General features: G+C 33.2%; 2 protein-coding genes and 2 long non-coding RNA genes across 4 annotated transcripts; 2 read left to right on the top strand and 2 right to left on the bottom strand.

Annotated features, from left to right (window-relative positions):
* Window positions 1-99: 99 nt before the first annotated feature.
* On the top strand, window positions 100-8,534 carry LOC139486351 (uncharacterized). The gene is made up of 3 exons (XR_011655557.1): window positions 100-394; window positions 5,662-5,823; window positions 7,332-8,534. It is a non-coding gene; the product is annotated as an uncharacterized lncRNA (long non-coding RNA).
* A 42,325-nt stretch (window positions 8,535-50,859) lies between these two features.
* Window positions 50,860-64,907, bottom strand: LOC139484404 (putative uncharacterized protein DDB_G0286901). Its single transcript, XM_071268138.1, has 7 exons — window positions 64,788-64,907; window positions 60,712-61,677; window positions 59,374-60,438; window positions 57,855-58,314; window positions 56,845-57,131; window positions 51,305-51,374; window positions 50,860-50,864 (listed from the first exon to the last, which is right to left on the bottom strand). The coding sequence occupies exons 1-7, from the start codon at window positions 64,905-64,907 to the stop codon at window positions 50,860-50,862; spliced, it is 2,973 nt and encodes a 990-aa protein (XP_071124239.1).
* Window positions 64,908-71,238: 6,331 nt separating this feature from the next.
* LOC139484405 (putative uncharacterized protein DDB_G0282133) lies at window positions 71,239-112,941 on the bottom strand. Its single transcript, XM_071268139.1, has 16 exons — window positions 112,886-112,941; window positions 111,573-111,771; window positions 110,798-111,227; window positions 90,923-91,692; window positions 89,115-89,703; window positions 87,313-88,263; window positions 85,969-87,003; window positions 85,000-85,626; window positions 83,867-84,657; window positions 82,416-83,364; window positions 81,014-81,834; window positions 80,307-80,541; window positions 79,075-79,389; window positions 77,824-78,686; window positions 76,614-77,346; window positions 71,239-72,515 (listed from the first exon to the last, which is right to left on the bottom strand). The coding sequence occupies exons 1-16, from the start codon at window positions 112,939-112,941 to the stop codon at window positions 71,239-71,241; spliced, it is 10,641 nt and encodes a 3,546-aa protein (XP_071124240.1).
* Window positions 112,942-118,937: 5,996 nt separating this feature from the next.
* LOC139486356 (uncharacterized) lies at window positions 118,938-121,118 on the top strand. The gene is made up of 2 exons (XR_011655561.1): window positions 118,938-119,134; window positions 121,031-121,118. It is a non-coding gene; the product is annotated as an uncharacterized lncRNA (long non-coding RNA).
* Window positions 121,119-144,179: the final 23,061 nt, after the last annotated feature.

Here is a 144,179-nt window from a genome sequence, read left to right on the forward strand (position 1 = left end):
TATTCCCTTTTCTTAAATCCCTAATTTTGATTCCAGACCCTCGTATTACGTACTTGGCACGTCGAATTGAAAAACCGGGAAAACTCGGAAATATTTTCACCGTTATCGTTTTGTGCACTATGACGCAAACCATGGACGCTCACGCGATCATCTGCAGCAGTCTACAGCTGTTTATTTAAGTTTTAAGAATGGACAGAGATAGATTCTACTTCTTCTTCTACTTATAAACAGATAAATTGAATTGAGTGACTTGTCGATTAAATAGAAGAAACCGGGGAACGAAACATAGAAATGAAAGTCTAGAGAAAGTCAACGCAACGAAAGTTCGAAATGTCGAAAGTGTTTTGTTTTCATGGATTACGTACATTTATGTACCTTAAAAGGGAAACGAATGGTAAATATAATAATGCACCTTTTTTATTATTATAATTGGCCAAAAACAGGAAGATGTGTGTGCAAATTTTTCACAAAAAAACTATTTGACTGTTGATTGTAAACCGGAGAACCGGTATCACAATACCAGCTCTGTCTTAAATATGCTTGATCACCTCCAGTGGCCTACATTAGAATTGAGACGAATACAAACAAGACTAGTGGTATTCTATAAGATCTAAAACCAACACATAGCAATTTACCCTAAAGATCTTCTTGTTAAATCGGACAGTAGAACAAGACATAAACATACCAACCACTTTACACTCGGCCACCAACAGGTTGGGAACAAACCCTCTATATGGTGATTATACCTATATAGAGGGATAATCCTTCTATGGAGGGGTAAAATTATCCCTCTTCAGAGGGGTATTTTTGTTTAGACTGGATTTAAATCAAAATAGGGCAGAATGGCATTCTCTACTTATTATGGCAGTAACCTGGAACAGTTGATGCACAAATTCATGTACTTAATTTAATACACCTTATCGCTATTCCCGGCTGACCCGTCCGCTTGAACTTTTGACGTCAACAACAATCACTTTTCCATTGTGGCGTCAGACATTTTGTTTTATGACGTCAAAATTTTACGGGAACCTGTGTGATTTCCAGCAATGGCGGACAAATAGCGATAAGGTGTATATGCACATGCCCAGTTTGATGCTTATCTGACCAAATATAAAATCTATTGTTCACCATGATTGAAAGCTGTGATGGTCAGGTAAATTCTACTCACCTATGCCTCGCTGAACAGAATTTCTATTGTTAGATTTAACATGAAATTTAAAGGTCAACTATTCCTTTTGTTGTTGATCAGGTGTTCAGATAGGTTTACAATAGATTGCAAGTTTTGTCACTTTAGCAGAAAACTGGTTATCCCAATTTTTAGTAAAGTGCATATGTTGATGCATATAATGCTAGAGATTATAGCCAATATAACTAGATAATGCCATTCTGCCCTAATTTGCTTTAAATCCAGTGCAAACAAAAATACCCCTCTATAGAAGGATAATGTTATCCCTCTAAAGAAGGATTATCCCTCTATAGAGGTATAATCACCATACAGGGGGTTTGTTCCCAACCTGACAATTATAAGTTAAAATACAAGTACAATGTAGTCTAAATAATAATGAAGTCTTGAAAGCTATTATACTTAATTTTATTTACATCTATGTCGCAGAATGGCTGCGTCAATGCAAAAATAAAAAATAGCCTTTCTAGACGTCATAATAATTTGGACTACATGTTCATTTGTATCTTACAAGTTGACTTCAACAATGAGCAAAGTGCATAATGCAAAGTCAGCTTTATAAGTCAAATGAAGGAACTTACAGACTGATAATGATTTTAAAACAAAACAAGGAACAAATAAACAAACATGATATATACTAGTATAGCAACAAACTACAACATGAACTTAATAACAGACTTCTGACTTGGGACAGAAACATACAGCATGTACAGGATGTGATGGAGTCAAACCAGTTTGTTGGTGCCAAATTAAACCCCCTCCTAACCTTGGATAGTGGTGTGAAAAGGGCTTAACACATTTGCCATCAGATATGTACAAAGCAAAAAGACATCCAACAAAAACATAAACCAGACAGGGTATTTATACATCACCACAGGCACAACAAAAATAACCTCTTTAAGTCCAGATTTGAGAGTTACCTCTTAGTTACTGATAACTAGTTCAAAGCTAACAACAAGTTATTTACCACCAATTCAAACCTTGCCTGGTTAAGGTTTATTCCAGATACAAGTAGTAACTACACCATACAAAATAGTTCAGGTTTTGGTGTAAAATGTATGCAATAATTATAATAGGGCATGAATGAGTCTGCAAGTCTGTGTCTATCAACATGATCAAGGTTCATTTGACCTTGTCTTGATCTCATTTACACTGACCAAATTTAAACATCATTATGTATACATGTACATGTAACTTCAAATTTCAAAAAAGAGTGGAAACAAAAAATCAACAATTTTATTAATTCATTTGTAAAGGAGCATAACTCTTGAAAATTAGAGGAATTACTTATACAAAATTTTATATATATTTGAAATGTATAAGTAATTCCTCTAGAATTCAAAACTTGATCTGTGTTACAAAGTGTAAATTTTATGTGGTTTAATATAAGCATTGTGTGTTATTTTCGTTGCATTTGGTCAAAACAAACGGAAAGTACAATAAGAAAACGGAAACAAAAAAAATAAGTCATTTTTCAGCGGTGTGTTTATAAGTTTCATAACATTTGGTTGAGGCAACTTAAATTTGAGAGAAAAGAACAATAACAATTCAGCAATGCATAACTGAAGAAAGGTAAAAGTAACACCAGTGACCACCCAATTTTTTGGGACATACAACAAAATGTATGTACTGACGGATGGACAAGGTTAAAATTTAACACACCCTTCCTTTTCAGTAATTACCAAACTGTCTCATATAAAACATGTTTATACATGTCTGTAATAACCATGATAACTAGGCCTATACATGTTATACATGTACAAATGTTACAGCTAAGTGAAATCCCTTGTCTCATCGACTAAAGAAGTTACCATGGTTGATTAAAAATGTATACATTTAATTTGAAAATTAGTTATAAAGGCTGTGTATTTAGTTACTGCACATATAAAGTTTCAAAAATTCCCTAGTGCACACCAAAAACAATAAATATATGTTACTACCGAAGAAAATTTTAGAAATGAAGAGTTGACAACTCATGAAATTATCTGGCATAACAACATGCATGTTATTTTCACTAATAACTAATTATTTAATATAAAAAAAAAGATGTGGTTTGATTGCCAATGAGACAACTGTCCATATGATAAGAGACCAAAATGACACAGAAATTAACAACTATAGGGCACTGTACGGCCTTCAACAATGAGAAAAGCCCATACTGCATAGTCAGCTATAAAAGGTCCCTAAATGACAATATAAAACAATTCAAACGAGAAAACTTAGGGCCTTATTTTTGTACAAAAAATGAACACAAAACAAATGTGTAACACATAAACAAACGACAACCACTGAGTTACAGGCTCCTGAATTAAGTTATCCCCTTGACCATGTACATTTGTACTGTTAACTGATGAAAAAAATTGGCATTATACATTTGTAAATCATGACAAGAACTTATTTAGTCAGAGATCAAATTTAACCACTTTGATACACCATTGAATTCATACAACAGGCATATGGATTTAATAAGATGGATTAGAACATTTAAATAATTTAATACTTTTATATTATACATGTACATGCGGTCTAACGATTTACAGAAAAGAGCGACGATTTACAGAAAAGAACCGAAAAGAACCGAAAAGGACCAAAAAGAACCGAAAAGAACCGAAAAGAGCATACATATAAATTATTATTTAATATATATACACCAATTCCCCCCCCCCCTCGTAATAAAGGAATGTATAGTTCAAATTTATTTTGAACATTTATAGGGATATGTAGACTTACAAAAAAAGTTAGATTTCCCTGTATCAGATTAAGGCATTTAAATATTTAAAAAGAAAGTCAAAATGTCATTTCCTTGCTTTAGAAAATAGAATTGTAAAAAACATTTGAAGAAAATTTCAATTCCTGCTACATGTAAACCATGGCAAACTTTAAGATGTTCCTGGTTCGTTTCAATTTCTTAATTCAATTTACGGTATAAAACGTTGGGCTACATGTGAATAAAAGGAGATAAATCAATAAAAAAAATACATCATTATCTACATATTATAAATGTTGTGCACATCACAGTCATTTCATTTCGTCTTTCAGGAAATATAGATAAATGAATAGCGCACCCGCTTTCTGTATAATTGATAACTGTTTACTCTTTTATAGGTATAGATTAAAGGGTGTGGAAAAGTTAATGGCCTGTTGATTTCTAATAATTTTATCTTATAAACCATTTAAAACAGCTATGTACATTAGCGAAACGATGTCAGATGGTGATAAAATAAATGTTGGCCTGTGCTAGTATATGTATCTATAGAGAAACTTGTGCATGGAGATAGCGGGACTTTTCCTTGAAGAATTCAAATCCTTGACAGGTTTAACGTGTCAAAGTAACAATTAATGTGTTTTCATTTAACATGTAAGATCAGGGTAGGATGGGAGTACCTTAATGACGTATAACGGTAAAAATGTTAACCAAAGACGTTAACGATAATTTTTAATGAATGACGATAACATGTACACTTTCTTTTAGACGATAAAAAAATCAGCTGAATTTGACGAATCACGCTATTTTTTCCCAAAAATAACGGTAACGATAATTATTTAAGACATCGGACGAATCACGATAAGGATATTTTGACGAATCACGGTAAAAAATTATACATTTGACGCTTACGGTAGCCGAAAATGACCGTTTGACGCCTGACGGTAAAGGGCATTACCTCCCTCATGTAATACACATACACAAACACAAAAAAAAGAACGAAATATTCGTCTTTATTCAATAACTACTGTAAAGTTTTCCGTCACGATATTTTGTTTTATTTTGTTTTTTGTCCGATTGTACGAATGTCCGTGTTATTATATATTCACTGATGAAAGGAATATATATACACATTCCAAAAAAATATATATAAGGAACTGTTGTAATGTTCGAAATGAATTAGCGACCGAGATTGGACAAAATAATGACACTTAGCTTATAAATACAATTAACGTAGAACGATTGTTTGACAGTAATGAATAAATATCTTATATGTTCTTGTCTGTTCTATGTTTTCTATTCCATAAGTTAGGCATCCGACCCTACCTATAATTTTTCACATATACAGTAAGTTATTATATGTAGTCCTGTCGCAGTATAAGGTTTAAAAACCTAATGATAAACTTTTGTCAAAAATATCCTTTCATTTTTAATAGACTTAAATAATTTGCAATTTGCTAATTTTCTTCGATTACAAAAAAACGTTGATCTCCTTTTCGGTTCTTTTCGGTTCTTTTCGGTTCTTTTTGGTCCTTTTTGGTCCTTTTCGGTTCTTTTCTGTAAATCGTCGCTCTTTTCTGTAAGTCGTCGAACCCTGTACATGTACATGTATATATAGTACTAGTATAATTTTTTTCCGGGCAAGTCTAGATCTGTTGGTCTTGTTTTAAAAGATCAAAATAAGCCAATTTTGCCATATATAACATGTATAAAAATATTTAAGGCAATTTGTCAGATATTTTAACTTCATTTCATTTTACATTATTTCTTTTAGCATTTTCTATGGAAGTACATGTACTTCAAGAAGAAGAAGAAGCTAAGCAACAGAATGGAATTCTCTCAGGCATTGCTTTCTAGATTATATGATGGATTCATAGATTTTCATATTGATTTATGTGCATATAAAGAGCAGCCGGCAATTATTTTATGACGAGAGGTATGTACATGTAATAAAAAGGATAACTTTGTTTGAATATTTTGTTGTTGTCAGACTATCTACATGTTACACATTTTGATTTCATGTAAGCTGTGAAAAAATATTTTTTCTACTGGACCATTTTATTGAAAATAGCATTGGAAGCTCTATATACACTCCATTGCTTGTTCTTTTTATACGACCAAAGGAATAAGGGGCCAAAAACAAGCATTTTTCTAGTTTCCAGACAATAACTTGTGTGTAATTGTATAAATCTCTCTCAAATTGTACCACAATGTTCCATATAACAAGGGGAAGGCTGGGATAGAGTTTTGGGTTAGTTGCCCAAAATATGCAGGAATTGAGGCCAAAAAGAAGCATGTTTCTAGTTTCCAGACAATAACTTGTGTTTAAGTAACTCATAGGCGGATTAAGGTGGGAGGCCCAGGCAGCCCTGCCCCCTCCCCACCCCTCTTTTCTGGGAAAATTTTGGTTGATTATATAGGGAAACACTGAAGCATGTCCGGATCATACCCCCTCTTAGGCAGTCACTGGGCCCCCACATATGAAAATTTTTGGATCCGCCACCGAGTGTATGGATCTCTCTGAAATTGTACTACAAGGTTCCATACTACAAAAGAAAGGATGGGATTGAGTTTTAGGGTTATTGCTCCAAGGGGGATTTCAATAAGTTGAGGGGGGGATAGTTTGTTTACAACTTTTTAAAGGGATTCCATTTTTAAAATTTTTGATTTTTGAAAAGTTTCATGCAATAATGTTCAAAGTAAGATCTACAATGGTCAACATAACCAAATTTTCAATGGACCCCTTAAGCAGTTGTTGCCCTTTATAGTCAATTTTTAACAACTTTCTCGTAAATTTTGCAATCTTTTGTGTTTTGAGCAAGAACTAAAGAAGATAAAGAGAAACTTAACAGGCTATTAATAAAATATGTTTACAGGAGTTTTGCCTCTTGGAAATAGATATTGAATTTGTAAGGAATTGCATCCCACACATGTCTACTTTTCTTGTAGATTATTTTTATAATTTATGAAAAATGTTAAAAAAAAAAAGAACATACTTATTTGATGTGGTTATTGCTTTTTGACAGCAAATTTTATATATCCATCAATTGGTGAGGTACATTATGTACATTGAAACACTGTTCTTTTATTAAATGCATGAAGTATACAGATGGTAACACAAATGACAACATGTTATGTTCATGAGTTTAATATTTATATATATTTAAATGTTGTATTTCAACAATTTTGCCTATGAAACAGCAAATCAAGATTTAATAAACCAGAGTTAATGCCTAAATGGATTTTTTTTAAACTTAGGCAGAAGAATAGTTTTTTATATATACATGATATAAGAAAAGTTCATGCTATACATATATTTGTTGATTGTTTATAAATTGTTTCCATTAACTCAAAAGTAAATTAATTAGTGAGCATCAGTTCATACTACATGTACATTTAGTTTTTGTCTGGACTTTTGGATTAACTTAAAATTTATAATTTTAGCTTGTTACCAAATGAAAGGAAAGTGCAGTATAAGAATCACTGAGGTACATGCTACGGTGTACATGTACATGTGTACATGTACATGTAGGTGCAGATGTCCTGTAAAAAAAAAAGACTGGTATCAAAGTAAGTTCATATGTAGAATTGTATTTGATTTAAATAATTTAATGTTATCTATTCAAAACTTTTTCAAGTGTAATTGTACATGTATACAGTTGTTTATTTTTCTGTCATTTTGATGTCAAGTATGCATCGAGGAATCCTTACCAGTCTCATCTGCTTCTGCTGCACATGCATGAGAAATGAGAAGCTCAAATAATTATAGCATTTGCATCACAGACCGTATATTATGAATTGTATATTTAACATGATCAAAAGTTGTTCTTGTCAGTTGTCTTGAATATCTACATTAAATATTTGCCACTGTACCTTAAAATAAACAAGAAAAATTAATTTGATAATTTTCTTTTAACCGTAGAGTGTTTTTAAAGAACTAGAATATTGATATAAGGAGATGGCGTATGATCCTCAATGTGACAACTATCAATTAAAAAACTAAAGAACGAAGATAAAACATTTACTGGTCACTGTTCAGCAATGAACAATAATCAAAATTCATACCATAAAGTAACCTTCAACTTGTTTAAGAATGCAAAATGTGAACCATTGAAAAATTAAAACTACATATTGTATGGCAGACATTAATTAATATGTTTATAGAATGATTGTAAGGTGTTTATACTTGTCTTGCAGGTGCAATTCTTGCCAGATTTTTATAAAACTTATACTATACTTTAATATCAGCAATATATAATATTGGTCAAGTTCACTACTTTTGACGGATTGACTATTTTCAAAAGAGTTATGGCCCTTGAAAATATTAAATAAAGGAAAATGGCCTTGTAAGCGCTCTCATCGATTCATTTTTTTTATAAAACACATAGTATACTGTAAGTAATGCCCTTAAAGGTCTGTTTGAAATATTTCGTATACAAGAAAAAGAAGTTTTTTTCCAAGCACACTTTTTTATTTATAATTTTATTCAAGTGCCTTTTTTTAATTATTGCCCCTTGCTGAATAAAATATGTGCAACTCAGTGGACATTGAAACTCTGTTCTGTTATTTTTATTTTCAGGAACTGAAAAGTAAAGAAACAGTACCAAAGAACATTCATTTTAAATTAATACAATATTGAACTCAAAAGTCAATCTAGTTGTCTTTCTTAATTACAGATATAAGAAGATGTGGTATTAGTGCCAATGAAACAACTCTCCATCCAGGTCATAATTTGTAAAAGTAAACCATTACAGGTCAAAATACAGTTTTCAAAACAGAGCTCACACGAAACAGCAAGCCATTAATTATAAGGGCCACAAAAGTGGCAGCATACACTAGCACCTGTAATAGCTAGCAGTGTAGACAATTACATATCAATGTGTATGGTGATATAGCAATAGAGATATCACATCCATCAGAGGGAAATAGAATATAGACAATAGAAAGATCACATACATCAGAGGGAAATATAATATAGACTGTCACAATAGAAATATCACAGACATCAGAGGAAAATAGAATATAGACAATAGAAATATCACATACATCAGATTAGAATAGATTATCAACAATAGAAATGGTGTATGTCACAGAGACAAACATACAAAAATAGAATATAGACAATAAAAATTTGATATGTCATAGAGATGAAAATAGAATATAGACAATAGAATTAGGGTATGTCAAAGAGGCAAACATAGAATGGGATATGTCAAAGAGACAAAACCATGAAAATAGAATATAGACAATAGAAATGGGATATGTCAAAGAGACAAAAATATGAAAATAGAACATAGGCAATAGAAATGAGTATGTCAAAGAGATAAAAATATGAAAATAGAAGAGACAACAACTTAATAAAAAAAAGTTTTACTAGATATACAATACAAATTATGGAGCACTGACTGTGATAATTATTTTTCTGCATTAAGGAATTTTTCTGCATTAAGGAATGCTAATGTATACAGTTGCTTTTTATTTGTTAAGAGCTTTTGATTTTGCCATGTATTTTCTGTGGAGTCAAGTATTTGGGGTTATTAAAATCATCATATTGAAGTATTTACACTCAAAATGAGTTCCTGACAGAAAAAAAAGATGATGAAGAAGAAAAACATCAAAAACATTACCATTAAAAACAAACCAAACAAAAATACATATACATGAAAAAATAAATGCATTTGAAAAATTAAAAAAAAAAAACATAAAAAAAATATTTATTTAGGACCAATATAAAAACATATGAAAACATATGTTTGGGCCGAACATATGAAAACATATGTTTAGGCCAAACATATGAAAACATATGTTTAGGTCTGGGATGAAAACATATGAAAAACATGTTTATAAAAAACATATGAAAAACATATGTTTTTCATATGTTTACATGCATGAAAAACATATGTTTTTCATATGATTTTAGAAACATATGTTTTTCATATGTTTAACATATGTTTTTCATATGATCAAAAACATATGTTTTCATGTCGGGCCTAAACATATGTTTACATATGTTTTCAAACATATGAAAAACATATGTTAAACATATGAAAACATATGTCGCAATTTTTCCTATGTAGTAGTTGATATTCGGTGAGTTAGTACAATTAGGAGCATTGCATTGTATTACCAATGTTAGTATTAAGTGATAATACTCGGAAATCACATCAAAACATTCGAACGTTGTAAATGATACGATCCGTTCATCCTATATTATTGACTCTCCAATATAAGAGTTTATCTAAAAATGAGGGTACTTTTTTATGGCCTTCCAAATACCGTTTCGATCCCTAACATCACTGAAGAGACATTTATTGTCGAAATCCGGATCTGGTGTACTAAAAAATTTATTGACACCGTATGTTTGTGGCATAATATCGTGTCCACAAGTTATTATTTTTTTTTCTGTTTAGGATTAGATTCATATTAAGATCCATTTTGATACATCTTGTGATCAATTTTATTTGGCAATCGCCAATGGCAGTCAGCAGGGTTAAAGAACATCAGTAGTTCGACCTGTTAGTCAAATGCGTTTTGTTTAAATATACTTTTTCACTTTTTTGTTCTTTTGGAAAATGTTGTTTGTGCTGTTTTTAGACCCTTCTACAACGAAATTTGTTTTACATGCACACGTATAAAAATTGCGGTTTTTTTCCAACGCAATCATAGGTTTGAACATAGTTTTCAATGTAGATTCGTTTATATATATAATATAGATACAAAATTATTTAAATGTTCATTCATCTAAATGATGTATTAGGAAAAGTCTTCTACTTTCGAATGAACTTCAAATATCGGTCTATGTCTGAAATTAATTTTAACATACTATTGAATTATTAACCCTGTGTGCAAACATTCCCCTTGTGAAATTATAAAATTGTTTAAAATAAACATTGAACGACAAAATTTCTTCCTAAAAGAAAAAATAATCAACTGAAATTACTTTAACCGCAAGCTCCTTTTAATATAAACCAAACATCCATTTGGTCGTGCGAGTGTAAATATACTTTTCTAAATGTTTGTAAATTGAGTTTAAAAAAAGTTTAAATGGAAATAGTAATGAGATGATTCTGAAAAAAAAACCCACGTTAAATGCAGAAATGTTGTGTAATTGTTAAATAGAAATACAGTGCATTTGTATCTCAAATATGTAGGCATCTCCGTATTTATCAAAGGTTGACATAAAACACTATTAGACTCCTATGACTTTTTCTATATATGGTTCCCTAAATTAGACTTTCAAATAAACTCATCATAGATACCAGGACTAAATTTAGTATATACGCCAGACGCGCGTTACGTCTACAAAACTCATCAGTGACGCTCGAATCTAAAATAGTTAAAAAGCCCTTAGTTCTCCTTAAATTTATTAAAGTTTTTCATCACTTTTGAAGAATGTTTTTATCATTGTCACGCTCATAATCCCCTAGAATTTCTTTCTGATTGATTGATTGTTGTTTGCTTTACGTCCAGTGGCAAATATTTCATGCATACTCAGGACGAGAACAAGTTCACAATAAATACAATAGAGGCCATCAAGGATGATGGTCGGGGAAATTTGGACTGCCACCGGAAAAGGAGGGTTTATTGGATAGGGACGGAAATTTTACCTTGCAACAGGTCACCTACGGACCCATAAAAGAGTTGTTGCAAGGGTTCTTAACGTGGAAAGAGCGAATAAACAGCAACGATCCGTTCAGAAAACTGGGATAAGGCAATATTAACTTTCTTGTCGTTAACATTGTTTTCTTTTGCATATTCTTATAATATTTATTTGGAATAAGTAATTTTAATTAGAAAAATGTTTTCTTGTCGCTAATTAGTGAGACCGTAATATGGTAATCTACATTTTCAGACATTTCATAAATATCAACAAATTTGAATTCGTGGCACATATGCCATCATATGCAAATTTTTTTGCTACGAGAAGTTTTATAAATGTGTTTTAATCTTGAAATAGTTTCTCTAACAAAGCTCTCCGGGTAGAAAATCTCTGAAATCTATGATCCAAGTATAGGTTTTTAAGCGCAAGATTAGTTTTCAAAACTGAAACTGTCGGTCTAACCTCTTTGTCGTAATAAGTTGCTGCACATCTATTATTTGTTTATACTGAATGTTTAACTCTTGACACTAGCAACGACAAAATTATTTACCTGTGTGTAACATACCGAGTCCCCGATGACCATATTGTGTAACGATATCTTCATGGAAATACACATATATTTGTTTCTACGTTTAAGCTAATTCATTTGTCATCGTTATTGATGTAACTTACACAGGGTTTTATTGACGGGCTACTTGTCTTATAGAGATGACTCTTATCGAGTGACGAGGGATGAAAACTACAAACGATCAAATTATTTACCTGTAACGTTAAAACAAAAAGTTAAATACCCGAGTCGTAATTGCCACAACTTAATTGCAATGTTGGGCACTCAATGCTATTCAACTTTGTACTTGTTTGGTCTTTTAACTCTTTCGATATGAGCGTCACTGATGATTCTAATGTAGACGAAACGCGCGTCTGGCATATTAAATTTGGTTAACGGACATAAAGTCACAAATTTGGTTGGACAAAAAGTCACAGGACAAACAGTCACAAATAATATGTTGACAATTGTTTGAATATATAAGCGAATTATCGTAAAATATTTCCTTTTTAATACCTATTTTCATATTAAAGTTTAGGAAACGTGTCATTATACTTGAAAAATGAAGATTCAATTAATTTTAATCATGTTAAAGAAAGATTTCTTGGCACCATGAAGCCATGTAAGTGCCAAGCCACTTTGACATTTTGATTTTTTTAACAATTATTTGATTTACTTTCATATTTTTTTGATAAATTTTGTTTAAAAAGTTAGATTTTATACAATAGTTCAAGAGAAATACAAAAATATTTTTCTAGAATTAAGCGTTTTTTATTCAAAGAAAATATTCAGAAAACATGACTTTTTGTCCGTGACTTTTTGTCTGTGACCTTTTGTCCTGTGACTTTTTTGTCCTTCATTCTTAAATTGTAATCCTGATACCTTTGATAACTATTTAATTACGTAAGTGAGGAGATAAACACCGAGATCTTCGAAGTTAACTTTGAACCAAAGGGCAGCATTGGCATAAGTTGACCAGTAGATTCAATGAATAGAAAATGCCACGTGTCCATTTATTCCGGTCAACATGCTTCAGAAGTAGGGGCGATATTTAATAAAATATACTTTTAAGGAAAGAAGCAAAAGTCTAAAAGGTTAGTTCCCTAAACCCAATAATCCCTTTTATACATGAATATAAAATTGTAGTAAATTCCTATCCGGGGCAAAAATAGTTTCACTCTATAAAATTGCCTGGTCACAACAATTCCCCCCTCTAACGATCAGTATCACGGGTAAAATTGATCCAACTTTATATTTCACCCTTCCCTTTAACACTTTTGGAGTCCATGGTGGCTTATCTTTTTGCTGATTTTGTCTTTTTCCGGCTATTTCAGTAGACTCCACATTAGGTGCAACCGACTGTAGTTTGTGCGGATTGTTTGATTTCTCGCTAACACCTTTCTCCTTGACTGGATCAATAAGTTTAATGGACCTCCCCATTTTTCAAACGCGTTTTTTGATAGCCACCTGTGTTACAAATCAGTTATTTCAAGTTTTCTTTCTTTTTCGGAAATGCTTAATTCTAAATTGTGGATCCGACGATTTCAGCTTTCCAATTGTGAACTTTCCATTTCTAAGTAGCAACATTCCAGCAGCACCTGCATACGGGGTATATATCTCCCAATTGATACGATATTCCCGTGCTTGCATTTCTTATTATGATTTTCTTGATAGAGGGTTGCTGCTCACAAGGAAGCTATTAAACCAAGAGTTTCAAATGGTGAAGTTGAAATCATTCCGTCGTAAATTTTACGGACGCCATCACGAGTTGGTTGACCGTTATGGAATAACCGTTTCTCAAATGATATCGGATATGTTCCTTACGTCGTAACTACAATACCCTTCCCTTTCATGAATGTGACCTACCGAATAAGACTATTTACCGGATTTGATATCACATAAGCAACACGACGGGTGCCACATGTGGAGCAGGATCTGCTTACCCTTCTGGAGCACCTGAGATCACCCCTATTTTGTGGTGGGGTTCGTGTTGCTTATTCTTTGGTTTTCTATGTTGTTTCATGTGTACTTTTGTTTGTTTGTCTTTTTTCAATTTTAGCCATGTCGTTGTCAGTTTGTTTTAGATTTATGAGTTTGACTGTCCCTTTGGTATCTTTCGTCCCTCTTTTCCAACCTATCTACTATACAGTTTCCGGCTATCGACGGCAGAATGTAAAACTTAAAATTCTTTAAATGACACGTTATTAAAGGAACCAATCAAAATGTATTATGTTATAAAATTCGTAACAAGTTGTATTATTAGCTGTATGTAAAGAACCGAATTAATTCGAAGAGTATAAAGTCTATTTAGTCTATTTCTTTTATCTCCAGTCGCCAATTATATATTTTTAATTAATTAAAAATCGCACCTTTAAAGTTGATGAAATGCACCTAGTAGATAAAACTTTTAAAATTTGAAATTTAAAGATTAAATTGAAGTCATAAGCTATAAATCAGAACATTCAACAGTTTTAAATACATATATATAAATCAAAAAAATATTTTAATGAGCATTCATCTAAATGATATATTAGGAAAGTATCTCTCCATAATTTCTGCAGCCTCCAACCGCTCGGTAAGAAGACGAAATGATAAGGCCCTGGGTTCTTCCTCACGTTTCCTTCTAGATTCACTTTTTAGCTCACCTGGCCCAAAGGGCCCTGTGAGCTTTTCCCATCACTTGGCGTCCTTCCTCTGTCGTCGTCCGTTGCGTTAACTTTTACAAAAATCTTCTCCTGGGAAACTACTGGGCCAAATTTACCACAACTTGGCCACAATCATCATTGGGGTATCTAGTTAAAAAGTTAAAACCCGCCAAACCAACCAATATGGCCACCATGGCTAAAAAAAGATCATAAGGGTGAAATGTATATTTTGGCTTATAACTCTGAAACAAAAGCATTTAGAGCAAATCTGACCTGGGGTAAAAATGTTTATTAAGTCGGTTCTATCTGACCTGAAATTTTCAGATGAATCGGATAATGGGTTGTTGGGTTGCTACCCCTGAATTGGTAATTTTAAGGAAATGTTGTCCGTTTTCGGTTATTATCTTGAAATTTATTATAGATAGAGATAGACTGTAAACAGCAATAATGTTCGGCAAAGTATGATATACAAGTAAGTCAACATGATCAAAATGGTCAGTTGACCCCTTACGGAGTTATTGGCCTTAATAGTCATTTTTTACCAATTTTTCGTGAATTTTTGTAATCTTAAAAACATCTTCTCCTGAAACTATTGGACCAAATTTAACAAAACTTAGCTACAATCATTATTAGGGTATCTAGTTTAAAAAAAAAAAAGGTGCAGGGACCCGGCCCACTAACCAAGATGGCCGCCATGGCTAAAAATAGATCATAGGGGTAAAATGTAGATTTTGGCTTATAAATCTGAAACCAAAACATATAAAGCAAATCTTACAAGGATGTTCACTTGTTTATCTAGTAAATATCTATCTGCCCTGGAATTTTCAGATGAATTGGACAACTGGTTGTTGGGTTGCTGCCCCCAATTGGTATTTTTTAAAGAAATTTAGCAGTTTTTGGTTATTATCTTGAATACTGTTAATGATGGAGATAAACTGTAAACAGCAATAATGTTCAGCAAAATAAAACCTATAAATAAGTCAACATGACCAAAATGGTCAGTTGACCGCTTAAGGAGTTATTGCCCTTTATAGTCAAATTTAGAGCAAATCTGAATTAATTTGGTAAGTTTTTTACAAAATGTTTTCCTCTGTAACTAAAGGGCCAAGTTCATTACAGATAGAGACAATTGTAAGTAGCAAGATTGATCAGTAAATTATGCTTTACAAACACATCACCATTACACAATTTTGTCATGAATTCTTCTGTTTCCTTTGTTTAATATGCACATGGACCAAGGTGAGCGACACAGGTTCTTAAGAGCCTCTTGTTTCACGATCAATTAATTCCGAGTTTTCTTCTGGAGTGCCTGGGCACGAGCAATTATTTGCGAGTTCTCTTTTGGAGTGCCTAACCTGGGCATCATTGTTCACTTTTTTCACGAGCAATTATTTCCGAGTTCTCTTCTGGAGTGCCTAACCTGGGCAGGATTGCTTCACTTTTTTCACGAGCAATTATTTCCGAGTTCTCTTATGGAGTGCATAACTTGGGCAGCATTGCATTACTTTTTTCACGAGCAATTATTTCCAAGTTTTCTTCTGGAGTGCCTTACCTGGGCAGCATTGTTTGCGGGTTTCAATGAAATCGATATTCGGCGTGGTGATCTTCTCTGATATGATGTCTATATGCCGGAAGCACCTAAACTTTATTCCAAACATCTTTCTACACTTCCCACACTTGAATATTAGTATCTGACGGTTAGATTGATGTAGATACTGACAATGTCTATGTAGCTCTCTCAGTGTGCTGTTCTTATGCAGAGAACAGCACCTTCTTGCTGGACAATATTGGCCCAACGGATTAAAGATACTTCCATGTGCACTAACATACAACTTTTTAAACTGTGTGTTTCTCAATCTACTTTATCTCAATCGGAATAACATCCATGAACTTGGTAAGCATTTTGATGTTGTCCCATTCAATTTTAGAGTCCACTCCTTTTGACTCAATAAGTTCATGTAACTATTTGATGATGTTCCTCTGCAAAATCCTCTGCGTGATTTACAAAACATCTGCATCAACTCATCAGCATCCTCCTGTACAGTGGGTTAACAAGATGGCATTTGTCCAAAGTCATCACCATCTTATCCCACACCGCTACTTTGATTTTGCCAGATGTGTCCTTTAACATCACATCCTGTTGGGGAATGCGGTCTTCGCCTACATTCTTGTTGTTTGGTAAATACACCTGAAACTCAAATAAAAAGAAGCAAAATTGGCAAACCAGGGGTTAAAAAAAATTGTTACAACTTACTAGCCCAGGACTTATTGGCAGCAGGATTTTACTAGCCCTTTTGGAAGAACTGCTAGTCCATCAAAACTGACCTGCTAGCCCTAGTATGCCTTAAAAATCAAGAGTTTGATTCATAATATAAAGTGGGTGTCCTTTGTTTTGAAGGAGACATTATACACTGTATTTAATCATTTTTGTTGATCTGTTATTTATTCTTTTGGTGCTTAACCTAACTTAAAATTGTTCCCACATTCAAAGCAGACTTTTTATTGGCGTGCTTAGGGCAACTAACGGCAATATTCACAGAGCATTGTCTGTTTTTTTTCATCAGCAACAGCCAACCTTGTCAGAGGAATCAATGTGTCCCAGTTCTGCCAACTTTTCAAGAAGTGAATGTGTGTTTATTTGGCCAAATTGTAAAGATCAAAGAGAAAAAAAAGTAATAGATCAAAGGAAAATACCGCCAAATCAGCATGAACATGTGCGAGTCTCGCGCTAAAGACTTGACAGGACAGCGTTGTCCTGGACACTTTTATTTTTTTCCCGCGGCTTTTCCCTTTTTTTGGAGGATAAATTTTCATCCTCGTTACTCCCTTCATCTACTGTTTTTCGTTTTGAAACTGAGGAAGTCCCTGGGGTTCCCGTACTAAAATATTAAGAAATATTTTGTTGCATGGTTTCATGCTCAAGAGCTGTGCAACAAGACAGGTCATGACCAATCAATACATCATACCCCCAAATACCGTTAATTGAAATTCTCGGCACGATAAGCAATGTTCAATACCCCAAGCCATGGTATGAGAAATCGATATTTAAAGTACGAGAATTGCAATCAACACATGATATCAGGCCACCCAGACATGCCAGAGTTATTTGTTCTATTTCTAAAATATGTACAACAGGACCTGTACAAACCAGTTCAAATTCTTGGAATCCCGGATGACTTAATTGAATCGAAATGGCTAACTTAGAATAGTGATGAAGGGATTTTTCACTTTCTATTTTGGAAACGTCAAGAATTTTTTGTTACTAGTCCGTCGGGCATATCGGATTACACATTTTAATTGCCCGAGGCGTAAATGATCTAGTCCCGGGCGTCGGGCTAGTGGATTTTTTAACCCCTGCAAACAATAAACATTTCAGAGGGGCATTCGTGTATTGGGACACATTCTTGTTTTTAATCTTTTACAACCAAACATTAATATTTCTATTGTTACGAAGTATGACATTTGTTTTTAAAAATGCATTCTTAAAAAATCATATAATGCATTAATAAATAGCAAGACGGTATGAGTTGTTAGTTGATACATAATATTACAATAATATAATTTAGAAGTATGAGCATTACAAGTCTAGTCAGAAATAAAAATGCTGGTTAGATTGTCTTAAGTTCTACATCTACACTGGGAGATAACTCAGCTGAACGATTTAACCATTTTATTACTTATCTGCATCAATGTTTATCAGTAGTTAAAATAACTTGCTATTTCAATTGCTAAATAAAAAATTTGAAAAAGGAAACAATAAATATGTATGCATATGTAATATATGAAGTAAATCATTTTTTGAAACTTGAAATAATTTACAACTATAACACAAACATATTTCCAATCTTTTTATTTAAGCTATTATGTTTTACAAGTTTCAAACTGTTTTTAATTTTAACACTCAAGTACTCACTTTTCTACAATAAATGAACTCATTCAAAATGATGACATGCAGATTAATATGATACTAAAACATTATATTGGAGAACGATTATAATTAAAGGACATTTATCAACATATTGCTGCATATATATGTTGTATTTGCACTGTACCATGTGGATGAACTAGTCTGCATTTTTTTAATTATTAAAGCAAATTCCAAAAGTACATTAATTGTTACTTTTGCCAAGCCCTTTTAAAATCTTGATATTATTCTTAGCAAGTTATAAATAAAAATAATAATTTGGTTCAAATCTATTTACATGAATTTAACAGCTCATGTATAATTGTCATAACAAATATATTTAAATGCTCAAAGCTGAAAAGAAAATGAAAAATTGAAATATGTTGCATGAAAGTAAGTTATTTGGAGAACAACATTTACAGAGCTGCTTATTTAAGAATTATATTGGCAAGATCACAAATACAACATACTATTTTGAGATTCTAATTTAACTAACACAAAAGACACTGTATTGCTATTTCTGTATCTCTTACTATTATAAACTACTAAATAAATCTGCTATCCCAAAATATGAAAAATTGTGTGGTACACCCACAAAAAAAAACTAGTCAGTCTCATAGTTACGTAAACATCAATGTTAATTTCATGCAAATAAATCAACTTCTTTCATAACAAGTTTTCGAAAATTTACTTTGCCTTGTTTAATATACTTCTGTCTCTGCTGTCAACATCTATCCTGAAGGACTTGTCCTTGTATGTACAGCAGAGCCGCGCTGCAATTTGAAAGGTATGGCATCATTGTCAAGTAATAAATACACATCAAAGCCAACACTGCATTAACTGCTGACGAAGCCTTTTTAATAATAAAATTGAGAATGGAAATGGGGAAGGTGTCAATGATACAACAACCCGACCATAGAAAAAAACAATAGACTGTTTAATCATAACGGTGATGATTTCTTAGTCTCCATGACTTTGGTAGATTATCCATGGTGATGTTGAGTTCTTATGTTTAACAGCGATTTCTCGCCATCTTTCGTAAGAATTGAATGCACAGAATTTTGGTACAGAAATTGTTATCTTTCTCTGTTATATCTTGCCTTTTTATCTGAAATGTTCACAGCAAAGGTAATGTACAATCATGTTTGAAATATTACCCACAACGATACATCAGTCCGGGACCTAAAGTTGCAATGGATAGTAGTATCCCATAAAAACCGTAGTTTCAATTACGTCCTCTATGTATGATAAAAAAAAAGTTGACAGAAATTGAGTTAGACAATTGTTGTCCCTTAATTTCAGGTTCTTCAAAACTAAAGTTATAATTTATAATTTTCGCAGTTTCCACCAACAAACTTTAAAATCGAACGAAAAATAAAGAAGTTGTAAATAATTTTGAGGACATACCTGTCATCGTCTTGTATGTTCTAATTACAACATCAACGTGATAGGTTGTGGGAATATCAAACCACATATGCAATTGGTACAACTATTCGCGATTATTCCAACTCAGTTGTTACATCACTATCTCTTTTTTTTACTGTTTTTTGTTGTAGCTTGACTAGCTTCACGAGCTTCTGAATGTGATCTCTGATGATCAATTAAGAGTAGGTATTAGGGTGTGTAGGATTTTATTGTTTTGATTGCCGATTTTTTTTACCTGAGTTTTTTACAAGAGGGATTATATATACAAGCGGAAAATAAAAGTAAAATGTACAAGAGAGACAATCCACGTGGGAGTGTTAAGGCAGGACATACGTTTTGTTGTAATAAAAACATGTTTTGAGATATTATTTTGTGTTTGATACAAAATCATTTAGCAGTGAAAAAAATACCCAACTTCTTTTGTATTCTTACAAGCAGAATGTCTTCTTTCATTTTTGACAAAAGTATTACCAAAGTCATAGTCACGTGGCCCTTCGCGTGATTTTATTTATTTATATATTAATTAAAAACAGTACATCGAAAAGTACAAGCATCGACCACCTTTCTTTAAATAAATGGGTTCATTTTATTCAGAAAATTGTCTTTAATAATAAAAGTGATGTCCGCTTAATTTGTTCTGTAACAGAAACCTGCAAGAAATAAAAATTCATCTGATTTTCAACACCATGGTCAAAACCAGAGAAAACACGAGTTGTTTGAATATCTTTATTTTCCAGTGGCAGTCCAAATTTCCCCGACCATCATCCGAGATGGCCTTTATCGTATCAACCTACCTATTGTTTTTATTGTGAACTTGTTCTCGTCCTGAATATGCATGAAATATTTGCCACTGGACGTTAAGCAACCAACAATAAATCAATCAATTAAACAAATCTTTTGAACGGACAGCACTTTCTATAAACCATATATATGCAGGATTCTAAAACCGTATACTGTAAATTCAGAAATTATTGCGTGCATTTATTATTGCGATTTTGTCATTTTACACTTGAATGCGATTTTAATTTTTACGATTTTGAGAAAAGTCATGCTTAATTCAGTTAAAATATTACAAAATGCGAGTTTTAATTATTGCGTTTACAACTCAGTCGCATTATTCGCAATAATAAAAACCTCGCAATAATTTCTGAATTTACAGTATATTATAGAGCATCGATGGTTTTGAAAGCTTGTTCTTTCAGTCTGAAGGTTGACCGTTGATATACATTTTGACTTCTCCATTGTTATCAAGCGATCGACTGACGTCAAGGGGAGATTAATCTACTGAGTTTTAATGGTTAAATTAACCTACCTTTCAACAACTTTCTCTATAAATCATTCATATAAAATTATATGTACCCCATACATATATTTTAGTATTGATCATTTTCTGACATCTAGGACTGAAGTGAAAAATATTCAGGTTTGCCACGTTTGTTTTTCTCCGTTAACTTATTCATACACGTTCTAAGAAAGTGTTTCAGCTGTCATATTTTTTTATATGTTTGGCTATGTACGAGGGTTCAATTCACTCCCTGAGCTTAAAATATAAATTCATGCTGGTGCAAAGAGGGTAAACTGCTCAGTGACACCGCATAGTCCATCATGCTTCCAGGATTTAAAATTGAAATTTTTTTGGTCGTATATTGGTATCACGTCGTCGTCTGTGGCGTCCGAATACTTTTAGTTTTCGCACTCTAACTTTAGTTTAAGTAAATAGAAATCTCTGAAATTTGAACACAAGGTTTATGACCACAAAAGGAAGGTTTGGATTGATTTTGGAAGTTTTGGTCCCAACAGTTTAGGAATTAGGGGCCAACAAGGGCCCAATTTGGCATTTTCTTGGTTTTCGCACTATAACTTTAGTTTAAGGCAATGATAAAGTATGAAATTTTGACACAAGGTTTATGACTATAAAAGGAAGGTTGGAATTGATTTTGGGGAGTTTTGTTCCCAACAGTTTAGGAATAAGGGCCCAAATAAGCATTCTTCTTGGTTTTCGCACAATAACTTTAGTATAAGTCAATTGAAATCAATGAAATTTAAACACAAGTTTATGACCTTAAGAGGAAGGTTGGGATTGATTTCGGGAGTTTTGGCCCCAACTAATAAGGGGCCAAAATTAAACCTTTTTTTTTTTTTTTTTTTTTTTGACCCCAAGGGTGACTGGGGTATAGAAATATGGTCGCTTGGTCTTCTCCCGACCGGCAGTAAAACGCTTGCTGAAGTGGGGCGTCCGTTTGGCTGTGCGGGATGTATTAAGTTCGCAGTCACGTCCGTCAGAAGGGGACGTTAAATCCGATGCCTCGTGTAAAGAGAGTGCCACGCTCTTTGCACGTTAAGAACCCTTGCAACAACTCTTTGAGGGGTCCGTAGGTGGCCTGTTGCAAGGCAAAATTTCTGTCCCTATCCAATATACCCTCATTCTCCAGTGGCAGTCCAAATTTCCCCGACCATCATCCTAGATGGCCTCTATTACAACAACCTACCTATTGTATTTTTTGTGAACTTGTTCTCGTCCTGAATATGCATGAAATATTTGCCACTGGACGTTAAGCAACCAACAATCAATCAATAAACTTTTTTTGATTTCATAAAAAATTGAACTATTGGGGTTCTCTGATATACCGAATCTAACCATGTGTTTAGATTCTGAATTGTTGGTCCCGTTTTCAAATTGGTCTACATTAAGGTCCAAAGGGTTCAAAATTAAACTTAGTTTGCTTTTAACAAAAATTGAATTCTTGGGGTTCCTTGATATGATGAATCTAACCACGTATTTATATTTTGGATATTGGAATACCAAAAAGGGATGGTAAGAATTGTCTTTGGGAGTTATGGCTCTAACCGTTAAGGAATAAGGTGCAAAAAAGGGCGGAAAGGGTTTCCAGGTTAATGGACAATTACAAAACATAATTTGAAAGCAGTGTAAGGTTTGTAATTGAAACTCATTTTAATATCTCACCTAAACTGCTCTTTAATAAATTATGTATATTGGAAAAAGTAAAATCACAAAAATACTGAACTCAGAGGAAAATCAATTTGAAAAGTCCATAATCACATGGCAAAATCAAAAAAACAAAACGCATCAAAAACGAATGGACAAGAACTGTCATATTCCTGACTTGGTACAGGCATTTTCAAATGTAGAAAATGGTGGATTAAACCTGGTTCTATAGCGCTGACCCTCTCACTTTAATAACAGTCTCATCAAATTCCGCTACATTTACATGATGCGTTAAATAAACAGTCACAATTAATAAAATAGTCAAAATATGGGTACATCAGTCATCATCGTATAACAACTTAACAGGACACAAAAACATCTACTATCTACGAACACATGGATTGATTTGAGTGTCTGACGTCAGAAAAATTATATACGTCACATAAATTTGTCGTTCAATGTGCATACAATAGTTATCAAAAGTTTTTGCCAAAAACTGTATTATTAATAAATTCCATTGGAAATTTGCCAATATAAAATGTTGCATTGGAGTTATCTTTCTTTGTCAGAATAGTAGTTAGATTAACTTAAATCATGACTGTATGACATGTTATGTTTTATGATGTATTTAAATATGTAGTTATTGTTGAAAACTCCCTGAGAAATTTGAATTGAGATTATTTTTGGAATAAGGGAAAGGGGGAGGTGAAAAAAATTGTTGGGGTTTAATTTTTTTTTATGTCAGATTTCAGAAATGAAAAAGAAAATTTCTTCAAAAATCGAAGGATTAATATTCAACAGCATATTGAATTGCTCAAAAGCAAAAAAAAACCCAAAATTTTAAGTTCATTAGACCACATTCATCCTGTGTCAGAAACCTATGCTGTGTCAACTATTTAATCACAATCCATATTCAGAGCTGTATCCAATTTGAATGTTGTGTCCATACTAGCCCCAACCGCTAAGGGTTCGACCTCTGTGGTCGTATAAAGCTGCGCTCTGCGGAGCATCTGGTTTTATGTTGTATATCTCTGCTAGATTTGTTTCCATGTGGACACCCTCATTTTTTTCCTCTTTGAACCTGCAGTTTTGTGTATATACAAGTTCATATTCGATTCCATATGTAATGTGATTTTTTTTATTTTTTTTTTTGGCAAAAAATAAATTTACTGCATTACTTCCATGGAACCAATGGATGCCACCTGAAAATCAAAGACAACAAAAAACGTTTTCCCATCTTTAAAATTTATTTCATAATCATGATAGATGCAATTTATTTATTTATCGTGTAAATTCATGACGCTATGTTTGTCATATGTAAACGATTTTAATTAATATCGTTTTTCGCTAAAAATTAGTCCTTAGATGCACCTTCTGCAGTGGTGTTAAGGTATTACCGACGACTATTTTCTAACCTGTATGTGCAAATAGTTTTTCCTTTTCTAGCGAGTAAGTAACTCTATTTAGTGCATGTTAGAAGGCTAAATGCTTATAGTCTATTGTGAGTCTGACGATCCTTGTGTGATATAAAATAAGTTAAATTCTATGACTTTACAGACAATATGATTTTTGGCAAGATTGGAATTCGTTCTAAATCTTTCCATAGGCACCGGCCTCCCTAACAACACGACAGGTTAGCTACTAAATTTGTGTAGTCACACTGAAATATAGTTCCCTTTAGTTCTCATGTATGTGCACATAATACACATATAAACTGAAAAATATTGGTATATTTTGAAATTACACTTTGACATGACAATTTTATAAGGAAGGGTTGTGTGTTTATAAATCTTCTGAATTGTTTTTCGTACTGTCTCCGCTGTGCGCACCACGAAAACCAGGGCACTTTGCTGTTACTGTCTCACCGACACTGTACTCGTTGAAGGCTTTGCGTGGCTCGGCGATGTTGGTAAACTTCACAACGTTGCCCTTGATAGGATCGTCGTTTACCCAGATGATAAGAAAAAACATACCAGTAGAAGCCATTGCAAATTGCAGTTTTGATCGTCATGCTGTATCACGGTGTTTTAGATTTCAAAATATTTACTTATTATTTTTTTTGCCTAAATTGCTCGTCATAGGTGGCCTAGTTTTTCTGACCTCGTTGCCGCTAGTCTTATATCGCGCATATATTTTAACAATTCCTGTGCCCGAGTGCTGTATTTCTCAATGTAGACACCCATAAAAACCATGAATGCTGAATTCCATTCAATTATGGACCAATAAACACTCGACGATCTTTTTTCAATGCAAATTTTCCCCCTTTTTAATTTCAAATCGCCCTCGTCCACCTCTTCCATTGCTATTTGCGTTCTCAAAAGAGAATGAAACTCAATAAACTTTCCCTCCCAAATTTGTTCCTTATTTTTAAAAGGCACGTGTTCCCCCACTGTGCTAGATTCTTGTGACGGAGTGAAATCAATGGAATTATTTGCAATTTCAAAGTTTTGGTGTAACGGGTCGTGCCTTAAAGAGGGGAACGCTCGTGCATCCTCCTCCGACTCATTACCTGATGAGAAATCAGTAGTTTCCACCGGTCCTTCGGCCACCACGTGTGCGACCCCTTGTGTTTTCTTGGCAGTTCTTCTCCGGCCAGCTACGTCCTTCTTCTGGGGGATTTCCTCGTTCTGCATTCTCTCTCCGCCTGTCCTGTTAGCCGTTCTTCTCTTCTTTCCCATGGCCCTTGATGTTGATCCTATGGCATTTCTCTTGTTAGGCATCTTTTCTTTTTCTTTTAAATAGTTTAACTAATTTGTGTAACACCTGCTTTCTAGTCGACAACAAATTAACAAGTGCCCGATACGGGAATTCCAAAATTCTAATTCAAGCTGCGAGCGCAATCTATGGCCATGCCGAATATAGCAATGAGCTACAGACTGCAACACCCACGCACCCACACTAATATTTGATTGAATTAAACCAGATTATTGAAAATTGAAAATTTTTACAATCTCTATTATTATAGTCTCTAAAATTCAAACATAAATTAGATTCGTTAATTAACAAATAAAAACATTTGCAATGTGTGCGCAAATAAAATAAAAATATGAGAGACACTATATAGACGTTCTTTTTTTAAAACTGCATGTTGCATGATTTGCTGACTTCTACATACATATTGGGCATTTTAAAATGACATGAAGTTCATCTTTAATAATAGTGATCTATTTGATCAATAATTTGCTCTCGTTGATTACTTTCTTTCATTATGAACTTCCATTTTCAATTAAACAGGATTCTACTCACATCCCATATCATGACATAAAACAAAACAATACATGTAAAAAATATATATTGAAGGACTTTTTGTCTTATTTTAAAAATATGCTTCAAATTGTAAAAATATTCGAATTAGCTCTCCCCGCGATATAGCCGTTTTGTGTTAATGCGGCGTAAAGCAACCAACAATGAATCAATCAATCAATTAAACAGGATTCTACTCACAACCCATATCGTGACACAAAACAAAACAATACATGTAAAAAATCATAGCGTAAATTAGAATTGATACTAAAATATCATTAGCTAAAGTACTAAAACAAATATTGGTGCTATTCCATCGAGAGTTATGATTCACTACTAAATGAATTATCATTTACAATATTTAAGATCATTTCAAAAATATCAAGATATATTAAAGATACAAATAACCTCATCATTTTGCATGAATACGACATGTTTTCTTCTACATGAAAGAAAGATGTCTCTCTACATTAAATACTACAGCAGAGGGACCGTTCAGATTAACAAGTGGCTTCCTGGTTATGTGTATCTTTTATGTACACTTTCACTTCCTGCATGATAGGAACCCAAATCAATAATAAAAAGAAGATTATCTGATGTTATTGTTTAGGAGAGGAAGACAATCAGAAGAGCTTGATGAAAGCTTTAATGAAGAGAATGATGAGGATGGTGCTTTGAAGAAACTCAGTTATCTCCTCTTATACATTATGTTTACAACAGTCTGTACTCTCAAGTCATGTCCGACCTAACTTATGATTTCAAGTAAAAAATTTCAGGTAATGCACATAACAAATAATTATACTAACTTAAACTGTACTGTTTGTTTATAATTTCTAAATTATTTATATATATAGTGCAAAAGAAATTATATACTTAGTATATATAGTAGGCACAATACCAAACTTTGAGACGACGGGTATTATAGATCTAAATGGCTAGCAAATTATTGTTATGTGCATTACCTGAAATTTTTTACTTGAAATCATAAGTTAGGTCGGACATGACTTGAGAGTACAGACTGTTGTAATGTTTATTTAGTTTGATATTAAAACCGTGCACCACAAAAATCTTTAACATACAAAGGGAGGTAATTGGAATTGTCCGTACGACCTCGGATCTGTAAGTCTAAATTAAAAACCACGTTCAAACCTGAGTGCGTTGAATAAAAAGTACAATTTTGAAATGAGTGCATGTAATACAAATTTCGTTGTAGAGGGGTCTAAATACAGCACAAACAACACTTGTCAGAAGACCAAAAAAGTGAAAACGAATTTGACTATCAGGTCGAACAACTGAAGTTCTCAAACCATGCTGACTGTCATTGACGATTGCAAAATAAACTGATCACAAGATAAAACAAAATGAATCTTTATATTAATTTCATACCATACAGGAAAAAACAACTCCAATTGCACTATATTTGTATATTATACATATAAATATAATTTAAAATTTCTTTTGCACTATATATATATATATATATAAATAATTTAGAAATTATAAACAAACAGTACAGTTTAAGTTAGTATAAAACTAAACAACTATTTTATTAAAACATCATAAAATCAAAACATTTTCCCATTGTGTACCCCTAAATAAGGGTAAACAATACGAAAAACAAATCAAAATTGATTAACCATTCAATAATGAGACGAAAATGTGATTAGACCTATTTTTTGTATTAACCAATTGATAGCTGGTGGCTTCGATTTAGACCAATAAATGCAAGTTTTGATTCATCCAATAGAAAAAACATAGCGGAAAGTATAATGATATAAATATAAAATTTTATATATTGGAACATTATACAAAATTGAAAATTTCTTCGTTTACAGATTTATAGCAAAAAGAACTAGATTTGTAATTGCTAGCAATAACGGATGGCACCCTCGTCCCCCTATTGCCAGGCGAGCGGCAGCCATTTTGAAAATTTCAAAGTCAAAGAACACTTTCAGGCATGTTTATCAACATCGTTGTAAAATTTCATCTCGTTTGGAGCATTTTGAAATTTTTGAAATTTTTGCTGTTTCCATGGTAACAGTTACTATTTCCAAAATTTCAAAGACAGGTGCCACTTTGGGACATGCCACGTAATATATCAATAAAGTTTTAATAGATTTGATCTTATATTCCTTTAGAAAATACAGCTTTAATGTATTTTCCCATTGGGGCAATGTTAAACTTTCGCCTTGTTTCTATGACAATGGCGGCCATTTTGGAATTTCTAAATATTGTCGGTATATCAGGGCATACCAAGGAACATTTCCATAAAGTTTCATCTAGTAAGGTCTTACAATGAAAGATTTGGAATTTTGATTTTTTTTTACATTTTTACCGTTTCCATGGAAACGGGGGCCATCTTGGACCATTCCATAGCAAGATGCACAACTTCACATGGGGGTCCTTATTATAGTAGAGTTCCATCATCATTGACCTATTAGATTCTGAGAACTAGCGTGGACAAAAAGTGTGGAAGAAGATTAATAAAAACTAGATTTGCTATTGCTAGCAATAGCTGAGGATGGCACCCCGTACTGCACATGGTCACAGTAGCATCAATACTTATGAGTGTACAAAAGTCAAATATCTATTATACATGTGGGATCAGCATTTCTTCACACACACGACAACCCCCCCCCCCCCCCCCCCACCCCCCCTTTTTTTTTCTCTTCCGTTGAATACGTTTCAGTTCTATACATAGTTTGGGAATCCTTTTAAATCTAAAATTAGACACGCGCGCAAGTAGGAAGGTGGTGTCACGTGATACTCAAGGATATTATCGTGGACTTAGCATATTAATATTCTTTCTAGAGGGGACGTTGGACAGACAACACGTGTATATATTGACGGAGCGGCGTACTAACTGTTCAATTTATTCTTCAATAGCTCGCGTATCACACAATACATGTAACTTATCGTGTACAATTAAATTACATGTTTATCGATTGATTTCAGCTAATGTGTAGATTTTAACAGGTGTGTCATTCACGGATATGTACTTTAACGCAAGTGCAGAAATGTCAGTAATATGTACTCTGAGTGTTTCTCATTCTGTGGGTGGCGATTTTCTCTTAAAAGCGCGATTTTTGTATAGAAAAGAAGCACGTTAAATAAAATACATATTTTTATTCTAGCATATTCTAGTACAGGTTAGCAGTACAGCATTACGTGCACATACTCCTGATTACGATATGCGTGGAATTGTTGTTATATTTAAAAAAAAAAATGCAGCTTAAGAGTGTTTTCCCGTAGGGTCAATGTTACACTTTTGTCCAGTTTCCATGGCAATGGCGGCCATTTTGGAATTTCCTAATATGGTCATAACATGTAGGCATACCAATATATCATCTAATGTCTCTAGAACAAATTTAACATTGATGTTCTGGAATGTTCTGTGAAAATTCAAAGTTTTGACCTTTTTGCATTGTTTCCATGGTAATAACAGATATTTTGGAAATTCCAACGCCAAATTCCACATCTTCCAATGTTGCTCATCGTTACTGTGAAGTTTCATTAAGTTCGGAACATTTTGAGATTTTTGAAATTTTTGGTGTTGTTTCCATGGCAACATAGTAGTTCCAATGAGTGCCAAAATCATCCAAACACCTGTATATAGTGGGCACCTACATTGTATTAAAATATAATGGTTCTGAGTTAAAGCCTATCCAAATAGTTCACCAAAACAAAAAACGGGATTTTTTCACATTTGTTTCGTTTCCATGGCAACGGGAGCCATCTTGATGGTGCCATATCCCACTGCACTATAGAATGTGGTGGTCTACATTATGGTATAGTTCCGTCAATATTGTTCAAGCCAATTCCGAGAAATAGAATGGACAAAAAAGTGTGGAAGAATAAATATAATAATAATAATAAGAAAAAAAGAAACGAACAATAACAATATGTCACCCCAACTCCGTTGAGGGTGCCATAATAAAAGCGAATTAAAGTTTTTTTCTCTCATAAATTCAATGGAGACGATACGTGTATTGGTTGATTGATGGTTTGTGATCATGATTGATCAATCAATCAATTGATCGATCGTTTGATTGATTGATTGATTAATCGAATGATTGACAGTTTGTAGAAATAGCGATGGGACGTTTATTTCGGATTCTGCATTTGATTGATTACTTGTTTGATATCAACACTTGATTGATTGATCGATCGATCAATCTGTAATCATGATTTAATCCATGTGATCATGATTTGATCACTCTGATCATGATTTGGTTGATTGATCAATACTTTCTAATGATTGACAGATTGTAAAAATAGCGATGGGACGTTTATTTCGGATTCTGCACTTGATTGATTACTTGTCTGATATCAACACTTGATAGATTGATCGATCGATCAATCTCTAATCATGATTTAATCAATGTGATCATGATTTGGTTGATTGATCAATACTTTCTAATGATTGACAGTTTGTAAAAATAGCGATGGGACGTTTATTTCGGATTCTGCAATTGATTGATTACTTGTCTGATATCAACACTTGATAGATTGATCGATCGATCGATCGATCAATCTCTAATCATGATTTAATCAATGTGATCATGATTTGATCACTCTGATCATGATTTGGTTGATTGATCAATACTTTCTATAGCCGAAAATGACATATTTTGCATGGTTTTTTTCTTCATTTTCTATATGTTTCGTGCTGTTCAGTGACAAATATCTCACGCACAATTGTACATGTAGTATTGAGAACAACTCTTACATCCGAAAAAAAAATGAATTGCGACTGAGTTATTCTAACACTAGATTTGCTATTGCTAGCAATAGCTGAGGATGGCACCCCGTACTGCACATGGTCACAGTAGCATCAATACTTATGAGTGTACAAAAGTCAAATATCTATTATACATGTGGGATCAGCATTTCTTCACACACACGACAACCCCCCCCCCCCCCCCCCCCCCACCCCCCCTTTTTTTTTCTCTTCCGTTGAATACGTTTCAGTTCTATACATAGTTTGGGAATCCTTTTAAATCTAAAATTAGACACGCGCGCAAGTAGGAAGGTGGTGTCACGTGATACTCAAGGATATTATCGTGGACTTAGCATATTAATATTCTTTCTAGAGGGGACGTTGGACAGACAACACGTGTATATATTGACGGAGCGGCGTACTAACTGTTCAATTTATTCTTCAATAGCTCGCGTATCACACAATACATGTAACTTATCGTGTACAATTAAATTACATGTTTATCGATTGATTTCAGCTAATGTGTAGATTTTAACAGGTGTGTCATTCACGGATATGTACTTTAACGCAAGTGCAGAAATGTCAGTAATATGTACTCTGAGTGTTTCTCATTCTGTGGGTGGCGATTTTCTCTTAAAAGCGCGATTTTTGTATAGAAAAGAAGCACGTTAAATAAAATACATATTTTTATTCTAGCATATTCTAGTACAGGTTAGCAGTACAGCATTACGTGCACATACTCCTGATTACGATATGCGTGGAATTGTTGTTATATTTAAAAAAAAAATGCAGCTTAAGAGTGTTTTCCCGTAGGGTCAATGTTACACTTTTGTCCAGTTTCCATGGCAATGGCGGCCATTTTGGAATTTCCTAATATGGTCATAACATGTAGGCATACCAATATATCATCTAATGTCTCTAGAACAAATTTAACATTGATGTTCTGGAATGTTCTGTGAAAATTCAAAGTTTTGACCTTTTTGCATTGTTTCCATGGTAATAACAGATATTTTGGAAATTCCAACGCCAAATTCCACATCTTCCAATGTTGCTCATCGTTACTGTGAAGTTTCATTAAGTTCGGAACATTTTGAGATTTTTGAAATTTTTGGTGTTGTTTCCATGGCAACATAGTAGTTCCAATGAGTGCCAAAATCATCCAAACACCTGTATATAGTGGGCACCTACATTGTATTAAAATATAATGGTTCTGAGTTAAAGCCTATCCAAATAGTTCACCAAAACAAAAAACGGGATTTTTTCACATTTGTTTCGTTTCCATGGCAACGGGAGCCATCTTGATGGTGCCATATCCCACTGCACTATAGAATGTGGTGGTCTACATTATGGTATAGTTCCGTCAATATTGTTCAAGCCAATTCCGAGAAATAGAATGGACAAAAAAGTGTGGAAGAATAAATATAATAATAATAATAAGAAAAAAAGAAACGAACAATAACAATATGTCACCCCAACTCCGTTGAGGGTGCCATAATAATAAGAAAAAAAAGAAACGTAGAATAACAATACGTCACCCCAACTCCGTTGAGGGTGCCATAAATAGTAGTGGTCGGTCACTCGTTCGTGAGAAGGCTTCGCAGCAAATTCGGGACAACACCATTTCGCAGATCTTTTGCTCTACCATCCAGGACAGAATGCGTCGGGACGTTTGATGGCCGTAAGATGTCGACCCTTCACCAGGTAGAGCAGTATGCCAGAAGTTTACCCCAAATCTATAGCCACCAGAGAACTTCACCATGTGCCGTTGTTCTATCGATAGGTGGTAACAATATTGATTCCAGACACTTTAACGAGTCTGAATACATGAGACTGTTAAAGCGCATTCTTGATACGTTCAACGAAGCAGGTGTTGAAAGAGTAGTTATCTGTAACATCCTTCCTAGAAAGACCCCAATCAAAATATCTTCAGAATTCTACAGCCAAAGAAGAGACTTGTTCAACAATCGCGTTCGGCTACTACAAGATGAACAAGATGTAAATCCAGATATATATGAAGATCTGGAAAATGTCCTGATCCAAATAGATATGTTGGCTGATCAAGGAAGTACTGAAGTATGTCATAAATACTCCCTTGAAACACACACAAATGAAACTACAAATACATGTATTGCAACTGTTCCAACTGTTCCAGACACAACACATGAACACACGGAACTTGATGAAGATAAACAGTTTGATGAAGATAAACAAATTTGATGAAGAATTTTTACATCTTGATGACACTGGTGTACAACACTTTCTAGATAAACAGCAAAACAAAAACACTGCAAAGAAATCCTTTTATGCTCTAGCATTGGTTACCAGGTTTCTCAAAAAGAAAAATGAAACAAGAAATACAAACTATACCAGTTATTAAGCTTGACTATCTTCTTTTAAATTTTGTTTTAACTGAAGGAAAAAAAGATGACCAAGAGTATGAACGGTCTTTTATCCGTGGCTTCATAAGTAGTGTCGAGAGAAAACTGAGGCGCCACAAATATGGCCACTCTATCATGGGAGATGACAATGATGAGAGAAACATTGAAGGCAAAGCAAAAACTATTGAAACAAAAAGGCAAGGGCAACAAACCTAAAAGGGCCCAGCCATTAACAGATGAGGAGATTGCCATGCTGTTTGACAAGAATGTTCTAGTGACAATTCTCCAAAAGCCCTCCTCAACACAGTATGGCTGAACAATTGTGTTCAATTTGGACTAAGAGGAGGCGTCTTAGAACATTACTCACTTAGGTATGTTTTTATATGAAATAAGATTTAAGGTTGTTGTTAAATGCAATAAAAATAGTTATCGCTATTTTGTGCATTTTTCCTTTGATCATTTTTTGTGATATTTTTTATATCATTTTACTCGCTTGAGATGGAAAATTATCGCTAGAAACTAAGGAGTCACGTGGCGTTGCTAACGAAATTAACATGAAATTGACAACTTCGTCATAGGTAAAATAACGATAAAAAGATTATCATTGGTCATCTCAACTCGATTGCCTTTCTCGCTTTCGCCGTCCCGGCTCAAGCGAGAAAATCAATCTCGTTTAGATGATCAACGATAATCTATAAATATCAGAAAATTGATAAAAACTAACATAAAAATGAACAATAAAGTGATATGACATACATAAATCACACACCTTTATCTACTAACTCTTGTCCATCCAGTTGTTGCATTGGCATTCATATCACATCACATCGTTTCTTTTTTTAAACATACATGAAAGAAATCAAAGGAATAAATCACATTTTCTTTTTATAAATAATTTAGAAACCACAAGGATCATTCTTATTGCACATTTTCTCTAGTGGAAACCACATGGATCATTTTGACTGCACATTTGCTCTAGAATGTTATCCAATTTTCTAACTTCAGGTGAATAAACAATGTATATACATTGTACATAAAATGTATATATGTATAATGTTGATTGATTGATGGTGTATAACGCCACTTTCCGCCAACACAGTTATACATGTTTTGTAGTGAACAGTTAAGTGTTACATATTAAGTGTACAAACTGCATCTGGTTGTCGCTCTTGTTTCACTGAATAAAACATTTGTCCACTCGATGAATAAACTTAATATCAACTCATTCTATACTATTATCTTCATGTATGTTTGTATCACATCTTTCATCTGTAATAAACTACTGCCAGTGACATTTTGCATCACAGATGTAGTATTAAAAGGTTTTGTCACAGCTTGGAGTTTTTAATTCTATAATTAATTCTAGCAGAATACTTGAGATCACTTGCAAATATGTACCAAATTCAGACATGAATACATGTACATGTAACAACTCTTTAGTTAGTGAATGGTACAGTTGTGTTCAAATTCTTGCAGCTAGCTATATATATATATAAAAGTCTATAAAAACGACCAACCAGCAAATTTACTATGTACCGGATCGTCTAGAATAGGCGATACTATGCAGATAAGGAAAAAATTATATCAGTCTAAAGATTTGCACAACGGTACTGATAAAAGATGTTATAATACGAAAATGTTGTTATTAAATCGTGCTGACAAATATTTTGGCTCAACAAATGGCCTTATTGTTAAAACTTGTGACACTTGAAGTAGGCCATTTGTTGAGCCGAAATATTTGTCAGCACGATTTAATAACAACATTTTCGTATTATAACATCTTATATCAGTACCGTTGTGCAAATCTTTAGACTGATATAATTTTTTCCTTATCTGCATAGTATCGCCTATTCTAGACGATCCGGTACATAGTAAATTTGCTGGTTGGTCGTTTTTATAGACTTTTATATATATATATATGTGGTCGTGTGGTCTAGCGGGACGGCTGCAGTGCAGGCGATTTGGTGTCACGATATCACAGTAGCATGGGTTCGAATCCCGGCGAGGGAAGAACCAAAAATTTGCGAAAGCAAATTTACAGATCTAACATTGTTGGGTTGATGTTTAGACGAGTTATATATATATATATATATATATATAGCAGAACAGAATCTGAAAATAAAAATACATACAAAATTTAAATGAAACTAGCCACTCAATTATGGCGATTGGAGTATAATTCATAAGAATAAATACACAAAAAACATGAAATAAAGTGTACGATTAAATAAGACATTTGGTTTTCTCGTTAAAATAGGCCATTTGGCCATTTATATAGTTTCTATACATTGTAGAAGGCTTTAATTTCATACACTCATTTTTGTCAGTCTACAACACAATTAGTCCAAATCATTATGACGTCTTGGAAGGCTTTTTAAAATTTTTGCTTTGACGCCTTCCTGTCGATGTAAGGCGTCAAAGAAAAAAATATAATAGCCTTTCAAGATGTCATAATATTTGGACTACAGCAAAGTAAAAACTAATTATCTGATATTATGAAATTGTTAACTGTAATTGACCCAGTTTACTTGTGTAACTGTTCATAAATTAACTACAACATTTTCAAATAGTGAAAAATATGATATAACAGTTCTTTTTTCAATTTGGGGAACTGCAACTATAAGCACAGCATCTGAAAGCACAAAATACCTAGAATTGAATGAAAGGCAAACCAAAACTTGAACAGGGGCAAATGTCGCAGATGTTAGAGAAGTGTCGCCTTAAATATATGAAACAAGAGGGGATCATGATCCAATTAAGTACTATGAAATCTATAAATCGAAGAGGCCACAACGTTTCAGTGATGCAGAGGACCCATTTTACTTGGCACCGCGCACTATTTCATTGGCCGACAAACGCTCCCAAATATGGTTTCTTCCCCAGAAATTAGGAGAGAACAAAATGGGTTCAATAGTTAAAACCATGAAGACTGAAGGTGGGTTGAATGAAAACAAGCGTTTTACAATCCACAGTGCCCGAAAGTATCTTGTTCGGAAACTAAGATCAAATGAAATTCCGGACACGGACATAATGCAAATTTCGGGTCACAAAAATGTGAATTCCATAAACAGTTATAGTTCGATTTCAGAAAACAAACAAAGAAAAAAATCAAATTGGTTAAGAAATACAAGCAGCGAGGAATCTTTAACGTGCTTTCATGTAAGGTGGCCGTTTTAAATACTTGATGAACTGTTTTATCTCTTTATGCTAAAAATATTACTCTTTTTTTCTCCTGTTCAGCTGATTTTTTCAATTCATTTGATGATTCTTCAGTGATTATTATTGAGCTTCCTGAACTGTTCTCTTCAGAACTATTCTTCCCTGAACTATTCTCTCCAGAACTATTCACTGTGATCTTATTGTATTCTGAGTCTATGTGTTCTTTCTTAACTTGTACGTCTCGTCCTCCGAGCTTATTACTATATTATGAATTTTATACTCTTCTTTGATGTGATTTTAACGTTTTGTGTGTTTAACGTTTTATCTTTTTCTCCCAGAAACATCCAATGTCGAGGGAAAAGTTTCGGCTCTCATCTGGAGTCTTGTGAGTTGATAAGACTTTCTAGGTTCTTTGTGCTTTCTAATTAAATGATCGGTTAATCTGTCAACAACAGCCTCACATCCTTTGTATGGGCAGACATGAAATTCAGTGGATGTCTTTCAAATGTCTCCATATGTTAATAACACATTTTTGACAGTGAGGACAATGTTGAGGCTCACGCACTCGTTTGGTTCCCTTTTTTCTGGGTGTGGTTTGTTGTTTTTTTTTGGCTAAAAATTCTTTGCAAGTGCTAATCCCCGTGGTGTTTTGTCTTTTTCTGTCCGTATCGTCAACGGGTTATACGCCGACTCACTACTAGCTGATGCCTTTCTTAGAACCGGACCCATAGGGTGACTGGGGAATTAGAAATATGGTCACTTGGTCGACCGGCAGTAAAACGTTTGCCGAAGTGGATCGTCCGTTTGGCTGTGCGGGATGTATTAAGTTTGCAGTCACGTCCGGTCAGAATGGGGACGTTAAATCCGATTTCTCGTGTTAAGAGAGTTCCACGCTCTTTGCACGTTAAGAACCCTTGCAACAACTCTTTGAGGGCCCGTAGGTGGCCTGTTCCAAGGCAACATGTCTGTCCCTATCCATTTACACCTTCATTTTCCATTGGCAGTCCAAATTTTCCCGACCATCATCCTAGATGGCCCCTATCATGACAATACCTACGTATTTTATTTATTGTGAACTTGTTCTCGTCCTGAATATTCATGACATATTTGCCACTAGACGTTAAGCAACCAAAAATCAATCAATCAAAGAACCGGTGTTTTCTAGGGGTGAGTTTTTTTTTAGCTAAGCCACGAACTGGTTTTTTCTTTTTCTGTGTTTCATCTGTAGTAACTGTCTTTTGACGTATTGTCTTCCTCTTTGAGAATGGGAAACAAACATTTAATTTCTGAATTGCCTTCGACCTTGTTGATTTTGGGGTACTAGCAATACATTCCGCATCCGACGATGAATCACTTTCCTGAAAGTGCAAACATGTCACTTTAATTTTAACCTTCGATCATCAAATATGGTGTAAATACCTAAAATTGGACACCAAATACTCAGAATAAATGGTAACTTTGTAGCGGTATTTGGTAACTTTCTTTATGGTAATTGGTAACTTTGTAAATAATCACCGCAAACACTTAAACGGTAAAGGGTAACTTTGTTGCGGTGTTAGAAAACTTTGTTGCGGTATTTGGAAACTTAATTGCGGCATTTGGATACGTAATTGCGGTGTTCGGTAACGTTATTGTGGTATGTGGTAACTTTCTAGGAAACTTTGTTGCGGTATTTGGAACCTAATTGCGGCATTTGGATACGTAATTGCGGTATTTGGATACGTAATTGCGGTATTCGGTAACGTTATTGTGGTATGTGGTAACTTTCTTTACGGTAATTGGTAATCTGTGATCAATCACCGCAAATACTTTAGCGGTAATTGGTAACCTGTAACCAATCGCTGCAAATACTTTAACGGTAAATGGTAACTAAATTGCGGTATTTGGATACGTAATTACGGTATTCGGTGACGTGTTGCGGTATTTGGTAACGTTACGTTATTTGGTAACTTTCATAACGGTAACTGGTAACCTGTAACCAATCAGTGCAAATACTTAAACGTAAAGGCAAGTTTGTTGCGGTAGTTGGTAACATAACTGCGGTATTTGGTAACTAAATTGCGGTATTTGGTAACTAAATTGCGGTATTTGGTAACTTAATTGCGGTAATTGGTAACTAAAATGCGGTAACTGGTAACTTAATTGCTGTATTTGGTACTTGAATTGTAGTATTTTGTATCTAAATTGCCGTGTTTAGTAAATAGGAGTTCCAATTAATTTATTATCTGTTTGACTAATGTTTATATCTAGTCTAGTCGAATAAATGTACTAATATAACAATAAAATACATGAGTACTTCATCGTCTTCTCTGCTTTCTTTCTTCTCATATAAACTAAAAGTAATAAAATAAAAAAGAAAATAATAAACTAAACGACAAAATTGAAACTTTAAAGAGGTATATTATAGAAAATGTAATGCTTCAGTCTCACACCATTCAACTAAATGAAAAAAATCATGAACTGAATAAACAGCAATATAGTTATAACCATGAAAAGAAAGCTCAGAAACATCGAAATTACTCTCTTGACAAAATAATAAAGCATCGGTGAATTCAAAATTTGTTAAAAAAAAAAGACAAAACCATAAGGAGATTCAAACGTAGGCACCCCCAAGATTGACTGGGTAATAAATATATGGTCACCTGGTCTTCTCCCGACCGACAGTAAAACGCTTGCCGAAGTGGGGCGTTCGTTTGGCTGTTCGGGATGTATTAAGTTCGCAGTCACGTCCGGTCAGAATGGGGACTTTAAATCCGATGTCTCGTGTAAAGAGAGTGCCACGCTCTTTGCACATTAAGAACCCTTGCAACAACTCTTTGAGGACCCTATGGTGGCAAAATTTCTGTCCCTATCCAGTATACCCCATTTTCCAGTGACAGTCCAAATTTCCCCGAACTTCATCCCAATTGGCCTCTACTATGACAAGACCTACCTATTGTATTCATTTTGAACTTGTTCTCGTCCTGAAAATGCATGAAATATTTGCCACTGGACGTCAAGCAACAAATAATCAATCAATCAAACGTAGGCATTATAGTTGAAATAGAAAATACTTAATGTAAAAAGAAATAAAAATAATCTGTCAAGTAGGCAACTCCTTATAAAAAAAACAATGATATTGCAATAATAGTATTGAGATTGGCTACATAAACATTTAAAAAACTTACATTTAAAGTCCTCAGATGCTACAACTAGACGTCGTTTAACTAAATGTAAAAGGGAACTAAAGTAGTTAGAAAATAAAACTTAGAAAATAAAACTGACCAAATCTTAAATGGATTGAAAAAGGAAGCATTTAAAATGAATTACAGTAGAACTTAAGAAAAATAATTAATGATCTAATAATTATATTGATTAATTGCATTAAAAATACATTTAGTTGTTTATTGTGTTTCAGATGTACGTCAGTCCATATATTTAAACATACGAAAGAATATGCTTCGAAGCGCCTCGTGGACTTTGGTCATATGTAAGGACGTGCTCCCGCTAAATTTTCATTCCACGAGTATTTTTCAACAGGATTGCACAAGAATAGGACCAGAGCGTTAATAAGATAAGTTGATTTCGTTTATTCATTATACTTTAAATACGTTTCCGTTTATGCATTTAAATTCAATTTGAAAATATAGTATACATTTAAAGAGCAAACTCTTAACCTGTAATGATAAAGTAAAACAGGTAACTTTAAATTTAAGACGTGTTTGCATATGGGGTCGTAATTTTGTTTCCCTGTACGTTCACTATTAAATACATGAATTGTTTTATGTCAATTCAATATTACATTTATATGACTTTTTTTTGTATGCTTATTTATTACCGTTTCATTTCATTGCCTTCGTGGTTTAGCATTTAATTCACAGTTCTTAAACATGATATTTTTATCGGTAGGTTTTTGTTTCTATTTTACCATTGTAGCATTGAATATTCTAATTGAATTAGCTATGAAATGCTTTTGTAGACTTGCTTACGATTATACGCTTAGTTAATTTAATTCGCATACCTTTCCTACCTGTATTGACGTTCAACAACCTGCTCCTCATGAAGAACCTGCACCTGAAGAGGAACCCGTCCATGAAGAAGTTGTCCAAGTGGTCAACAGTGGTAGACGTGGAAATAGAAGGCGTGCTGCGCCAGCGCATCAGCAACCAGATCAACCTGTTGAGCCTATTAATCAGCTTCCACCTTAGAAACAGCTGAAAACTACGGCTGTTCAGGCTGGACCGGGTAATACTTTAATTAATACTGGCCCCTTGTTAATGCCATGTGCTAATGAAGTTGATATAATTGCATCTCAACAAATAAAAGAAAAAAATTGGAATTTTGAATATGTTGATTTTGGTAATCTACTAAAACAAAATAGTCAATATTATAGCAATGTGGACAAGGAACAAAGTGTTACTATTGAAAATGGTATGCTTTTCATTTCCAATAAACCTTCAAAGGTCAATACTATAAATAACATTGAATTATGGACTGAAGCTTTTGCAAATTTTTCTAAAATACTTCAAAGGCATGCTAGCTTAGCACAAGACTTGTTTACGTACATGTCAATCATAAGAGATGCTATATCAGATGCTCTTTTTGACAGAGTTTACCAGTATGATAGACAATTTAGATTACGTGTATCACTAAATCACTCCAAGTCTTGATCTAAGATTGATGGCTTTCTTTTGTTGAAATTCATTGCAAAGGGATAGCAAGGCACGCCTAATCCTGTAGTTTATCAGGCTAACTTACAAAAACCTTGTTATGATTTCAACTTTAAAGGATTTTGTCAGAAATCTCAGTGTTTTTATAGACATAACTGTATGAAATATCATGTGTTAGATTTGACAGGTTACAAGGTAACCAAGGTTTTCAATTTGGATGATTGAGGCCACCAATGTTTAACCAAAATAGACCTCAAATGTCTAACCAGTTTCGACAAAATAGGCCTTCTTTTGTTAAAAAAAATAGATATAGGCCACCATTTAACACAAGGTATTCAGTGCCTAGATTTAATCAAATGAATTGAAATTAACTTTTCTTTCAGATTTGTCAAAGGATAGACATGATATTTAGAAGATGGGCTATTCACCTGTTAATATTAAACAATTGCAGTTAATTTTAAGAGATTATCCTAATGAACAGGACAAACACATTTTGTTTAATGGATTTACATTTGGATTTATTTGAATTATCATGGACCAAGAATTCCATTTGAATCAAAAAATTAAAAATTTGTTTTGTCAAATCCTGTTGGAGCTAGACTTTAGATTGAATCTGAAATACCATTAGGAAGAACAGCAGGTCCTTTTTGTAAACGACCAATATCTAATCTTAGATGATCTATTGGATTAGTTCCTAAAAAAAACTGGGGGACTTCGTCTAATTACACATTTATCATATCCGTCTTTGAGCAGTGTTAACGATTTCATTGATGAAAAGTTTACCTCGGTTAAATATTCTTAATTTGACAATGCTGTAAATATGGTTACAAAACTTGGAATAGGTGCTAAAGTAGCAAAAATGGACATTAAGTCAGCATTTAGATTACTTCCGGTTTAGCCAGGAGATTTTGATTTACTTGGTTTTAAAATTGAAGATAAATACTACATAGACAAGGCAATGGCAATGGGCTGCTCAATTTCATGTGCTATTTTCGAAAAGTTTTCAACCTTTTTGCATTGGGTTTTAAAAAGCAAGTCTGTTCAAATAATATAGACATCTATTTGGATGATTTTTTATTTGGTGGCAAATCAGATTCTGATGAATGTGAACCACTGATATTTCAGTTTGCTGAAATTTGCAAAAATTTAGGAGTCCTACTTGCTAATGAAAAAACTGAAGATCCAACTACACTGATTGAATATCTGGGTCTTACAATTGATACGGTTAATAGGCTTGTTAAAATTCCACATAAAAAGTTTAAGAACTTTTAGACAGAATTATTAATTTAATCAGCCATGAAAAAAGTAACGTTAAAAGAATTGCAGTCAATATTTGGTTCATTAGATTTCTGCACAAAGGCTCTACCTGCTGGAAAAGCGTTTAGTTGTCGTTTGTATTCAACCATGGGCAAAGTTTCAAAACCGTTTCATTTTATTAGGGTGGCATCAGGCATAAAAAATGATTTATTAATGTGGACATTATTTTTGGAACAGTTTAATGGGAATTCGTATATAAATGACATAGGATGGATTTCAAATTTTGATCTTAACTATATCAGACAGTGCTGGTGGATTAGCTTATCGTAATGGTACATGGACTTTTATCGAGTGGCCTAACGAATGGAATAGATCAGAAATATTTAAAGATATTACATACCTTGAAATAATTCCAATAGCACTTGCAATATTTTTGTGGTTTGATCAATTTTACAAGAAAAACATACTTTTTCACATTGATAATCTGGCAGTAGTGAATATTTTAAACAAAAAGTCAAGTAAATCTGAACGCGTTATGTCCATTTTGAGATTAATTGTTGGCTGTTCACTTATTGGTAATTTTCAGTTTAAAGCTGTTCACATTTTGTCAAAGGACAATGCAATTGCTGATGCATTAACTCGTGCAAATTATTAGATATTTCGACGTGTAGGCACCACTAGCCAATGATCATCCACATCCAATTCCAGTGGAGTTCTGGAACCTTTTAACGACGAAGTGAAAAAACTTTTACAGGACTCTGTTTCTTCAAATACAACGAATGTTTATGAAAATGCTATCTGTTCATTTAATAAATTTTTCAAATAGAGGAAAGTTGGCAACGCCTGTTGATCACATAATTAACTACGTTGCACATCTTTCAAAGAATGGTTATTCCTACACCACTGCAAAAACATATCTATCAGGAATTAATCTTAAGTCGAAAATTCATAATTGGAATGATTATAGCAAATCATTCCTTTTGGAAAACATGTTAAAAGGTATGCAGCGTTTGGGTAAAAGAGTTGATTCAAGAAAACCTATTACTGTTGATGTATTGAAACGGATTATATTAATTCTTCACCATGTTTGTAAGCCAATTTATGAGACATAACTGATTAGGGCAGCATTTGCTTTAGCCTTTTAGCTCACCTGGCCCGAAGGGCCAAGTGAGCTTTTCTCATCACTTTGCGTCCGGCACCCCACCACACTGTGTAAATATCTGTGAGAATATTTGTTTCAGCATGAAACCTATTTATCTAAAGTAGGAGTGCTCCGATATAAATTTAATCAGCGGAAATACCTGTAAAGAACAAAAAATGGTTTCTTTTCCCCTTACTTATATTCCCTATCAAAAAATGTTCGTTGTTAGAATAAAGTACAAAGAACTTCTCAAAGATTTGCCTTCAACTGCAAGTATATTGTATGCTGGCGAAACAAAACTATCCATAGCCGCTGCATGTTTATGCCTCTGTCCTGATTGATTCAGGGGCCTGTCGTTCAGCAGTTATCGTTTGTTGATGTTGTTCATTGGTATTTTCCCATTTTGATATATAAACTAGATCGTTGGTTTTCCTGTTCGAATTGTGTACGCTAATAATTGTGGGGTCCTTTATAGCTTGCTGTTTGGTATGTATCAAAGCCCTGTGTTAAAGGCCGTACTTTGACCTGTGTTTGTTATTGTCAGGTTGAGAACAACCCTCCCTCAGACAAGGGGTCATTTTACTGATGTAGAAAAGAAAATAGAAATACCAAGGATTTGTATAGTTCTTTTATACAAAACCTTTGAAAACTTGGAATTTTGTACTCAAAAAGAGGAGAGTTACATCATATTTTAAACAACTTTTTTTCTAAAAGAGGGGTCCACTTATTTTGAATAATATAAAACTGTTAAAGTAAATGTGTAAATTTTAAGTCCAGGAATATTACAAAATTCTTGGACATGTTTTGAACATTTAATACCAGATAGATATATAGTTCTTTGAGAAAATATGAGCCCTTTTGTACAAACAAATATATTAAAACTTATATTGATCCCTCATAAAACATGTAAAAGGGATATTTATAACATTAAGGGGTTGCCCCCAAACTGATTATGACTTGGATGGAGAATTGTCTCATTGTCAGTCACACATACATAGACCAGATTTAATTATTTCTTGGTGAACAGGGAAAAAATACATCAGAAATTAAAGAAATGTCAAAGTACAAGTGATAAATCAAGTTTTAATATTGTCAAAACCTACTATTTTATGTTTACAAAAAAAAATTATAATCGCTCGCCTTTATGTACTTTTCAAGCTTCGCCTCAAAAATTTGCAAATTAAATATTTTTTTATTAAAATTTTCAAATCGCTCGCTCGCCCCAAATTTTGGAGTCCAAAAATCCGTAGAACAAGAAATTAAATTGGTGTGGCCTAGGGGTATAATAAAGATTTTGGCTTATAACTCTGAAACCAAATCATTTAGAGCAAATCTGATAAGGTGTAAAATTGTTTATATTCAGACAAATCAGACAACCTGTTGTTTGGTTGCTGCCACCAAATTAGTAATGTTAAGGAAAATCACACTATTTAAACTACTAATAACAATTCATTGAAATTTTGCATTTAGACAGATCATACTTATTTCAATATTTTAGGCGAAAAAAAATTTGGGGTCAACGATGTTGTTTTCGAGATATGACGTCATCAAAAAGTAAAGAATTGCGTTATACCGAAATATAGAAATAGCGCTCAAAAATGCTAAAAGAAGGCAAAATTATTGAAAAACGATGTTTAACTGGTTTAACTAAAACAGTCAATTGTAACTTTTATCTTATCCACATTAATTTTTCTCAGTTTCCTTATTTTTTAAGGCCTTTTTACATTTCCCGCCATTTTTAATTGCCGTTTATTATAGATTTTTCTTGAAATAAAAAAAATCTACTAATGTTTTTTCCTTCAAACTTCTGCATTAGTTGCAGCTTCAGGGGAGATTTTAAAAGCATTAATAAAAAAGGGGAGTCACCGATGTTTTAAATCCGCTACAGTGGAAATAATCTTAAATAATTATTATCAATTTATGGCGGGAATTCAAACTTTTTCTCTTAACGTTATAGAACGACGTTGCTAGCATAGCAGCATTTCTTGCAATGCTTGGAACTATTGGGTTAAAATTATATATTTATATATTTTTTTATATAATAATATTTTTTTAAGGTATTTTGATTATTCATTATTAAACATACAGTAACAGTTTATTAAAAAGTAATTGTCAAATTTGGAGTCATCTAAATTTCTTAATTGCATTTGTTGTATAGGAAAAACTAATGTGTGCCTCATGCCGTATTACAAAGAATTAATTTACGGCTTGCAGATTTAGAATCTTCTACTTCAGAAGATTGAGGGTATATGGGCTGAAAAGTAACACGTTCCATTTAGACTAGAAACAGAATAAATTCACTAACTTGTCCATTGCACCGGGAAGATTAAACCCGAAATGCCGTGTTTAAAAAGCCACAAACTCGGCACTTTAAAAAAAAAAAGCCCTCAATGACACCGTTTTCAGAAGAAATTTAAAATTGGCTAACATTTCTGTTATTACACAACGCTCAATAATCGATACAAATTAAGTTCGAGTTCCAGTTTTATTTTGATTTCGAATATTTTTTCAAGTAAGATTTCTAGTTTAAGCTCGAGTTACACTTAGAAACTTCTTGAGTTATACTGTTAGACAGAGTAAAAATTGTGGTAAGAGTTTAAATTTTGAGATCCGATGAAATTAAGAGTAAGAATGTGGTTTCTATTTTCTGTTGGTGCACCTCTTTTTGTTTGAATGTATATTCTTTTATCACATTTATCTTAAATTGTGGTAAATGCACCTATTTTTGCCAATACTGATTAATGATCGATCATGAGGGGGGCAGGACCTTTTTCGGGACGTCGGGATCAAGTGTTTTTAAGCTCGGGATTTCGGGATTGACCCTTTCGGGATCCGGGATTTCTTTTTCCGATGTTCGGGATGTCAGGATTTTTTTTTTTAATTCTGGACCTCGGGATTTCGGGATCAGGACCCCTCTGACCCCCCTCCCCCCTCATTAATGATAGTTAATTTGAAAATAAATAATTGAATTGGTGTGCCAATATTTAAGCACTCTCTGATATATCATGTTGAACCAAAGAATAAAGAGTCAAAAAACTAGATGTCTTTTTCAGTCACGGTCTCCGACAATATCCCTTTATCACTGTCGACAGTGATCACATTGAGTGATCTAAACTCGAACCTACATCTGGACTTTTATTACTATTTATTATTTTTTTTTACCATTGTTTTCTTGATTTTTGCAAAACTTTCAGTGGCAAATATAACATGAACATTAGCACAAAACATTTGTCTATATGAGTGGAATATTCTTTCACCAGACGGACCATTAATGTGTTTGTTACAGTTTAGAAGTACTCAGTGAGACATGTGTATATCTCTACATAAATATGTGTGTGTGTGTGTGTGTGTGTTAAATATTTCTCTTGTTGGAGACTGGTAAAGCCAAATGTATAGTACGTGTTGAATTATTATACGCCCGGTTACGGGACGTATTATGGTATAAATCTGTCCGTCCGTCCGTCGTCAACATGTCGGACATTAACCCAAAAACGCTTTAACCAATTGGCATAAAACTTTAAAGAAATTGTTTATATCTATTGACGTGAGCTCCCTTTCTTTTTTTTATAAATTTTGATTTTACGTTTCCGAGTTATCCATTAAAAAAGGGGGACAATTATAACTCAATATCGCTTTAATCAATTTTCATACAACTTTGATAAATTGTTTATATCTGTTGATGTAAATACCCTTTTGATTTTCATAAATTTCTAATATGACATTGAGAAGTAATGAATCTTCCTGAAATTGTACCACAAGGTTCCATATCACAAATGAAAGGCTGAAATTGATTTAAGGGGTACATGTAATTGCTCAAAACGTTCAGGAATTAGGGGCCACAACCAAGCATTTTACTAAAATTACTATTTTACAATAACTTGTGTTATGGATCTATCTAAAATTGTACTACAAGGTTCAATACCACACAGGGAAGGCTGGGATTGAGCTTTGTGGTAATTACTCCAAGAGGGGAGAGGGTGGAGTTTCATTTTTTTTTGCAAATTTTTCGAAATATCTCAAAACGAAATTTCCTATTGAACAGTATTGCACAATAGATTTTTAATACCTTTGACCACATTTATTTTGTGTCAGAAACCTATATTATGTCACACTTAGATCATTTCTGTCGTCACATGTGAAATAAATAACGATTTCAAATAGGACTTCCCACATTTACGTCCAGTGGCAAGTTTAATGCATATTCAGAACTAGAACATATGAATTTTACTCTGCTTTGTAAAAACCCGACAGGCTGAGCCGGATAAATACTTATATGAATACATGTAGTATAGGAGACTATAATAGTTCTGACGTTGTATGCATGTGATATGAGAAAACTGTAAGTTGAAACTCATTGTTCTTATTTACAACCCTCTTTTGAACAGAAAACTACAGATTCCGATAGCTATACGCTAACATGCTGGTACTCTTGGTCTATATGTACCCCCCCCCCCCCCGAAAATATACGCTGAACCCTACATACCGCATCAGGGCGATACGCTGCCAAAGTTGTGCCATTTCATGACCACTTTCGGCTATTTTTTTGCCATACATTTTGTCCACTTCGAGTAGCATTTTCATTTTTGCACTTAAGGTCAAGATGAGTCCATAATATTTTTGGAAATTTAGAATTCAATTAGATATTGAACATATACATAAGAAAATTATATGTCACCGACTTCGGTATCGAGAAAATGGTCGGAGAGGGTACTAAGTTACATTGAATATGCTATGAAATTCCAACGTTCTTAGTGTTGATTATGCATGATGATTATGTGTTTTGTATTGGTAGATACTTTTTATCATAATGGTTTGGATAGTGGGTCATTCATTTATTAATGTTTATTTTGTGTTTCCAATATTTTTTATTCTTTATATTTTAGCACCTCATCATTCAATCTTTTTTTTGCCTTTTATTCTGCAGTATTTACCCATTATTTTGTATTCCGCAGGTAAACCCCAATACAATCTAGAAACTCGCTAGTACAACATATCAGTTGTAAAAAATATGATATGTCCATTATCATTTCTTCTGCTTTAGTGGAACATCCCTTCGAGCGTTCGCTTTTTCATAAATTAGCAACCTTTACGGCGGAATCGAAAACGGCGACGTCATAATACAGTTACGACACTATGGCGGCGCCGAGAGCGATGCGTATAAACAATAGTGTAATTTCCCTTTAAGGAGTTATTGCCCTTTATAGTCCATTTTTATCCATTTTTTTCAAAAATTTAAGTATTCTTTTAAAAAAATCTTCTCCTCTGAAACTACTGAGTCAAATTTAACCAAAGTTGGCCACAATCATCATTGGGGTATCTGGTTTTAAAAATGTGTGGCGTGACCTGGCCAACCAACCAAGATGGCCGCCATGACTAAAAATGGTACAGAGGGGTAAAATGTAGATTTTGGCTTATACATGTATCTCTGAAAGTGTTTAGAGCAAATCTGTCAAGGGTTGAAATTGTTCATCAGATCAAGATCTATCTGTCCTGAAATTTTCAGATAAATTAGGCAACCGCTTGTGGGCTTTCTGCCCCCAGAATAGTAATTTTAAATAAAATTTTGCAGTTTTTGGTTATTATCTTGAATTTTATTATAGATAGAGATGAACTGTAAACAGCAATAATGTTCAGCAAAGAATGGTCTACAATTAAGTCAACATAACCAAAATTTTCAAATGACCCTTTAAGTAGTTATCGTCCTTTATAGTTAATGTTTAACAATTTTCATAAATATTTGTAAATTTTTGTAAATATTTAGAAAACTTTTTCCGCTGTAATTACTGGGCACAGTTCATTATAGATATAGATAATTATAGCAACAAGAATGTTCAGTAAAGTAAGATCTACAAACACATCACCATCACCAAAACACAATTTGTCATGAATTTATCTGTGTCCATTGTTTAATATGCACATAGACCAAGGTGAAAGACACCGGCTCTTAAGAGCCTCTAGTTTGGATTTCTGAGAATTGGAGAAATCACATATGTTAACAAAAATGCTGATAATCATTTTTTTTAAATATCTGATATTAAATTTAATAATATTGATTCTGAAGTTTTTGTTACAATACTGTCTTCAAAGACAGATCAAATTGGTTGTTCAACAACTTAATATTGTCTTCAAATGATAATGATAACGAACTGTGTGTTGTCAAAATGTTAAAAGATTACTTACAGTTACGTCCAGATTCTCAAGGCCAACTTTTTTGTCATCTTAATCACACTAAATTGACTCGTTTTCAGTTTTTAGCTGTTTTAACGTCTGCTTTAAATTTTATTAGTTTGAATCCCGAGGAGTTTAATACGCATTCATTCCAGATAGGGGCTACAACATCTGCAGCCTTGGAAGGCAAAACGGATGAAGAAATACAAACCCTGGGGAGATGGAATTTTAATTCTTTTAAATCATATATAAGGCTAAGTCGTTTGGTAAATTAAATAATTTTAATTGTTTTCAGGGAATTTTGTGGTTTGGATTATTGGATCATCTTTGGTTGCTAAAGCCTCATGACATAGTCAAATAAGACCTTTGGGAAATGATTTAGGGTTGCATAAGTTAGGCTACAAGTTGATTTGGACAGGAATGTCCGGTATGTCAGTATATAACGTTGTACCAATAGTAGAGAATTTGATACATTGTTGCGGTTTACCAGATGCTGTTTTGCTTCACTGTGGTGGCAATGATATTGGACTTGTTAACTGTGGAAAACTTCTATTTGATATTAAATTTATTTTAGATATAGTTGTACGTATGGTGAATGGAGGTAAACTTATTTTTTCAAGCATTTAGTTGTTTATTGTGTTTCAAATGAACGTCAGTCCATAATTTACGTTTTGCCATTTAAATAATTACACCCATATATTTAAACAGACAGAATAATATGCTTTGAAGCGCCTCGTGGACTTTGGTCATATATAGCACGTGCTCCCGCTAAATTTTCATTCCACGAGTATTTTTCAACACGATTGCACAACCCACCATCCCTCCCTTTAACAAACAAATAATCAGTCAAATTTCAATTGTTTGTTTGTTGTTTATATTATTCTTTCGAAAGAATGAAACAAAACAAATCTGCAGTTGTATATTCATTTGCAATAAATCTTTGTTCTTGACAATATGCAATTGCATTATGAAAATTATTATTAGAAAACAAAACAACGGAGTGGTAACCATACGAAAGTAAATTCATGCTCTTCAATATGTTGATTAAAACAAAACATACTTCACAAACTCATCACAAATGCAAAAATATAAAAAAAACGTGGGGAATAAGCATAATTTTTAAAATAAAATAAAAAATTAAAGAAAGAAAATGAGAAAATGACATCCACCGAAGATCTTGAATTCCTTTTCATTCTGAAAAAAAATATAACAGTTATTTAGAAAGATCATACCATAAGGAACATGTGTACTAAGTGTCAAGTGGATTGGACTTCAACTTCATCAAAAACTACCTGAACCTAAAATTTAACCTGAAGAGGGACGAACGGATGGACAGCTGGACGCACAGACCAGAAAACAAAATAAAAAATAAATTTAAGATATGTTTTGATCATCAGTATATAAGTCAATCCAAAAAGGCCTTGCATATAAAAATTGTATGGCATATCAATACGTCATTTTACATGTAATGCATACTAATTAACTTATTATCAATTACTTTATTTAATTTTCCTTGTCTGACATATTTGTTCACGGTAAATGTCAAATATTGAAAAAAAAAGAGTAACCATTCTCCGAATTTATCAATATTGACCAAGAGATAAAAAAGTTAGCAAAAAAAAATAACGACTTACCTTTTTGGTGTTCTCTCTTCGACTGCCACTGAAGAATGACCAAATTAGGCAATGCAGGTCCTAAGGTACTCTATAACATGAAAAAAAGTATCATACTATTTGCATGATAATCACTTTTGATATGAATTACAATGGTTAAATATCAATAGAAGTAAAAAAAAATCACTTAAATTGAAAAAAAAAGAAGATGTGGTATGCTTGCCAATAAGACAACTCTGCACAATTATTAGTGGACGTGGGTACTTTTACATCCCAACAACAAAGGTACACTAAATACAGATATGAGAGAACTCGCAGTAACTGGCAGCTAGTCTAAAGCAACTAACAACTAATAAAAGAAATTATGCATCTAAGACTGCATGTTCCAATTTTTTTTTTAAATTGTAATTTTTGGGTCATTAGCTGACTTAGGTTACCAATTACCGTTTGGACAAAACAACAATAAAAAAATTGACCTTTTTGTGATTTAAGAGTAAGTCAAATAAAATTGCATGAACTTCGATGCTATGACAACTAAAATGAAACTATTTGAATACTCTATCACAGAAATACATCAAAAGAGTACAGAAAGTGAACCAAAAGCTTAAAAAATTCACCCGATCAACCCAATCAATTGATTGCTTTTGACCTTTTTTTAGTTAAAAAAATGGAAAAAAGTATAAGGAAGGCACCTCACTAAAATAACTTCCTTTACACTAATCGGTGATTTAATCTCAATCCAAACACTGTTCTGGGTTGCTACAATGTCATTTTACTAAGGAACAAACACCAACAGTATATAACCAATGTCAAACAAAATTCTGAGTGTGAAAAACTTTTCATTGTGTTTTAATTTTATTTTTGATTTTTTTTGTTGCAGCGGTAGATGGTAACTTTGTTTAAAGCAAAATCTAGCATTAACTGCATCAGCTGGACATTTGGTCGTTTATTTTCCTTGTTTACTAGACTATTTGCAACATTTTGATCCCTAGTGCATCAACTGGAACTGAAAAATGGTAAATTTATTAGGAAAATAAGAAATATGCCAGATTTTTACATTTGCGGTAACTGTTTCATACTAAAAAAAAATGAACTATATTTTTAAAAAAATGTCTGAATATATTCCAATTTTTTTTCTCGCAGAAAACGTTTGATTAGGGGGGTACACAATATTGGACTAAAACATCTAAGAGATATCTAAAAGAATTAAAAAGTTTATATTTTATAAAGTTTTTCAAATACATATGAATTTTATTCGCTCTAGTTGGGTCTACCCAGGACTGGTACAGTATCTTCGAAGAGAGAAAACCCACCCCCCTTAAACAATTTTTGGTGGAGGGGTTTGAGGAGGATTTGACGGGGATCGGTAGCTATATTTGAGGGAGCAAATCTTCCGTTTTATAGAAATCTTACCCCTATTCGGAAACCCAAATGGTTAGAGGTAATCTAAAGGTGCCAATTGACTTTTAACGGAAATGAGTTGAGATGTCCCAAATAAAAATGTCAGTATCTACTTAAGGGTCCTATAAGTCCCCACCCCCCAAAAAAACCTCTTTTCACCCTTGTAATCTCTTTAAACTTTTTGGGTTAGCACGCCAAAATGATCGGGGTTACCGATTACCAAATTAGGGTTACCATTCCCCTAATTAGGGTTAGTATTACAGGCATCATTAGGGTTAGGGTTACATACGTGATAAGGGTTGGGGTAATAGGTATCATAAGGGTTACAGTAATAAACATATTATTAGAGTAAGGGTTACTGACATCATTAGGGTTAGGGTTAAATAAATCATTAGGGCTATGATAACAGACATCATTAGTCTTAGGCTTACATTCATCATTAGGATTAGTATTACAGACATCATTAGGGTTAGTATTAAATACATCATTAGGATTAGTATTACAGACATCATTAGGATTGGTATTACAGACATCATTAGGGTTAGTATTACAGACATCATTAGGATTAGTATTATAGACATCATTAGGGTAAGTATTACAGACATCATTATAGTTAGGGTTACTGACAGCATTAGAGTAAGGGCTACATATACCATTAGGGTTAGTTTAACAGACATTATTAGGGTTAGGGTTATAGGTATCATAAAGGTAAGGATAAGAGACATCATTAGGGTCAGGGTTACATACGTCATAAGGCTTACGGTTATAGACATATTATTAGAGTTATGGTTACTGACATCATTAGGGTTAGGGTTAAATAAATCATTAGAGCTATGATAACAGACATCATTAGTCTTAGGATAACATACATCATTAGGGTAAGTATTACAGACATCATTAGGGTTAGGATAACAGACATCATTAGGATTAGTATTACAGAAATCATTAGGGTTAGTATTACAGACATCATTAGGGTTAGAATTACATACCTAATTAGGGTTAGTATTACAGACATCATTAGGGTAAGGATTACAGACATTATTAGGGATAGTATTACAGACATCATTAAGTTAAGGATTACAGACATCATTAGGGTTAGTATAACAGACATCATTAGGGTTAGTTTTACATACATCATTAGGGTTAGAATTACATACCTCATTAGGGTTAGTATTACAGACATCATTAAGGTAAGGATTACCGACATCACTAGGGTTAGTATTACAGAAATCATTAGGGTTAGTATTACAGACATCATTAGGGTTAGAATTACATATTACCTCATAAGGGTTAGTATTACAGACATCATTAGGGTAAGGATTACAGACATCATTAGGGTTAGTATTACAGACATCATTAGGGTTAGAATTACATATTACCTCATAAGGGTTAGTATTACAGACATCATTAGGGTAAGGATTACAGACATCATTAGGGTTAGTATTACAGACATCATTAGGATTGGTATTACAGACATCATTAGGGTTAGTATTACAGACATCATAAAGATTAGTATTACAGACATCATTAAGGTAAGTATTACAGACATCATTAAAGTTATGGTTACTGACATCATTAGAGTAAGGGCTACATATACCATTAGGGTTAGTTTAACAGACATCATAAGGGTTAGGGTTACAGGTATCATTAAGGTTAGGATAAGAAACATCATTAGGATCAGGGTTACATACGTCATAAGGGTTACGGTTATAGACATATTATAAGAGTTAGGGTTACTGACATCATTAGAGTTAGGGTTCATTAGTGCTAGCATTACAGACATCATGAGGGTTAGGATTACATACATCATTAGGGTTAGTGTTACAGACATCATTAGGGTTAGTACTACAGACATCATTAGGTTTAGGGCTACTGATATTATTAGGGTTAGGGCTACATACATCATTAGGGTTAGTATTAAAGACATCATTAGGGTTAGGATTGCAGATATCATTAGGGTTAGGGCTACATACATCATTAGGGTTAGTATTACAAACATCATTAGGGTAAGGATTACAGACATCATTAGGGTTAGTATTACAGACATCATTAGGATTAGTATTACATACACCATTAGGGTTAGTATTACAGACATCATTAGGACTAGTATTACAGACATCATTAGGGTAAGTACTACAGACATCATTATAGTTAGGGTTACTGACATCATTAGAGTAAGGGCTACATACACGATTAGGGTTAGTTTAACAGACACCATTAGGGTTAGGGTTATAGGTATCATAAAGGTTAGGATAAGAGACATCATTAGGGTCAGGGTTACATACGTCATAAGGCTTACGGTTATAGACATATTATTAGAGTTATGGTTACTGACATCATTAGGGTTAGGGTTAAATAAATCATTAGGGCTATGATAACAGACATCATTAGGCTTAGGATTACATGCATCATTAGGGTAAGTATTACAGACATCATTAGGGTAAGAATTACATACCTCATTAGGGTTAGTATTACAGACATCATTAGGGTAAGGATTACAGACATCATTATGGATAGTATTACAGACATCATTAGGGTAAGGATTACAGACATCATTAGGGTTAATATAACAGACATCATTACGGTTAGTATTACATACATCATTAGGGTTAGAATTACATACCTCATTAGGGTTAGTATTACAGACATCATTAGGGTAAGGATTACAGACATCATTAGGGTTAGTATTACAGAAATCATTAGGGTTAGTATTACAGACATCATTAGGGTTAGAAGTACATACCTCATTAGGGTTAGTATTACAAACATTTTTAGGGTAAGGATTACAGACATCATTAGGGTTAGTATTACAGACATCATTAGGATTAGTATTACAGACATCATTAGGGTGAGTACTTCAGACATCATAAGGTCAGTATTACAGACATCATTAAGGTAAGTATTACAGACATCATTATAGTTAGGGTTACTGACATCATTAGAGTAAGGGCTACATATACCATTAGGGTTAGTTTAACAGACATCATAAGGGTTAGGGTTACAGGTATCATTAAGGTTAGGATAAGAAACATCATTAGGGTCAGGGTTACATACGTCATAAGGGTTACGGTTATAGACATTTTATAAGAGTTAGGGTTACTGACATCATTAAAGTTAGGGTTCATTAGTGCTAGCATTACAGACATCATGAGGGTAAGGATTACATACATCATTAGGGTTAGTATTACAGACATCATAAGAGTTAGTGTTACAGACATCATAAGGGTGAGGGTTACACACATTATTATGGTTAGGGCTACATACATTAGTATGGTTATGATTACACACATCATTAGGGTTATGATTACAGACACCATTGAGGTAAGGGTTACTGACACTAGGTTAAGGGTTAATAACATCATTGACAGACATCATTAGGGTTAGTATTACAGACATCATTAGGTTTAGGGCTATTGATATTATTAGGGTTAGGGCTACATACATCATTAGGGTTAGTATTACAGACAGCATTAGGGTTAGAGTTACAGGTATCATTAAGGTAAGGATTAAAGACATCAGTAGTGCAAGGGTTACATACATCATTAGGTTTTGGGTAATTGGTAACATTAGGGTTACGGTTATAGACATCATTAGGGTACGGGTTACATAAATCAGTACGGTTAGGAATACAGACATCATTAAGGTTAGGATTACAGAAATTATTTTGGTTAGGATAACATACATCATTATGGTTAGGGTAACAGACATCATTAGGCTGTGTATTAGAGACATCATTCGGGTTTGTATTAGAGACATCATTACTGTTACTATTACATACATCATTAGGGTTAGGGTTACAGACATCATTACGGATTGGATAACAGACACCATTTGGATATGGTTACATACATCATTAGGGTTAGGGTTACAGACATGATTAGGGTTAGTATTACAGACATCATTAGAGTTCGTATTACAGACATTATTAAGGTTAGGGCTACATACATTATTAGAGTTATGATTATAGACATTATTAGGGTGAGGATACTGGCATCATTAGGGTAAGGTTTACTGACATCATTGGGGTTACGGTTACATACATCATTAGAGTTCGTATTACAGACATTATTAGAGTAAGGGCTACAAACATTATTAGGGTTATGTTAACAGACATCCTTTGGGTAAGAGTTACTGATACTATTAGGGTGAGGGCTACATACATTATAAGGGTTAGTATTACAAACATCATTAGGGTTAGGGTTACAGGTATCATTAAAATTAGGATTACAGACATCATTAGAGTAAGGATTACTGACATCATAAGGGTTAGGGTTACAGACATCTTCAGGGTTAGTGTTACATACCTCTTTAGGGTTAGGACTCCAGACATCATTAGGGTTAGTTTTACAAACATCATTAGGGTTAGTATTACAGACATCAATAGGGGTATGGCTGCATACATCATAAGGATTATGGTAAACGGCTGAATTAGCAAAAGGGCTACAGGCTAGAAACAGCATTAGGGATAGGATTACAGACATCATTAGGGTTATGGTTACAGACACCATTAGGGTTTGGATTACAGACACCATTAGGGTTTGGATTACAGACACCATTAGGGTTTGGTTACAGACATCATTCGGGTAAGGATTAAAGACATCATTATGGTTATTTTTACATACATCATTATTGTTAGGGTTACATACATAATTAGGGTTAGGATTACATACATCATTAGGTTTAGTATTACAGACATCATTAAGGTAAGGGTTAATATTACAGACCTCATTAGGGTAAGTCTTACATACATCATTAGGATTAGTATTACAAACATCATTAGGGTTAGTATTACAAACATCATTAGGGTTAGTATTACAGACATCATTAGGGTTAGTATTACATACATCATTAGGGTTAGTATTACAGACATCATTAGGGTTAGTATTACAGACATCATTAGGATTAGTATTACAGACATCATTCAGGTAAGTATTACAGACATCATTATAGTTAGTGTAACTGACATCATTAGAGTAAGGGCTACATATACCATTAGGGTTAGTTTAACAGACATCATAAGGGTTAAGATTACAGGTATCATTAATGTTAGGATAAGAAACATCATTAGGGTCAGGGTTACATACGTCATAAGGGTTACGGTTATAGACATATTATTAGAGTTAGGGTTACTGACATCATTAGAGTTAGGGTTCATTAGCGCTAGCATTACAGACATCATGAGGGTTAGGATTACATACATCATTAGGGTTAGTATTACAGACATCATAAGAGTTAGTGTTACAGACATCATAAGGGTGAGGATTACACACATTATTAAGGTTAGGGCTACATACATTATTATGGTTATGATTACACACATCATTAGGGTTATGATTACAGACACCATTAAGGTTAGGGTTACTGACAGTAGGGTAAGGGTTAATAACATCATTTCTGTTAGTGTTACATACACAATAAGAGGAAGGATTACAGACAATATTAGGGTAAGGATTACAGACATCATTAGGGTTAGTATTACAGACATCATTAGGTTTAGGGCTACTGATATTATTAGGGTTAGGGCTACATACATCATTAGGGTTAGTATTAAAGACATCATTAGGGTTAGGATTGCAGATATCATTAGCGTCAGGGTTACATACGTCATAAGGTTTACGGTTATAGACATACTATTAGAATTATGGTTATCATTAGGGTTAGGGTTAGATAAATAAATCATTAGGGCTATAATAACAGACATCATTAGTCTTAGGATTACATACATCATTAGGGTAAGTATTACAGACATCATTAGGGTTAGGATAACAGACATTATTAGGGTTAGTATTACAGAAATCATTAGGGTTAGTATTACAGACATCATTAGGGTAAGGATTACAGACATCATTAGCAATAGTATTACAGACATCATTAGGGTAAGGATTACAGACATCATTAGGGTTAGTATAACAGACATCATTAGGGTTAGTATTACATTCATCGATCATTAGGATTAGAATTACATACCTCATTAGGGTTAGTATTATAGACATCATTAGGGTAAGGATTACAGACATCATTAGGGTTAGTATTACAGAAATCATTAGGGTTAGAATAACAGACATCATTAGGGTTAGAATTACATACCTCATTAGGGTTAGTATTACAGACATCATTAGGGTAAGGATTACAGACATCATTAGGGTTAGTATTACAGACATCATTAGGATTAGTATTACACACATCATTAGGGTTAGTATTACAGACATCATAAGGATTATTATTACAGACATCATTAAGGTAATTATTACAGACATCATTATTACGGTTAGTATTACATATATCATTAGGATAATATTACAGACATCATAAGGGTTAGTATTTCAGACATCATTAGGGTTAGTATTATAGACCTCATAAGGGTTAGTATTACAGACATCATTAGGGTTAGTATTACAGACATCATTAGGGTTAGTATTACAGACATCATTAGGGTTAGTGTTACAGACATCATTAGGATTAGTATTACAGACACCGTTAGAATTAGTATTATATACATCATTACGGTTAGTATTACAAACATCATTACGGTTAGAATTACAGACCTCATTAGGGTTAGTATTGCAGACATCATTTGGGTTAGGATAACAGACATCATAAGGTTTAGTATTACAGACATCATTAGGGTTAGTATTACATACATCATTAGGATTAGTGATACAGACATCATTAGGGTTAGTATTACATACATCATTAGGGTTAGTATTACAGACATCATTAGGTTTAGTATTACAGACATCATTAAGGTTAGGGTTAATATTACAGACCTCATTAGGGTAAGTCTTACATACACCATTATGATTAGTATTACAGACATCATTAGGGTTAGAATTACAGACCTCATTAGAGTTAGTATTACAGAAATCATTAGGGTAAGTCTGACATACATCATTAGGATTAGTATTACAGACATCATTAGGGTTAGAATTACAGACATCATTAGGGTTAGTGTTACAGACATCATTAGAATTAGTATTACAGACATCATTAGGGTTAGAATTACAGACCTCTTTAGGTTTAGTATGACAGACATCATTAGTGTTAGTATTACATACATGTACATCATTAGGGTTAGTTTTACAGACATCATTAGGATTAGTATTACAGACCTCATTAGGGTTAGTATTACATACATCATTAGGGTTAGTATTACAGACTTCATTAGGGTTAGTATTGCATACATCATTAATATTAGTATTACAGACATCATTAGGATTAGTATTACAAACATCATTAGGGTTAGTATTACAAACATCATTAGGGTTAGTTTTACAGACATCATTAGGGTTAGTATTACAGACATCATTAGGGTTAGTATTACATACACCATTAGTGTTAGTGTTACAGACATAATTAGGATTAGTATTACAGACACCGTTATAATTAGTATTACATACATCATTAGGGTTAGTATTACAGACATCATTAGGTTTAGTATTACATACATCATTAAGGTTAGGGTTAATATTACAGACCTCATTCGGGTAAGTCTTACATACACCATTATGATTAGTATTACAGACATCATTAGGGTTAGAATTACAGACCTCATTAGTGTTAGTATTACAGAAATCATTAGGGTAAGTCTTACAAACATCATTAGGATTCGTATTACAGACATCATTAGGGTTAGAATTACAGACCTCATTAGGGTTAGTATTAATGACATCATTAAGGTTAGTATTACAGGCCTCATTAGGGTTAGTATTACAGACCTCATTAGGGTTAGTATTACAGAAACCATTAGGGTAAGTCTGACATACATCATTAGGATTAGTATTACAGACATCATTAGGGTTAGAATTACAGACATCATTAGGGTTAGTGTTACAGACATCATTAGGATTAGTATTACAGACTTCATTAGGGTTAGTATTGCATACATCATTAATATTAGTATTACAGACATCATTAGGATTAGTATTACAAGCATCATTAGGGTTAGTATTACAAACATCATTAGGGTTAGTTTTACGGACATCATTAGGGTTAGTATTACAGACATCATTAGGGTAAGTATTACAAACATCATTATGGTTAGTGTTACAGACATCATTAGGATTAGTATTACAGACACCGTTAGAATTAGTATTACATACATCATTAGAGTTAGTATTACAGACATCATTAGGGTTAGAATTACAGACCTCATTAGGGTTAGTATTGCAGACATCATTAAGGTTAGGATAACAGGCATCATGAGGTTTATTATTACAGAGATCATTAGGGTTAGTATTACAGACATCATAAGGATTAGTATTACAGACATGATAAGGGTTAGTATTACATACATCATTAGGGTTAGTATTACAGACATCATTAGGTTTAGTATTACAGACATCATTAAGGTTAGGGTTAATATTACAGACCTCATTAGGGTAAGTGTTACATACACCATTATGATTAGTATTACATACATCATTAGGGTTAGAATTACAGACCTCATTAGGGTTAGTATTAATGAAATCATCAGGGTAAGTCTTACAAACATCATTAGGATTAGTATTACAGACATCATTAGGGTTAGAATTACAGACCTCATTAGGGTTAGTATTACAGACATCATTTAGGTTAGTATTACAGGCCTCATTAGGGTTAGTATTACAGACCTCATTAGGGTAAGTATTACAGAAATCATTAGGGTAAGTCTGACATACATCATTAGGATTAGTATTACAGACATCATTAGGGTTAGAATTACAGACATCATTAGGGTTAGTATTGCATACATCATTAATATTAGTATTACAGACATCATTAGGATTAGTATTACAAACATCATTAGGGTTAGTATTACAAACATCATTAGGGTTAGTTTTACAGACACCATTAGGGTTAGTATTACAGACATCATTAGGGTAAGTATTACAGACATCATTATGGTTAGTGTTACAGACATCATTAGGATTAGTATTACAGACACCGTTAGAATTAGTATTACATACATCATTAGGGTTAGTATTACAGACATCATTAGGGTTAGAATTACAGACCTCATTAGGGTTAGTATTGCAGACATCATTAAGGTTAGGATAACAGACATCATGAGGTTTATTATTACAGAGATCATTAGGGTTAGTATTACAGACATCATAAGGATTAGTATTACAGACATGATAAGGGTTAGTATTACATACATCATTAGGGTTAGTATTACAGACATCATTAAGGTTAGGGTTAATATTACAGACCTCATTAGGGTAAGTCTTACATACATCATTAGGATTTGTATTACAGACATCATTAGGGTTAGAATTACAGACCTCATTAGGGTTAGTGTTACAGAAATCATTAGGGTAAGTCTTACATACATAATTAGGATTAGTATTACAGACAGCATTAGGGTTAGAATTACAGACCTCATTAGGGTTAGTATTACAGACATCATTAAGGTAAGTATTACAGACCTCATTAGGGTTAGTATTACAGACCTAATTAGGGTTAGTATTACAGAAACCATTAGGGTAAGTCTGACATACATCATTAGGATTAGTATTACAGACATCATTAGGGTTAGAATTACAGAGATCATTATGGTTAGTCTTACATACATCATTAGGATTAGTATTACAGACACCGTTAGGGTTAGTATTACAGACATCATTAAGGTTAGGATAACAGACATCATAAGGGTAAGTATTACAGACATCATTAGGGTTAGTATAACAAACATCATTAGGATAAGTATTACAGACATCATTAGGGTTAGTATTTCATACATCATTATAGTAAGTATTACAGACATCATTAGGTTTAGTGTTACAGACATCATTAAGGTTAGTTTTATATACATCATTAGGGTAAGTATTACAGACATCATTAGGGTTAGAATTACAGACCTCATTAGGGTTAGTATTACAGACATCATTAAGGTTAGTATTACATACCTCATCAGGGTTAGTATTACATACCTCATCAGGGTTAGTATTACAGACATCATTAAGGTTAGTATTATAGACCTCATAAGACAAAATGTAAAAGTTAGTATTACAGACATCATTAGGGTTAGTATTACAGACATCATAAGGGTTAGTATTACAGACATCATTAGGGTTAGTATTACAGACATCATTAGGGTTAGTGTTACAGACATCATTAGGATTAGTATTACAGACACCGTTAGGGTTAGTATTACAGACCTCATTAAGGTAAGGATAACAAACATCATAAGGGTTAGTATTACAGACATCATTAGGGTTAGTATTACAAACATCCTTAGGATTAGTATTACAGACATCATTAGGTTTAGTATTACATACATCATTAGGGTTAGTATTACAGACATCATTAGGTTTAGTATTACATACATCATTAGAGTTAGTATTACAGACCTCATTAGGGTTAGTATTACATACATCATTAGGGTTAGTATTACAGACTTCATTAGGGTAAGTATTGCATACATCATTAATATTAGTATTACAGACATCATTAGGATTAGTATTACAGACACCGTTAAAATTAGTGTTACATACATCATTAGGGTTAGTAGTACAGACATCATTAGGGTTAGTATTACAGACATCATTAGTGTTAGAATTACAGACATCATTCACTACTGGACGAAAAAACAACTGTCCATACCAGTAACAGTCGTTCTAAGACTGATAATGTTTGTTAAAGTTGTAACAGTTGTTAAATTTCACTGCTGCAGTTATTTTGTAACTGTCCCAACTTTTAAAGTGTTTGTCTATAACATCAATCGACTGCAACAACGCAAGAAATAACTGGCACAGTCATTAAAGGACTAACACAACTATTTCAAAGTTGTAACAGTTGATTTACAACTGTCCCAACTCGAAAAGCGTTGCAATAGTCATAAATAAACTGATTAAACGCCTAAATGGTTGTCACAGTCGTAATAAAACTGATGCAATAATTTGAACGTTGTAACAGTGATTTTATAACTGTCCCAACACGGAAAACGTTAAAACAGTCATAAATAAACTGTTTAAACGTAGAAAAGGTTGTACCAGTTAAAATATGATAGCTACAACCATTGTATAGTCATAGCTAATTTATAAGCGTAGCAACTTCCAAACATTGATCTTCATGTACACTTTAAAGTCACGGATACAAAATGTCTGACGGTTAAATTATTTGTAAAACAATTTTACCGTGTGAAATATAAGGTTGTGACAAAGTGAAAAAACTATCACTTCCATTTAATACATTAATTTTCGATACATATTGATTTAAAAAAAATAGTATTCTGAAATATTTGCCGCTGAACACATTTTTGTATTCCTCGGTTATTTAGTGAATGTGCTGAGTTTATATTTTTTTGACACTCCCTCGCCTCTAATCTCTTCGAACAAATAAAATCGGAACCAGCACTAGATAACTAGATACCTTTTACTAGATAATAGATAACTACTAACAGAAAAATCGAAAAACATTACCCAATATATTTGTAACCAAATGTATTTTTATAACTGTAGTAACAGTTGACGATTTTTCAATATTATCTAAATAACATAATTAATTATTTTCTCTTTTTAAATTAGTTAGGTGTGAAATCATTCATGCATACAAGGTTGTTTTCAATACCCGTAGTTTTACGAATCACACTACTTCATAATAACGGTCAATATACAAGATATACTCTAAACCTAGCGGGGAACTCCTAATACACACACTTGTCAAACTTAAACTGCTTAATATTTTCTTGAGGGCTGATTTCACACACCTATTCTGAACTTTTATTTGGGGCTACATTTTTTTTTTCTAGTAAGGCCACACCAATTTGATTCCTTGTTCGACGGACCCGCCCGCACCTATTTTTTTCAAAACAGATTTTTTTTATTTTTTTTATATTTCCGCTTCCCGCATCCGGAAATATAATCATGTCCATTTCCCGCACCGTTGTTTTTTTGTAAATAATATAAAAAGATATCAACATTTGTTTTTAAAATCACAGTCTAACCTGTATATATCGATTTTAAACACAAAAGCACCCCACCACACTTTGTAAATATCTGTGAGAATATTTGTTTCAGCATGAAACCTATTTATCCAAAGCGGGAGTGCTCCGAAATAAATTTATAACAGCTCGAAAATACCTGTAAAGAACAAAAAATTGGTTACTTTCCCCCTTACTTACATTCCCTATCAAAATGTTCGTTAGGATAAAGTACAAAGACCTTCTGAAGGATTTGCCTTCAACTGCAATTATATTGTATGCTGGCGAAACAAAACTGTCCATAGCCGCTGCACCTGTCATGATTGATTGAGGGGCCTGTCGTTCAGCAAATATCGTTTGTTGATGTTGTTCATTGGTATTTTCCCGTTTGGATATACATGATATATAAATTAGATCGTTGGTTTTCCTGTTCGAATTGTGTACGCTAATAATTTTGGGATCATTTATAGCCTGCTGTTTGGTCTGTATCAAAGCCCTGTGTAAAAGGCCATACTTTGACCTGTGTTTGTTATTATCAGGTTGAGAACAACCCTCCCTCAGACAAGGGGTCATTTTACTGATGTAGAAAAGAAAATAGAAATACCAAGGATTTGTATAGTTCTTCTATACAAAACCTTTGAAAACTTAGAATTTTGTACTCAAAAAGAGAAGAGTTACATCATATTTTAAACAACTTTTTCTAAAAGAGGGGTCCACTTATTTTGAATAATATTAAACTGTTAAAGTAAATGTGTTATGTGTTAACATGGTTAAAGTCCAGGAATATTACAAAATTCTTGGACATGTTTTGACCATCTAATACCAGATAGATATATAGTTCTTTGAGAAAATATGAGCACTTTTGTACAAACAAATATATTGTAACTTATATTGATCCCTCATAAAACATGTAAAAGGGATATTTATAACATTAAGGGGTTGTCCCTAAACTGATTATGACTTGGATGGAGAACTGTCTCATTGTCAGTCACACATACATAGACCAGATTTAATTATTTCTTGGTGAACAGGGAAAAAATACTTCAGAAATTAAAGAAATGTCAAAGTACAAGTGATAAATAAAGCTTTAATATTGTCAAAACCTACTATTTTATGTTTACAAAAAAAAATTATAATCGCTCGCCTTTACTTTTCAAGCTTCGCCTCAAAAATTTCCAAATTAAATATTTTTTTATTAAAATTTTCAAATCGCTCGCTCGCCCCAAATTTTGGAGTCCAAAAATCCGTAGAACAAAAAATTCAATTGGTGTGGCCTAAGCTTATAAATATTGCCGTATTAACCATTTTGATTTCTATACAAAAGTCATAAGAAAAGCTATGTTCAACATTTAACACATCTTTTGCAGCTATGAAAAAAAATATAAATTTGATTTGATTTATTTTATATTACCGTATTTTATTTTTGAATAGTTCGATATTAACTCGACTTTTTACTGTATATTGAACCGAATGATCTATTTAAAGTTCAAAATTTAATGTAATTGATACACATGATAGATAATATTTTGGGTCCCTTTATAGTTTTTTGTTCAGTGTGAGCCGAGGCTCCCGTGTTGAAGGCCGTACATTGACCTATAATGGTTTACTTTTATAAATTGTTATTTGAATGGAGAGTTGTCTCATAGACACACACACCACATCTTCCTATATCTATGACAGTACAGTAATGGAAAGTTTAAAATAGTCACATTAATATTGGTGACATTATATCCTGCTTCTCTGCCTGCTGAACATGCTGAATGGCAAAATTCTGACCGTATTCAAAATAGAAGTTACTTTCATTGTCCAGTCTCAGTGAAAGATTCAGTGACTCTTTTCATCCCGGATGGCAACAATTAAAGAACCTACCAAGTGTTTTTACTGTTAAATTGTTCTTGTTCTGAACATGCATGTAATATTTGCTACTGGGCAATAAACAAAATTATAATATTGTAAGTAATTTTAAAATGAATATGTTATTTTGAGACTCTCATGAAGATCAATTCAAAATAATTTGATTTACCTTTTGAAATAAAGACTATTTTTTTTAAAATATTGTTCAATTATATCGGGCCGGACTATTTGGGTGTCCGACTAATGGGGCGTCATACCACAGGGGTGTCGGACTAATGGTGTATCGGTGTAATAAACGTATATATATATACAATGTGACGAGTTGTATATACAATGTGTTGATGTCACTTTCAAATAGCACTGCAGTTTACTCAATTTCACCAGTTTATTATTTTGTTTCGCTGGAAGTTTTTATAACCATAGCAAATTAAAACCCCAAAAATATGCTTCCAAACATAAATATTATAATTAAATTATAGCAAACAGCTCACTAATAGTGCATATACATGTATGACTTTGTAATGCTTATTGTGTTTATGGAAAACAATCGGAAAATGTTGCTTAACATCTTGGGATATATATTTAGAAGGCATTTATTCAAAAGCAGATAGAATGGATTTGTAGAAAAAAGTCTTTGGTTAACCACAATACATGTATACGTGTTATCACTGGTGTGTCAATGGTGCTTTTGTATAAACTTGGGTTTCTTATCTAAACTTGTTTAATACATTGAGTTACATAATCCAATATGGCTAGACCTGTTATAGGTTTTTCATTATCACACTTATGCGGTACTGATTTTGCTTATTGTTGAAGGATGTGCAGTATCTTACAATTACATCACTTGGTCTACAGTTGATGGTCGTCTTATTGAAACTCATACCACATCTCCTTATTCTGGTTATCGTACATTATACATGTTATACAAGACTACAATACCTAGTATTATCAAAAGAATTATAACAACTGTTAATACATGTAATAGTTGTCAGACTTTTGTTAATAAAAAGTAGCTGCTTCATTTGTTTAATTAACATGGTAGACATGATCAATGGTGTCAGATGTAAACAAGCATGACAAGAGCGACTGTGCACATGCTGAAATGTCATGTCTGCTTTGCCTACATGTATGAAGGTTTTACTACATGTACAAATATCACACAAACTTTTCATTATCAATTATCGATAACCTTTGACATCTGAGAAACATTTGGAAATATATCAAACCACAAAAACTAAGCATTGTTCAATGAACCATGACATTTTCATTGAGATCAAAGTCCGATGTAAGTCTTGCAATTAGCATGATTAGACATATTCACCGTACACTCATTTCATACACCAAATATAGTTGACCTACTATTCCTACTGATTGTACATTGTAGTATTTGACATTTGTGAGAAACAATATTGACAAATTACATGTAACTGAAGTAACCTTAATTTACACTGATCCATGAAATGAAGTCAAAATCAGGCCAACCCTGTCTGACAGAGATATGTACAATGTAGACCTTTCAAGATACCTATATATATATACCAAATAAATTTATCCAATAACTCAATTAATATACATGTTATACAGTGTTATACATGTAAGACTTATTATGCTTATAGTGAATTTCACTGTGACTGTTCAAACAGTAATATTTTTTTTTCAAATAGTTACATGTACATCGTAGTGTACCATGAAAACTAGGTAAAGTGCAATGGACAAGTCACTAACAGAAACTTCATAACATAAAGAAGTATCCAGGTCTTTAAGCTTCTAAAATTTATCTGGTTAAGCTTAAATACAAAAGGTTACACTGTAGGCACGGCCAGATTATAATACCTATTTCTTGCATACATTTACTTCAACTTGTGTTGCAGGAGGGATAATAAAATTACACTTTAAAGTACATGCATGGTTTATTTGTTTCAAATACTTGGCCACTAATTAAGATTTTTATTTAATTCTAATTCAGACTTAATTTAAGTACAGCAAGCAGTCATTTGACACTAAACAATTGACACGGACTGCACGAGACCCTCATGGGTGGTTAAGATCTTTTTACACACCCTGGACATGCTGGCGGTAGTTAACAATTGCAATGCCAACATAACCTTCAGATGTGATATACATGTACTGCTTTATAAATTTCACTGAAACTAGACATTCACATTATCCATATATATTGTTATTATATTAAAATCACTGATTATCCACTAATTAAAGGTATTCATGAATTCAGATATGATGCACTATTATTATTAGTATTCACTGAAACTATGAATTTTCATAAATTCCAATTTGCTATTTCAAATGAATAATTAGCCTGGGTATTCAAGGAATTCAGAAACAATATACATGTATGATTGCACTATTAATATGCACTGCAACTACGAAATTTTGTTATTCCAAATTCACTATTGATATAGCAATTCATAATTATCATGATTATCCAAGGTATTTAATCATCCAGTAATGTGGTCCTCCTTTAATACAATTAGTAAGTTTCCTATTTTTACAAGGCACAATTTTCTTCTTGTTCAATTGAATTAGAATATCACATCATCATCATGGAATAATGCTGCACACCCTATTCATCATGTTCATTATTTCCAAAAACAATAGATAAGTAGCATAAAATAATGAATTAATCCATTGTTTCACAATTTGCCGCTCTAAGCGTGGCTCGGTGACATCTATATTTCCTATGCATCAAAGTGCACATGTAGCAGGCTTCATATTCTAAGTGGGAAGTGGGAATTATGGTCAAACCAATACATACTCAGTATGATTCTACAAAAACAAATATTCATGATATAGATGTAAACTGAAGTACAGTACATTTTTAACTAATAATAAATATATACAAATGTAATACTACATGTATATACATTGTACAATAAGAAAGTCAATAACAATAACTGTATTTACCTAGATAAAATTAGCAATCCTCATTTGATTGACCAAAAACAAATTTAAGAACTTATACAATTCTATTTTCAAGTCCCTATTAACAAGAGAAATAAATCTTTTAAGGGGGTCTACATTCTATTTATCATGTATATATATGGTGATGTCTTTTTCCCTACATTAATGATTTTTTAAATGTAACTGTGTACTTTCATTGAAGGGTTACTGTCTTATTGAGGCTCACACCATACTTTATGTCATCAATTCTTTAAAGTCAGACATCATGGACATACATGTAGTTATTCCTCTATTAAACACAACAAGTTATTTCTTTTGTTCATGTTAATATGAAACATATTGATACTACAAAGTTAACATGACAAAGAAAAGTTTAAGGAATGAAAAAATAAAATAAATAAATAAATGCACTGTTACTATATAGATGCTATTGACTTTCCCTTTGTGCAGTGCATATAATGAATAAACCTTTGTGATGTAAATATACTGTTCCAAGACTTAACCCTCCTAGTTAATGTTTTAAATCCTTGGGTTTAATAAATTTTAAGTCTTTTGTGCTACCCTGTATACTTTTTACTTCTTACAGTTTGCATTAAATAATGCTTTGCAGCTCAGACAACACTTTCTTTATTTAATTTAGTCTTTTATCCAAATTGTTTTTAGGAAATCAATATTCAGATAACTTTTAAAATATGCATTTTTATATCCAAAATAATAGTATATCTTGTGGTTTCATATTTTCCCTAGATTATAATTTGTTTTGATAAAATTATCATTATTTTGAAGAGGACAATTATAATCATGATAATTTGTGAACATCATTATAAAAATCATCTTCAAAATACCTTTATGATATATTTAATGACAGATTAAATTTCATCCCCAAGGCAATAAACTATTGTGTCTTATTTTGTATATTAGCTACATCATGTATATAAGAATTTCTGATTATTTATAATACCTATTCAGTGTTAACATCCTGATTTTTACCTATTTTAATGTCACATTCGCATGGTCATGTTCAGTAAATACAACTATTTTAATTATTTATTTTAAATTTGAATAAAAAAAAATGTTTAGACTAAATTAGTAGACATGTACATACAATGCAGTTAACCATGTTAACACAGAAAACTTTATGACAACTTACTTGATAATACTATATCTATAAAAAATATTTTGAGCTTTATAAAATGCTTTAAAATTTTTTATCCCATGTTAGCATAAAAAAATATGCATACAGATAGATTTTTTTGTTATGTTTTCCTGACATTGAATTTTAACATAAAATAATTATGTAGAAAATGCAAAAAATCTGCAGTCAGATGTGAATGCACATGATCAAAGGAGATGTGGGATATATATATGTTACAGGGAATTTGTAAAATCAGGGATTTTGTAAAATCACTGGATTTTTGTAAAATCACTAACAGTTTCAGTGGTTTTGAAAAATCCCTGAAATTGTTAGGGATTTTATAAAATCACTGAAAATAGAGCTAGGGATTTTGTAAAATCCCTGATTACAAGTTTAACTTGCTATTAGAAATATGTTGATCTTAATATAAAAAATAGACTTATGATTTTGAAAAGTATTTGTTTAATAAATACTTTGTGCTAAAACTAGTGTATAATTATAATGTCTTAATGGCATATAAACAGATATTTAGACCACAATTTACTTATTTTTGCATGACAAGTTTGGGTGACATCTACTGTTACATAACTGTCCTGCTTTTCTACATGCACACCTATTTTGTTCACATCTATTCTTTCCAGAACATCCACACTTTAAAAATCCTTGTCCATCACAAATGGAAGACAGTTTAACAGCTTGGCGAAAAGATATAAAGTTTTCAATTGAAACAGCTGATGGACTCAATTACAAGAAATCAGTGGGTTCAAACTGGTTTCTTGTGTATGACCCTAACAGAATACCATGCTTTGTAGCAAGACGATAGCCTTTCTCTGACTTTCCATGGACGATATCCATTATATTTCGGGGATCACCTTTTCCACGATCAACGACTGGGATAGGAATAACAACATTACATCCAATGTCTACTTCTTCTAAAACTCTATTAGACCGACTTAACAAACGATTGGCTTGTTTTACCATTGACTCGGAAGCGTTTGCACGTTCTTTTTCAATGACCGTTTCTGTATCACACAGAAAGCAAATTACTTTTGACAGAAAGTCATCTGTTATGATAGATTTTCCACATACAGCATGTACAGTTTTGTTACAAGAAGAACAAGAAGTTGCATTCAATGCAGTTGCTTCACATACAACACACATGTCAGTTTTTGGTTCAGTAGGTTGTGGCTCAGAAATCTCCATTTGTTCATCATCAGTTGTGCATATGTTTTCGTCATCAGTATTTATATTGAGCTCCATGTTTGCTAAATCTGACAAATGTTCTTCGCTGTCAATTTTAGCTATAAGTTCATCAGGGAGTGAGGATGATGTTAGCCCAACTCTTGCGTCTACCCCAAACATAGCTTTGTATTGAGCTCTGTTTATGCCTGAATGATGACTTCTGTTTTTCTCAAATTGTACAAATTTGACACCGACAGGCCAGTCTTTACAACTGTTATCTCGCATCCATGTGATAACCATATCCTTGACATCAGCATTAGCTCGCTCAACGCTGCCCTGACTCTGTGGGTGTCGAGGTTTACCATGAACAATTTTGCATTCAGGCCATAAGTTTTTCAGCTCACTAATAATGTTTGCAGTGAATTCGGCACCATTATCACTTTGAAGGATGTTCGGAGCACCAAAAAGAAGGAAGATATCAAGTATTTGCATTGCTACTTCGTAAGCACGCTTTGATGTAAGAGGGCGTAAAATTACAAATTTTGTTAAATGATCTTGGTATACCATTAAAAATCTATAGTCATTGTATTTGAATGATTGCATGTCTATCAAATCAACCTGTCCTCGGGAATTGAACTCTTTGCTTATAATAGGCTTGACAACAATGCCTTTACTAGCAGTTCTACGTTTTTTAAGTTGGCATTCCTCGCAAAGTTCCTTGTAAAGTTCTAAAGCTTCGTATGAAACGTTTGCATACTTTCTATTTGCCTCTTTTACCATTTTGTCCCTACCACCATGACCTATTGATATGTGAATTTTCTGTAATATGCTGTACATGTCTTCAAGACATACATAATATTTTACATCTTCATCTGATGAATTCCGTTTTTTAACGATTTTTTCACATCTCCACATTGAAGAACTTCATACCTACATTAAACAAAATATTTACTTTACTTTTATTTGGATTAAAAGAGATGAGAAAGTTTAGAAATTTGTTTAAAAATTGTATCACTTTGTGATAGAATACATGCATTTGAGATATGTCGCGTGTGTTCCGTCATCAATATTTATATTGAGCTCCATGTTTGCTAAAAATCTCTCTTTTTTTATATCATTTTGTGAAAAGAAATGTGTTTTTTGTAGGCAGCAAATTAATTATACAACTTTCACTTATTTGCTTTTTATATATCAATTTTCATGTCACAATAAGATTCTCTAGTCCGATATGCATGACTGTAATATTTGCCACTGGATCAAATAACCAACCCCACTCAATTCCTTATCCTTTAAACGTATGTGTTTTTCTTCTCTAATGACAGCAATCAACCTATATAGTATTCTGTTTTTATATTTGATTATGAAAAATGAAATAATTGGTTTTATTTCACAGTAATTACCAATGATTACAGAAAAAACAATAACAAACTGTAACTTACTTTCTAACAAGGTAGTAATAAGAGCTTGTTTTGTCGGCTTTCTGTGGCTCTGTGACAATAAGTTCCAAAATTTCATCATATTTTTCCCGGTTCCATATGTTGCACTTAAATTTTTCCTCAATTATTTGAAGTAACTTTTGTGTATATGTTTGCTCTTGATTTAAAGACATCTGTGCCTGAGCCATTTTTCTACAGTATGTTAGTTGTTTAGTGCATTAAAACTGCTCACTTGGAATTAAAATAAATAATGCTGTAGGCTTTTTTCACAAAAATTTTCAATCAATAAGAATGATTCTATTTTTACATATTCCCTGAAAACAATCAGTGAATCTGTAAAAAAGATCTTAATTATTTCAGGGATTTTGTAAAATCACTGGTCAAAATCAGGGATTTTATGAAATCACTAATCAGTTCAGTGATTTAACAAATTCCCTGAAATTTCAGTGATTTTACAAAATCCCTGATTTTACAAATTCCCTGTAACATATATATATATCAATGATCCATCATGATCACCCCAACAGTTGGGCAACAATAAAGATACCAAAACACAATGGAACAGTGTCAAAAAATATAACTCAAGATTAGAAAGTCCTTAAATCATTATGGAATAAAAGAACATTGTATGTAACTACTTTTTAGTTAAATAACATGTATGCATGGCATAAATGAATTTTGAAAAACTATGCTGACAGGGCACAATTTATATAACAATTTCACATGAAAATATATAGTTTAGGTTCAAAGTATTTCAAATTAAAAAAAGGGGGGCGGATACAGTCATGCTTGAGTGGTTCCCTATATAATCGACCAAATTTTTTTCACGAAACGGGAGGATGGGGATCAGCCAATCGGTCACTTAAAAGGCCATCCCACACAATAAAAGTTTACCAATGCCCCATATGTTAGAGTATATAGAACAGTAAGAGGATGAAGATCAATAGTGACCTTTTTTTCATTCCACTCAGGTTGATGTATGGAAAATAAATAAGGGATAAAATGGCATACACATGATAATCATGATCATAGCATGAATAGGGGGAGGGGAACCATGGGAACGGTGTCCTTTATGACTTTCATGATGCACAAATTTAACAATCTCAAAGCCTATATTTGCCCTGGAACATGCAACTATGTACGAGTGTGGTGATATAGAACGTCGATTCATAGCCTATCGGAGTATCTCAATATCTACATAGGAAGAACAAAAAGAGCTGACAAATGTGCACATTTTTCCTTCAAAATTTGGATCCATGATTATTCGATAATCATAGACATGCTTTAAATTTTAAAATATTGTTAATTTCTACTCACCGATTGTTATTTCCAGCTCAGATTATTGTACAGGTGGTATAAAATCTTTAGTTCCCTGTGTAAAAATAAAGTTTGCCGACCTCACCTGAGTTTTTTTTTGCCGACAAAAAGTTAAAGTGGATAAATCGTTTACGGTAAAGAATTGTTTTCCGTTTTTAATGAAACTGTACAGATTTGATTATTAATATTTTTAATCATCGAAATGTCCCTCAGGGAGTAATTCGAATTAAAACTGTTTTATTATGCTGTGCAATATTGGTAACTTAGTCATAATCTTTAAATTTACTTCAGGTACACCCATGATGGTACATTTTCTATTCAGCAGAATTTATAAAAACTTTTTCAAGTATCTTTTGAATGAATCCATTATCATCTTCTCATTCTTCTGCAATAATTTTAAAACTCTATTTTAAATGAAAGCTTCTGGTATTTAAAACCAGTTATGAACGAAAATGTTATAAGCAGATATTATAAATTAAACGTAAGGATACCTAAAGGATTATTTAAAGTCAAACGCACATGTCAAAAATAAACGAACAATGTTACGGCAATAAACGGGAAACGACAAAAGGCAAACAACGATCGCAAATTAAATAAATAAAAAGCATAACAAGTTAAAAACCGCAAAATAAATGATAATACTATAAGTTATGGACTATTTCACAACTATATTGTTTATATACATTTTACCTTTTTGAAGTTAAACTTCATCTGTTAATGAAAGTTCTGTGCATATTTGAACATATTTACGTATGTTAAAAGACGTGCATAATGTTAAATAATAAAAATACAAAATTTTTCGTCTCTAAGAAAACATGTAAGAGATCACCTGCTACATGAAGTGTTAGTTTTGAACATTTAACGACTGTGTCAATCTTTTATAAGTTGCAATAAACATTTAATGACTGTGCCAACCTTTAGAAAGTTGTAACAAACACTTAACGACTGTGCCAACTCTAAAAACGTTGTGACAAACATTTTTTGACTGCTTCAACGTCTGAAAAGTTGACACAAACAAATTTTAACTGTCCCAACTATTAAAAGGTTGGGACAGACATTATGCAACTGCCACAACTATTAGAAAGACTGTAGTAAATACATTTTTACTGTGACAACACCTTAAACCACCGTGACAGTTCATAAATGACTGTTGGTAGCATTTTTTTTACTTTCTCAACCCGTAAACAAGTTGGGACAGACATAAATGAACTGTTGCAACGAAATTTGACAGATTTGACAGTCATCACCAGTCTTTCACAGACTATAACAGTCGTACAACGACTGTTACTGGTATGGACAGTTGTTTTTTCGTCCAGTAGTGATTAGGGTTAGTGTTACAGACATCATTAGGATTAGTATTACAGACATCATTAGGGTTATAATTACAGACCTCTTTAGGGTTAGTATGACAGACATCATTAGTGTTAAAATTACATCCATCATTAGGGTTAGTATTACAGACATCATAAGTATTAGTATTACAGACCTCATTAGGGTTAGTATTACATACATCATTAGGGTTAGTATAACAGACTTCATTAGGGTTAGTATTGCATACATCATTATTACTAGTATTACAGACAGCATTAGGATTAGTATTACAGACATCATTAGGGTTAGTATTACAAACATCATTAGGGTTAGTATTACAGACATCATTAGGGTTAGTATTACAGACATCATTAGGGTTAGTAATACAGACATCATTAGGGTTAGTGTTACAAACATCATTAGGATTAGTATTACAGACACCGTTAGAATTAGTATTACATACATCATTAGGGTTAGTATTACAGACATCATTAAGGTTAGAATTACAGACCTCATTAGGGTTAGTATTGCAGATATCATTAAGGTTAGGATAACAGACATCATCAGATTTAGTATTACAGACATCATTAGGGTTAGTATTACAGATATCATTAGGATTAGTATTACAGACATCATTAGGGTTAGTATTACATACATCATTAGGGTTAGTATTACAGACTTCATTAGGTTTAGTATTACAGACATCATTAAGGTTAGGGTTAATATTACAGACCTCATTAGGGTAAGTCCTACATACATCATTAGGATTACTATTACAGACATCATTAGGGTTAGTATTACAAACATCATTAGGGTTAGTATTACAAAAATCATTAGGGTTAGTATTATAGACATCATTAGGGTTAGTAATACAGACATCATTAGGGTTAGTGTTACAAACATCATTAGGATAAGTATTACAGACACCGTTAGAATTAGTATTACATACATTATTAGGGTTAGTATTACAGACATCATTAGGGTTAGTACTACAGACATCATTAGGATTAGTATTACAGACATCATTAGGGTTAGCATTACATACATCATTAGGGTTAGTATTACAGACTTCATTAGGTTTAGTATTACAGACATAATTAAGGTTAGGGTTAATATTACAGACCTCATTAGGGTAAGTCTTACATACATCATTAGGATTAGTATTACAGACATCATTAGGGTTAAAATTACAGACCTCATTAGGGTTAGTATTACAGAAATCATTAGGGTAAGTCTTACATACATCATTAGGATTAGTATTACAGACATCATTAGGGTAAGAATTACAGACCTTATTCGGGTTAGTATTACAGACATCATTAAGGTTAGTATTACAGACCTCATTAAGGTTAGTATTACATACCTCATTAGGGTTACTTTTACAGAAACCATTAGGGTAAGTCTGACATACATCATTAGGATTAGTATTACAGACATCAATAGGGTTAGAATTACAGACATCATTAGGGTTAATGTTACAGACATCATTAGTATTAGTATTACAGACACCGTTAGGGTTAGCATTACAGACCTCATTAAGGTTAGGATAACAGACATCATAAGGGTTAGTATTACAGACATCATTAGGGTTAGTATTACAAACATCCTTAGGATTAGTATTACAGACATCATTAGGGTTAGTATTACATACATCATTAGGGTTAGTATTACATACATCATTTGGGTTAGTATTACAGACATCATTAGGGTTAGTATTACAGACATCATTAGGGTTAGTTTTACAGACATCATTATGATTAGTATTAAAGACACCGTTAGGGTTAGTATTACAGACTTCATTAGGGTTAGGATAATAGACATCATAAGGGTAAGTATTAGAGACATCATTAGGGTTAGTATTACAAACATCCTTAGGATTAGTATTACAGATATCATTAGGGTTAGTATTACATACATCATTAGGGTTAGTATTACAGACATCATTAGGTTTAGTGTTACAGACATCATTAAGGTTAGTATTATATACATCATTAGGGTTAGTATTACAGACATCATTAGGGTTAGAATTACAGACCTCGTTAGGGTTAGTATTACAGACATCATTAGGGTTAGTATTACACACATCATTAGGGTTAGTGTTACAGACATCATTAGGATAAGTATTAACGACACTGTTAGGGTTAGTATTACAGACCTCACTAGGGTTAGGATAACAGACATTATAAGGGTAAGTATTACAGACATCATTAGGGTTAGTATAACAAACATCCTTAGGATTAGTATTACAGAAATCATTAGGGTTAGTATTACATACATCATTAGGGTTAGTATTACAGACATCATTAGGTTTAGTGTCACATACATCATTAAGGTTAGTGTTATATACATCATTAGGGTAAGTATTACAGACATCATTAGGGTTAGAATTACAGACCTCATTAGGGTTAGTATTACAGATATCATTAGGGTAAGTCTTACATACATCATTAGTATTAGTATTACAGACCTCATTAGGGCTAGAATTACAGACCTCATTAGGGTTAGTATTACAGACATCATTAAGGTTAGTATTACATACCTCATTAGGGTTAGTATTACAGACCTTATTAGGGTTAGTATTACATAAACCATTAGGGTAAGTCTGACATACATCATTAGGATTAGTATTACAGACATCATTAGGGTTAGAATTGCAGACATCATTAGGGTTAGTGTTACATACATCATTAGGATTAGTATTACAGACATCATTAGGGTTATGATTAAAGACCTCTTTAGGGTAAGTATGACAGACATCATTAGTGTTAGTATTAGATACATCATTAAGGTTAGAATTACAGACATCATTAGGATTAGTATTACAGACCTCATTAGGGTTAGTATTACATACATCATTAGGGTTAGTATTACCGACTTCATTAGGGTTAGTATTGCATACATCATTAATATTAGTGTTACAGACATCATTAGGATTAGTATTACAGACTTACAAACATCATTAGGGTTAGTATTACAGACATCATTAGGGTTAGTAATACAGACATCATTAGGGAGAGTGTTACAAACATCATTAGGATTAGTATTACAGACACCGTTAGAATTACTAGTACATACATCCTTAGGGTAAGTATTACAGACATCATTAGGGTTAGTATAACAAACATCCCTAGGATTAGTATTACAGAAATCATTAGGGTTAGTATTACATACATCATTAGGGTTAGTACTACAGACATCATTAGGTTAGTGTCACAGACATCATTAAGGTTAGTATTACATACATCATTAGGGTAAGTATTACAGACATCATTCGGGTTAGAATTACAGACCTCATTAGGGTTAGTATTACAGATATCATTAGGGTAAGTCTTACACACGTCATTAGGATTAGTATCACAGACATCATTAGGGTTAGAATTACAGACCTCATTAGGGTTAGTATTACAGACATCATTAAGGTTAGTATTACATACCTCATTAGGGTTAGTATTACAGATCTCATTAGGGTTAGTATTACAGAAACCATTAGGGTAAGTCTGACATACATCATTAGGATTAGTATTACAGACATCATTAGGGTTAGTATTACATACATCATTAGGGTTAGTATTACAGACTTCATTAGGGTTAGTATTGCATACATCATTAATATTAGTGTTACAGACATCATTACGATTAGTATTACAGACTTACAAACATCATTAGGGTTAGTATTACAGACATCATTAGGGTTAGTAATACAGACATCATTAGATTTAGTGTTACAAACATCATTAGGATTAGTATTACAGACACCGTTAGAATTAGTATTACATACATCATTAGGGTTAGTAATACAGACATCATTAGGGTTAGAATTACAGACCTCATTAGGGTTAGTATTACATACATCATTAGGGTTAGTATTACATACATCATTTGGGTTAGTATTACAGACATCATTAGGGTTAGTATTACAGACATCATTAGGGTTTGTTTTACAGACATCATTAGGATTAGTATTAAAGACACCGTTAGGGTTAGTATTACAGACTTCATTAGGGTTAGGATAACAGACATCATAAGGGTAAGTATTAGAGACATCATTAGGGTTAGTATTACAAACATCCTTAGGATTAGTATTACAGATATCATTAGGGTTAGTATTACATACATCATTAGGGTTAGTATTACAGACATCATTAGGTTTAGTGTTACAGACATCATTAAGGTTAGTATTACATACATCATTAGGGTAAGTATTACAGACATCATTAGGGTTAGAATTACAGACCTCGTTAGGGTTAGTATTACAGACATCATTAGGGTTAGTATTACAGACATCATTAGGGTTAGTGTTACAGACATCATTAGGATAAGTATTAACGACACTGTTAGGGTTAGTATTACAGACCTCACTAGGGTTAGGATAACAGACATTATAAGGGTAAGTATTACAGACATCATTAGGGTTAGTATAACAAACATCCTTAGGATTAGTATTACAGAAATCATTAGGGTTAGTATTACATACATCATTATGGTTAGTATTACAGACATCATTAGGTTTAGTGTCACAGACATCATTAAGGTTAGTGTTATATACATCATTAGGGTAAGTATTACAGACATCATTAGGGTTAGAATTACAGACCTCATTAGGGTTAGTATTACAGATATCATTAGGGTAAGTCTTACATACATCATTAGTATTAGTATTACAGACATCATTAGGGCTAGAATTACAGACCTCATTAGGGTTAGTATTACAGACATCATTAAGGTTAGTATTACATGCCTCATTAGGGTTAGTATTACAGACCTTATTAGGGTTAGTATTACATAAACCATTAGGGTAAGTCTGACATACATCATTATGATTAGTATTACAGACATCATTAGGGTTAGAATTGCAGACATCATTAGGGTTAGTGTTACAGACATCATTAGGATTAGTATTACAGACATCATTAGGGTTAGTATTGCATACATCATTAATATTAGTGTTACAGACATCATTAGGATTAGTATTACAGACTTACAAACATCATTAGGGTTAGTATTACAGACATCATTAGGGTTAGTAATACAGACATCATTAGGGAGAGTGTTACAAACATCATTAGGATTAGTATTACAGACACCGTTAGAATTACTAGTACATACATCATTAGGGTAAGTATTACAGACATCATTAGGGTTAGTATAACAAACATCCCTAGGATTAGTATTACAGAAATCATTAGGGTTAGTATTACATACATCATTAGGGTTAGTACTACAGACATCATTAGGTTAGTGTCACAGACATCATTAAGGTTAGTATTACATACATCATTAGGGTAAGTATTACACACGTCATTAGGATTAGTATTACAGACATCATTAGGGTTAGAATTACAGACCTCATTAGGGTTAGTATTACAGACATCATTAAGGTTAGTACTACATACCTCATTAGGGTTAGTATTACAGATCTCATTAGGGTTAGTATTACAGAAACCATTAGGGTAAGTCTGACATACATCATTAGGATTAGTATTACAGACATCATTAGGGTTAGTATTACATACATCATTAGGGTTAGTATAACAGACTTCATTAGGGTTAGTATTGCATACATCATTAATATTAGTGTTACAAACATCATTAGGGTTAGTATTACAGACATCATTAGGGTTAGTAATACAGACATCATTAGATTTAGTGTTACAAACATCATTAGGATTAGTATTACAGACACCGTTAGAATTAGTATTACATACATCATTAGGGTTAGTAATACAGACATCATTAGGGTTAGAATTACAGACCTCATTAGGGTTAGTATTGCAGACATCATTAAGGTTAGGATAACAGACATCATAAGATTTAGTATTACAGACATCATTAGGGTTAGTATTACAGACATCATTAGGATTAGTATTACAGATATCATTAGTGTTAGTATTACATACATCATTAGGGTTAGTAATACAGACATCATTAGGATTAATATTACAGACATCAGTAGGGTTAGTATTACATACATCATTATGGTTAGTATTACAGACTTCATTAGGTTTAGTATTACAGACATCATTAAGGTTAGGGTTAATATTACAGACCTCATCAGAGTAAGTCTTACATACATCATTAGGATTAGTATTACAGACTTCATTAGGATTAAAATTTCAGACCTCATTAGGGTTAGTATTACAGATATCATTAGGGTAAGTCTTACATACGTCATTAGGATTAGTATTACAGACATCATTAGGGTTAGAATTACAGACCTCATTAGGGTTAGTATTACATACATCATTAAGGTTAGTATTACATACCTCATTAGGGTTAGTATTACAAATCTCATTAGGGTTAGTATTACAGAAACCATTAGGGTAAGTCTGACATACATCATTAGGATTAGTATTACAGACATCATTAGGGTTAAAATTGCAGACATCATTAGGGTTAGTGTTACAGACATCATTAGGATTAGTATTACAGACATCATTAGGGTTATAATTAAAGACCTCTTTAGGGTAAGTATGACAGACATCATTAGTTTTAGTATTAGATACATCATTAGGGTTAGTATTACAGACATCATTAGGATTAGTATTACAGACCTCATTAGGGTTAGTATTACATACATCATTAGGGTTAGTATTACAGACTTCATTAGGGTTAGTATTGCATACATCATTAATATTAGTGTTACAGACATCATTAGGATTAGTATTACAGACTTACAAACATCATTAGGGTTAGTATTACAGACATCATTAGGGTTAGTAATACAGACATCATTAGGGTTAGTGTTACAAACATCATTAGGATTAGTATTACAGACACCGTTAGAATTAGTATTACATACATCATTAGGGTTAGTTATACAGACATCATTAGGGTTAGAATTACAGACCTCATTAGGGTTAGTATTGCAGACATCATTAAGGTTAGGATAACAGACATCATAAGATTTAGTATTACAGACATCATTAGGGTTAGTATTACAGACATCATTAGGATTAGTATTACAGACATCATTAGTGTTAGTATCACATACATCATTAGGGTTAGTAATACAGACATCATTAGGATTAGTATTACAGACATCATTAGGGTTAGTATTACATACATCATTAGGGTTAGTATTACAGACTTCATTAGGTTTAGTATTACAGACATCATTAAGGTAAGGGTTAATATTACAGACCTCATTAGGGTAAGTCTTACATACATCATTAGGATTAGTATTACAGACATCATTAGGGTTAAACTTACAGACCTCATTAGGGTTAGTATTACAGAAATCATTAGGGTAAGTCTTACATACATCATTAGGATTAGTATTACAGACATCATTAGGGTTATAATTACAGACTTCATTAGGGTTAGTATTACAGACATCATTAAGGTTAGTATTACAGACATCATTAAGGTTAGTATTACATACCTCATTAGGGTTACTTTTACAGAAACCATTAGGGTAAGTCTGACATACATCATTAGGATTAGTATTACAGACATCATTAGGGTTAGAATTACAGACATCATTAGGGTTAATGCTACAGACATCATTAGTATAAGTATTACAGACACCGTTAGGGTCAGTATTACAGACCTCATTAAGGTTAGGATAACAGACATCATAAGGGTAAGCATTACAGACATCATTAGGGTTAGTATTACAAACATCCTTAGGATAAGTATTACAGACATCATTAGGGTTAGTATTACATACATCATTAGGGTTAGTATTACATACATCATTAGGGTTAGTATTACATACATCATTAGGGTTAGTGTTACAGACATCATTAGGGTTAGTGTTACAGACATCATTAGGATTAGTATTAAAGACACCGTTAGGGTTAGTATTACAGACCTCATTAGGGTTAGTATTACAAACATCCTTAGGATTAGTATTACATATATCATTAAGGGTTAGTATTACATACATCATTAGGGTTCGTATTACAGACATCATTAGGTTAAGTGTTACAGACATCATTAAGGTTAGTATTATATATATCATTAGGGTAAGTATTACAGACATCATTAGGGTTAGAATTACAGACCTCGTTAGGGTTAGTATTACAGACATCATTAGGGTTAGTATTACAGACATCATTAGGGTTAGTGTTACAGACATCATTAGGATAAGTATTAACGACACCGTTAGGGTAAGTATTACAGACCTCACTAGGGTTAGGATAACAGACATCATAAGGGTAAGTATTACAGACATCATTAGGGTTAGTATAACAAACATCCTTAGGATTAGTATTACAGAACTCATTAGGGTTAGTATTACAGAAATCATTAGGGTGAGTATTACAGACATCATTAGGTTTAGTGTCACAGACATCATTAAGGTTAGTATTATATACATCATTAGGGTAAGTATTACAGACATCATTAGGGTTAGAATTACATACCTCATTATGGTTATTATTACAGATATCATTAGGGTAAGTCTTACATACATCATTAGTATTAGTATTACAGACATCATTAGGGTTAAAATTACAGACCTCATTAGGGTTAGTATTACAGACATCATTAAGGTAAGTATTACATACCTCATTAGGGTTAGTATTACAGACCTCATTAGGGTTAGTATTACAGAAACCATTAGGGTAAGTCTGACATACATCATTTGGATTAGTATTACAGACATCATTAGGGTTAGAATTGCAGACATCATAAGGGTTAGTGTTACAGACATCATAAGGATTAGTATTACAGACATCATTAGGGTTATAATTAAAGACCTCTTTAGGGTAAGTATGACAGACATTATTAGTGTTAGTATTAGATACATCATTAGGGTTAATATTACAGACATCATTAGGATTAGTATAACAGACCTCATTAGGGTTAGTATTACATACATCATTAGGGTTAGTATTACAGACTTCATTAGGGTTAGTATTGCATACATCATTAATATTAGTGTTACAGACATCATTAGGATTAGTATTACAGACTTACAAACATCATTAGGGTAAGTATTACAAACATCCTTAGGATTAGTATTACAGAAATCATTAGGGTTAGTATTACATACATCATTAGGGTTAGTTCTACAGACATCATTAGGGTTAGTTCTACAGACATCATTAGGTTTAGTGTCACAGACATCATTAAGGTTAGTATTATAGACCTCATTAGGGTTAGTATTACAGATATCATTAGGGTAAGTCTTACATACGTCATTAGGATTAGTATTACAGACATTATTAGGGTTAGAATTACAGACCTCATTAGGGTTAGTATTACAGACATTATTTAAGGTTAGTATTCCATACCTCATTAGGGTTAGTATTACAGATCTCATTAGGGTTAGTATTACAGAAACCATTAGGGTAAGTCTGACATACATCATTAGGATTAGTATTACAGACATCATAAGGGTTAGAATTGCAGACATCATTAGGGTTAGTGTTACAGACATCATTAGGATTAGTATTACAGACATCATTAGGGTTATAATTAAAGACCTCTTTAGGGTAAGTATGACAGACATAATTAGTGTTAGTATAAGATACATCATTAGGGTTAGTATTACATACATCATTAGGATTAGTATTACAGACCTCATTAGGGTTAGTATTACATACATCATTAGGGTTAGTATTACAGACTTCATTAGGGTAAGCATTGCATAAATCATTAATATTAGTGTTACAGACATCATTAGGATTAGTATTACAGACATCATTAGGGTTATAATTAAAGACCTCTTTAGGGTAAGTATGACAGACATTATTAGTGTTAGTATTAGATACATCATTAGGGTTAATATTACAGACATCATTAGGATTAGTATAACAGACCTCATTAGGGTTAGTATTACATACATCATTAGGGTTAGTATTACAGACTTCATTAGGGTTAGTGTTGCATACATCATTAATATTAGTGTTACAGACATCATTAGGATTAGTATTACAGACTTACAAACATCATTAGGGTTAGTATTACAAACATCCTTAGGATTAGTATTACAGACATCATTAGGGTTAGTATTACATACATCATTAGGGTTAGTTCTACAGACATCATTAGGGTTAGTTCTACAGACATCATTAGGTTTAGTGTCACAGACATCATTAAGGTTAGTATTATAGACCTCCTTAGGGTTAGTATTACAGATATCATTAGGGTAAGTCTTACATACGTCATTAGGATTAGTATTACAGACATTATTAGGGTTAGAATTACAGACCTCATTAGGGTTAGTATTACAGACATTATTTAAGGTTAGTATTCCATACCTCATTAGGGTTAGTATTACAGATCTCATTAGGGTTAGTATTACAGAAACCATTAGGGTAAGTCTGACATACATCATTAGGATTAGTATTACAGACATCATAAGGGTTAGAATTGCAGATATCATTAGGGTTAGTGGTACAGACATCATTAGGATTAGTATTACAGACATCATTAGGGTTATAATTAAAGACCTCTTTAGGGTAAGTATGACAGACATAATTAGTGTTAGTATAAGATACATCATTAGGGTTAGTATTACATACATCATTAGGATTAGTATTACAGACATCATTAGGGTTAGTATTACATACATCATTAGGGTTAGTATTACAGACTTCATTAGGGTAAGCATTGCATACATCATTAATATTAGTGTTACAGACATCATTAGGATTAGTATTACAGACATCATTAGGGTTATAATTAAAGACCTCTTTAGGGTAAGTATGACAGACATAATTAGTGTTAGTATAAGATACATCATTAGGGTTAGTATTACATACATCATTAGGATTAGTATTACAGACCTCATTAGGGTTAGTATTACATACATCATTAGGGTTAGTATTACAGACTTCATTAGGGTTAGCATTGCATACATCATTAATATTAGTATTACAGACATCATTAGGATTAGTATTACAGACATCATTAGGGTTATAATTAAAGACCTTTTTAGGGTAAGTATGACAGACATAATTAGTGTTAGTATAAGATACATCATTAGGTTTAGTATTACAGACATCATTAGGGTTAGTAATACAGACATCATTAGGGATAGTGTTACAAACATCATTAGGATTAGTATTACAGACACCGTTAGAATTAGTATTACATGCATCATTATGGTTAGTATTACAGACATCATTAGGGTTAGAATAACAGACCTCATTAGGGTTAGTATTGCAGACATCATTAAGGTTAGGATAACAGACATCATAAGATTTAGTATTACAGACATCATTAGGGTTAGTATTACAGACATCATTAGGATTAGTATTACAGACATCATTAGTGTTAGTATTACATACATCATTAGGGTTAGTATTACAGACTTCATTAAGTTAAGTATTACAGACATCATTAAGGTTAGGGTTAATATTACAGACCTCATTAGGGTAAGTCTTACATACATCATTAGGATTAGTATTACAGACCTCATTAGGGTTAAAATTACAGACCTCATTAGGGTTAGAATTACATAAATCATTAGGGTAAGTCTTACATACATCATTAGGATTAGTATTACAGACATCATTAGGGTTAGAATTACAGACCTCATTCGGGTTAGTATTACAGACATCATTAAGGTAAGTATTACAGACCTCATTAGGGTTAGTATTTCATACCTCATTAAGGTTACTTTTACAGAAACCATTCGGGTAAGACTGACATACATCATTAGGATTAGTATGACAGACATCATTAGGGTTAGAATTACAGACATCATTAGGGTTAATGTTACAGACATCATTAGTATTAGTATTACAGACACCGTTAGGGTTAGTATTACAGACCTCATTAAGGTTAGGATAACAGACAGCATAAGGGTAAGTATTACAGACATCATTAGGGTTAGTATTACAAACATCCTTATAATTAGTATAACAAACATCATTAGGGTTAATATTACATACATCATTAGGGTTAGTATTACATACATCATAAGGGTTAGTATTACAGACATCATTAGGGTTAGTATTACAGACATCATTAGGGTTAGTGTTACATACATCATTAGGATTAGTATTAAAGACACCGCCAGGGTTAGTATTACAGACATCATTAGGGTTAGGATAACAGACATCATAAGGGTTAGTGTTACATACATCATTATGATTAGTATTAAAGACACCGCTAGGGTTAGAATTACAGACCTCATTAGGGTTAGTATTACAGACCTCATTAGGGTTAGTATTACAGACCTCATTAGGGTTAGTATTACAGAAATCATTAGGGTAAGTCTTACGTATATCATTAGGATTAGTATTACAGACATCATTAGGGTTAGAATTACAGACATGATAAGGATTAGTATTGCAGACATCATTAGGGTTAGGATTACAGACATCATTAGGGTTAGTATTACAGACATCATTAGGGTTAGAATTACATACCTCTTTAGGTTTAGTATTACAGACATCATCAGGGTTAGGATTACAGACATCATTAGGGTTAGTACTACAGACATCATTAGGGTTAGTATTATAGACATCATTAGGACTAGTATTACAGGCATCATTAGCGTAAGTATTACAGACATCATTAGGGTAAGTATTACAGAGATCATTAGGGTTAGTATTACAGACATCATCTGGTTAGGATTACAGACATCATTAGGGTTAGTATTACAGACATCATTAGGGTTAGTATTACAGACATCATAAGGATTAGTATTACAGACATCATTAGCTTAAGTATTACACACATCATTAGGGTAAGTATTACAGACATTATTAGGGTTAGTATTACAGACTTCATTAGGGTTAGAATTACAGACCTCATTAGGGTTAGTATTACAGACATCATTAGGTTAGGATTACAGACATCATAAGGGTAAGTATTACAGACATCGTTAGGGTTAGTATTACAGACATCATTAGGATTAGTATTACAGATACATTAGGGTTAGTATTACATACATCATTAGGGTAAGTATTACAGACATCATTAGGATTAGTATTACAGACATCATAAGGGTTAGTATTACAGACATCATTAGCGTAAGTATTACAGACATCATTAGGGTTAGTATTACAGACATCATTAGGGTTAGTATTACAGACTTCATTAGGGTAAGAATTACTGACCTCATTAGGGTAAGTATTACAGACAATATTAGGGTTAGAATTACAGACCTCATTAGGGTAAGTATTACAGACATTATTAGGGTTAGAATTACAGACATCGATAAGATAAGTATTACAGACCTCTTTATGTTAGTATTACATACATCATTAGAGTTAGTATTACAGACTTCATGAGGGTAAGTATTGCATACATCATTAGTATTAGTATTACAGACATCATTAGGGTTAGTATTGCAGACATCATTAGGGTTAGTATTACAGACATCATTAGGATTAGTATTACAGACATCATTAGTGTTAGTATTACATACATCATTAGGGTTAGTAATACAGACATCATTAGGTTTAGTATTACAGACATCATTAGGGTTAGTATTACATACATCATTAGGGTTAGTATTACAGACTTCATTAGGTTTAGTATTACAGACATTATTAAGATTAGGGTTAATATTACAGACCTCATTAGGGTAAGTCTTACATACATTATTAGGATTAGTATTACAGACATCATTAGGGTTAAAATTACAGACCTCATTAGGGTTAGTATTGCAGAAATCATTAGGGTAAGTCTTACATACATCATTAGGATTAGTATTACAGACATAATTAGGGTTATAATTACAGACTTCATTAGGGTTAGTATTGCAGACATCATTAAGGTTAGTATTACATACCTCATTAAGGTTAGTATTACATACCTCATTAGGGTTACTTTTACAGAAACCATTAGGGTAAGTCTGACATACATCATTAGGATTAGTATTACAGACATCATTAGGGTTAGAATTACAGACATCATTAGGGTTAATGTTACAGACATCATTAGTATTAGTATTACAGACACCGTTAGGGTTAGTATTACAGACCTCATTAAGGTTAGGATAACAGACATCATAAGGGTAAGTATTACAGACATCATTAGGGTTAGTATTACAAACATCCTTAGGATTAGTATTACATATATCATTAAGGGTTAGTATTACATACATCATTAGGGTTAGTATTACAGACCTCATTAGGGTTAGTATTACAGAAATCATTAGGGTAAGTCTTACATATATCATTAGGATTAGTATTACAGACATCATTAGGGTTAGAATTACAGACATCATTAGGGTTAGGATTACAGACATCATTAGGGTTAGTATTACAGACATCATTAGGGTTAGAATTACAGACCTCATTAGGGTTAGTATTACAGACATCATTAAGGTTAGTATTACAGACCTCATTAGGGTTAGTATTACAGACCTCATTAGGGTTAGTATTACAGAAATCATTAGGGTAAGTCTTACATATATCATTAGGATTAGTATTACAGACATCATTAGGGTTAGAATTACAGACATCATTAGGGTTAGGATTACAGACATCATAAGGGTTAGTGTTACAGACATCATTAGGGTTAGAATTACAGACCTCTTTAGGGTTAGTATTACAGACATCATCAGGTTAGGATTACAAACATCATTAGGGTAAGTATTACACACATCATTAGGGTTAGTATTACAGACATCATTAGGATTAGTATTACACACATCATTAGGGTTAGTATTACAGACATCATTAGGGTTAGTATTACAGACATCAGTAGGGTTAGTATTACAGACATCATCAGGGTTAAGATTACAGACATCATTAGGGTTAGTATTACAGACATCATTAGGGTTAGTATTACAGACATCATAAGGATTAGTATTACAGACATCAATAGCGTAAGTATTACAGACATCATTAGGGTTAGTATTACAGACATCATTAGGGTTAGTATTACAGACTTCATTAGGGTTAGAATAACAGACCTCATTAGGGTTAGTATTACAGACATCATTAGGTTAGGATTACAGACATCATTAGGGTAAGTATTACAGACATCGTTAGGGTTAGTATTACAGACATCATTAGGATTAGTATTACATACATCATTAGGGTTAGTATTACAGACATCATTAGGATTAGTATTACAGACATCATTAGGGTTAGTATTACAGACATCATTAGCGTAAGTATTACAGACATCATTAGGGTTAGTATTACAGACATCATTAGGGTTAGTATTACAGACATTATTAGGGTAAGAATTACAGACCTCATTAGGGTTAGTATTACAGATATCGATAAGATAAGTATTACAGACCTCATTATGTTAGTAGTACATACATCATTAGAGTTAGTATTACAGACTTCATGAGGGTAAGTATTGCATACATCATTAGTATTAGTATTACAGACATCATTAGGGTTAGTATTACAGACATCATTAGAGTTAGTATTACAGACTTCATGAGGGTAAGTATTGCATACATCATTAGTATTAGTATTACAGACATCATTAGGGTTAGTATTACAGACATCATTAGGATTAGTATAACATACATCATAAGGATTAGTATTACATATTTCATTAGGGTTAGTATTACAGACATCATTAGGGTTAGTATTGCAGACATCATAAGGGTTAGTATTACAGACATCATTAGGGTTAGTATTACAGACATCATTAGGGTTTGTATTACATACATTATTAGGATTAGTATTACAGACATCATTAAGGTTAGAATTACAGACCTCATTAGGGTTAGTATTACAGAAATCATTAGGGTAAGTCTTACATACATCATTAGAATTAGTATTACAGACATCATTAGGGTTAGAATTACAGACCTCATTAGGGTTAGTATTACAGACATCATTAAGGTTAGTATTACATACCTCATTAGGGTTAGTATTACAGACCTCATTAGGGTTAGTATTACAGAAATCATTAGGGTAAGTCTTACATATATCATTAGGATTAGTATTACAGACATTATTAGGGTTAGAATTACAGACATCATTAGGGTTAGTATTGCAGACATCATTAGAGTTAGGATTACAGACATCATTAGGGTTAGTATTACAGACATCATTAGGGTTAGAATTACAGACCTCTTTAAGGTTAGTATTACAGACATCATCAGGGTTAGGATTACAGACATCATTAGGGTTAGTATTACAGACATCATTAGGGTTAGTATTATAGACATCATTAGGATTAGTATTACAGACATCATTAGCGTAAGTATTACAGACATCATTAGGGTTAGTATTACAGACATCATTAGGGTTTGTATTACAGACTTCATTAGGGTTAGAATTACAGACCTCATTAGGGTTAGTATTACAGACATCATTGGGTTAGGATTACAGACATCATTAGGGTAAGTATTACAGACATCGTTAGGGTTAGTATTACAGACATCATTAGGATTAGTATTACAGACATCATTAGGGTTAGTATTACATACATCATTAGGGTTAGTATTACAGACATCATTAGGATTAGTATTACAGACATCGTTAGGGTTAGTATTACAGACATCATTAGGATTAGTATTACAGACATCATTAGGGTAAGTATTACATACATCATTAGGGTTAGTATTACAGACATCATTAGGGTTAGTATTACAGACATCATTAGCGTAAGTATTACAGACATCATTAGGGTTAGTATTACAGACATCATTAGGGTTAGTATTACAGACTTCATTAGGGTTAGAATTACAGACCTCATTAGGGTTAGTATTACATACATCATTGGGTTAGGATTACAGACATCATTAGGGTAAGTATTACAGACATCGTTAGGGTTAGTATTACAGACATCATTAGGATTAGTATTACAGACATCATTAGGGTTAGTATTACATACATCATAAGGGTTAGTATTACAGACATCATTAGGATTAGTATTACAGACATCGTTAGGGTTAGTATTACAGACATCATTAGGAGTAGTATTACAGACATCATTAGGGTTAGTATTACATACATCATTAGGGTTAGTATTACAGACATCATTAGGGTTAGTATTACAGACATCATTAGCGTACGTATTACAGACAACATTTGGGTTAGTATTACAGACATCATTAGGGTTAGTATTACAGACTTGATTAGGGTAAGAATTACTGACCTCATTAGGGTAAGTATTACAGACATTATTAGGGTTAGAGTTACAGACCTCAATAGGGTTAGTATTACAGACATCGATAAGATAAGTATTACAGACCTCATTATGTTAGTATTACATACATCATTATAGTTAGTATTACAGACTTCATGAGGGTAAGTATTGCATACATCATTCGTATTAGTATTACAGACATCATTAGGGTTAGTATTACAGACATCATTAGGATTTGTATTACAGACATCATTAGGGTTAGTATAACATACATCATAAGGATTAGTATTATATATTTCATTAGGGTTAGTATTACAGATATCATTAGGGTTAGTATTGCAGACATCATTAGGGTTAGTATTACAGACATCATTAGGGTTAGTATTACAGAAATCATTAGGGTTAGTATTACAGACATCATTAGGGTTAGAATTACAGACCTCATTAGGGTTAGTATTACAGACATCATCAGGTTAGGATTACAGACATCAGTAGGGTAAGTATTACAGACATCGTTAGGGTTAGTATTACAGACATCATTAGGATTAGTATTACAGACATCATTAGGGTTAGTATTACATACATCATTAGGGTTAGCATTACAGACATCATTAGGATTAGTATTACAGACATCATTAGGGTTAGTTTTACATACATCATTAGGGTTAGTATTACAGACCTCATTAGGGTTAGAATTACTGACCTCATTAGGGTAAGTATTACAGACATCACTAGTGTTAGGATAACAGACTTCATAAGGTTTAGTATAACATACATCATTAGGGTTAGTATTACAGACAGCATTAGGGTTAGTATTACATACACCATTAGGGTTAGGATTACATACATCATTAGGATTAGTATTACAGACATCATAAGCGTAAGTATTACAGACATCATTAGGGTTAGTATTACAGACATCATTAGGGTTAATATTACAGACTTCATTAGGGTTAGAATTACAGACCTGATTAGGGTTAGTATTACCGACATCATCAGGTTAGGATTACATACATCATTAGGGTTAGTATTACAGACATCATTAGGATTAGTATTACAGACATCATTAGGATTAGTATTACATACATCATTAGGGTTAGTATTACAGACCTCATTAGGGTTAGAATTACAGACCTCATTAGGGTTAGTATTACAGACATCACTAGTGTTAGGATAACAGACATCATTAGGGTTAGTATTACATACATCATAAGGGTTAGTATTACAGACATCATTAGGATTAGTATTACAGACATCATTAGTGTTAGTATTACATACATCATTAGGGTTAGTATTACAGACATCATTAGGATTAGTATTACAGACATCGTTAGGGTTAGTATTACAGACATCATTAGAATTAGTGAAGACAACTTTTTCCCCAGTAAAGCTAGTAATTACAATGTATAGAAATAGATATAAATTCATAAATTTGGGACCATTTAAGGAATTGTCTAATAAGAAATTAAAAATAATTTACTTCAACACAAACATATATAAGTATATTATTAGTGTGTTCATTTCCAAGTAAAGACATAAAAATTTGGCGGGAAATTAGATTTATCTGGATTTTCTATCCGTTGTATTGATAATTTCAGTCTTTCCATAGAGGTTGAAAATCTAACTAGAGTTGTGTTATTTGGTAAATGCTTTATTAAGATATATAAATTTAACTGAGAAATTTTTAAATTAATGTAAAAAAAATTCTGGTTTAGTGATCGATATAACCAAAGGGTTTCCAAAAGGAGTAGGTTCAGTAAGACCCCTTTTTGGCCCCAAAATATAGCAGTTTTACAAAATTGTTAAAATGTAAACCTTTAGTTATTTATTGGACAGTAGAATGCTTCTGCTACATAAATATGGGCTGTTTTTTACAATACAATGCACATATATCCGGTACTAGCACCATTAAGCCATGCTAAATTACTGAAATCCTCATAATTCTAGCATTTTAGTTAAATTTTAGACGGTTTTCGTGTAAAACGAAAGTGGCCGCATTCGTGTTCATTCTTAATATTGAAATGTAAGTTGTATTTTATGATAATACATAACATATATAAAGGTTGAGGATGAAAACGGATGCGGCCACTTTCATTTTTACCAAAAACCATCTGAAAAGTGACATTTTTCGGCATATTAGGTAGATTTTTCATATTTGAGCTTGAATCGGGTCGTTTTTAATGACTAAATCTGTTAAAATCTTTCACATAAACTAATAAATTCAAATACAATAGACACTTAAGTGTTTAAAAAGTGGTCAAAATCTTTCGTCAGATGAACCTGAAATTTGAGGCCAAAATCGGTCCTTACCGGACCTACTCCTTTCCAACCAAAAATTTATCAGCAGCATTCTTAAATGTTATTAAAAGTGGGAAACATGATACATGTATATAATAACCTTCTTAGCATTGTCTGATCACTACTATTTTCATATTTGATTGTTCATGATGTATAGTGTAATGAAAACAATTCACAGTTAACCTCTTCAGAGGAATTGTAATTTTGATATTTTTTCTGAAATATTGATTTTTTATGCACAAAATAAATTATTTCATGATAAAAGTCACACGGTTTTCGTTATTTTTTATTACAAACCAATATATGAACTGTATAAAATTCAAAGGTTTGTAGATGTACTGGCTCCATCAATTTTTTTTTAAGACTTTGAAGTTCGGTGAATTTCATGAAAATATAGCCAAATGGCTTTTTGAAAATCAACAGATATTAAAATCACCAAAGAGATATAATTCATTGATTGATTGTTGGTTGCTTAACGTCCAGTGGCAAATATTTCATGCATATTCAGGACGAGAACAAGTTCACAATAAATACAATAGGTAGGTTGATACGATAGAGGCCATCTTGGATGATGGTCGGGGAAATTTGGACTGCCACTGGAAAATGAGGGTATCTTGGATAGGGACAGAAATTTTGCCTTGCAACAGGCCACCTACGGACCCCTCAAAAGAGTTGTTGCAAGGGTTCTTAACGTGCAAAGAGCGTGGCACTCTCTTTACACGAGACATCGGATTTAACGTCCCCCTTCTGACCGGACGTGACTGCGAACTTGATACATCCCGCACAGCCAAACGGACGCCCCACTTCGGCAAGCGTTTTACTGCCGGTCGGGAGAGGACCAAGTGACCATATTTCTATTCCCCAGTCACCCTTGGGGAACAAAGAGATATAAAGGCAAATCTTTAGATATCATCTATTCACTTGAATTTTATTCTTTTAAGTTGTTAAATGATATTATATCCTAAATCATATTAATATTTGAGATATAAATTGATTTTTTTATGTTTAAAAAGTTATGAAAAACAAGATTTTTCAATGAAAAACGGCAATTTTTGGATTTATGGTTTTAACACCGTTACCATGGCAACGATTTTTTTGCAGATTTTTTTTACTGATAAATCATAATTTTACACTTAAATAGATATGAAAACCACATTTCTTTCTAAATATTAAAATTTAACTATATCACCATTTGCTTGATTCTTAGGAAGACCTGTACTTAAAACTATTACAATAACCAAATCAATAATTAAAAAAAAAAATGAATATGTGTTTGAAATGCAGGGTTTGCAATTATATATGTATTTAAAGAAGGCCATTTTTATTTTCTTAAAATGCAATTTATTTAACATGTAAAAGAAGTTGCAGAAGGGCTAATGAAGACAATGGACAGCCATATATCGCATTTTAAAAGTATCTGAGCTCTAAATCTTCCTTTAACCTTGAGACATGGTATTACATCACAACAAACATCTAAAACCCCTTGAGGTCAAGAAAACTATACGCATGCGCATAATTTCCAAAACAAACCCTGTAGCAAGAACGTATATTAAACGACCTAGATGGTTCTCTATTTCTTTATGGAAGTACAATCTCAAATATCAGTTTCATAACGGTAAAATATAAGAAAAACTCCACTTCAGTTCTTATATGACAGAAATATATAGTTTTATCGGAATTCAGAGAACTCTCGCATTTTATCAAAACTAGGAATTCCCTCTGACGTGTTTCTAAATTTATAAATACACTAACTATAAATACTGCTTAATTCTGATTTTCCGTGTTGTTAAATACAGGCATATAAGTCAAGGGAAATATCAAACATGACGATTATGAAAAGAACATTATAGGAAAGTTGATTAAGTTCAATCCCTTTGTTTGTTTTTACCTTTTAAAGCAAGACAATCATAAGAATCTGAGATATTCCTTACTGTTTCAATAAAACGATTGACGTGATGGCAATGCTCTGAGCCACCGGTATAAGTCTACAGATTGATTGAAAGCAATCGTATCCCAAAAACTATGTAGGAAGAGAACAACATCAGAGGCCACTTAAATAACCGCACAGCAAGTCGTCTTTCTCATAAAAACGGACAAATACACTGTCATAGATGTAATTATGGTTACTGCATCATGTATATAGAAAAATTAAATTAAACCATATGATTGATTAATTTTCTCATAACTAGCATGGACCTATATCCAACGGAGTCTTGTTAATGAAAGTCGGCCATCGTCGTTTTTCATAAAAAAAAAACCCGGCCAAATCTTGCATTGTTTCGGAAATATAAATGATTATTTCTTTTGACCGCTTGATCAATTACAAAACTAACAAGTTTCAATTGTGTCCTCTTTTATAATGATGGAAATTAATGCACCTTTTCTATACTTTGTAGTTTGGCTGACCTCCCTCCCTTTTCTTAATAGTTTTGTCTGCCGGTCTTTGATCTTTATTTTTTTTTAAATTGAACCGTTATATTCCTAAAAAGATCCAGTTATGGAAATATGAGAAAGACTTTAAACCCGATTAACCAGATACTGGCGGATATAGTTCATTGAATGTTCCCGAGCACTTGCTATCACCCCACAAATTTGATGGGGTTCGTGTTGCTTAGTCTTCAGTTTTCTATGTTGTGTCTTATGTACTGTTATCTGTCTGGTTGTGTTTGTTTCTTATATAACCACGGCGTTTTCAGTTTATTTTTGATGCATAAGTTTGAATGTCCCTCTGTTATTTTTGGAATAATTCTAAAGCTCCTGGTAGCTAAATAAACCACGGAAATTTACACACAATTTTACATTTTTAATTCGACAGCAAATGTTCACTGAAGTAAAAATCTGTTACTGTAACTTAACATTCAAAAAAATGAGTTTGAATGTTCCTCTGGTATCGTCCGCCCCTCTTTAATTGATATCGTGGAGTATTAATTTGTCTTGTTTATGAACTAACCTAAATTAAATCTCGGACAGTTCGTCTGGTAAACACTTGTAATATTTATGATCTATTTTCTTCCTATGTCTATCCGCGAGATTGTCAGCCTTCGGCTGATCACGATTTGTTAAAATATTGAACTCAAGGAAGTTTGAACAGTTCTGTCCTCTAAGAAACAGTCATCAAATATGACACAATGTGACAGTGATCATTCACTTTTGGCAAATTATAATTAACTCTCAGAAATAGTATATACAAATATATATCGTAATATAATTTCGTTTATTTGCAATAACGTATTTTGTTAAAATGATATCTTTATTGTTGTTTTGTTTGGTTATTCATATTTTTTCTCTCATATTTTAACATATTTTTAGTTATTATCTTTTTGATATTTTGAGTATTTTTTGTTTTTGTTACTAAACATACTTTTATAATTCTGTATAGCTTACACATGTCATTCGACTTAAACTTTCGGTAAACTTTGATTAACAATTTCGATTTATTATTATAACATGAAAAAAGCAGTATAACATATTAATTGGTATTGACGAATCTTTTTATTTATAAAATAGACATAATGATTGTGGTTGAGCAGTTGATCAGTTCTTTCCAACAACGTTTAAGTCTCTTAAAATGTCTTGTTCAACTTAAATAACCTCTACTCCTTTCCAAATCATAACTGCCGTTTTATCTGTATTAAACAAATAATTGGGCATTGCTTTTTTAGTTCATGAAATTTCAAAATTAGTTTTTGACGAGCATTCCTATTAGTTCCATTCTTGCTAAAAAAGTATATATGCAAACATTTATAAACAGAGCCCCGAGCCGTGAGAGTATCCTTTTTGTCCTTTTTCGTATATGCTGTGTTGTATTGATTGATTGTTGTTGGTTGCTTACTTCCAGTGTTAATATTTCATGCATATTCAGGAGGAGAACAAGTTCACAATAAATACAATAGGTAGGTCTTGTCACAAGAGAGGCCATCTGGGGTCGGGGAAATTTGCACTAGAAAATGAGAGTATAAAGGATATGGACAGAAATTTTGCCTTGCAACAGGCCACCTACGGACCCTATGCTGTGTTGTAAGAATAGTGTTTACAAAAGTTTCAAAACCAGATAGATAAGTTTTCAATTACAGACACGAAATTTGAAAAAAAAGTATTACAAAAAATACGGTACGTCTAAGTAAGTTCACAGATTACATTTCATCAATCAACAGAACTAATACAACTGTAATTAACCCTGTTTCACAGCTAGCTTAACCACCTTCTTGATTGACAGTTGTAAACAATTCTGGTATATTGACATTAGCAACTTAATCAAACATAATGATTGTATGTGACAGTAATAGAAATCCAGCAGCGAATATTTTGCAGAAAAGTTTTCTTAAAATACAGAGCATGCATATAGCATTTACAACATGTACAAGTTTCGCCTTAAAACCGGAATAGCTAATATACGCGCTTTGCCTAACCAAAAATGGCCTTGATACATTTCTACCAAAAAAGGAAATGCATCAATCAATAACAGGATGTATTTGTGTAGAGTTGTAACAACATGCGATTGGTTAATACAGCCTATGGCGCTTATTTGAATATTCGTTCAACCATTCAAATACTACATATAAATATCAAAGTTCTCAAAGACCGTGGCATAGTCTGCATGATGGCTCAGCATTACAAGGTAAGATTTCAAAGTATTCAGTAGTATGTAGTTTTTTCCTTTGCTTCTGTGCATGTTTTACATGTCTTTGAATAATGATGATAGTACCTAACCATTGTCATGGAACTTCTGTTTAATATGTCCTTTTAATTTATTCAAACGATTTTAGTTTTAATCCTTATGCAAATATATTTACATGTTCAACTAATTCGATTTTAAGAAAACAAAATATGGCTGGCCAAAATACGTATATTAATGCAAACCCTACATTTTCAAATGATTTTGATTTCTTGAATACATTATTGATTTGATTATTGTAATTATTTCCAAACTTATAATGTTAGAAACTTTGAATGGAATAAATATTGTATACTTAAAACGAATTTTGATAGCATCATACATCTACACCACAATAACTTACTAGTAACTAATCATATGCTTGTGCATACAGTCTGAAAACTTGAAATCTCAAATCATTTGAAAATGATTAAAATCTCCATGTTATATGGTTTCGAAAACAGTCCTCCCATCTTATTATATACGAAATAATGTTTAAATTAGTTTGAATATGCATTTAGTTTTCCTTTCCATATAACGTGTGTAAATGTACATTCATTCATTGTACAAGAACAAAAATTATGAGATTGACACTATTGGAACAAAGGATCCAAATTTAATTAAAAAACGTAAATCTATAAGGATTTCAAGCGCATGCTATTCAAAAACATATTAATGCTTGGCTTAACAATAACAGCAAATTAATAACAAATTCGTGAAGATTGTGTTTTGAAATAAAAATCAAATGAAAGTGGTATGATGATAATTCAAATAACTGTATGAAAAGTATAATGCATTGAAATTGATAACAGTATATTTTTACAATTTTTGAAGATTAATTTAATTCTACGACACAAACCTGTTTTAACATAAAGTGTTGCATAAAATTACAATAATACAGAATTCTATGGAAAATTCAAAGCGGAAAGTCCCTAATCAAATGGCAAAATCAGAAGCTAAAACACGGCAAACGAATGGACATCGATTGTCATATTCCTGACTTGGTACAGACATTTTTCTTATGTAGAAAAGAGTTGAATGAATCTGGTTTTATGGCTAGATAAACCTCTCACATGTTTGACAGTAACATTGATTGATTGTTGGTTGCTTTACGCCGCATTAGCACAAAAAGGCTATATCGCGGCGAGAGCTAATTCGAAATTTGTTACAATTTAAAGCATATTTTTAAAATAAGACAAAAAGTCCTTCAATATACTAAAATTCTTGACTAAAGCAAATTTGATTATATACAAATAAAAATCAACAGTAAAATAACGTGATAAAAATTAAAAACGATTTAAATATAGCATTTTTATATGCAATTTATTATCATCTTTTTTACTCCATTTATTTTTCAATATATTAAAGACATATTCTCTAATATTAGATTTAACTCAGTATATAGTATATCACAGTTAGATAGTGGGTCACCCAGGGCATTCTTTGCCTCAAGGTCTACAGCCGTGTTTCCAAGGATTCCAACATGACTCGGAACCCATAGAAATATTATTTCTTTCATAAGAATTTTTAAATTCCTCATTACATATAAAATTTTGAGAATTGTTGGGTTTTTAATTTTAGTATTTAGTATAGCTTGTAAGCATGAAAGTGAATCCGAACATATAATAAATTTTGATTTATCTGAAGAAGCAATAAATTTCAAAGCTAAAATTATTGCTTCGCTTCAGCAGTAAAGATGGATGCATCAGATGGCAAACGGAGAGTTGCAGCTCTGTCCCTGAAGACAGCAGCAGATGCAACTCTGTCGCCATCTTTTGATCCATCAGTATAGACAATTGAAAAATCTGGATAATTGGCTTTAATTTCAGCATAGTGTTGCTGAATTAAAAGAGGATTTTTTTTTTATTGTGTTCATGGAGATCAAATATCATTTTTGGTTTGGGAAGTTCCCATGGAGGACATTTGCAAATTTTAACTGGAGCAACAGATTTTAAATCAAAAGAAGCTAAATGTGGTTTTAAACGTATACCTAACGGAGGAATTTTATTTTCATGTTTTGCAAAAATATCTTCATAAATCGGATTAAAAACACAGCTGTAGGCAGGATTATCTGAATAGGCTTTTAGTTTGACAGCATATTGAAGTCCTAGCTTCAAACGTCTGTCAGAGAGTGAGTGCTCATCAGCCTCTACATACAGACTCTCAACTGGTGAGGTTTAAATGCGCCAAGACAGAGACGCAAACCTTGGTGATGCACAGCATCGAGAATCTGTATGTAGGACTTCCTTGCAGAGCCATACACTATAGAGCCATAATCTAGTTATGTCTTCAGCGTTTTTGGCTGTATTTTGACTTTGTATGATTCCATTGCTGTGCCTTTATAATTGCGTTTTTAATTTATCATACGATTACCAATGCAATCAGAATTTCTGGGGGATAACATCAATGACCTTTGCATCAGGTGTCCGTCATAACAATAGTTATTGTAATAAATAACTTTTAATTATAGCCAACAATGAAAAGAACCAATGATAAAGTTTATGATAAAGAAAAAAAGTCCGGTTACAAACTAAAACTGAGTGGAACACATCAACTTTAAGAGAAAAACAACACCACAACAGGCACACCAATATGCAACACACACATAAACGAACTATAAGATAACAATAGCCATTTTCAAGTCAGACAAAGCTTAAAAAAAAATCATTGATAATAAACCAAGGTACACAATCAGTTGACATTGCAGCTGATCCAAATGTGAAGATTATATTAAATAAAAATGTTTGAAATTGCAAAACAAAATACACAATTGTAATTTCAAGTTTTTCAAAAACAAATAGCGTTTTGTTCGTTTCAATACCGAATGACTGACCGAATTTTATGTACTTACATTGACTTTTAAACACAAACCCCATTGGTTCTACATATCTTAAACTTCGTTGGTACTACAAATCTTAACACAAACCCCGTTGGTTCTACAAATCTTATGGAGATTCACATTTTTCATAATGGCAGTTGGATTGGACCATTTTTAAAGAAATTAATGTTACTGACCTTTTCTTTTTAGAATATTGCATCAAAAAGTTTGTATGCACAACCTCTACATTTTATGCATGTTTGCTTATTACCTGATGGAGATTTGCATGTCATGACGGCAGTTTTTCAGACCATTTTTGAAGAGTTAATTGCCCTTTTTGTACTAAGGTTTTGTACTAAGGTAACCTTATTTCATGAAAAAGTTACATGTCCTTGTTTATTTGAAATGACATTTCCTCAACATAATTACTTTGCATTCTTGCTTATTATGATATGGAGATATATATATATGTCAATAATTTATGGTATGAAGTGCCATATAAAGCAATGTCGAGAGTTGAATTTCAACATATGCATAATGACTATATGTACTATCAATATTGGACAGACCAGACCTATTTCTGTGTCAACAGTTTATTTTAATCATAGGAAAGCTAAGATCATGAAGATATTATTATCGCTCAGGAGTTGACATTCTTTAAAATTTGACTTGAATAAGCACTTCAACAGCACAAGCAATATTTATTCATTTTTGGATCAAGATGCAATTTCCTTTTGTTACAAAAATGCATCCCGACCGTTTTAGACGTGGAAAATTTAAAACCATTTTCCGAGGCCCATTTTTCAATTCTTCCAAGACATAGTTGTAATTGTCTTTCTATGTTGTTCATATTTTTACCTCTGTAACATATTAAAAAATCATCAACGTACAATGAACCTTCAATATTACTTTTTAAAACTTTAACAAGGCTGTTGATTTTAAGACTAAATAATGTCACAGATAAAATACTGCCCTGAGGGACACCCATCTCTTGATCATACAGATCAGACATGGTCGAATTAACTCTAACATTAAATTGTCTGTTAGAGAGAAAATTGGAAATAAAATTAGGCATGTTGCCTTTCAATCCCATATCAAATAGATCTTTTGATTGATTGATTGTTGGTTGCTTTACGCCGCATTAGCACAAAAAGGCTATATCGCGGCGAGAGCTAATTCGAATATTTTTACAATTTAAAGCATATTTTTAAAATAAGACAAAAGGTCCTTCAATACACTAAAATTCTTGACTAAAGCAAATTGATTATATACAAATAAAAATCAACAGTAAAATAACGTGATAAAAATTAAAATCGATTTAAATATAATAACATTTTTATATTTTATAATAAATTCCAATTTCTTTTAAAAAAGCAACAATATTTGTAAATGGAACATTATTAAATAAATCATACATATTATTGACATTGAAATGCTTCTTACGAATATCAGCAAAGTCAATACAATTAATTAAAACATGTTTAATAGTATACTTGTAGTTGCAAGGAACACATTGTGGTTCATCTTCATTTTTTAAAAGATACTCGTGTGTTATTCTAGTATGACCAATACGACATCTAGTAATAACACATTGATCTTTTCTGCACATAATATTATCAAAAGGTTTGCCTAAATTAGGTTTAATTTCATGCAATTTATTATCGTCTTTTTTACTCCATTTATTTTTCAATATATTAAAAACATATTCTCTAATATTAGATTTAAAATCAGTATATGGTATATCACAGTTAGATAGAGGGTCACCCAGGGCATTCTTTGCCTCAAGGTCTACAGCTGTGTTTCCAAGGATTCCAACATGACTCGGAACCCATAGAAATATTATTTCTTTCAGAAGAATTTTTAAATTCCTCATTACATATAAATTTCAGGATTGTTGGGTTTTTAATTTTAGTATTTCGTATAGCTTGTAAGCATGAAAGTGAATCCGAACATATAATAAATTTGGATTTATCTGAAGAAGCAATAAATTTCAAAGCCAAAATTATTGCTTCTGCTTCAGCAGTAAAGATGGATGCATCAGATGGCAAACGGAGGGTTGCAGCTCTGTCCCTGAAGACAGCAGCAGATGCAACTCTATCACCATCTTTTGATCCATCAGTATAGACAGTTGAAAAATCGAGATAATCGGCTTTAATTTCAGCATAGTGTTGCTGAATTAAAAGAGGATTTGTTTTATTTTTATTGTGTTCACGGAGATCAAATATCATTTTTGGTTTGGGAAGTTCCCATGGAGGACATTTGCAAGTTTGAACTTGAGCAACAGATTTTAAATCAAAAGAAGCTAAATGTGGTTTTAAACGTAAACCTAACGGAGGAATTTTATTTTCATGTTTTGCAAAAATATCTTCATAAATCGGATTAAAAACACAGCTGTAGGCAGGATTATCTGAATGGGCTTTTAGTTTGACAGCATATTGAAGTCCAAGCTTCAAACGTCTGTCAGTGAGTGAGTGCTCATCAGCCTCTACATACAGACTCTCAACTGGTGAGGTTTTAAATGCGCCAAGACAGAGACGCAAACCTTGGTGATGCACAGCATCGAGAATCTGTATGTAGGACTTCCTTGCAGAGCCATACACTATAGAGCCATAATCTAGTTTAGATCTAACAAGAGATCTATATAAATTGAGTAAAATGTTGCGATCAGCACCCCAGTCAGTGCTGCCGACAACTTTTAAAATATCTAAAGCTTTTAAACATCTCGCTTTTAACATTTTGATATGGGGTAGAAAGGTTAACTTTTTATCGAAAAGTAAACCAAGAAATTTGGTTTCATCAACCATTTTAATTGGGTTGCCGTACAAAGTTAGTTCTGGATCAAGATGCAATTTTCTTTTGTTACAAAAATGCATCCCGACCGTTTTTGAAGTGGAAAATTTAAAACCATTTTCCGAGGCCCATTTTTCAATTCTTCCAAGACATAATTGTAATTGTCTTTCAATGTTATTCATATTTTTGCCTCTGTAACATATTAAAAAATCATCAACGTACAATGAACCTTCAATATTACTTTTTAAAACTTCAACAAGGCTGTTGATTTTAAGACTAAATAATGTAACAGATAAAATACTGCCCTGAGGGACACCCATCTCTTGATCATAAAGATCAGACATGGTCGAATTAACTCTAACATTAAATTGTCTGTTAGAGAGAAAATTAGAAATAAAATTAGGCATATTGCCTTTCAACCCCATATCAAATAGATCTTTTAAAATACCATATTTCCATGCAGTATCATAGGCCTTCTCAAGGTCGAAAAAGACCGACACCACATGCTCATTTTTCGCAAAACCATTACGGACAAATGATTCGAATCGAACAAGATGATCAAGAGTACTGCGACCCTGTCGGAATCCACACTGGATATTGGCTAATAGCCCATTGGATTCCAGGAACCAAACAAGGCGATCATTGACCATCCGTTCGAGTGTTTTACAGACACAACTGGTAAGAGCAATTGGTCGATAATTAATAGGATCCATATGATCTTTACTTGGTTTTGGAATAGGCACGACGGTTGCAAGCTTCCAGATTGATGGTAAATCACCAGATTCCCAGATGTTATTCATGAGCTGCAAGAGAGCTTCTAGCGAGGAATCTGGCAAGTGTTTTAAGAGTTGGTAGTGAATATTATCAGGCCCACAAGCTGTATCATGGGCTTTTGACAGAGATGTTTTAAGTTCTTCAAGAGAAAATAGTTTATTATAATTTTCACCATTTTTTGATTTAAAGTTTAATTTAATTTTTTCTTTTTGTTTTTTAACTTTTTTAAAGTCTTCCCTGTAGTTGTTACAAGAAGAAGACTTTGCAAAAGTTTCACCAAGTTTGTTGGCAATATCCTTTTCAGATGTTAATAAATTATTGCCGTCTTTCAAATGTTTTACAGTGGCTTTAGAATTTTTACCTTTTATTTTATTTACCATATTCCAAACTTTTGTCATCGGAGTGCGAGATGTAATCCCCGAGACAAATTTTTTCCAGGATGTTCGTCGGGCTTGCCTACAAGTCCGCCGTGCCTTAGCGCGAAAAATACGGAAATTACTCAAGTTTTCCGTCGTTGGTTGTTGATTGAACCGTCTTTCAGATTTTTTACGGTCACCTATGGCTTGATCACATGCGTCATCAAACCATGGTTTACCGGGATGTTTTGGATTTGCCGAGGTCTTAGGAATAGTTCTGTCAGCAATTGACGTTAGAACTGTATTAAAAGTTAAAATTGGATCTTGCACAGTCTCAAACATCTTTGACTGAAGTTCCGTTCGACAGAGATTCTCAAACAAGGACCAGTCCGCCTTGTCAAGTTTCCAACGTGGTACTCTCTGTTGGCCAGAATTGATTGATGATTGATTGTTGGTTGCTTTACGCCGCATTAGCACAAAAAGGCTATATCGCGGCGAAAGCTAATTCGAATATTTTTACAATTTAAAGCATATTTTTAAAATAAGACAAAAGGTCCTTCAATACACTAAAATTCTTGACTAAAGCAAATTGATTATATACAAATAAAAATCAACAGTAAAATAACGTGATAAAAATTAAAATCGATTTAAATATAATAACATTTTTATATTTTATAATAAATTCCAATTTCTTTTAAAAAAGCAACAATATTTGTAAATGGAACATTATTAAATAAATCATACATATTATTGACATTGAAATGCTTCTTACGAATATCAGCAAAGTCAATACAATTAATTAAAACATGTTTAATAGTATACTTGCAGTTGCAAGGAACACATTGTGGTTCATCTTCATTTTTTAAAAGATACTCGTGTGTTATTCTAGTATGACCAATACGACATCTAGAAATAATACACTGATCTTTTCTGCACATAATATTATTAAAAGGTTTGCCTAAATTAGGTTTAATTTCATGCAATTTATTATCATCTTTTTTACTCCAATTATTTTTCAATATATTATAAACATATTCTCTAATATTAGATTTAAAATCAGTATATGGTATATCACAGTTAGATAGAGGGTCACCCAGGGCATTCTTTGCCTCAAGGTCTACAGCTGTGTTTCCAAGGATTCCAACATGACTCGGAACCCATAGAAATATTATTTCTTTCAGAAGAATTTTTAAATTCCTCATTACATATAAAATTTTCAGGATTGTTGGGTTTTTAATTTTAGTATTTCGTATAGCTTGTAAGCATGAAAGTGAATCCGAACATATAATAAATTTGGATTTATCTGAAGAAGCAATAAATTTCAAAGCCAAAATTATTGCTTCTGCTTCAGCAGTAAAGATGGATGCATCAGATGGCAAACGGAGGGTTGCAGCTCTGTCCCTGAAGACAGCAGCAGATGCAACTCTATCACCATCTTTTGATCCATCAGTATAGACAGTTGAAAAATCGAGATAATCGGCTTTAATTTCAGCATAGTGTTGCTGAATTAAAAGAGGATTTGTTTTATTTTTATTGTGTTCACGGAGATCAAATATCATTTTTGGTTTGGGAAGTTCCCATGGAGGACATTTGCAAGTTTGAACTTGAGCAACAGATTTTAAATCAAAAGAAGCTAAATGTGGTTTTAAACGTAAACCTAACGGAGGAATTTTATTTTCATGTTTTGCAAAAATATCTTCATAAATCGGATTAAAAACACAGCTGTAGGCAGGATTATCTGAATGGGCTTTTAGTTTGACAGCATATTGAAGTCCAAGCTTCAAACGTCTGTCAGTGAGTGAGTGCTCATCAGCCTCTACATACAGACTCTCAACTGGTGAGGTTTTAAATGCGCCAAGACAGAGACGCAAACCTTGGTGATGCACAGCATCGAGAATCTGTATGTAGGACTTCCTTGCAGAGCCATACACTATAGAGCCATAATCTAGTTTAGATCTAACAAGAGATCTATATAAATTGAGTAAAATGTTGCGATCAGCACCCCAGTCAGTGCTGCCGACAACTTTTAAAATATCTAAAGCTTTTAAACATCTCGCTTTTAACATTTTGATATGGGGTAGAAAGGTTAACTTTTTATCGAAAATTAACCCAAGAAATTTGGTTTCATCAACCATTTTAATTGGGTTGCCGTACAAAGTTAGTTCTGGATCAAGATGCAATTTTCTTTTGTTACAAAAATGCATCCCGACCGTTTTTGAAGTGGAAAATTTAAAACCATTTTCCGAGGCCCATTTTTCAATTCTTCCAAGACATAATTGTAATTGTCTTTCAATGTTATTCATATTTTTGCCTCTGTAACATATTAAAAAATCATCAACGTACAATGAACCTTCAATATTACTTTTTAAAACTTCAACAAGGCTGTTGATTTTAAGACTAAATAATGTAACAGATAAAATACTGCCCTGAGGGACACCCATCTCTTGATCATAAAGATCAGACATGGTCGAATTAACTCTAACATTAAATTGTCTGTTAGAGAGAAAATTAGAAATAAAATTAGGCATATTGCCTTTCAACCCCATATCAAATAGATCTTTTAAAATACCATATTTCCATGCAGTATCATAGGCCTTCTCAAGGTCGAAAAAGACCGACACCACATGCTCATTTTTCGCAAAACCATTACGGACAAATGATTCGAATCGAACAAGATGATCAAGAGTACTGCGACCCTGTCGGAATCCACACTGGATATTGGCTAATAGCCCATTGGATTCCAGGAACCAAACAAGGCGATCATTGACCATCCGTTCGAGTGTTTTACAGACACAACTGGTAAGAGCAATTGGTCGATAATTAATAGGATCCGTATGATCTTTACTTGGTTTTGGAATAGGCACGACGGTTGCAAGCTTCCAGATTGATGGTAAATCACCAGATTCCCAGATGTTATTCATGAGCTGCAAGAGAGCTTCTAGCGAGGAATCTGGCAAGTGTTTTAAGAGTTGGTAGTGAATATTATCAGGCCCACAAGCTGTATCATGGGCTTTTGACAGAGATGTTTTAAGTTCTTCAAGAGAAAATAGTTTATTATAATTTTCACCATTTTTTGATTTAAAGTTTAATTTAATTTTTTCTTTTTGTTTTTTTAACTTTTTTAAAGTCTTCCCTGTAGTTGTTACAAGAAGAAGACTTTGCAAAAGTTTCACCAAGTTTGTTGGCAATATCCTTTTCAGATGTTAATAAATTATTGCCGTCTTTCAAATGTTTTACAGTGGCTTTAGAATTTTTACCTTTTATTTTATTTACCATATTCCAAACTTTTGTCATCGGAGTGCGAGATGTAATCCCCGAGACAAATTTTTTCCAGGATGTTCGTCGGGCTTGCCTACAAGTCCGCCGTGCCTTAGCGCGAAAAATACGGAAATTACTCAAGTTTTCCGTCGTTGGTTGTTGATTGAACCGTCTTTCAGATTTTTTACGGTCACCTATGGCTTGATCACATGCGTCATCAAACCATGGTTTACTGGGATGTTTTGGATTTGCCGAGGTCTTAGGAATAGTTCTGTCAGCAATTGACGTTAGAACTGTATTAAAAGTTAAAATTGGATCTTGCACAGTCTCAAACATCTTTGACTGAAGTTCCGTTCGACAGAGATTCTCAAACAAGGACCAGTCCGCCTTGTCAAGTTTCCAACGTGGTACTCTCTGTTGGGCAGAATTAAAAAAATGTTCAAGTACTATTGGAAAGTGATCACTTCCACATAGATCATCATGAACACGCCATGAATAATCCAGGAGCAGAGAGGGATCGCATATAGTGATATCAATAGAAGAATAAGACCCGTTTCCAGGATGAAGATACGTATTAGATCCATCATTAAAAATGCATAATCCTTCTTGAGAGACAAAGTCCTCAATGATCTTACCTTTGGCATTATGAGTCTTGCTACCCCATAATGGATTGTGGGCATTGAAGTCGCCCATAAGTATAAATGGTGAGGGTAATTGATCAGTGAGGTTTTTGAGTTTTGCTTTATCGATAATTGAATTAGGTGGAATATATATCGAACATAATGTAATTGTTTTGTCTAATGATAAACGAATTGCAACTGCTTGCAGATCCGTTGTGAGTTGGACTGTGCTATGAATGACGTTGTCCTTCACAAAAATGGATGATCCGCCTGCAGCACGTTCATCTACCTTAGAAAATGTGCTATACATGTTGTATCCTTTTAAAGATACGTTGTCACTTTCTTTTAGATGAGTTTCTTGAAGACAAAATGCAATAGGTAAAAAAGACTGAACTAGAAGTGTTAACTCGAGAAGATTTATTTTAAGACCTCGGCAATTCCATTGGATTATATTTGTCATTATTTAATAAAAGAAGGGCGAATGCTGTCGAGTTTGCCAGCATTCTTATTTCGCTCACCCTGAGATCGTGATCTTTCGGGTGGCGGAACACTTTCGGTTTCCATTTCAGTTTCGATGATAAGTGTTGAAAATCTGTTGTGTGAGGAGAGTCGTCGATCTCCAGGACTACGCGCAGCTGGTGTTACTCCGCCTCGACCCCTACCCCGCGACCTCGAATCAGAAGACTTCTGAGAGGATGTATTTCCTGGCTTCTTTTGGACATCCTTCTTTTCTTGAGAACGAAGAGGAGATGGGGCTCTGGTAGACTGTGTACTGGACGAAGAAGATACCTTCTTGGATGCAGATGAAGGAAGACTTTTGGAGGTGGAAGAATCATCTATATCACTGGGAAGATCCCAGACAGATTCACCGCTCCAATTGTGTATTTCTACTGTTTCTTTTTTATTTGATTTTTTTTTCTCATTTTTTTTTGGTGATGATAGTGAGCTCTGTAGGGAAGATTGAGTTGACTGAGTACTGGTTTTGGAAGATATTGGTTTTCTTGGAATTAATATTCTATCGGTAGGTTCTGTTTCAACAGGCAGCATTTTAAAATTGTCCGCATCAATTGGCCAAGTCATGCGAGTTTGTGTATTCTCGTGACTGAATGAGCGGACAACTTTGCTGGCGTACGATGGTCTGTTTGAAACAAGGAGATCATTCGAAACAGAAGCTATCTGTTTAGCTTCTGGGTAACTAATATTTCTTTCTGTTTTAATTTTAATAATATTTTTTTCTTTAAGGTAAACAGGGCAGTCCCTAGACGATGAAAAATGGGATTCACCACAGTTTACACATTTAGAAGATTCAGAGTGACAGTTTGTTCCATCGTGTCCTTCGTCAGAACACTTGAAGCATCTCTGCTTACCACGACATTGTTTGCTTCCATGACCAAACTTTTGACAAGTAAAGCATCGAATTGGGTTTGGGATAAACATGTCAACTCTGATTCCGAAGCAACCTAAAGTAATAGATGGAGGAGGAGTTGGAGTTCTAAAGGTCAAAAGATAAGTATTTAATTTGATTATATTTCCATTCTTTTTAATTTGAAATCTAATAACATTAGTTACACCTTGGCTTGAAAGTTCCTCACCGATTTCTTCCACGGTAAGGTCACCAAGGTATTGACTTCTGTCTCGAATGATCCCCTTACAGCTGTTCAAACTGTTATGAGGAGAGGCAGAAACAGGAAAGTTTGATATTGTAGACATTGTAAGTAAATTTGTTGATTGACTTTTGTTGGAACATTCAACCAACAAATTGCCAGATCTCATTTTTGAAACTTTTTTAACAGTACCAGCAACGCTTTGAATTTGTTTGTGAATTACAAAGGGCGATATTTTTGAAATTGGTTTTTCTTCTGTTCCTTTTATTACAATAAATCTGGGCCAACTGTCATCTTCCCGACAGGGCTCTGAATCATCACATTTTCTTTTCTTATGTATTAAAGCTGATTTCGAGGGTTTGTTTTGTTGTGCCATATGAGAGGAGAAAGATTCACCATTCTTGCCATCCACCCACCTCGGAGTGCCTACAAGGGCGATGCTGTGTTTCCGTGGCGAACCGGGATCGAGTGCTAATGCTGAAAACGAGCTCCATATATAATGTAGCTGGTCCTCAAAATCAGCACCCAAGATCCACTGCGGAAAGCACCAGATGTTCCAAGAATAGTATACTCAAGCAGAGCGTATCCATCAAGCGAAAAAGAAAGCGTACCACTTGATTGACCCATGAGCCATCGCCTTCTTCGGTTATCAAAAATATAAATAGCTTAATTTAAAATACATGTGTATATTATGAAAATTGTTACAAGAAAGCTTATTGTTGAGGATTAACTGAAGGGCTCGACATGACCAGCCGATTGATCGAACCGGGTCCATCCGACCTCCCGTTTAGATGATTTCGAAGCCAAAGCAGCTTATTGAACTATAGTCTCGTCCGTCCGGGTATTTTCTGACCGTAAGGAGTCTGGCTATAGCCCTCATCCACAAGGATCTCGTCAACCACCGACACGGGTAGCAACCCACGGCAAACGGGTTGGAGAGCCTATTTTATTTAAAACATCGGGCATCTCACGATGTTCGGATCACTTTAGTCTGGTCTCTACCCTTCGACCTGTCCAGCATGGGTAACCCTACCAGGAGACGAAGCTCCAGCTGGCATAGCTCTTGGGGTCACTGAGACACGCAAGCCCTCCGACCACTTTCGGTTTCCATTTCAGTTTCGTCGACCACATGCAGCTGGTTTTACTCCGCCTCGACCCCTACTTCGCGATCTCGAATCAGTAGACTTCTGAGAGGATGTATTTACTGACGTCTTTTGGACATCCTTCTTTTCTGGAGAACGAAGAGGAGATGGGGCTCTAGTAGACTTTGTACTGGACGAAGAAGTTGACTTCTTAGATGGAGGAAGACTTTTTGGGGTGGAGGAATCATCTATGTCACTGGGAAGATCCCAGACAGATTCACCGCCCCAATTGTGTATTTCTACTGTTTCTTTTTTATTTGATTTCTTTTCAAATTTTTGTTGGTGATGATATTGAGCTCTGTAGGGAAGATTGAGTTGACTGAGTACTGGTTTTGGAAGATTTTGGTTTTCTTGGAATTAATATTTTATCGGTAGGTTCTGTTTCAACAGGCAGCATTGTGAAATTGTCCGCATCAATTGGCCAAGTCAAGCTAGATAAACCTCTCACATGTTTGACAGTAACATAAAATTCGATTATATTGACAACTATATGTGAATAAAATAAACAGACAAAAATATCAAAAGTTAAGTGTTGAGTTGACATGATCATCTGATTCTTGCTTATCATAACAATAGATATGTAGTAATAATTATGCGAACGACTGGAATATAACTGAATTCACATAATATGTTTTACGTAATTTTATTATTTACAGATATATTTTGTTTTGTTGATTGTCATATTTCTATCAAGTAACACAGAAGCATTTTTCGATGATGGAGGTAATTAAATGATAAATTTTTACATGGTTATGAACATCGAATATTAAATATTTGCATATCCATTAAATATCAAAGTTGTAATAGTATGATGTTTTATACACACCTTTGATGATGATAACAGATGGACGTCCGACCAAAAACTTCCTCACCTGTTTTATTGTCGGAATAAATATATTGTTTGTGATAAGAAGATTTTAATTGTAATCTGATACATTGGTTATGTGTGTATTTTTCTTCAAACAAACACACATGACTTCATTCATCTACATTAGCTATTTCTGATTGGATTTATTTTTGTTAAGTTTATTTAAAATATTACTCTCACTCATGATAAAACACCAAATGACGATTTTGATTGATTTTTACTAAAGATATTTTTGGATCTGGTCCAGGGACGGATATACTAGGTGGTACAGGGACTGATTTTTCGGCTCTGTCGGGTCTTTTACCACTGTTACTTCTTGGACCCTTACTATTTGCGGCAACAACACCCACTGCTACAGCAGCTCAGGCAGCTCCGGCAGCTCCGGCTGCAGTACCGGTTATGGTTGTACCTGTAGCGCCACCACAAACCGTAACAGTTTTAGTCCCTGCTGCGACTAGTAAGTATAGTTTGACAATCCTATTATACATCGCCCAACAGCATAACAAATATATTCAATGGAAAAACAGCTCGTAATCCAAATCTGAAAAATACAGCATTTTTCTAAGAGAAGCCATGCCATGAGTTCACAGTCTTTTTTTGTATGATGATGAGGATAAAGTTTTATAAAATCTTCTGGAAGCTTATGGTTTTATTTACCTTTAACGTTCCATCCATCCGATCAACTGCACAAAATAAAAGATTTAATCAATAGCTGGTCAACAAATACATTAAAATGTAGAAACATCAACTGATGTGTATAATAAAAATGTCACTGCGTTAATTGCACAGCAATTTGGTCTGTTGTGGAAACTTGTATCATTGACAATCAAACTACATTTCGTTGTCAAAAACAATGCATGTAGCTTCTGTATTTCCGATGCATTTAGTCATTGTCATTAATTTGTAACATTTCTGAAATTACGGTATTGCTTTATATTTTTTTTTTATACATTATGTTTGTTAAAAAAAAATTAACCCATATGTTTTTTTTTCATTTAAATAGCGCAATGTGTTCCGGAAACTTGCCCAACTGGATTCATGGTCTTACCAAACCAAGCAAGTAGTACCAGCTGTTATTCTGATAGTGGTGCTACTCTTCGAACGTGGAATGCAGCTCTGGTGAGTGTGTTAATTATTCACTATTTGGAAGACGAGGTTGTTACTTCGAAAACAATCAAGAACCAAAAACCGTTTAATATATTATATATTCTGTAGGCAGAATATAAGATTACAATATAGATATATTTGATGTTTTTATTAAACAAGTGACATTATAAAATTCTTAATACCTGACTTAAGTAATTTCCTACGTTATCATTACATAAGAAGTGTTATGAATGACTGTATTATCTGCTTGTATATACGACGAATGACAACTTTCAAACCCTTTTGTAAAATGTATGTGCAATGTTCTTGATCATGTCACTGAAATTGTTCCTATATTTGACCTATAAAGTTCATTTGTTGAAAATCTGGTTAAATTACGGTAATCGAAAGAGATAATTTGTTTTATGTTTGAAGAGCATTTGACGCATTTTATGATGTTGATCGCAGTCGAGATCAATAGGACATAATTTAATCTTTTCAACACAATAATAGTTTGATAATAAAGTATGATAGTAGAAACAAATACCTGAATGATCTTTGACGTAATACTGGGACATAATTTGAGTCACGAGATGCATTATATGGGAGACATATGAAGATGAATAAGGAGTTTATTATGAAAAACAAAAACTGCTAAAACTTGAAAAAAAAACTGGCTGAGAATAAACATGATAACCGATGACTAGTTTTGACAATTCAAGAACACTTTTTTTCAAATAACAACTATCTATGTATTCACATACAGATTTTGTGACGAATATCATCTTACTTATTTCAGTTGGCTTGTACCATGACACCGGGTGCCTACCTGTGGAGACCAAACACTCAACAAGAAGCCGCTGCTGTTAGAAATAAATATAGCATTCGTAAGTTGAGAATGTTATTGTATTTTCTATTAAAATAAAGTTATTCATGTATTCAGTCATCTCGAATTACGAAATAAATGTGATAACAAAGATAACAAAACATGTGATAGCAAATCTAATCCGTTAGCAAGATTGTTCAATTAGCGCAATGCAAATTGTGTAACACAAAAAGGTAAACATAGTCCCTCGACAGCGGCTCGATCTACTTTAACTGTCCCTTATCTAAACCCTAACGCAATCATTGTATACGGTCATGTGTTACGTTCAAAGTATGTGTCTGAAGTGATCATTTTCTTAAAGTTGAATAGGCAGTAGATTGTTATTGTCGCAACCAAATAATACAGGAACATCTATTTTAACATCATTTCAACAGTTTTTATTATTTTTGCAGTAGTATAGTATTTCAAATCATTGTATCACATGTTCCTCAAAACGTGGTGTACAGTACAAACAGTCTTCATTTAAACAAGAACTGACATTATAATAGAACTTGCAAAAGATAAGCCAACTAAATTAATTTAAATTGAGTTTAATATTGTTAAATGTGTGTATCTGTGTATCAGTGTAAGTCCTGGAATTATAGTACCCGAATCATAGTGTTTCTCTGTTTGCACGCTTACACAAACCACATTTTGCCCTAAAACATTTCCGACGATGAACATATCGTACCTCATGGATTATTTATATGTATGTCCTGTCGTACCTGATGGAAGATTTATATGTGTGTCATTTCGTACAAAATTTCTCATATTGAAAAAAAAAACCATAGCAAGTTCTTTAATTGGTTACATAAAATGCATATTCCTTTGCACACATTTTTCATTCATTGCTTTTTTCTTGGAATAATGTTAAATTCTTTGTATTTCACTACAAGACAGCTGTTAACAACTATAAAAGTTTCACAAAATATTTCTGTGGTTGGTCAATGGACCTCATATTTAAACATGAAAGTTGAAAGAAATAGTCTAGGATAAACAATGCAGTTTTGATGTATTGCTGGATTCAATTTATCACACATCTTTAGAAATTTTGCTAACGCTATGATGCGTTTTTAAATTTTTGCCAGATATTCAGAATCCTCTGGTTTTATCCATGTAGTGCATTACAAAACATTATCCATTTACCCCTACTTTTCTTTCCATAATTTTATTACATATAGTTTAAAAGGTCATATTTGAAATTTTGTTTTATAAAATACTTGTTATTTTTTCATTGTTTTTGAAAGAAAAAAAGGTGTCAATGTTAAATACATGAAAAATGTAGAGAGAATCATATCCCGCCAAATTTTCAATGGCTTATATCTAAAAAAAACCAAACACACGGACACTGATTTTTTTTCTGCTTTTTTAGTTCCTTTATTTATAACATTTGTTATAAAAGCTTGTTATTTTGAAACAGAATAGCGAACATCCTCAAATACAATTATCTCTACATAATCTACCAATTAATTGATATATTTGGTTGAATGGAACAGTATACATTAAATATTAAACATTTGAAACACTTACAACGGGTCAGAATAAAGGATCTTTTCCGTTTTGAATGACACATTTATGTTTAAAGAAAATCAATACCAATATTGCACAGAACCATTCAGTAAAGAAATATTGACAAATAGACAGTAGAGGGAACGAAACAGCATTTTCCACTTCTACATGTAGCTCTGATAAATTCTAACAAGAAAGAAATAAGTTCCAATGAATTCCATAATGTAAAGATAACCTCTGATTATATACTTTAATCTTCATTTCACGAGTGAATCTAGTGTTGTCTATTATTTATGAACTACGAAGACGATTTCAGGAACATATTTATTACATGTATAATAAATCTTCTGATTTTCGATGAAACTCATTCAAATTTCCTTTATTTTTACAGCCAATTCTGCAAATGTATGGACCGGTGCAAATGATGTAGACACTGATGGGACCTTCACATTTGCCATAGAAAATAGTCAATTGAATCTAGCTGCTCCCCTATTTGGAACAGGTAAATTTTACTTTTTTATGATAATTCAGGAAAAACATATGTACACATCATACAATTTAGTTTTTACGTCAATTTTTGTTGTTATAAACCTTCGATTTTATTTTGACACAATTTATTCTTCAAGAGGAGCAAAATCATACTATCGGGAAATTGACATCAATAGATATGATTGGACTAAGCCTTTTCCACCTCAGGCATAGATTACCTGAGCTGTATTTATTTTTTTATTTCCCCGAGGGTATCACAAGCCCAGTAGTCAGCACTTTTTGTGCTGACATGAATTGTCATTGATATAGTTATATTTATAAATTTACTGTTTACAAAATATTGAAATATTTGAAATACTAAGGCTTTTCTACCTCAGGCATATATTTCCTTAGCTGTATTTGGCAAAACTTTTAGGAATTTTGGTCCTCAATGCTCTTCAACTTCGAACTTTATTTGGGCTTTTTAATTTTTTTTTGGATTCGAGCGTCACTGATGAGTCTTTTGTAGACGAAACGCGCGTCTGGCGTATATACTAAATTTAGTCCTCGTATCTATGATTTATTTTATTGACATCAATAGATATGACTGGAATGAGACAAAAAACAAACGACAAACACGCGCAAGTGTCATTCATTTGGGGTTTATGACACCTGAACACATATCGATGACTATTGGGGACAGAACCGTTATATATAATACATAAACGTTAAAACAGCGTTGAAACTGTGAACAGGAGTGGGTTTTTCTTCTAAGGAAAAAGTGCAATTTCAGTTTAGGATATCCATAAGATTATTTTGTTTTTTATTTTGTATTTTTCTGCCTGGATGAAGATGTTTAATTGGATAGGGGCAGAGCATTTTTTCAATTTTATTTTCTAAATATATATATGGACTGTAAACTTTAAGTAGATTTACTAGAGGAATATTATTCCATTTATTTTGAAAAATATTCGAATACAACAGTGCCTCTGAAATAATAGTTAAGAACAAGTTATTTGTGATAATATGGAATTAATATCGGATATATCTTCAACAAGATGAGGCAACGTATACGATGAAGTTGGTTCATTAATTTAGTAGGAGGGTTGAACAAGACTGTCTTTTATATTGGTTTGGCCCCTTTTGTGTTAATTTAAAAGACGTAATGCGAATTAAATAGACGGTAAATGATTTCAGGTATAGCTAGTGGTGCAGCAGATACTGACTGTGTGGGAATAATGTTCAACACGGCATGGTTATGGATTGAAGAGCCGTGTACCATTCCTCTTCGCTACATATGCGAGTATCCACGAGTAAGTATAATCCTTCATGTAGCTCATGTGTGGAAATAATCTATTTCCGTAAAAGAAACCATTAATATATAACTACAATTAACACATCATGAAGATTTAGTCTCCGGTAGGACAATCACAAGACAAAACATGCAATGAAAGATACATGTCTAACAATAACACTGTGTTCTATGGGGAGAAGTATTTTAACAGTTATTGTGAATACTCTGTTTTAAATAATCCGATTACATTTAAAAAAAAAGTCAATGTCGAGTTTTGTAGATTATTTACAGTTGTCTGCGAAAATGCCGTCATTGCTCTTTTGGGTCACCTATTGTGAATTATGTGTCAATTTGAAGAATCTTGTGTTGCTGTAGGATATCAGTTTCCCAAAAAAAAATATTGATAAGGAGTATTTTGTTTTAAATCTAAGCTCTGGACTTCTCTCCACTATAATGTAAATTGTTAACGTCAAGTCACAAGGCACAAAAGTGCATGGTAAGGTTAGATTTACAGATATATGCTAATATAACTGATCATTTTATCCACAATGTGCATTAGATGAAATAGAATAATTAGTATCATAACATTTTAACAAATCAACATTTTGATTAAAATTAATTATAAAATTATGCAATTTAGGCAAATCGTCAGTGTGGACTCGCTTAAACTAACAATGGACCAGCAATTGTCTTTTCAAATTTGAGAGAATTTTGAATCAGTAAAACTGTTCAATTAAACTCTTTACCTAGGACACATTTTAAAAGAAAAAAACTTAAAGAGCAGGAAGTAAGATAAAAAATACTGAATTTTGAGGAAACTTTTAAATGGAAAGTCCCTAATCAAATGGTAAAATTAAAATATCAAACATATAAAACAAATGAACACTAACCGTTAATTTCATGAATTGGTACAGACATTTTTAAAGTGGAAAATGGTGGATTAAACCTGGTTGTATAGCTAACTAGACCTCTCGTTTGAATGACAGTCGCATACAAATCCACCATATATATATAACTATATGTCAACGGTTCAAACACTGTTTCATTCTTGAAATTAAAAACAATCATGTTTCACAGATTCCTTATTCAAGTCAAATGATTTCAATGAATATTGATCTTCTAATGATGATATCTTCTTTAGTTTTAATTGATATAATGATAGATACAGTGATTTGATATATCATTACAAACAAATAACCCTATCGAATGGCTACATAAACTGCTTTTATCTTCATACATTCAAATATTTTTTATAAAGACATGTCAGCTAATCATAATATTGTTCAATACTTTCTTATTATTTCTCTTTTGATCATTTATGTAGTATATTAGATTTATTAGTTGAATATTAGAATGTCTGACACTTTAAGTTGATGACATTGGGTACTATCGAATTAAGATTATATAAAATCCAATAATAAGCTCAAATGGAAGCATGTGTGTCTGCCCTTCTTGCAATCATTTGTTTCCGCAAGTTACCTTATTTCAGCACATTTAATCTGATGGACAATAACATATATATGTGGCTGAAACATACCAGTTTTAAGTGGTCACAAATTCAGCCGACAAGGGTGCCAGAGAAAAAAAAACTAGTATATTCTTTATAATTAACAAATATTTTCTAATCTATACATATTAACATAAATAAGGCCGTTAGTTTTTTCGTTTGAATTGTTTTACATTGTCATTTCGGTGCCTTTTATAGCTGACTATGCGGTATGGACTTTGGTCATTGTTGAAGGCCGTACGACGACCTATAGTTGTTAATTTCTGTGTCATTTTGGTCTCTTGTTGAGAATTGTCATTGACAATCATACCATATCTTCTTATTTATATATACCTTGTTATCTTAATGTTTGACTGAACTTTTAGTTATTTGTATGCGTCTCTTACTTTATAGTGTTGCATTTTTCAGAGAGTTTGTCCATAGAGAGTTTGCTGCAATCGTAGTACGTCCTGGAAACTTTATTGTTGCTGCCTGGTGTAATAAAAACATTGAAGCAAATTTGAGTTTTCTTTTAAAAAACAGAAAGAATATATCAAGGTGTTAACATACACTTTAAGACGAATAAAAGTTCGAGCAACGAGGAAATCCCACCTCTCCGAACCCGAAACACTCAAAAAAGGTCAACATAACAAAAAAAAAAAAAAAATAAAAGAAACTTTGCACAGTGCTAAATGTGACGCTAACACACATTTTTGGATATAGAGCTTTCATTGTAATGTGCACTTTTGTTTGTCTGTTTGTCTTTTTCTTTGTAAGCCATCGCTTGTCACGGTTTTTTTATCTATGAATTTGACTATCTGGTATCTGTTGCCCCTCTTTTCTATGAGGAATATTCAAAAAAGGAAATGTCAAAATCAAAAGCTCAAACACAGCAAGAATTTTGCAAAGTGATAGTTATGACGCTAACAAAGGGTTATGGCTATGGATCCATTACAAAAAAGAAAATCCCATAAGGCCACCAAATTCAAAATGGCCAGAAATAATTAAAATAAGGTAAATCCAATGCATTGGTGTAATACATCTCTTTAATGTAACAGGCAGAAACAGTGTAGTGTTAGTAATGATGTTTTTGTTTAACAATGTTGTACATGAAGCCATATTAACAATTCAAATATGGTCACCAAATTCAAAATGGCCACCAATAGTCAAGAGGCTAAGTTTAATATATTTGTACAACTGACCACTCTATAAAAAGCGTCTGTACCCTATTTATTGCTGTTTTTTGTCAGCTCGATTTAGTCTGGACCCAACATTTGGGATTGTTCATATTTTCAGTCGAAATTAACAATAGAACAGCTGCTGATGTATAGTTGTACAAATAAGAAGACCAGAAACCCACAGTTTGTTCTTATTTGGAAATCATCATCCACTGAACAACTATAAAACAAGATCTAGTAGACACTTTCTCCAAACATTGACTACTAGTAAAATTGAGAATTAAAATGGGGAATGTGTCAAAGAGAAAACAACCCGACCATAGAACAGACAACAGCAGAAGGTCACCAACAGGTCTTCAATGATGCGAGAAATTCCCCCACCCGAAGGCGTCCTTCAGATGGCCCTTAAATAAATATATATACTAGTTCAGTGATAATGAAAGCCATACTAAACTCAATAAAAATTGCAGATAACTTAAGTGTTGTTGTCAATCTAGTGGCTATTAAACTCCAAATTGTACACAAGAAAATAAAAGTAAAAATAATACAATCTTACTAACAAAGGCCAGAGGCTCCTGACTTGGATAAGGCGCAAAAATGCGGCGGGGTTAAACATGTTATGAGATATCAACCCTCCCCCTATACCTCTATCCAATATGGAAAAGTAAAGAAAAAGAAGAACTTGTTTTCTACGACGGAGTGTTATTCGTGTCTACTTCGATGGCCAATAGTGCCTGTTGTCGTTATATCCAAGAAGGCAATGTTTGCACAACCCATCTATCGCATAATGTTTTCACTTTGTCTGTTGTAGACAATTCGGTAAATCAAAAGATTCATTTTATGGAACCTGCATATTGTTTATCTAACGTTTTTCATAGGATGTTCGAGGGTTTTCTTTTCAAACATTCGACAAATCTGAAACTATTTTAAAACAATTTTAAACCAGAGAGTTGAGCAAATCACCCCTCAGCATAAATGTGAATAATCGAACCAGATATATCATGAGTGGAAGGCGATCTCACAATTGATAACTCTGCATTCCAAGTTGCATTAAAAGTGGAAGACAAATACTAGCTTAAAGATGTTGCCGAAAATTCCAGTGGTAAGGCTGAAGTATGAAAAACCTGGTCCTACTATTATGCTTCATCGTTGCCGCTAGATGTAAATAAACTATCAACAATCTACACTCCTACCTCTATTTTACGAAGAGGCTAAACTATCAATGCTACGATATTTATTGAATTCTAACATTTAAATGCCCCACACCAACTTATTTAACTACCAAAGCCACTTTAAAAAATGTATATGTTATATAATGCTATAGACGATCCCTTCCCTTTTCACTAATGTGACCTACCAAATAAGACTATTTACCGGATTTTTAAAAACAAAGGCAACACATTTGGAGCATAATCTGCTTACCCCTTCCGGAGCACCTAATATCACCCCTGTTTTTTTTATGAGGTTCCTGTTGCTTAGTTTAGGTTTTCTATAGTGTGTCTTGTATACTATTGTTTCTTTTCTTTTATAGAAATGGTGTTGTCAGTTTATTTTCGATCTATGAGTATGACTGTCCCTTTTCTATCTTTCGCCCCTCCATTCACCATATTGATTATAGTAATTTCAATTACGTCCATATGCACATAGGACACAAGTTCCTGGAAGTTTTGCACTTCTACAACGGAGTTACGTAGAGATGTTAGAAAGCTAAATCCAGGTCAAACTCTAGTTGTTGGTTTTGACCAACCCTTTGTCACAGTAGTTATACTAGAACCGGATGTATTGTGAGGAAAACTTTGTCATGCTATTCGGCGGCCTATGCATAGAAATGTCTGCGTTCAATGCCCTTTGTAGTTGAATAGACGATAGCTGCTTGGCCGGTGTTTAAGTAAATGCGCAGGTTAAATTACACAATACAGCTTATTAATCCCCGAGGCGTCTTTTAGACAAAGACAAGAACAATTGACAACAATCTTCCTACATGAGATGCACGACTACAACATACCAAATAGGTACATGTATCTTCCCGAGGTAGTTTAATTTGGGGTAATTGTTTTGTCGCGAACCCTGGTTTGTCATCACACTAATTTTTTTATATCAAAAACTTGATGGTACATGTATTATTTCTAGATGTCGTATTGGTCATACTAGAATAACACACGAGTATCTTTTAAAAAACGAAGATGAACCACAATGTGTACCTTGCAACTGCAAGTATACTATTAAACATGTTTTAATTAATTGTACTGACTTTGCTGATATTCGTAAGAAGCATTTCAATGTCAATAATATGAATGACTTATTTAATAATGTTCCATTTACAAATATTGTTGCATTTTTAAAAGAAATTGGAATTTATTACAGAATATAAAAATGTTATCATATTTTAGTCGTTTTTAATTTTAATCACGTTATTTTACTCATATTGATTTTTATTTGTAAATAATCAATTTGCTTTAGTCTAGAATTTTAGTATATTGAAGGACTTTTTGTCTTATTTTAAAAAATATGCTTTAAATTGTAAAAATATTAGAATTAGCTCTCGCCGCGATATAGCCTTTTTGTGCTAATGCGGCGTAAAGCAACTAACAATCAATCAATCAATCATCAAACGCCTGGATAACAACTGTCATATTCCTGACTAGTTATATATAAAATATAGTGTATTGAACCTGGTTTTATAGCTAATAAAACTCATACTTGTATAATAGTCGTATCAAATTCCATTATATTGACAACGGTGCGTGAACAAAACAATCATACACAATAGATAATCAAAGAGCTGAATAGCTCTGAGGGGAAAGAAGGCCCTTGTTTCTATTTCATTTTTTTTTTTTGGGGGGGGGTAATCTTTTGATAGTCTTCATATAAAGAATGAAAAAAAAGAACAGCTAGAACATGTGGAAGGTTGACACTATTGGAATCAATCGTTGTTTAATGTAATTTCGTTTCTTTAGTTTAGGGTTCAATTTAGACCAATGGAAGAGATATGCATCTTCTAAATCTAAACATTCAATTAAAGTTGATAGTTAATTATCTTAAATTCAACTAGTTGTATTCTACGTAGCCCCGCTAGGGACATACAAAGAAAAAAATATATATTGTGCGCAACCAATAATATATTGTGCTCACAACTTAAATGAATAGTGCGCACAAAATAATAAGTTGTGCGCACAAAATAATAAATTGTGCGCACAATTTAAATATAATATGCGCACAATTTAAATATAATGTGCGCACAATTTAAATATGTTGTGCACACAACATAATATCTTGTGCACATAACATAATATATTGTGCGCACAGTTTAAATATATTGTGTGCACAATTTAAATATATTGTGCGCACAACATAATATATTGTGCGCACAACATAATAAGTTGTGCACACAACATAATATCTTGTGCACATAACATAATATATTGTGCGCACACAATAATAAAATTGAGAATGGAAATGGGGAATGTGTCAAAGAGACAACAACCCGACCAAATAAAAAACAACAGCAGAGGGTCACCAACAGGTCTTCAATGTAGCGAGAAATTCCCGCAACCGGAGGCGTCCTTCAGCTGGCCCCTAAACAAATATATACTAGTCCAGTGATAATGAACGCCATACTAATTTCCAAATTGTACACAAGAAACTAAAATTAAAATAATACCAGACTAACAAAGGCCAGAGGCTCCTGACTTGGGACAGGCGCAAAAATGCGGCGGGGTTAAACATGTGTGTGAGATCTCAACCCTCCCCCTATACCTCTAACCAATGTAGTAAAGTAAACGCATAACAATACGCACATTAAAATTCAGTTCAAGAGAAATCTGAGTCTGATGTCAGAAGATGTAACCAAAGAAAATAAACAAAATGACAATAATACATAAATAACAACAGACTACTAGCATTTAACTGACATGCCAGCTCCAGACTTCAATTAAACTGACTGAAAGATTATGATTTCATCATATGAACATCAGGCACAATCCTTCCCGTTAGGGGTTTAGTATCATACCATCATCACATATATGAGAAGAACATAGCCCGTGTCATGCCAACAACTGTTTTTAGAATAAATGTGTTTAGTTCCGATGCAAAGACCTTATCAGTGACTCAATATTAACGCTAAAATATGCAATCTTTAATGACTTGACAACAGTATCGTAATTATATCCCTTCTTAATAAGTCTATTCAAAGCATATTCATCAAACGTTCACTTAAATTGAAGGCAACATGTGTTAAAACAGTTATTGGCCAATCAAATCGGTATATTGGATTTAATCTGCACAGCTCGTGTGACCCTTTAACCCAAACTCCTATTTCTGAGCTTGCTTTGTATATATTTGTAATTTTTAGCGATGAGTAAAACCAAAATTGATACAAATTAATTCTCTTAATCATAAAATCCTAATATTTTTTTTTACTTAATGGTGGCCTTGATCTGTTTCCTGCTCTGTGGTCGGGTTGCTGTCTCTTTGACACGTTCTCTTTTTTCATTCTCAATTTTATTTTGCACATTTCATAGACTAAAATGAACAGTTATTAAATAAACATCTATATATATTGTCAAACTTAAAGCTATTCAGCATGTTCAGGAGTTGATGCAATAGACAGAAACTATTGTGTATCAAAAATTAGTAGCAAACCAGTATTGTAGTCCTCACAGTTTAAAAAAAAAAACATTTTTATTGCAAAATGAATGTATTTTGATTAGTATTAATTATTGATTGTATCTTTGATAGGAATTATAAAGAAAAATGGTCTCCCTTATAGAATTTTTAAAAGAAAGAAACATTCCTGTAGAAAAGGTAAAGGAAGTGAAGGTAAGCATGAATTTGAATACATTACAATTAAAAGAAAAAGACTATAAATATGCATCTGAATGCCATGTTTTAAAAACCACCATCCATCAATCAAAGGTCATGGTCAAAGTCATACGGTACTAACAAATAAAAGACTAAAATTAGAAATAAAATGTTTTCAAACAACTTTTAAAAGGGAACATATATTATTTAAGTCTACCCACATATACTTATGTCAAGCCGTTCTCCTCAAATCTATGTTTAACCATATTTTTTTTTATGTACACTTGAATGCTTGGAGAATTTAAAAAAAAACAAAAAAAAACTGAGATTAAAACATTTCAAAATACACACTTATAATCAAAATTAGACATGAAAGAGTTGTAACATGTGATCACTTTTCTGATTTGTCCATGGCCGTACTTGTAAAATTCTTTTCTCCCTTCAGTTTTTGATGTTCATACACATAATGGAGTTGTGCATGGCCACATAATTCTGATTTCTTTTAAATATTCTGAAATATGACAGGCAGTTGGACTTTAATCATTTTTGTTGTACTAGTTTCAGAAAGAGATCATGGTTTGTCCTCCTTCAGTTACATCATCATAGTGTTGAATTTATAATTTCCTATGGTCGGGCAGGAGCATCATTTGTGTCTTACAGACAGCGTAAAAATCTCAAGTTGTATGCCACCATCATTGTTTGTTAAATCTTATTTATGTGGAACTATACTCTGACATGCGTATGACAAAGCAGAAAAGGGGGCAGGGGCAATGTCCATATATAATTTTTGCTTGTATCTTAAAAAAAAACTATTGCAATTTTAGAGCAAACCTGTCATATTGAAAGTGTTGGTTTATTGTCTTTTAAGCTCAGCTGGCCCAAATTGGTTGTTGGGGTGCTGCCACTGCATTGGTAATTTTAAGGAAATTTCGATGTTTTTGGTTATTACCTTGAAAACTATATATTATAGATAGAAATAAACTGTAAACAGCAATAATGTGCAGCAAAGTAAGATCTACAAATAAGTCAACATGATTAAAATGTTTAGTTGACTCCTTAAGGAGTTATTGTCCTTTATATTCAATTTTTTAACAATTTTCATTAATTTGGGAAATTTATATAAATTTTTACAAAATATTTTCCTCTGTAACTAATGAGCCGAGTTGGTTATAGATAGAGAAAATTGTAAGTAGCAAGAATGTTCAGTAAAGTAAGATCTGCAAAAACATCACCATCACCAAAACACAATTTTGACATGAATCCATCTGTGTCCTTTGTTTAATATGCACATAGACCAAGGTGAGCAACACTAAAGAGCCTGTGGAAAATGTTTTGTAAAAAGAAAGTGTAAATTACAAGGTGAGCAATTTCAGGCTCTGTTATATATTGACAAACATCGGTATTACAAACAAAATGATACAAGGTCTTATATCAACATTTGTCTCTTTGATATTTTCAGCTTGAATGCCAAGTGATATTATTATTGTCTGAAGATGAACTTACAAAGTACATCCCTATCTATGGGGACAGGATAGCTGTGAATGATTTTTGTAAGAACCAGGTTGGTACAGGTTCAAAGTCCAAAAAAAAGACATCAAAAAGAAACTTGTTTAAAACAACAAAAAGATATAGATGAAAGCTCAAGTGATAGCGATGACAATCCTTCTACTTCCAAGAATATTGGAAATAAACATGCAGCAAAATGTAAAAGGCGTATAGAACTTGGTTGGCTGATGGAAGAACAAGATAGGATAAAACAAGTTCGCGGGCCAACTGGAGGGGGGACAAGACATCTTATTGTTGAAAAAGATACTCTAATGAGTACCATAAAAGAAACAGCTTTAACACTTTACTTTCCAGAAGGAATATCACCCAGGGGTAAGATTGAAAATTTTGTGGTTGACATCATGGACTTTAAACACCAGTCAGTTAATTTAGATTTGTCTGTAGAGAATATTTATGACCGAAGCAAAATGAGGCTGTTAAGGTTTTTTTTACTAACTGTACCTAAAGAAAGAGTTAGCACTGAACAAGAAAAGAATTCAACAACAATGACCAAAGAAAATGAAGACCAAGAAAGTGTTTCACAGCTGTTGAGGTTAGAAAATCATGAAAATAACAGTTCTCATAATTCTTATAATGAGCATACCAGTTTGAACATGTGCAGTGATGATGAAATTCAGTTTGGACCTGTATTGGCTGATATTGATGATATTTATGACTCAACAATTCCTTTGAATGATATCCACACTCATTCTGACAGTCAGACAGAGAATAGTTATATCGCCAATAGTCCTGGAATAATCGCCAATAGTCCTGGAATAATCGCCAATAGTCTTGGAATAATCGCCAATGGTCCTGGATTAATAAATAATGAACAATTATTTCTTGATCCATTCCATTCTGTGAAAATTAGGGTTCATAGGGGAAATTTAATGATAGAAATGATGAAAATATTTTCAGATCCAACAATAATGTATGCTACATGTCAGTATGATATTGCCAACTGGAAAAACAGAAGAAGGGGCAGGGGTAGGAATTTTCAGAGATTGCCTTACTGAATTTTGGACAATTGTTGCGTTGGAAATTCACAGAAAGTCCCTACAATAAAACACGATTTTCAAGAGGAGCAATGGCTGTCCATTGGCAGAATTATATTTAAAGGATGGCAGATAAAGCCAATTACTTGCCCATTCGACTTTCCATAATTTTTATGGAAAATGCAATGTATGGAAAGTTTCAGTCAGATTTAATGGGAAATTTTCTTTGTTTTATCACTGATGATTGATTGATTGATTGTTGGTTGCTTTACGCCGCATTAGCACAAAAAGGCTATATCGCGGCGAGAGCTAATTCGAATATTTTTACTGATGAAGACAAAACATTGTTTTCAACTGCTTTAAAAGATTATGAATCGGTTGACAATGATGATCTATTGGAAGCTTTAGAGATCCATAGCTGCAGTTACAAAAGACAACATTAATCGTATTTTGCTAGAAATTGCACATAAAGAAATGGTGCAGGAGTGCAACTTTATAACTGATGCTTGGGCCAAGATATTAACTGAACTCGGACAGTCTCTTTCTTATGAGAATTTAACAGAAATATACAGTAAAATGGAACCCAGCAATCGCAAAGTTACCAAAATGCTGCATTTTCCAGATAATTTGTCTAATTTGGAACGTGGTGTTATGAACCACGTTCAGCGGTATGTTAGAGAACTTGATAAAGTATTGTTGAAAAAATTTCTTAGATTCTTAGAATTTTTTGGAAAGACCCGGATGTACTGCTAAAGGAACGACGACGAAATTTGAGCTCCCGAAAAAAGAGGATACTACGTTAAATTTTGGAAGTGATTCTGAATGAAGAGTGGAACAGTATTCAGTAAAAGGATAATTCGGTAAAATGCAATCTTATTTTATCAAAAAAAAATCAATGCGAACTAAAAGAATTTGTGAAAATTGTAAATCAGCGATATCTTCAACTTGACGATGTCAACGTAGCACCGTCTCCAATAGTATCCTATTGTTCTGAAGATTGTTTTGAAAATGGCGCCTAAGATACAACACCTTCATACATTGATACCAATATATTTATTGATATACTGTACGTGAAAGAAATTTATCCTGTTGAAGTTTAAATAAAGCTAATAATTAAAGTTTAATTTTGGACCCCGATTTGGACCAACTTGATAACTGGGCCAATAATCAAAAATTTAAGTACATTTTTAGATTCAGCATATCAAAGAACCCCAAGGATTCAATTTTTGTTAAAATCAAACTAAGTTTAAGTTTGGACCCGTTGGACCTTAATGTAGACCAATTTGAAAACGGGACCAAAATTTAAGAATCTACATACACAGTTAGATTTGGCATATCAAAGAACCCCAATTATTCAATTTTTGGCGAAATCAAACAAAGTTCAATTTTGGACCCTTTGGGCCCCTTATTCCTAAACTGTTGGGACCAAAACCAAACCCAACCTTCCTTTAGTGTTTAAATTTCATAGATTTCTATTTACTTATACTAAAGTTTTTGTGCGAAAACCAAGAATAATGCTTATTTGGGCCTTTTTTTGGCCCCTAATTCCTAAACTGTTTGAACTAAAACTCCCAAAATCAATTTTCAACGTTTATATGCTCTGAACTATATATAATCTGATAAAGGGTAAAATGAACAAATTGTCAATATTAAAAGTGAAAAAAAAACTTTCTTTTTGTGTTTTAAAATAATTGATTTCTAAGAAATTTTTAATGTTTAAGGTTTTACGGTCTGTCAACAACGGAACAGTATAACTCAATATGTGATGATGATTTATACCAACTACCTACTGCAGCCAATTATAGAAGAGAATCCCCATATAGGCTACAGGTCTATTCAAGGAAGATAAATAGTTTGTGGTCACTTTTTCCAAGAAACCAGAGTGAAAGAGGCTCTTGTTAGGCTTGATCCAGCAGCTGTGGCAATGAGATGGTGTGACATTGTGCAAAGACGTAACTTTCGTGTTGCTGGTCCTAATTCATTATGTCATGTAGATGGGATCATAAATTGATAAGGTATTTATTATTGTTTCATCTCTAGATCTAGATCTGTGAAATTGATACAAATTTACATGAGAGCCATTTTATTTACATCATGGCCTACAATTGTTGTCTTCCCCACCCTAGCTTTTGTCACAATTTAAATAGGAATTTCTCAAAACTGCATACAGTCTTGTCATATGGAGAATCGCATATCATTATGGCAGTGTGATTAAACCATTCTGAAGGAGTTATTGCTCTTTATGACTTGGAATATTTCAATTTTAAATGGAAATTCCTCGAAACCGTAAATGCTTGCTTGCTTATTACATTGATCTACCATATGGAGATTCACATTTTTCATAATGGCAGTTGGATTGGACCATTTTTAAAGAAATTAATGTTACTGACCTTTTTTTTTTAGAATATTGCATCAAAAAGTTTGTATGCACAACCTCTACATTTTATGCATGTTTGCTTATTACCTGATGGAGATTTGCATGTCATGACGGCAGTTTTTCAGACCATTTTTGAAGAGTTAATTGCCCTTTTTGTACTAAGGTTTTGTACTAAGGTAACCTTATTTCATGAAAAAGTTACATGTCCTTGTTTATTTGAAATGACATTTCCTCAACATAATTACTTTGCATTCTTGCTTATTATGATATGGAGATATATATATATGTCAATAATTTATGGTATGAAGTGCCATATAAAGCAATGTCGAGAGTTGAATTTCAAGATATGCATAATGACTATATGTACTATCAATATTGGACAGACCAGACCTATTTCTGTGTCAACAGTTTATTTTAATCATAGGAAAGCTAAGATCATGAAGATATTATTATCGCTCAGGAGTTAGACCAGTTGAAGAGAAAATTCTAATTATTTCATAATCATTGACATTCTTTAAAATTTGACTTGAATAAGCACTTCAACAGCACAAGCAATATTTATTCATTTTTGTAATAGATAATAGTATAACCATGTATGGTTATCCTACCCTATTTGTAGTAAAAAAAAGAGTATACAATCATAGTTTTTACAGTCTTATACCCCATTTCACTCTGACATTAGTGGTGATATTAATATATGTATACTGCTACTTAACTGTGGTCTGTCCCCCTGTGGTTAACTTTGATCTACACAAGGGTTCTTCTTACACTTAATATTTAGGTTATTTGCCACAGAAGGCAGATCAGATTTAAATAAAAAAAAAACCTAGAAACATGGTAGTCCTTTTTATACCCATTCTAGTGGTGGGATCGTGTTGTGTGTCCTTCCGTCCCATTGTCTTGTGAAGACAACTAGTCTTTTTAGCTCACCTGGCCCAAAAGGTCTGTCATCGTTAACTTTTACAAAATTCTTCTCCTGAATCTAATAAATCAACATGACCAAAATGGTCAATTGACCCCTTAAGGAGTAATTGACCTCTATAGTAATTTTTTAACAAATTTAATAAATTTTACAAAATATTTTCCATTGTAAATACTCTGCCAAGTTCAATAATGATGGAGATAATTGTAACCAGCAAGAATGTTCAGTAAAGTAAGATCTACAAACATCACAAAAAACATAATTTTGTCATTAATCCGTCTGTACTTTGTTTAATATGCACATAGACCCAAGGTGAGCAACATTGGCTATAAAAAAGAGTCTCTAGTTACAGCTGATGCATCCCAACATTTAATAGAAATAAACTTAAAGGCATTTCTTAATTTTTCAGATGGCGTTTTGGTTGTTCATGGAGGAATTGATGGAATCAGTAGGCTTATAGTTTTCCTTTCCATTTCAACAAACAATAAATCAGCAATAGTTCTCCAATCGTTCTTACCAGCTTTTCAGAAATATGGTTTACCAACACGAGTAAGAACTGACCATGGAACAGAGAATGTAGATGTGGCCACTTTCATGACCTTACAAAAAGGGTCTTACAGAGGAAGTATCTTACAAGGCAAAAGTGTCCACAACCAAAGAATTGAAAGATTTTGGCTAGATATGTATCGTGGATGCACCAATGTATATTATGATTTGTTCACTTTTATGGAAAGGGAAGGCATCCTTGATATGGAAAGTGAAATTCACTTATGGTCACTACATTATGTATTTATGCCAAGGATTCAAATATCTCTGGACACCTTTAAATAAATGTGGAATAATCACAAAATCAGAACATTGATTGATTGATTGATTGTTGGTTGCTTTACGCCGCATTAGCACAAAAAGGCTATATCGCGGCGATTGATTGATTGATTGATTGTTGGTTGCTTTACGCCGCATTAGCACAAAAAGGCTATATCGCGGCGAGAGCTAATTCGAATATTTTTACAATTTAAAGCATATTTTTAAAATAAGACAAAAGGTCCTTCAAAACACTAAAATTCTTGACTAAAGCAAATTGATTATATACAAATAAAAATCAACAGTAAAATAACGTGATAAAAATTAAAAACGATTTAAATATAACATTTTTATATTCTATAATAAATTCCAATTTCTTTTAAAAATGCAACAATATTTGTAAATGGAACATTATTGAATAAATCATACATATTATTGACATTGAAATGCTTCTTACGAATGTCAGCAAAGTCAATACAATTAATTAAAACATGTTTAATAGTATACTTGCAGTTGCAAGGAACACATTGTGGTTCATCTTCATTATTTAAAAGATAGTCGTGTGTTACTCTAGTATGACCAATACGACATCTAGTAATAACACACTGATCTTTTCTGCACATAATATTATTAAAAGGTTTGCCTACATTAGGTTTAATTTCATGCAATTTATTATCATCTTTTTTACTCCATTTATTTTTCAATATATTAAAAACATATTCTCTAATATTAGATTTAAAATCAGTATATGGTATATCACAGTTAGATAGAGGGTCACCCAGGGCATTCTTTGCCTCAAGGTCTACAGCCGTGTTTCCAAGGATTCCAACATGACTCGGAACCCATAGAACTATTATTTCTTTCATAAGAATTTTTAAATTCCTCATTACATATAAAATTTTGAGAATTGTTGGGTTTTTAATTTTAGTATTTCGTATAGCTTGTAAGCATGAAAGTGAATCCGAACATATAATAAATTTTGATTTATCTGAAGAAGCAATAAATTTCAAAGCTAAAATTATTGCTTCTGCTTCAGCAGTAAAGATGGATGCATCAGATGGCAAACGGAGAGTTGCAGCTCTGTCCCTGAAGACAGTAGCAGATGCAACTCTATCGCCATATTTTGATCCATCAGTATAGACAGTTGATTGATTGATTGATTGTTGGTTGCTTTACGCCGCATTAACACAAAAAGGCTATATCGCGGCGAGAGCTAATTCGAATATTTTTACAATTTAAAGCATATTTTTAAAATAAGACAAAAGGTCCTTCAATACACTAAAATTCTTGACTAAAGCAAATTGATTATATACAAATAAAAATCAACAGTAAAATAACGTGATAAAAATTAAAATCGATTTAAATATAATAACATTTTTATATTTTATAATAAATTCCAATTTCTTTTAAAAAAGCAACAATATTTGTAAATGGAACATTATTAAATAAATCATACATATTATTGACATTGAAATGCTTCTTACGAATATCAGCAAAGTCAATACAATTAATTAAAACATGTTTAATAGTATACTTGCAGTTGCAAGGAACACATTGTGGTTCATCTTCATTTTTTAAAAGATACTCGTGTGTTATTCTAGTATGACCAATACGACATCTAGTAATAACACACTGATCTTTTCTGCACATAATATTATCAAAAGGTTTGCCTAAAGTAGGTTTAATTTCATGCAATTTATTATCGTCTTTTTTACTCCATTTATTTTTCAATATATTAAAAACATATTCTCTAATATTAGATTTAAAATCAGTATATGGTATATCACAGTTAGATAGAGGGTCACCCAGGGCATTCTTTGCCTCAAGGTCTACAGCTGTGTTTCCAAGGATTCCAACATGACTCGGAACCCATATAAATATTATTTCTTTCAGAAGAATTTTTAAATTCCTCATTACATATAAAATTTTCAGGATTGTTGGGTTTTTAATTTTAGTATTTCGTATAGCTTGTAAGCATGAAAGTGAATCCGAACATATAATAAATTTGGATTTATCTGAAGAAGCAATAAATTTCAAAGCCAAAATTATTGCTTCTGCTTCAGCAGTAAAGATGGATGCATCAGATGGCAAACGGAGAGTTGCAGCTCTGTCCCTGAAGACAGTAGCAGATGCAACTCTGTCGCCATCTTTTGATCCATCAGTATAGACAGTTGAAAAATCTGGATAATTGGCTTTAATTTCAGCATAGTGTTGCTGAATTAAAATAGGATTTGTTTTATTTTTATTGTGTTCACGGAGATCAAATATCATTTTTGGTTTGGGAAGTTCCCATGGAGGACATTTGCAAATTTTAACTTGAGCAACAGATTTTAAATCAAAAGCAGCTAAATGTGGTTTTAAACGTATACCTAACGGAGGAATTTTATTTTCATGTTTTGCAAAAATATCTTCATAAATCGGATTAAAAACACAGCTGTAGGCAGGATTATCTGAATAGGCTTTTAGTTTGACAGCATATTGAATTCCAAGTTTCAAACGTCTGTCAGAGAGTGAGTGCTCATCAGCCTCTACATACAGACTCTCAACTGGTGAGGTTTTGAATGCGCCAAGACAGAGACGCAAACCTTGGTGATGCACAGCATCGAGAATCTGAAACATATCAAAATCAGAACAGAAAGAGGAAAAACACAAAAGCAATTGTTTTTACGGGGTGCATTACAACTGTGCAACAGTAACAATGTAGCAGTTACAGAAATATTTGAAACTGATATAGTTCAGGAGGAAGACTTTGGTATTGATTGGGATGTACCAATTTCAGTTGAAGACGCTGATGGAACTGCAGTAAATGTATATACCACCAACTGTCCAATTCCACCAGAATTCTAATGAACTGAAGAGGCAGATTGATCCTCTTTTGGACAGACATGACTTTGGAATTTCAAATTATCTTGATACATTGCAATTTATTAATCAACATGATCAATAATAACAAAAATGTGAAAAATGCTCATAACTGGCTTCCTAAAATAAAATTAGAAGATTCATCATACTCCTGTAAAATTGTCCTTCCATTCAATAAGTAAATCTAGATCTTTATCAGGGTAAGGACGGTGTGATCTCCACTGATAACCCTGAGGTTCCTATCCCCGCTATGCCCACTATACCTTCACCTACTTCTGCTGATGTTTCGTCCACACCCTGCTATTCCTTCATCCTCTTCCTCTAGAGTCACCATTACGTGTCCTGTGGCTACCGGCCTAGAACTCCTGTTGAACTTGTGTACCAGGGCCGACAGACGCAAGAAGGCTGCTGTGCCACTCATGCGTATGGCCCAGGATGAGTCGACGTCTGATGATGGCACATCTCCTCTGCGTGCAGAGCCACGACCGAAGCGTGGCAAAGTTAGGTCTCCAGTCGTGGCGGAAGGGGGACCCTCGATGATTCAGATCATGATGTAGATTACCTACCATATACTGTTCAAAGAAGTCCCCTCAAATTGCCAGCTGGTGAGACAGTCCCGTCTAAACGGCTAGCATCCAGACTACACCAATCGGGACAAGGTGGTTAGTAAGCGTATGAATAAGATAATGCCCGAATAGGCTGTATGATATCCAACCATACCATGACCATGTGCGCTTTCCAATATTTGAGGATTACATATCCTACAACACAGATATTAAGATCAAGAGTCAAGGATGATGTGCGCAGAATCAAGATCGTTCTGTGGTAGGTGAACCAGTGTGCAGGTAAGGCTGACCCTACGTTTGATCTGGATATGCTGACGTGTAAGGCCATCGAGGACGTAAGTCTATCTAAATCTATCTAATCTATTTGGAAAGCCTGCTGCTGGCACATGCCACTACCCGACTGTATAACAGTCGTTAACTTATTTTATTGAATTTATCAATTGCAGGCAGATACTTCCGACAGCCAAATGTCTCTCCTGAAGACGTCGAGAGGTGCTACGGCGGGGGACAGCAGCCGAGATAGGGCAAATGTCCAGGAGAGGAAGTCTTCCGACCGAGAACGGACATGCACCACCAACCCCTTCCAGCTCATAGAAGTCTAGAGGAAGGGTAAACCCACCACCTTAATATATATTGAGGCTCTATTGGCTGAGCAGGCTGTCAACTCTATCAAATTAAATTCTATCAAATTAAATATTGTTGATTCTTTTTTTGTGGCCTATGTCTGCTTGAAACATGGCCATCGACCTGGTGTCATTGTCAACATGAAGGTGACTGAGATGCAGGCCTCACAACCTGAGACGGTCAAGGGTGAGGTCTGGCGTGTCGTGTGGGTGGCGGAGCACAAGACTAGCGAGAAGTATACGGCCTAGATTGGACTGGACCCGTACGTGTACGACATGCTGATGAAGTGTTTGCAGATCTGGGCGAAGGTGCTGGACGCCAATGGTAAGACGGACAAGGTAAGGTATATGTTGGTCTGTAGCAACGGCAGCCGGTTGAACGGTCCGTCGGAGATGTTAGCCCGCTTCCACAAGAAGAACGGGATGAATAAGCACTACACCAGCAGACAGACCTACGACACGTGGTCACAGTACGAGAAGAGGTATCTGAGTATCTGGCCCATTCGACCAATGTGGCCAACAAATGGTACATCAACCCCGACCCCAAGAACGCAGCCAATACAGCCAGCAGGTTTCATGCCATGATCGAAGACTCACGCCGTCATGGTGATCGCATGCTAAGAAACATGATGATAATCCTCTGTGGTGTTGCAGTAATGACAATTTGAAATATTGCAGATCTTCCACTTTTTCAATAAAATTTTACAGTGTGAAATCATGCGTGAATCTGAACATTGATATCGTTGCTCCTTCTTTCCATTTTAAAAGGCCTTTCGATATGAAACTCTAGAACAGAAACTTAAATGAGATTTCAATTCGTGTCATCTATGAATTGTATTGTTTTCAAGATTTCGAAGTTATGTATCAATTAAAACCGTTTTTTTGTCTTTAAGGGAGTTCGCGGGTCTAAATCATTTTTTTACTTAAGGATTATGTACCCTTGTGTTAATTCAATGCAAATTATAGAAAATCCACAGCATTTGTCCTTATACCCTCATATTTGGCAATCTCATGACTGATAGATATAAGATTATTGCATGCAGTGCTAGCATTGATTTCCTTAAAACGAGTTTATCAATGTAGCTATTCGTTAAAACAAATTAAAATATGGACCAAATGAAGTACACCATTTAGGATGCGTTCGACTTTAGTGACTCAGCACGCGGTATTTTGGAATTTTCAGACTGCTTATAACTTTTGGTAAAAAATAAACACTAGCACATCATAGAAAAGCAAGTGAGTAATATATGTTTTTTTTTCAAATTTTATAACATAAATCTCTGTATTTAAGGCTGTGAATTTTCAATAAAAATCTTAATTTATTTGCCACAAAGTACTCTTTTTCTATTAAATGCAATGAAACAATGAATAATAATGCTTTGCATCAAGTTCCCCCTTGGTATATGTACAAAATGGCCTATCCCTATTATTTATTACATTAGTAGTTTTGATACATTTGAAGTTTGAAAAATTCGTACCAAAATGGCTACAGAAGGGGTCATAAACCTTAATGCATGTATAGGATCTCGCTTTATTTTTCTATAAAGTACCTAATCTTAAACTTATTAGAAAAATAAAAGTTAAAAATGAGGTCACCGTTCATTCACGCTCACAATCTTCATCCGAAAGAAGCTTACATTATTGTAAAGGTATTTTTTTCTGTTGAACTAAAAGAAGAAAAAGAGGTGATATCGAAATAAAAACTATAACTAAATTACAGAAATCGGTCATAATTTCAACAGTTTAGTTTAAGTACAGCTTATTTGAGAATAATAATAAAAAATACAGGTCGCTGTTGAGTTAAAAAAAGATATTTAAATTTTACTGCCAAATCAAAGAGCTGAAAGCTCTGAGGAACTAGAGGCTCTTTAGAGCCTGTGTCGCTCAGCTTGGTCTATGTGCATGTTAAACAAATTACACAGATGGATTCATGACATAAGTGTGTTTTGTTGATGGTGATGTGTTTGCAGATCTTTATGTACTGAAATTCGTGGATACTCGTCTTTCTTTGGACTATATGGATCACTCTATGATTTGTACTATTTCTACAGATCGTGTCTGTTGTATATAGATAAGAAGACAAGTGATATGTGAACAAAACTCAAGTATGTCTCGCACAATAATCAAAATGACACATTTTTCGATTAAAATGGTATATACCATGATAAGTAGTCTTACATAATAGCAATAATGTAAAAGGTAAACCATTGAGAAATACTACAGCATGGAGTGTCAATTAATGTACTATGTACATGTCTGTAGTGCTGAGTGTACAATGTATATATATGTTCATATTTCTCTTCAGAGCTATGTCTTGAAAATATGTTATGGGGAAGACCTGCACCACCTTCATCGAACTAACAGGTGGTAAAAATTGGCCAAGGTGCAGTAAGTCTTTTGAACTGTAGAACAGGACAATTTGGATTTCTTGCGTTGGGGCCTAGGATTTACAGAGACAGGCCACCACCACTTAACATTTGGTTCCAGTCCAAAACGGCAATTTCGAAGGTAGAAACATTCTACAGTTTTCACAATTTCCTCGACAGTACGTGTGAAATGTCTACGGTTTTCACAATTTCCTCGACAGTACGTGTGAAATGCTGGGGAAACAGTTCATAAAAAAGTTTCCGGAAGATTCGTTTGTCAGTCAGAGTGTACTTCCTGGTAGCTGTGATGCCTGTTTCCTACATCTACAAGGTAAACCTAATTCACCCTACAAAGGAGTTAGTATAGGACAAATTTTCAGGGAAGATATAGCCATGAGGCTTACAGAAATGGCTTCTCCACGAGCTTCAAAAGTGTTTATCCGAATGATTGAGTTTCTTTTCTAGTAGACCTACAGTTTCAAGATGTCATTCTATCAGGTATTGATACATACATTATTTATTTCAATTTGCTGTACATAATTGTTTTGGAGACATAGCTCCCTCTCTATATTCGGGTACTTTATTATTCATTTTAATGGGCAACACTAACACCGGATAACTTGCCAAAAGACTAAAAAGAAACACTAAACATTTTAAATCAAATGTTTCCATCTTTATGGAAAGCAATATGTAAATGGTAGGTTCTGATACCATGTGCCACTAAAAGTATCAGAATCTAAACATATACATTTTGATTTAAACAAAAAGGCAGCTAGGGACATAGATTATTGTATGATATGGTAGGCTTAGGGTGAATTTCATCATTGCTGCTTGTGTACTGATCGAGCTTTGTGCATGTTGTGTGTCAGTAATACTTGGACATTTTATGTATAGTCTGTTTGCTGGACTTGTTATCGTTGTTATGTTAAACATTTTAATAAATTGTCATCAACAGAATCGAATAAACGAAGTTAAAGAAAGGTCGTGATTTTACGGCTAAATTTACTTTATATTATCTCCGATTTCACTTTTGCATTGAGAATATTGAAACTTATATCATTTAATTTCCAGGCATCTTTGAAAATCAACTAGTGCGTTTCCCAGTTATTCAAACATGAGTTGCAGCTGGAAACAAGACTTTCAAGTTAATCCCAAATAAATTTGTTGCGCTGTGTTCCCCTGATGCCAGTGATAAAGAGGGAGAAGCGGAGAGGTTAAAGACGGCAATAATACTAGAACTTGAGTGGCGACAATTGATATTTGCTCGAAAATTTAAATATCTGAGAGGAACAGCATTCCCTTGGATTATACCGGTAATGGATAAGCTAAACAAAAGGAAGAAAAGACTAATTGCTAGACAACTTCTTGATACACTGACATTTCTTTCTTGTGTAGCAGTGATTCAGCAGAAGTGGTTTGTAAACTTTCAACATATAGAACCAATGCTGTCGACACTCACTCCCTGTAAATCAATTTACAATGCAATCGTTAGAAATACTAGGGAAAATTGATTTGTCCTTCGTTGGGAAACTCCAAATTCGCCGTCTACATAAAAGCATACATTTTCAGTTGCCACAGGCTACCGCTACAACTGCCGAAAAACCAGAAGTGGAAAGTCCATAGCCAACTGAAGAAAGGGAAGATGTAAACCATATACAAGATGTCGTGGAGGATTATGAAGGGGACACGCACTGTCAAGATGTAGAAAAACCTCCAACAATGCACCTTCCTATGGCTGTCAGAACTTTTTGGACGGCCCCTGAACTAGAAATTTTGCATGTTTTCAACATGGAAAAATACAGAACAAATACTTGAAAAGAACTTTTTGAAATATACTGCAATTTATCCTGAACTAGAAATTTTGCATGTTTTCAACATGGAAAAATACAGAACAAATACTTGAAAAGAACTTTTTGAAATATACTGCAATTTATCCTGAACTAGAAATTTTGCATGTTTTCAACATGGAAAAATACAGAACAAATACTTGATAAGAACTTTTTGAAATATACTGCAATTTATGTCGTGAGAGGAAACTACCGGACAGAGCTTATACCAGTTTTAAGAGAAAAATGATCCGTGTATGTGGAAAGTCAGGCACAGAATCAGTTTTAGAGAAGATGGGGAAAAGCGCAGTAAAGAAAGCACTTAAGACCTGATTAAGAAAATAAATATCTGTCTTCAGATCCGGAATGTGCATATGGATTAGTTACACATTAACTATCCTGGCAGTCTGAGAAATTTGCAGAATATATAAAAACTTGCGCATTTTTTTCGCTCCTTAAATAATCGGTTCGGACAGGTGTGTAGTCAACATGAGACATTATATGGAAATGTGTCCGTATCTATCTTGCACTTTAGAGGCAAATCGCAATGAGACTTCATACTATTATAAGGTGCTTAAGGCCTGTTAAAAATATGAGTATATTCCTGTTGTTTAATTAGAGTCTCAGTTTGTTAAGATCAAGTGAAGATAGGAAGATTTCATCCGTTATAGGCAATGCTATTAGGAATTTTGGAAGATTTCAACCGTTATAGGCAATGCTTTTTCGGAATTTTGGAAGATTTCATCCGTTATAGGCAATGATTTCAATGAATGGAAGACTACAGAGCCAAGTGCGGAATGGAAAACATTGACAAAGAAATTTCCTGATTGACAGCCCCCTACCCACACGGACGCTATCCCAAAGCCAGTCCCTCAAGTCAGTTACAGTTGACATTAAATCAACTAAAGATAATAAACTTTTGTATAAATTAACATTTTTCATAAAGACTGGTCTGATTCAGTGTCAAGAAATTAATCATGAAAATTTTGAAAAAATGACTATCCGCAACTCCTTTAATTAAGTTAAGAAAATCGCGCAATCCACGATAGATATAAATACTGATAATCAGGGATCATATGGTGAACATTCAAACATATCCGTTAAACAATCATTTAAGAAGACTGTTTTTTTTCTTTAACGTAGGCATGTAACCCTTCCTGTCGACCTATCATTACACTTGCATTGTCTGATCCCATAGATAGAAATGTTACCTGTGACAATTGCCTATCACTTAAATCTTTATCCATTAGATTGAATATATTCTGACGCGTGGCAGCCTCCGAGCGCACAGGAATTGACAATAACTCAGAAAGGAAAAGTCCTGTCTCAGTGTCTTTAGTGTGGACAACTACTAGTAATCGGCATTATGAGCAAGTTGCATCATTTGATTTAATTTGAACAGTAGGGGCAAGTACGGACACAACATTCAAGCTTGATACAGCGCTGAATTTGGATTGTGATCAAATTCTTGACATTATATGAGTTTCTATAACACAACAAATGTCAAGATCTTACAAATATATAATGCTATATTGTGCTGTTACAGATTTCATCTTTAAACTTTTCCAAAATTTGGAATTTGAGAAATTTGGAAAAAAATTGAAAAACTACTACCACCCCCCTTTTCTTGCAATAAGTTCAAAACCTGACATTCCTTTATACAATATTTACAAGTAGTGCAAGAGAGGTAAATCCGAACATACCAAACATTGTATGTTAACTGTTTTTGAATTACCTCCCTTACACTGCTTTTAAATTGTCTAATTGTCCATTGACCAGAAAACCCTAGTTTCCCCCCTTTTTAGCCTCTAATTCTAATTCGGATTCTGATGTACAGTAGTCATTTGTTTATGTAATGTATACGTGTTTCTCGTTTTTTACATAGATTAGACCGTTGGTTTTCTCGTTTGAATGGTTTTACACTAGTAACTTTGGGGCCCTTTATAGCTTGTTGTTCGGTGTGAGCCACGTCTCCGTGTTGAAGGCCGTATATTTATCTATAATTGTTTCCTTTTATATATTGCTATTTGGATGTGTCATTTTGGTCTCTTGTGGAGAGTTGTCTCATTGGCAATCGCACCACATCTTATATCTATTTGTCAACTAACCACAAAGTTCCTCTTTGGCAAATACGTCAATAGTTATCAAAGGTACCAGGATTATAATTTAGTACGCCAGACGCGCTTTTCGTCTACATCAGACTCATCAGTGACGCTCATATCAAAATATTGATAAAGCCAAATTAGAACAAAGTTGAAGACCATTGAGGATCCAAAATTCCAAAAAGTGGTGCCAAATACGGCTAAGGTAATCTATGCCTGGGATAAGAAAATCCTTAGTTTTTCGTACAATTCAAAGTTTTGTAAACATAAAATTTACAAAATTGATCACATTATTGATATTCATGTCAACACCGAAATGTTGACTACTGGGCTGGTGATACCCTCGGGGACGAAACGTCCACCAGCAGTGGCATCGACCCAGTGGTGTAAATAGTTATCAAAGGTACCAAGATTATAATTTAGTACGCCAGACGCGCGTTTCGTCTACATCAGACTCATCAGTGACGCTCATATCAAAATATTTATAAAGCCAAACAAGAACAAAGTTGAAGAGCATTGAGGATCCAAAGTTCCAAAAAGTGGTGCCAAATACGGCTAAGGTAATCTATGCTAAAACCGGAACTAACAAACTGGCCCAAAAGTTCCAACGAA

Source organism: Mytilus edulis, chromosome 8, assembly GCF_963676685.1.
Source record: "Mytilus edulis chromosome 8, xbMytEdul2.2, whole genome shotgun sequence".
NCBI lineage: Eukaryota > Metazoa > Mollusca > Bivalvia > Mytilida > Mytilidae > Mytilus > Mytilus edulis.

Coding starts and splice junctions, on each gene's coding strand:
- LOC139484404 (XM_071268138.1), bottom strand. CDS start 64,907: ATGACAGGTGCAGCGGCTATGGACAGTTTTGTTTCGCCAGCATACAAT. Junction 57,132..57,854: donor TCCTAACCCTCATGATGTCT/GTAATGCTAGCG, acceptor TGCTGTTTCTAG/CCTGTAGCCCTTTTGCTAAT. Junction 51,375..56,844: donor GTAATACTAACCCTTATAAT/GTATGTAGCCCT, acceptor TTCATGTTATAG/AGTACCTTAGGACCTGCATT.
- LOC139484405 (XM_071268139.1), bottom strand. CDS start 112,941: ATGCCAGCTGGAGCTTCGTCTCCTGGTAGGGTTACCCATGCTGGACAG. Junction 89,704..90,922: donor GTAATACTAACTCTAATGAT/GTATGTACTACT, acceptor ACTAATCCTAAG/GATGTTTGTAATACTAACCC. Junction 77,347..77,823: donor GTAACACTAACCCTAATGAT/GTGTGTAATACT, acceptor ACTAATCCTAAG/GATGTTTGTAATACTAACCC.